The sequence below is a fragment of the Perissodus microlepis genome, chromosome 17 (genome assembly GCF_051167445.1).
Source record: "Perissodus microlepis isolate ML-2025 ecotype Zambia chromosome 17, ASM5116744v1, whole genome shotgun sequence".
Classification (NCBI taxonomy): Eukaryota; Metazoa; Chordata; class Actinopteri; order Cichliformes; family Cichlidae; genus Perissodus; species Perissodus microlepis.
Genome location: NC_140477.1, coordinates 7680045 through 7824223, shown reverse-complemented (window position 1 = coordinate 7824223; position 144179 = coordinate 7680045). Strand labels below are relative to the sequence as shown.

Below are 144179 nucleotides of genomic sequence, written 5' to 3'. Positions count from 1 at the left end.
ACAAAAAGGAGAGAGAATGGATGAGAGGAAAGAGGAAGAAAAAAGGAGGATGGAAAACTCAGAGATGCTGCTAAGATAAACTGAGAGTTCAGCAATGGTATTACAAGCCTCTACTAGCAATTTTGTTTATACAGTAGCAAGTATGCCCTAAATATCCTTCTATCAGCATAATGATAAAAGGTTATTGCTCAACTCATCCAGCAAATTGTAAACTGTTGATAATGCTCATATCTATAGCTATATCTATAGCTATCTATCTATCTATCTATCTATCTATCTATATATATATATATATATATATATATATATATATATATATATATATATATACACATATATATCAGAGCATCTTGCAAATATCAGCCAAATTTCCCCCTCCATGCTACAGTTGGCACATTCCCTTGGGACTTTGACCATAAAACAGGTAAAAAGAAAAGGGGGGGGGCCTGAAATGGTTTGGCAGTTCCTGGGTCCAAACCAGATGGGATGCCAAGTGCAGGTTGGATTGCTATGAGCTATCACTCGCACAGTGCCATTACCAACATGCTGGTGTTTAGCAGATAAAATACTCACTGTGGTCACCCTTTTATTTTAGTGTAAGTTGATGTGCGATATTTTAAAACGCAGTGAACGCAGAAAAGTATAAAGTGAACACTGAGTGAACAGCAGGACTTGTCCTCTGAGGACTTTTCGTGTCTATATCATATTTAGCAGCTAAGTGACTTAGTTAGTAAGATATTTACAGGACTGTGCAAACGTCTTGAGGTTCTTTATATTTATAAAAGACTGAGTTTAAATAATTCTAACAAGTTTGAAAGTCAGTATTTGGAATGATTACCTTTATTCTGCAAAAACCTGAATTCTCTTAGTCAAGCTTTCATGTAATTTCTTCAAGTAGTCTTCAGAAATAGTTCTCCAGCCTTCTTGAAAGACAATGAATGTCTTTGGATGTTGGATTCTTTGGATGTTGGCTGCCTTTTGTTCCCTTCTCTGTCAAGATGATCCCACACTGCTTCAGTAATGTTGAGTACCGAGCTCTGGGGAAGCCAATCCATGACTGACTTGTTTTTCTATCGAGGTTTGGTTTTACTGTGTTGGGAGTGTGTGGGGTGATTGTCATGCTGAAAACTGAAGCCATTCCCAATCATGACATTTTCCAGATAGTCCTGCAGATAGAAATCTGGTGGTACTGTTCTATGCTCTTAATCTCAACACCACTGGCTAAAATGCAGCCCACAACCATGACACAGCCTACAGAGTGTTTTACAGATGGCTATAGGCTCACTGTTGTACCTCCCTCCTGACCTTCTCCAGACATATTACAATATTTGACCAAAAAGTGTCAATCTGGATTCATCACTGTATAGGAGTTATTGCCACTGCAATTTTTTCTCCTTGCTTCACTTCCTTAAGGAAGACTACCGCACTTCTTCTGAGACCATATCTGATGAGGCTTCAGTGAACGGTAGATGGCTCAAATAGAGGGGCAGATAGATTGCTTGGGTCCTGTGTCAGGTCTTTGCCGGATCTATTCCTATTTCTTAAAGATATGGCTTTAGGTCTGCTGCTTCTTTTGTCCTCCGTTTGCTTAGTTCCTTGAATTCTTAAGAACACAATACATGCCCTGCTCAGAGTTTGGGGCTAAAATCTCTTTGAAAACCACCTTGTTTGTGAAAAAACACCACTTTATGCCTGCCAATCTATGTTATATTTTAATATAAATTGATCACAACATTTGTTTATCCTTTGCAGAACAACTTTTTTATTTTTGAATGATTCAAAGGTCAGAGTTAAGTGGCTTAAAAAATCCTTTGAAAATGATTAAACTCAAGGACTGGACTGCAAATAAGGGAAAAAGAAGCTAATGTTTAAAGAAAAGCTTTGAAAGGCATTCAGAAAGCTTCAAACTACTGGTCCAGACCAATTTAAAAAAGACAAGAAAGTCTGGCTTCTTACAAGCTGAATATTTTAGTGACTTCCGTGCAGTACTGTAAGTCAGGACCAAAATATGGACAGAACAGTCAACAAGAGGATGCTCAGTGTGAGCCTGATCCACTAGCATAATAAAAAAAAGTAATTTCTTTGTGAATGAATACATGTATAGACACATTTCTTTCACGTCAGCTCAACACAAATTAAAAAAATAACTTTTTTTCAGGTAAACTGGAACACTATAACATATTCTTTGTTGATCATTTGTAAGGATTTGCAAGAAAACCCTTTGTCTCTAAGCAAACATGGTATGCAGTTTATTTCCTCTGCAACAGACAGTTTATACTGCCACACAATCTACTGCAGTGGCTGTGTCATGGTAAAACAAGAACTTCTAGTCAAGAAGCAGATATAGCATGCCTGCATGACGAATAGCTGTCACTGCTAAGACTATGAGCAGAGAGCGCAGATGTGTCATAGTCCTTATCACTAGTCATGCAGGTACAGGGACCATACTTGTTCAGTCAAGGGTGTCAGAGCAAATCCAGATACATCCCCCCGGATAACACTTAACCCTTTCCCTCCGACCACTTTTGTCCCATTCTGATGAGGTCATTGTGTTTCCTGTTAATCTCTGAAGGTGACTTTTCAGGATGATATCACCAAATAATGAACTTTCAGATTTTCTTTTAGCTTTTTTACTTTTTTCAAGTGCCTCGAAATCTCTTTTAGTGCTGATGTTTGCAGTCTAACCAAAGGATTACCAATATTACCAGACTCTGGTTAAACTGCCACTGTGGTTCATCCATAATCCGAGATTTGCTGACAAACACATAAATGACTAGGGAGCTAAACGTGCCTCCAGCATTGAAGGCCTCTAATGGCACTCTAAAACGTTTCCCAGAAACTACATCAGTTGTATCTAAAGCGCGATCAGGAAGACCGAAAGTGACCACACCATCAGACGATCAATACATCAGGCTTGGGTCACATGAGAAAAGCGACTTCATTACAGAGTTTTCTAAATAAAGACTGTAACACGCCATTACTGTCTTAGGCTGTCTAGTAGTGGTCTCAGGGGACAAGTTGTTGGAGTGGACTGGACATATCAGTATTCTGACTGTATATAAGGAGACGAACGAGCAGATGAGATTGTAATGTATCAAGCCAGCAGTAGAGCAAGTCATTGCCATTATGGAGTTGGACACTCGTGGTAAATCAGCATCGGTGTCCAAGGAGAAATACAACTCTACAGAAACATGCTGCCTCGGGTTTGTATCTTTCCAGAGAAGGATTCATACTGCAGCATGATAATACAACTTGAAAAGCTGAAAAACGAGCCAACACAGCAGTGCCAAAAACTTAATTTCCTCAAGTTGGTCTGCAAGCAAGTCAGTCCCAACAGACTTTTATGTTAAAATGCCCCAAATGAGCTATGATATCAATGTGATCACAGCATGGAAAAGAAAAGAAAAGAAAAGAAAAGAAAAGAAAAGAAAAGTTTTTAAAAACCCACCCTTTTGCATTTTGTTATAACATCACTGCCTTGATTTGCACTGTAAACACCACCAGCTGTAGCTAGCCCCTTGCTAGGCCTTACCTCTGCTACGCTAAATCAAACCACTAACCTGGACCTTTTGTCCTTCAGTTTTGGTTAGTGAACTTTTAGTGTTTTACCTGTCAGCATTAGTAAGGACAGGCAACAGCTAATATGTTAATTTTGTGAATAAAAATCCAGAGTGGGCTGCGACATCATGGTTGCTACACCCATCCCATCTGTTATTTACAATCTATAGAGAAAAAAACCCAAACACGCCCAAAAGCTTTACAAGAATTATTTAACAACCAAAGAAGATCAGGCAGTGCTAACTTTATCTGACTTGGCAGATAGTCGGCTGAACTCGACCACATTGGACAAAGCTCACAAAAAACTCCTTGGAACAACATGGATTAGAAGACTGTAGACTCCATGTTATCTCCAGCTCATACTTAAACATTTTAAATGCTACGATATCCTAATCCTCATGTATATTTCTCAGCATTAACATTGTCAGCCCAAACAGTTGAGCTGGCATTATCATTTGTAATAAAAAACTTTGCAATAAATTCAAAATAGAAAGTGCTTCATTTATGATCTTAGACTTTTCAGTTTTTATCTTTGGACTGATATTAGGGCAAATCTGAGATGCAAGGCGTCATTCGCCTCATCCACCTGTCCTTTTTATAGTTCATATTAACCACTTTAAATCAACTCAGCAGTTTCATCATTCTGAATTACAGCTTTTTTGTAGATGAGGTGTATGACAAACTTGTAGCTCATGTGCTCATTTAAAGTCGCAAAGACTTGTATAACTTTAAGAACCATGGAATTTATAATCAAATATTAAGAAATTATGTATAGAATAATATAGCTATCCACAAACAAAAGATTCCACTATCTGAGAATTGGACTTCCAATAAAGTAGTAACGTGGTGTCTTACCCTTCAGTTTGTATGCCCAGTAAAGTATTTGACCGGCAGCTCACTTTAAGGTTAGAAGGGCTGAGGTGGCTTTGAGCAACTTTATATTCATTAGTAAAGTCGGTCAGTGAGATCTGTCCGCCAGTCAAAGGTTAACCAAAAATAGCTCTCTGGCACAGGGAAAGTGTTGCACTTCAAAGAAAGCCTAACACCACATTAACATAATGTCCTGTGCAGCTATGATTAGAAGAAAATGGAGCACTTTGCACATCTCCATCTGAAAATAGTAACTACTTCTTAGTTAAGCTCTTAACAGCTTTAAATTTATGATCTACATCTACATATTCAGTTCTATTAGGAAAGTTTGGAGTTCTTAGATATAGCAGGACAGCTACCTGGGTCCGTTACTGAGATGTTCAAATCACAACAACATTAATTTGGCACTATACATTGAGAAAAAAATATGAATTGAATTGAATTGAACAACAGACAGAGTAGTGCAGTAGTGGGGCATTAGAACTGAACTAGTCAAAAATAATAATCACACAGTCATTTTGTGCAGCAGAATACCAAGAAACTGTTAAATAACTTACCAGTGCAAGCGTTCCTTTCTTTTCCCATACAGCTGATTGGAGCAAATCAACAGTCAGACAAGGCAAAAGCACATCTTTAAAACTAGGCAGGCAGGTAACACCTCCAGGACTTGTAAATCATTTTATAACCTGGAAGAATGTCCTTCGTGAAGTGTCATTTATTAATCCTTAGAATGACAGCCGTGATCGGTGTTCTCCAGCAGTGATATTTGCACCATGTTTCTTATGACCAAAGTGGAAAGTATGCTAATAGATTCTAATGTCAGTTAACCTGACCATTTTCTAAATTCAGTAATGGCCACCTGTAGTGATAAAGCTTTTAAATGCCACAGCATGTATGGAAAGACTAAAAGACTAAACAGTGGCATTTTTGCCAGTACAGACAACTGGGCGTCTCAAAGCCAACGGCGTGAGAAAAGCCTGGGGGCGACCCACACATAGCTCTCAATAGCCATAACCCATACATTATTCAACACTGTGAACCATTCATCTAGGTAAAAATATGATTAGCTTGCTACTTATAGCAGGGAACTGGAAGATGAGAGCAAATAATGGTGCACTGTAGTAATTGAAAAGTGGCTTTCTTTTCTTCTTTTTTTGTTCTTGTAATTACATTGGAACTATTCATTATTATCTAATTAGCTTGCAAGAGGCCAGCGCTCAGATCCAATCCTCATAATGACTGTCTCTTTTCTGCTCATTGTCTCCCGATCCTGATTGTTAAAGCAAAATTACTGACTCTGTAAAAAAAAGGTGATTCTAGTGATTTAATTATCAAATTATGATCGTAGTTATAATAGAAACAAAAGGCAGTCAATCGACAAAAGTGAGAAAAAGACTAAATAGCTTAACTGGGATGTATTCAGCAAAACACAGAGGAGCCGTTTGTTCATAATTTGCAGACTGCCAGTGGGGCAAAAATCATTCATTAATGAGTTGTTGTAGAAACTGTGTCCCTTTTGAGCAGCCAGGCAAAACGAGGCCAGCGCGTACACAGAAATTCAGAAAATACAGAAAAGCAATGGAACCATATGAAGAAGTTAAATTGTTGCTAAATCAGTCACTGACTTCTTTTTCAGTGCTCCATTAAACAAAGCTATTTAGAAAAGCTTCTTCTTCCTCTTGACCAGACACCCCGATGCTGTTTTACTCTCTGCTTGGCTAATTTCATTATTTAGTATATACAACAGTTTATGGTCTCATATTCCTCCCAGTCTGCTCTTGTGATGGTGACAGCGTCCTTCACTCTATAAGCCAGCAGCCAAACTGGCGTCTGACCGGCTGACCTCACACCAAGTAGGTTCAAGTAGCCCATAAGGGTGGAGTTGTCCTCAGGCACTGGGACACAGGTTCAGGTTTCCTTTGGCAGCCTTTTTTCTAACAACTGAGCAGCATGGAGGGATAAACAGGGCTCTGAAACAACCTACAACACATAGAAGGTACTTGCTCTGACAAAATGATAGCTCAAGTATGATTTTATACACTCATCCATGCTGGTTTGCACACTGGTTTCCACTGCTCACTGGTGTGTCAGTCTACCTTTGTACATTAATCCTTGAGATTGAATCCTGTTAACCTTCCATATTCATTGTCTTGCACACCTGCAGAATTATATGGTTGAACATTTTTAAACTGAATACAATGCCTTGAAATTTGCCAAGATATTCATATTTGCCTTTAGAAGAATTTTGATGATCCTTTTCTCTTTGACATAAAATATTTTGACCATGAGCAGGTTTTAAGAAACGAAGTGGAAACCTCCCGAGCTGAAAAATGAAGACAAGGCAGAAGGAGCAAAAACATGGAGTTCTTGAAATGATTTCTTGACCATGCATTCCAAAAATAAACTCAACTCCCTTGTTAAAAGGCCCAAATTTACAGCAGATGTAATCACTTGTTGTTATTTTGTTCTTTTAGGCAACCTCCGGGCCACGGACCGTTACCGGTCCGTGAGTTGTTTGGTACCGGGCCACGAGAGTTGAGGCTCTGGTGTGAAATTTATGGTTTTCAGTGGTTTTATTGTTTTTTTAGCGGGTTTTTAATTGATTTTATCGTTAACTCGGTTTCCCTGGGTTTTTTCCCATGTGTTATGAATAAATCTTCTTTTTTTTGGTACCAGTACTGGTTTTATTTTGTTGTATTTATCCACGACACCTTAAAGGCCGGTCCGTGAAAATATTGTCGGACATTAACTGGTCCGTGGAGCAAAAAAGGTTGGGGACCGCTGCTTTAAGGGCCATGGGTACTTTGAGTGCTGCCAACTAGCTGTTTGTTAAGTGCCCTATTCAGCTATGATTGGAAGAACACAAAGCAATAACTACTTCTTAGTTAAGCTCTGAATTATTTCTGTTTTTTTTACATTAAAGTTCTATGACCAAAGTTCGGTATAGCAGGACAGCTACCTGGATCCTTCAGAAATGTTCAAAGGCTACAATGTTTAACATAAGCAACCATTGTGATTTAGAGCTGCATAAACAAAATTGAATCAAATTGAATTGATTTGAACAACAGACAAAATACTTAAGCTGAGATTCAAAATAAAGTTAAATGACAGTACAATATTTTGGGTTATGGTAAGATACTGCAGTAGGTGTGTACCACTCAGCAAAATTTAAACAGTATGAAAGGAGATTTCTTTTCAAATTTAAATTTTAGCAGTTCAGTTCAGTTGAAGTGGTAGTAAAATGACAACAAAGAAAATATGCCGTTTTAAAAGTTAGTCGTCACTCAACTAAATCTAAAACTAAATTGCTAGAAAAACGACTTTAACCCTAACCTGCGATTATTGAGATACCATAATGGTTATTGGCTTTGTGTTTTTTATGTATTTTTTAAAAAGATTTTTAGATGTTTTCATTCTCTTGTAAAATGATTGTGTAAAATAGGTTCAATCTTGTTAAGATGATATTAATATTACATTATTGCAAGTTAGCTAATGCACAAATCAGTCAGTTAAGCAAATCATGAACTGTCTGTCTTTCACACACAGTCTATAACTAAACACTGTATGTGTTGAGCATGTTAACAGTAGCATGTGGGTGATCTGGTTAAGCAGAGCTTCAAAGACCTCATCTTGCTCAACTTGCTGCGTTGCTGCCTTTTGTTATTTTTCATGCTACGGTTATTTTAATTAATCATATTTTAATAATATACATTCTGATTTCATGCAGTTATTTGATCACAGAATGTAAACCAAATGGAGCCTTTACACATGTGAATCTCACATTTCACTCTGACCAGTGTGTGTGTGTGTGTGTGTGTGTGTGAAAGAGAGAGAGAAAGAGAGAGAGCATAAAAGAGAATGGATAGGAAGGCATTACTATCTATGCTATTGCCTTAGGGTATAAACATACAAAGATTCCCCCTGTGTACGCGCACACACACACACATTTGCACTGGAGTGCTGCTGGGCCTGACCCTGTTGTGTTAACCCAATAGCATAGCTGCAATAAAACTGATTAGAGAAGTCTTCCCCTGCTGCTCCCAGACCCTGCTGCTGGACTAATGGCACAAGTGGGCCCCTTAAACTTTCCACAACATCTGTGCCAGTATTGAACCGTAAGGATGGATTGAGCACCAGGGCCATGAGGTATGAAGGGAGGAAGCCACATAAGACAAACTCAAATATAGAACAATGGGCAGAGTTAAACATAGTTGATACAACAAAAATAGATGACTAGATATTCTTAGATTTGGCCACTTTATTAATGTCCTACTTTTCTCCATGCCGTAGAGCACAGGAAGGCCAAGCCAGCTGTTCTTCTATTGTCCAGGTGCTTAAAAGGATTACAGAGGTCCACAAGGCTAGGCACACACACACACATACTCATACCCATCCAGGCACTCCCATGCACAGATTTTAGCTAAAACTTCAAAGGCAGACTGAGAAGCTCAAGGACACATCATCCCTCAGCTTTATGGATAAGGACTAGAGCCATGCTTGGCCAAGCATGCACATACTGTGTTACTGGGTTGTTCAATATTACCCAAAGGTGTAAACAACCAGCAGAAATATGCTACAGCAGAACAACCCCAGACAATCTACAGTTGTTTTGATATTTATTAAAACAAATTATAATAATCTAACACAAACTAACATTATTCATTTCTTGTACTTTATTTTTGCTTCATGCTTCCTTAAAATAATAATAACATATAGATAAATATACTCACATCAACCGTGTGAGATACTATGAGAAGCATAATTTGTCACTAATTAAACCTTTAATGAATTTGCTAACGCTTTAGAGTTTTGCTCATCTTCTATAATCAGGTCTCTTGTGGTTCCATCTGACATGAATATATGAAACCCTTTACTTTCCCTTTTTTCTTTTTGTCAGTGTGGAATTTATTTATTTATTTTTTTACTTTTTTCCAGTCTGGAGCGCTTTTGATATGTAGCCTATTCTCGTTCAGTCTGGAATTGAAAAAAAATATTTTATGTGACCTTTATACTGGACAATTACACAATATACTCGCAGAAGTATCAACAGATGGAGATGGTAATTTTCAAAATTAGAATATTTTGGTGATTCTGATTAAAACCCAACCTTTTCAAAGTATTTATTGTGCAAAAAGAGTTCTGTCATTATGGCAACCATGACCTTGAGTAACTTGTTATATCAAAATAACTCTTAGTATAATCAGCAAATGCTATTAATCATGCTCCATTTCCTTTCTGAAGAATACTTTTTTAGCGTCTCACTCTCTTTTTTCTCTCACTCCTGTGTGTTTTTAAAAGAATTACACATTAAATCTACTCATTTGAGCAGTGGACACCGATGGCACACAGATTGTTTGCTTTGGCAGTAGCGTATGTTAAATCAACACAAACTATTTATGATCAATCGTCACAAACAATACCAAATTTTCCAAAGTTGATCCAACGCCATTAAATTAAACTTTGATCATTTTACTCCCAAACAATTTCAGCAGTTTGTCTAACAGTTACCTTTTCTTTCATCAGAGATTGATCACTCAACTCTAGTTGGAAACAAAAAGAAAGTTTTTATAGGACTCCATGCAGTCCTATGAAGAACTAAGTATACGTCCAATGCTTCGACAGGAATTACGAGGGTAAGTAAATAACCATCAGCAAGTGTGACCACTTCTGAAAAGCAGATGCTTTGGTACTTTTCTTTTCTGTGCTTGTCAACAGAATGTCGCAATCTTCCCTCAGTTAGCTTGCTTGATGTTAAAGTTTATGACAGTAAAATTAGAAAAAGTCTGAACAAGTTCAGGTATGTCCCGCTGCCCTGCCAGCAGACCCAGGACACAATGGAGACATTATATCTTTTATGTCTTATATATCTTTTATCTTGAGAACATCTCAGTATTCCCTCATAGGAGGAGGAGGTGGATGGGGAGAGGGAGGTCTCGGCTTCTCTGCTTAGGATGCTACTCCCGCGACCGAGCCCCGGATAAGTGGAAGAAAATGTATAGATGGAAGAAAATGTATAGATGGATGGATAGATGAACAACTATGGCTTGTTTGGAAGAGCTGTTCTTGAAAAATAGCACGGTAACACAACTTAGGTTTCCAAAGTTGAATCTGAACACCTAGACGTCTGGAAGAAAGTTTTTTTTGGACAGATGAGACCAAGGTGAAGATGTTTGGCCATAATGCAAAGAATCACATTTAGTAAAAACCAAACACAACACATATCGGCACAAACGTCTTATACCAATAGTAAGCACGGTGGTGGCGGGGTCATGATTTGGGCTTGTTTGGTAGCACACACCTCTCACCTTGCAGTCACTGAGCTGATGAGGAACTCTGTATGCCAAGGTATAATAGAGTCAGCTATGAGGCCTTATGTCCGACAACTAAAGCTGAAATTTGGCCACGCAGCTGAATAGTGATTTCACTCACAGCAGAAAATCTACAATAGAATGGCAGAAAAAGAAAAGAATCAAGGTGCTGCAATGGCCCAGTCAACCTAACTCAAATGGTTTGGCGGGACCCAAAAAAAGCAGTGAATAAAAAAACTGCAAAGAATAAACTGAAGCAATGCTGTAAAGAGGAGCAGGCCAGAATTCCTCATCAATGATGTGAAATACTGATAGTAATGCAGAAAACGATTAATTCAATTCTTTGCTTACTTTGCTAGTTTATGTGATTGCACGCTTATAGGTAATCGAAATTCTAATTTTAAGATTTGCAATTTTAACAAGTTTTTCCTTGCTCATTGTTTACGTTACCCACATGTCATTTTCCCTTGCTGAATACACTGAAATGTTAATTTTGAAACTTTTAGTTCAGAAACTTGCAGGTCCTCCCTTTTACTTTTACCTCTTGTGCATGCACTTCCTCCCTTTGCCGAGCACAGCACTTTTGATTTTTATCTGTGCCCCGCTCTGGTTTAAAAGGGCTTCCCTGTTGTGAATTAATGTGGCCTTAATCTGGCGCCCCACACACGGTGATAAAGCAGTGTAAGAGACAGAGCATGTTCGGTCAGAGGACACAAGATTAGTCATACGCCACTGAGCTCGAAGTGGGGTCTGCAGTGTTGCCTGCCGTCTCACTTCTTGATACCAGCTGCTGGTGCCCCCTTTCTTGTCTAATCCTGACTGTGGGACAAAACCTTTGCCTGTCAGGAAGATAAAAAGTGTCTTTTGTCACCGTGATCATCCTTATGTCTGTATATTAAGGTGCTGCTTATGCAAACGTGCTAACGGTGTGGGGTAGTAAGAACAGGGGAAAAAAACCCAACAGGCCACAATAGCTCCATCTGGAAGAGAAGGACACAAAAGTACACATGTTAAGGTAATATCCTTCAGTCATGTAGCTTGAGTTTGATTTTGTACTTATAATCAGACCTTTCTTAGCAGTTGGAGAAAATTGGGGCCATATACATGATCAATCACAGACACCACACCAATGCTTAGTGCATATTAATTCCTTTACAAGCCAGGAGAAACATTCACTGAGATCACACGTGAAGGCTTTGTGTTTGCCACACTGCATCCATTACGACAGGGGCCTGAGCCCATGTAGTGAATAAGCACAGTGTATTGATCTCAGTCTACAGGTTTGCTGGTCTAACTGGCAATGGGTTGTCCTTACAGTCAATATGCTCAATAAGATACACACTATAGAACATAGAGTAATTTGGCAAATCCCAAGGAACACAGATCTATAGTGGGCAAATCCATATAACAGGTCAGCTGGGAATTTCTGTAGTACAAATGTAAATGTCTATCCTTTAATTACTTGTTTTCTTAATCATAGTGTAACTTAGAGCAAATGACCTCAATACCACTTTTCTACATGATTCATGTTAAACTGCAAAGTCATTACAGTCTTGCAATCTTGTGAAGGGTCACATACACGACACCTTCTGCAAATATAAAGCAAGGTTTCTCTCTGAAAATACTATGAGCTCTAAGTGACACATGATATGATATTGATAGAAAAAATGTTAGTTCCAGATTTATCATAATATCATTTATCATAACTCCTCGAAGACATTGCCAAAAGTTGACAGTTGCGGTTCTACAGACATGTGACCACTAACCATGTGACATTAACTTGTGTGCCGTTTTAGATTTGTGCCAGTCATGGTGACAGTGTAAGATCAAGTGTATAAGGCCCCAGTCACAAAAGCTTAGAGAGTGATAGGCAACCATCTGGCTGCCACCAACCATGAGGGGGAAAAATGAGTATTCATCAGCTGGTTAGGAGTAGTTGCCCTAAGTGGATGGCATTCGCAAGGAACATGAAATTAAATGGAAGAGACGGCCTTGTCTACAAACACTGTCCAAGCTACTCTGCAAGGTGTAATGAAACTAAAGCTTTAAGGCACAAGCTTTAAAGGAGGAGATGCAAAATTGAAAAGATACTTCCTTAAACAAGAAGAATTTCAAGTTTTGTTGTCACATTATTTTTGGTGACATTTGGGCACCTGAGCCTGAATAGGTTTTAAAAAAGGATGTTGTTTGGGACTTCAATACATCATGTCAAAATGTGTCTGGCTAAAAGTCTAGCGTGCAAAACCAACTAATGTGGTTGTTTTATGAAGAAGGATGACCTCCCACAGAAACACACATTTTGAATGCAGTAATTAAATAAAAATACTCCTCAAGGTAAAATCTATTGTACATTTTAGCTTCAAGGGGATATGTTTTTGAAGACTGAGTGTTTCAGGCAAAGCAGAAAATTACTCTAATAAAACCGTGAAATGTTTTTTCAATTTATTCCACATTGTGGATTTTATTTTGTTTTGTTTGGATCTGCTGGACAGCCGCAGGAGGTCTACGTCTACAAATATCCCAATTGTGCCTTCTCACAATACAGCCACTTAAATCTTTTTTTTTTCTTTCTTGGTCTTCAAAATGATCTACACACAAATAAATTTGTCTGATCGCTTGATTGAGTGGGCACGCCTGTAGCACCATGCTTGTCTTTGTCTTTTTCCAAACTGACTAATAAAAAATTTACTGTCCCCTTGACACCCATACGAGAGTGAAATATTGCTTTACGAGAAGAAGATGACCAATCAAAGTTGAAAGGAACAGTTTCATTTTATTCTACAGCAAATCCAAGATTTATCTGAAGAAAAAAAGCAGCAACAACAACAACAAAAAGCCGAAATTACTAACATGAAATAGGAACAGGAAAAGTTTTACTTACTTATTGTGGTGTAGGTGGTACACAATATGTATAAAAGGATAAATGGTACACATTTTTATCTTCAATAAAAAGTAAAAGAAAACGAAAAACTTTAGGAGGAATTTCAGAAAGAATGTTTCTAAAATAACATTGTGCGCCAGATTTATTTAGCACTGATGTATAGAGCTACTGTGGGTCATTCTGTGTATTACAGACAGTAAAAAGCAGCTTGAACACAGATGGTTTGGTATATGAACAAAGCTTTGTCACCAGCTCTGTTATGACCCCAGAGGTCGAAGAGATGGAAGGATCAGATGGCCTCCGTCTTTAGAATGCTAATGAGGATTGTGTCTAAAGACCCGCTATACACAAGGACGCATCTATTTTTAAAGTAGCCTAGCTAAAAGAGGATTTTACATTGACTATATATTACTGACCTTTAACCTAAATTATATCTCAAAAATTTTACTTTTAAGCTAATATTATTTTATTCACCACTAAAGTCATAACACACCGGAGTGTGACACAGCTGGTTTTTGTGTAATATTTGGTTTTGAAGCTTGGTGGCAATAAATGAAAGGTTAGCTAGCTAGCAGACAGCTGGCTTTGCTAGCCAGCTAGTCTGGAAGTATTGAGAGCATGAGCTGGCACTTGTGTTTTTTTATACTCCACAGAGAATTTTTTCACCTGTGTAAGACAATATATTTAATGAAAACTAAGGAAATAAATTTATGTTTGTGCTTAGAAATGTATAGCTAGCAAACTCTTTAGCTTGTTTGTTTTTTTTATGGCTCGGTCACACTATTTTATTTAATAAAATAGACTGCAACCTCTTTACAATTAGAAAAAAACACCCTGTAATTGGATTAAAATTTTGTTGCTATTGTTGACCGATTATAAGTAGATACAGCAAGCAATAGGTCACCTGGTGAGAGTAGCAACTTTTCTCCAGACAATCACCATCTGACTGAAATCACTCTCAGGCTAACTGACAAAGGATTGCAAATAAGTGCGCTGTAAATTATGAACACAAACAGGCTGCCAACATGTTGTAATCAGTATGGGTCTGTTGATGATGAGCATGATTTGTCTCCAATGCATCTTTTCGCAAAAGGAGACTTGACTCAGCTAGTTGCCAACTCGTTATGTTTTGGTTATATTCATATATAAAAGTAAGGTTACTGAATGCCTGTTATTTTGCATGCATCCAGCATTATCAACATCACTTTTTTGTGGAGGAATCTCTCTGTCATATCTGAGGTTGGTAACAATTTGTAATTTTTAGCCCATTTATTCTATTGAGCTCAGGTTTATTTATTTATCACCAAAACAAAAAAATCTCAAGATCTCAAGGAGCTTTATACAATAAGGTGAAGACCTTAAAGTCAATTGCCATATTATTGCAAATTGCAAACTTGACCTCCATTCAGTCGTTAATTAATAGCAGACTAATTGCACTCTTATCTCCATCTTGACCCAACACACTTGATTTGCGAGTGGTCACAGATCCGGACCCAATTCTGGAGCAGTCATTTCAAATTCATAATAATCTTTAGGAAGGTTAGTCAACCACTGGTTTCTAGTGTGACCATCACATAAAAAGATACACTATTAATTTCTCTGTAACGCTGTTACATCTACACTATTTTATTTCACAAGAGCATTGACTTTTTTTTTTTTAATTCTAGTTCTCTCAGTATTAATTGCCATGGCCTGCTAATAATTGGTGCTAGATCCTCTCAGCTCTGATGTCTGACCTAATCTACCCTGACCCAGTTAATCATCACAGCTCCTCTCTGTCGCATCCCTCCAGGTGATCCAATCTAGCATCTGCCCTTGTTAATTAATCATTGGCAAAAAATAAAAATAAAGTTGGTTAAAGTTCAAAGTTTAAATAAACACATAAAACTGCTTTGGGTGGCCTTTACTGAATTTGCAAAGTGCAGGAATTACATTTAAATGAAAACAAAAGTCAAATATTCTGAATGTGAATATGTTTTGATACTAGCGTGACCTGGATTTAACACCGCTTCTCACAAGGTAAGCAATAAAAAAAATATCCACCCACTGGATCTTTACAGCTCCCTTTTACCTTATAAAAATCCCTTGTTTTTCTAATCCGACAGCAGCCTTGTCAGTTGTTTATGGTCCAATATCGAGCATTTTTGTTTTTACTAGCAACGTGGACAGAGGGGGAAAAAAAGCACAGACAGTCAGTGTGTAGGTTTTTATTGGCACATACCAATGGTGTAAGTCATAATGCTGTCCGAAGCATTTTACAGCACTTTGACTGCTTGTTAAAGACAATTCTCAGTCAGATATGATTGGATTCGTCATATATTCACGGCTTAATGCAGATCACCTGCATGTGCAATATGCGCCATATGTTTATCAAATCAGTCTTGTTTAAAACTAACAGGGTGCCGGGGACCAACACCTTTTTCTCCCCCCTCCCTTTCTTGACATCATGCTGTGGTTGTCATAGCAACCATGCAATATGACAGAGCTGATGACAGAGGAGCGCTAAGCGGAGATCTGTCACTGAAATAGCCTCATATGGTGGAGCCATGCTATAATGATGTGTATACCTGTCAGCCTGCGTATGTGCGCACACGTGTCATTACTTCTTCTTTCTTGTTCTGCTGTGTCCACAGAAAAAGCCTGAGCATTTTTCCTTTGATTTGACCTGAGAGTTCTCCTTTCACCAGAAAGATGACAAAGGAGCGGTGTTGAGTGTGCTTTGCTGGTGTGTCATCTACTGATAGCAGACAAAAACTAATAAGGCTTTTCTGTTTCTTCAGTTCACTGAAAGTCAAGGTTATGAGCAACCTGCAGAAAGACCTCTTGCTACAATAAAACCTGCCTGGCAAACAGTCTTTACAAAAAGCAGCGTACGTTTTATTTTTCAGGTCTTAGATGTTTCAGGTGGAGGCGGTATAAGGTGACGCATTTACACCGGGGATGAACATTTCAGTTGTGATGTGTTGACTGAGTCCCCTTTTTGTGCTGTAAGGCCTGCGTGTGGTGTTCAAGTACTGGAACTGACAGTCCCTCTAGTTTATGGCTGTCACATTTTACTTGAAGTTAAACTACTTTCAACAATAAGGAATTTTTGGGTTTTCACATTCACAATTAAATACATGATGGGATCTTGTCTTGATTAAAAGATTCTCAAACATCCATTCAAAAAAGCAGTAGTGCCAATGATGTCCTTTATGAATATAGCAAAATTTTGCTTCTGGTACTTTCAAATGTTTTTTTTTTTTTCAATAACCAAACAAATCCAAAAAAATTCAGCAATTGGGGCAAACTCATCTTTGTTAACAAGCCACATAACAATATTGTGTAGCTGCTCATATTAAAAGAGCACAATTACAGGCTACTACAAATAACCCACTCTATAATATAGAACGAGGCAGGATTTTTACAAGTGGCATAAATGTTTTATTTTATTTTATTTTTTGGTCTTGAGCAGTCGTTTTCCAGGGTTTTCTGAATGTCTTTCAAAATTTCTCTTTGGACATTTGCAGCTTTATACCCATTTTCAGTCCTCTCATTTGTTGTTGTTGTTTGTTTGTTAAGCCAGTTAAACACTGACCTATTAATCACTTAAGCACAAAAAGGCGCCTAACTCAAAGGATAACAGTTCAACAAAGAACCTGTTTTGAACTGTATCTTTGCAGTCACAAAAAAAGAAAATTGATGGAATTATATAAGTGGAGGAGTACCATCAGATTTTAATTCACCATGCAATATCATCTGGAAGGCACCTGATGACAGTGATTCCAAACATACTGTCTATGCAGTAAAAGCATACCTGGGTATAAAAACATGAAATGGAACATTATTAGTCCTCAACATTATTGAACGATTAAAAAAGAGTGAGGAATGTCCTCCAAGAAACCTGGAGAACTATTCCTGAAGAAATTATAGAAAGAAGAATAAATGTGGTCATACTAAGTATTGATTTTCAAGTTTGTTAGATTTGTACAGGCTCTAATTTTGCCTGACATGCTGTAATTCAATTTATCTTTATGTTTACACGTTTCGATAAACTGCTGCACCTATTTCCCTGACTCAAGAGTTTTGCACAGTAGTGTGGAGCTGAGTGGACATTGTGGAACTGTTTCACCAATTAAAGTTTCACAAAAAATTCACAAATTAAAATATTGCCAGATTTTTGTCTTATTTATAGCACTTTCTAAAATACTTTAGGACTGTATCCCCTCTGGCTGTCCACCTCAAAAACACACTGTTGGAACATTTGAACAGAACTGTGTGTTTAATGAGTGTTTTGAGATTTGTCACTTAAGTCTTGATGGAAGCACTTTCATTGTTTGACCTTTAGTGGTCAGTGTGTTTGAACAGATCATTAGGGCGTGTTGGGGTCACCCTGTGTCCCAGTGGGGAGGTGTCCTCTTTGGTCACAAAGATCAAAATGTTCAAGAGGTTTAATCTCATGAGGGTGAAGCTCTTCCAAGACAGGGCCGGTGAAGTGTCAGAGATCAGAAAGCACCACTCAACCTTCTTGCTTCCTTTCTAGCTTTCGTCTTCTGGTGGTAAGTTCTATCAAAACAAACTCACCAGGTGAGATGATGTAGAGAAGGACTTTTGTTACAGTCAGAGAGGCAAAATACTTGAAGGTTAGAACTGAGGTTGTCACATACACAGCATGAGGGTAAAACTACCAACATGCTGCATTCCTCCTGGTCTGATTCTGATGTTTCAGCATTCTCAAGGCAGAAACATCTCACTTCATGGATTTATTGCTGTTTTTCTTTTTTTAAAAACTCTACCGCGTTGGAGCAGTGGTGCAATGCAGTAATGTTTCTGCTATGTTTTCTATACAGGGTACAGGAACTACAAGTGTGGTGCTAAAACATGCAGGCAGCTGTGCAAAATATGTCTGTGTATAGGAATCTCACCCTTTTCACACCAGATATTGCCACTATACAGTGCATGATGAAATTGCTTTTTTGCCTGATTCTTAAGCTTTTTGCATGAGAAAAAAAATTAAGTGTGTCAAAATATGATGTAACCAATAAAAAAAAATAAAACGCTCCAAGATTAAAAGTGAGAAGCTTGCTCCGACCTCACTGCTAAGTATCTGGGTTATCTGTGAGGTTGCTTGACCTCAGAGGCCACATTTTTGTTTTATGATAATTTCAACTTGGTCTGGGCTTGCAGCGCCCATAAGTATCTTCAAGTGCTACCATGGTGAGCAAGACCACTCAAAGCTTTTAGAGCATTGAGGGATAAAAATACAAAGAGGTCTATTAGAGGTCCCAGCATCTAATCATACCAAACATAGTCGCAGCTCAATGTAATAGGTCTTAATAGCAGAGCATTAGGTCCATTTATTAGGCCATTTCTATGTCAGCTCACATGCTTCGCCAGCTCTTAACATTTCATCACTGTTTCTTTTCCTACACTGGCTATTTTTGAATACACCATTCAAACCAGTCATCCATGTATTTTGCTCCCAGCATTTCTAGAAAACTACAGAGACAGAATTTGTATGCACCTGTTCAACTGCTCATTAAAGCAAATATCTGATCAGCCAATTTGGTGCTAGATGGGCTGGTCTGAGTGTTTCAGAAACTGTTCTACTGGGAATTTCCCGCTTTGCCATCTCTAGGCTTCACAGTGAATGTTTTTAAAAAGAGAAAACATAGATTGTGCAGGAGTTCTTTGGGTGAAAATGCCTTATGTCAGACTGCTTTAAGTTAACAGAAAAGCTACAGTAGGTAGGGTATCAGTAAAAAACAGTAAAAACAATCACTTCTTACATAAAAACCTAGTGGTGTATTGCTGTGGTGGATATTTTTTGGCACACTTTAGGCCTCTATGTTCCAATTTAGGAAAACAGGAATAACCAAAACATTAACAACTTGGTACACCAAGGTATGCAGCAGATTATCTCTGAATGCAAAACACATCTGATCTTGAATCACATGGGCTAAAGCAGCAGAAGACCACACCTGATGTCACTCCTGGCAGCTAATAACACAAAACTAAAGCAAAACTTTCGTGAACTTACCAAAACTGGTCAGTAGAAGATGTAAAAATATTGTCGGGTTTGGTGTGGACATGGGAGGGTCAGAATTTGGATTATTTATGAAAACATCCTACCTTGTGTCATTGGGTCAGTTGGTGGTGTAATGGTGTGGGGGTATTTTCTTGGCAGACTTTTGGTCCCTTTAGTATAGACACAGTATTCAAACTGGTTTCTTGAATAAATAGTCTCCACAGCCACCAGATGTTAATCCAACAGAGCACCTTTGGGATGTGGTGGAACGGGAAATTTATAGACTAGAAGCAATGGGTAAAGGGTGAGGGACAGAATGACAAAAAACCCAAAAAGTACAGCTTTGTTCTCGCCCTGCCCTATATAAGACAAATGGCAGTGTTGTGTCAGTATATAGTACATTGTATATATATGTAGTTTGTCTCCCCATCTATCGGTGCCTGTCATGCTACGCTGCTTCCAATACATGGCAATTATCCTGTTCCAGACTGTGAAAACAATAAAACACACAGCTCCATGAAATGACAACCTCCCAGCACAAAACTTCAGCTTTGGACAAGTACACTGTGGCTGCAAAACGTCTTGTAATAGTGTGGCTGTAATGTATGGAAACCATCAAAACTACTTAAGCTTTAGGGGGACAAAATTATGATTTAGGTACAAAACATTTGTCTGCAATACTGACCCTGCATACTGAAAAATATGTTTAAATAGCATGTAACATGACACTAGGGATCCTGTCTAAATGTAACAAGTTGGGAGTGAGACTGGGCTATCAAAACTTTATAAAAGTTGTTATACACTTGGGTAAAATTGTATGAGAGGCTGTCTGTTGCTGTATGTGCTATTTCATCAGTGTGGAAGAAGTCTGTGTGTGAGGAAGTGAGTGCTGACAGTGGATGAGAATTCAAATAGGGTTGTGTTAATAATCCATTAAAAAAAATACAAAGTAAATACAGTGTAAAATTCTGTAATATGTGGGATTCAAAATATGGTCTCCATTGTAAAAAAGTGAATAAAGCACCCCACTGCCTACACCTCCAACCTCCAGATTAATTGTGTTCATAAACACCAGGATAAGCCAGTCAGAAAAAAAGTCATGTTCAGGGACACAAAAATAAAATTTGGATATTTGTGTCTGAAAACACGAAGAAGAAAAAAAAAGAAAACACGATGCAAACCACTAAGATAATGAAAAGTAAAAACTTAAATATAACCAATGCGGTTTAGGGTTTCAGGTATTTAATCCCCATCAGTTTGCATTTTCATGCAAAAGATACCAATCATGTGCATGTAGCAAGTGTCAAATGTAACTCAAAACACGATGTCCAATTATCCCCCGCAACACTCTGTAATATGGATTTATGTCTCTTTATGTCAGAAGCCTTTGTGTCCTTTTAGCAGTGTCACAGGTCATATACTTCATGAGTCACATAAGGTCAGATGGGGACAGAGGTCACATCAGAGCACATCCTTTTGTATTTATCATCATCAGCATGCATCAAGCCCACATAAAGTGATTGAAAATAATGAGAAATTCTGTGAGATTCTTACAGTAATAGTATTACTATAGTATTAATATCAACATTTTCTTTGTTATTTGTGTTCATGAGTTAAGTGAATCAATAAAAAATGATTGCAGCTCATAAGGAAAATCGTTAACAGTATATTCTGCAGCTTTGTAGAAAACTGTGAAATAATTAGGCTGCTTTCAAATTACAAAAACCTATATAAGCTTCAAAGGCTTTGTAGCAGGGAATGAAAAATGAGATATTGAATTTTAACCCGATATAAAAGAGAAGAGCATGGTGAATGTATTATTTAGTGTGTTTTTCTTCTCTACTTTTCAGGAATGAAGGATTTCTTTTTTTTTTAACTTTCAAACCGATTTATTCCTCTAATTAACCAAATAAAACCCACAGAAAGAAATTTAAGTGGCAACATCGATTTCAAGAGCTGATTCAAATTATATGAAATTGAACTCACAAACAGTGACAAACTAAAACAAGATCCATTAACTTCCACAAATTGGCACACACCCACAAAGACAGACACAGGCATACACAGTCCACGCGCATGGTGAGAAAGATTACAAAGAGAGAGCCTCACAAATGAAAATAATTAATACAGATCAACTGATGGAGTTCAATTTTTGGCACAATCGTGAGATGCTTATATCAGTTAAACACGGGGTAATTAAATGTTGCATATATTTTTCATCATCTTTGAAGATGACAAATTATACATACATTCAAATGGCACTTTATAAAGATTACTAGTTCAGCTACTCATTAATGCAATTATCTAATCAGCCAATGGCACATGGCAGCATGGCAAATGCTTTTAGGCATGTAGACATGTTCGAGACCTGCTTAAGTTCAAACTAAGCATCAGAATGAGGCAGAGAGGTGACTCAGGTGAACATAACATGGTTGTTGGTGCTAGATGGGCTGGTCTGAAAAAAAAGCTGTTGATCTACTGGGATTTTCTCACTGGGGCATCTCTATGGTTTACAGAGAATGGTATGAAAAAGAGAAAATATTCAGTAAGCTGCAACTCTCTTGGTGAAAATGTCTTGTTGATTACAAAGGTCGGAGGAGGCTGTGCAAACTGCTTTGAGTTGATAGGAATGCAACAATGACTCAAATAATCATTCCGTGCTAGCAGAAAGACACCACTAAATACAAAACAAGGCAAAGCTTGACGCAAATGGGCTAAAGCAGCACAAGACCACACTAAGGTGCCATTCCTGTTGGCTGAGAACAAGAAATCGCTATTTAGGCTTCCCAAACGTTGTCAATAGAAGACTGGAAAATAATTGCCTGGTCTGATAAGCTTTGATTTCTGCTCCAACATTCAGATGGTAGGGTCGCAATTTGGCATAAACAATATGGAACAGATGAATCTACAGTAACCTGCTTGTATGAATGTGTCAGGATGGTGATTGCATAATGTGGTGTAATGGTGTGGTTCATATTTTCTTGGCACTTTTTGGGCCTCTTAATGCCAAGTGAGCTATGTTTAAATGTCAGACTCTACCTGGTGCTTGCTAACTTATCTTCTAATAGATGTTTCCACCAGGATAATGTCTCATGCCATACAGCTCATATAATCCCAAACATGTTTATTGAACAAGACGATTAGTTCCCTGTACTCAAATGCCTCCACAGCCACCAGATCCCAATCCAACAGAAGACCTTTGGGATGTGGTGGGACAGGAGTTCCATCTCATGGATGCACAGCCAACAAATCAAGAAACAGCATCAATGTGGATCAAAGTTTCTCCAGCACCTTGTTGAATCTATAGATGGTTTTCAAAGGAACAGATGGTCCAACCTGGTACTAGAAAGTTGTACCTACTAAAAATGTCTGTGAGTGCATGGCTGCTTATATGCAGTAATTACAGTATAATACACGAGATCATGTCAAAGTGTGGTATAGAAATAATTCAACATTTCTAGAAATATGTATGTGTTCTTGTTAAGAGTTGAACAAATCGACTGTTAGCACTTTCAATTCTGCAGATGAAACCGCCCCTTTCCTGTGATTAGATTAGTACAGAGACAGACTGTTGTAATAATTGATGAGTCAGCTTCTTGTGTGTGTTAACGGAATAGCACGATACTTTTCACAGGTTAGCTCGTGAGTGGGATAGCTTATTTAGTTTAGCACAAAGAAAAGCAGGGGGGAGTATTTGCCAAGCTTAAGCTAGCAAACTTCTAATGGTAACTTCATAGCCTTAAAAAATACGAGCGAGTAGTTCTATCACCAAAAAAAAAACATGTTTTAAAAAAGTTGATTAAATAAACACTGCTTTAACCAGGATGGTCTTTGCATTGTGTGTAAGATTGAAAAGCCTGTTTTAAATGGCAATAAGCCTTATTGAGAGATTTAAGATCACTGTACTGCACATTCCCTTTGTTTCATAACCTAAAGCAAAAATTTATGTAGGCAAGTACAGTGCCAACATGTAACTTCAAAAGGTACTCAAATGAATAATGAGTGAAACAAAACACTGATTTTCAAGAAAGATTTTTCCTCCGGTTAATCTTGAAATGCGTTTTTGCAGCATAATGTGCAGATACAGGAAATTTGGAGAATTAATTAAATTACTAATTATATGAGAACATGTTACACTTTTTTTTTAGTAATGTTAACTCTTCTCCCAGTTGCAGAGTAGATGTTTCTTGTACTGTTAAAAAGTACTGGAGTAAGCAATTAGCACACAGTCTTACTGTATATCACGTGTTTAAATCAATGGATGCTTCACATAGCATACACAGGAAAACAGATAGCTCGCACACACATACTCACTGATCAATACCACAGCAAGTAGCTGTGTTAAGGTTTTGCTGGTCTTAAGGTAACCTTGTTTGAGGATTCAGAACTGAAGCCACAGAGGCTGATAGAGATTTGTGTTATTTGTTTCGCTACATCCTTGTAGCGGGAACCTGTTGACCCCTTTGTTCAGCTGCTGATTATCTTTTCACTGGCAGACAAAAATATGTTTCTCATTACAAGCATTGGAGATTGATCGTGGTTTTCTTACCTCAGCGCAGCATGTCTGATTGGCCCGCGGTGGAGATAATTGCAAGTCTTGTTGTCTCAAGAACAGGTTCTCATACAGAGCCTCTTTCGTGTGGCTGCCAATACCGGAGCACTCTGTTTTCATCAGTCTCAGGGTCTTCAGGTCACAGTTTCGTTCTGCACTGCAAATGCAAATATGCTCCTCAGAACAATGGTTTCTATCTTTAGTTCTCGCAGAGGTTTTAGATATCACTCATTATAGAATAAAAGGTTGGACTGTGCTGCTCACAAAAAAAAAAAAATTGAAACTGTTCAACATCATCAGTGCACTTCTCAGCACCCGAAACTCTGATCTATCCAAACTCTCTGTTGAACAAGAAGCCTTTTTAAAACGTGTCACAGTCTCCTGACGTTTAATGTCTTTCTAGGCCGGTTTGTCCAGATGCTACCTGTAATTAGGAACCGTTTCAAAAAGCTCCAGACGCACCACAACAGCTTTGTACCTCTCAACAGACAAATGCGATTCATCAGCTACGTGCCATGTCAGATTTTCAGTGACAAGCTCTTGCTCCTGAATTTGTCAGATTGTTTTGTTATATGAAAGCAAATGTTTCCAAAGTATGTGTGACAATGTGCTGAGAAAACGCAGTAAAATAAAGCAGTCATTGAAGGTGTCAGACTGATTTTGCTAGGCTAGAATTTGCAGCAAAATAATGACTTTGTGCAGCCTGCTTTTACCTGTCAAACGTATTGATGAAGAATGGATTCACAGCAGCACGTCCCTCTCCCCTCTTTCCCCTGTCTTTCCTAACAACGGTTAATAACCATAATTACTCATCATTGGTAGCTGCATTTTCAACTCAGCTGTCATTGGGTTCATTCTGAAAGTTGAAAGGTCAAGAAATAATCTTAATCATTTTTTTTTTCATACCATAAGAGCATCTTTTAAGCCACACTGTGTTAAAATGCATGGAAGAACTGATTGGAACATGATTGCATGCTTGCATGAAAGCATAAAGCAGCTGTGTAAGACTGCAAGATGCTTGATTGAGTTCCGATGAGCAATAGTGTTAAATATTAAGAAAGATAATTCAACAAATGGTATCGACATAGTGATGCTATATATATTCTTTTAATATTTTTTAAGTTAGATGCTGCAGAACTGATCCCAAACCAAAAGTTGATGGAAGCAAATGAACATGCACATAATAAGCATGCTTTTTTGTTTTTTCAGCTCTTTGAAAGTTGTTTGCATTAAGAGTACAGTGATGTATCACTGCCTGACCTCATTACCCCAAAGACCCTGCCCTCTGACCTTTAACCCCATCCTGACGTTTCCGTACACTCTAGGATCATACCCCTTGTTCACTATTCTCACTACTTTAACCATTGTCTGTGAAGGTTCTCAGTCATCCAGGTCATCGTAGTCAAAGGAGCTTGCAAAGAAAAGCGTCTGGACTTCTTTAAGTTGCTTGAAGATGTTTCACCTCTCATCCGAGAAGCTTCTGTAGTTCTAAGGTCATATGGTGGGGAGTCCCAGATTTAAACCTAGTGGGAGAATATCCCCCCACAGAGGGACAAAACCTTAACCATTACACAGAATTAAGGCCAGAAAGTTTACTTGTTCATCCGCACATAAGCTTTTGTTTTACCCCATTTGTTGATATGTGGGTTTTTTTTGTCTTTAAATTGAATAGGCTCACGTGTAGTGATCAGCAAGCTATCCTCTCTACATTTAAGTAATGTAATAAATTGGTTTTGAAATCACATCTGACAAAAGGTAGCCTGAAATCAATAGACGAGGGCTTGCTGTGCAGATGGTTAATGGCTTGTTGAGAAAGGTCTGCTTTTTAGGATTTGCATGTGAACACAATCATAGACCAGACTTAAGTCTGAAGTGAAATATGCTGTCTCTCTGTGAGCTGATCTATGAATGACCTGGCTTTGCTGGATATCTTTACATGAAAATTACACATTAGCTATTTTATTGAAGCCATTTTTGTTTCAATGCTGAGAGCATAAATAAAGAAATGTTATTTTTCAATTTAATGTAGGCTGTCTTTTTACTAACGCCAAAGTCACACATGCTCAGTAATCGTTCGGGGACCCCCTGATAACCTCTGGGTGCTATGGAAAAATGTGTATTCCCCAACTAGTTGGCAAGTGGTTGCTAAAGGTTGCTGGAAGCAGCAGAGCAAAATCAATCCCAAAGATGGGTGATACTTGTCGCGATCACCAGCAGTTTGCTGATGTACCTTCTGTGAGTGTTTACATACCAAAGTAGGTTGATGATCACTGTAAACATATCTACAGTCAATATGCAGGCATGTTAGCATGCTTTCATTATGGCACTTTCCCGTTTTCACCCTGCCACCCTCGCACATGGCATATTTAGTAGTTAAGGTGGGAGTACACAGACAGTCAATGCTGGATGATGTTTATTAGTCAGTGAACTCTATGGAACACACATTTATATGTAGATTTACTCTGTTTCCGAGACAAAACAGGCAGTGCACTTTCTTGTAGCAGACAGTGGTGGAGGGCGTTATAACCAATCCCATTTGATTCTTGTTAGTTTGAAATAGCATTTAATGCAACAAACCCTCCATATGAATACTCCATGTCAATTGGGTAGAGAGAGAGTGTGCAGGTGGTGGAGATAAATTGAGTTTATTATTTAATTTTTACTCAGCAAGCAGCCAGTATGACTTTTAGTCCTTTTCCAGGGCACATGTGGAAGACATGCAAAATAATAAAATACTCTTGTTAAGGCGTTAAATCCCTACTTGCTCACATTTCTTTTATATCTAAAAAGAAGGAGACCCCTGCTGTTTGACTTTGAACTTCATGCAATCTTTTATCCAAATAGAACAATCCAAAAGAAGAATTCGATATCTCCTTTCAAAGAAACAGCTTATGAAGGCTTGCTCCTTCCACCAGATCATATAAGCAACTAATCTACTTCCACAGAAGAGCTCTTGTGACATCAGTGGGGCTAAGGCTTATAGACACAGCTAATTTGTTTAATGTTCAGGAACAATGGAAAGAGAGGATTCACTGTGTCATCCATCAATGAGTAATGCAAGGCTGTAGAATCACCTCAGCTGGGAATTAACGGGACATGCCTCTTGTTGTTTGAGGGGTTCTTTACAATGAGGTAGTGATGTCATACCGGGCGTGTGAATGTGAAACGAGTGAAACCTTTTCCTCCTCTCATCAGTCTTCACCACCCTGATGGGCTGCTGGTATAGTAAAGGCTCTTGTGGGTTATTTGTGCAGTCCTTCATAGGGGGAAATGATACCATTGCAGGATGTTACAGTGACATCACAGACATCTTGCTTTCCAGGCCTACAGTGCATTTCAGTGTTTTCAGCTCCTTTTTTGTTTATTTGTTTATTTGCAGATGTTACAGATCTACTTTTTCTTTTCTCTTTTACCTCAATCCCATACCAAGGGGCAGACGTCTACCTAACTGAGCCTGGTACTGCTGGGCGTTTCTTCCTCTTAAAAGGGAGTTTTTCCTTCCCACTGTCGCCTAGTGCTTATCCATCTGATGGGCAACTTCTGATTATTGGGGTTTTTCACTGGAATACTGTGGGATCTTTATCGTGCAGTATTAAGCACCTTGAGGCGAGTGTTGTGATTGGGTGTAATATAAATAATTCTGAAATGAATTGAGCAGACAGTCCTCCTGGGCTGTCTTCCAAAGGTCTTGAGTTAACTTTTTTCAGCTTACACGGGTCATCCTTCACAAAGACAATCATAAACAGAACACAGATGCTTCTCCAACCATTTTGCTGGGGCATCATTAAATAAATGACATTATTTCATGACAAGAGAATGTTAAGCAGCCTCATGTGGAATGAAACTGGCAGTCTTCTTGGAAAGATGGGTTTAGGAACTTTCAAAAAAGCAACTCAAACATCTGCTGTGCTGTTCATTTTAGCACCCAACTGTGGCACAGGCTGCAGCCAACCGTACCTCCCTTGAGGTTTCAACAACTGACAGATGGCAGCAAAGGGAAATCAGGCTGTGGATGCATGTGCGTCTATGTACCTGTCTACGCATGTATGCGTATGTGCAGATTTCTCTGCATCACATATCCAAAGGGGAAAAAAAAGAAATGTGCACTCATCTTAACATCAGTTTGTGTCTGTCTGTATCTGACAAGTGGTCCCTGCGACATAGCAACGCCTTCTCTTTGATATTGCACGATTCTCTCCAGGTGTCACAACCGAGTTAAAATGCCACATCTTGAGTGTCGCCAGAACTTGGAGATGAATCCCACTGAACTAGGGAAGGAAACTGAAAATGTGTCTGGACTGAAAAGCAGTGAACATTAAATGTATTTGTATAACCATGAGCTGACGTCTGTGCATGTCATACAAATGTTTATGTTTGTATTTTGTTATGTGAATTAAACAATTATGTCTTGGGAGTAATTCTAGTCTGCACAAGGAGCCTCTAAATTGCATACCAACCCTTTCAGCTTTTCAGGAATACACCAAATGCAAGTTAAAAGATTTCACCTGGGGGAAAGGACTGCTACGAGTAAGTTTCATCTTTCAGCAGTAAGCCAGAATCATGGCTGAGCCATTAGCATTTTTTACTAACTTAGCATAATTTGATGCCTCTCTTGCTTTGAGCTAGGACTGGTCATTAAAAATGCATCTGTCTCAATTAAGGCAGTACCGCATGAACTCATTCCCTCACAAGGCACACTTTCACCTTTTGTTTTTTGCATTTACTAAGCACAGGTACATTTACAAAGTCTGTAAATGTACCTTATCTTCTGTTGCTCATGTGGAGATTTGCCAAGTGTAAGAGCAACAGCCTAGGTGTATCTCCGGGTTGTTATGAGAATGCATATAGGTTTTGGAGATTTTCACTTACAAACTAATGGTCACAGTCTGTCTGTCTGAATTTTAGCTTTTTTCTGGAGGGTTGGGGTGGTGGAGTGCAATCAGAAGGGAAGGGGAGTTTCACTGTTGTTTGGTTGGTCGACCTTTTGGCCCAAACTAAACAAACAGGGTTCCCAGAGGTTGAATCTTTCTGATTTGCTGTTGACTTTTGGGTGCTGGTGTCTGCTATTTATTGAAAAATCATAATATTTGGTGCAGACTTTTGTGGTTGTCCAGTAGTTTGTTTTGTGGCATGTATGAACAAATATCTGCATGGCATTCTAATGAGTTTTGGCAAAACTGCGTGGCAGGTCCAGATGCTTCCTCTAATTAACAAATGTTTGATAAAGCTATAGACACATTTCTGTGCCTGTCAGAAACCATATGTGATTGCTATTTACCACAGACCTGCTTTGGAAATTCTCTCTCTCTAATATACAAGCATATATTGTTTTTTTTTAATATTTAGCACAACCCTCAGTGGTTTATATCCAGACTCCCTTCTGTGGATTAATAATTATTTTTAAAAAAGAATCCTAACTTTTTAGCAACTGTTAATTTTCTGCCATTAACAAGTAAACTGCTATATTAAAGAACTACCTCCTGTGACAAGCAATTTGTTAGGATATAAAAAACTTTTATACACTCAAAAGACACTTAAAAGTTTATTAGTTGCTGATTTGAAACTCCTTTGTGCCTTCAGAACTACCTTAATACATTCAGCAAAGGTGCTAGATTTTGGTTCATATTGACATGACAGCATCACACAGTTGCTGCAAATTTGTCGAATCCACACCCATGAGGCAAATCACCTGCTTCATCACATCCCAAAAGTGCTCTCATGACATGTGGTGACAGTGTGTGTGAACTCACTGTCATTTTCAAGAAACTAGCTTGAGATGTGTTGTCCGCTTTTGGTGAGCCTGCTTGAAATGTAGCTTTAGTTTCCTGTTTTTAGCTGATAGAAGTGGCACCTTGGTGTTGCCTTCTTTAGAGTTAAAGGGATTGAAAGTTCAACATTCTGAGATGCTCTTCTGCTCACCTCGGTGGTTATTTGAGTTTCTGTTGCCTCCCTATCAGCTCAAAGCATTCTGGATCTTTTCTCTGATCTCTGACGAAGCATTTTCTGAAAGAGAACTGGTTCTCACTGGATATTTTCTCTTTTTCAGACCATTTTCTATATGAGCCCTAGAGATGATTGTGTGGGAAGAAATAACAGTAGATCAGGAGTTTCTGAAATTCTCACACCAGTCAACAACAATGACACTTTGAAAATCACACAAATCCCCTCTTGTCCTCCTCATTCTGATGCTTGGTTTGAACTTCAGCAGGTCATCTTCACCATGTCTACATGCCTGAGTTGTATTTGTATTTGACCGATCAGATAATTTGCGATATCACATTTTCAGTGTTGGTCTCCAACCAGTCGCTGTTCAGTCTACTGTAAATACTTCTCTGCATAGAAGGCTGATATTGGTAGGACTTCCTCCATCGCATTAGGAACAACAAGTTTGTTCATTTCCCTTCAGAGCAGCAGCTTCAACCAAATTAAAGCTTGCTGTTTTGTAGCCATAACATCAGCATAATTTTCCCCCTCAGCAGTTCTCACTACCCTCGCTGTGAAGCGCTGCTTAGCTTGAAGGTGCTTTTCAAATTATAAACGTGGACCTCCTTAGCAGTAACTAAATAACTAATTCCCTGGACTCCATTGTAATAAAAAAAGTAATTAGAGTACTTTAAATCTGTAATCTGAAGACCAAAAACCACTCACAGGAACCAGAACTCAACATGCATGCTGCCAGCTCTGAAAGACACAGCAGACACTTGATGTTGCCATTGCTTTCTACAGGAAATAACTGCAGGTTTAACAAAAATTACATAGAAATTTGGAAATAAACGTATGCATCTATCCATTTGCATATCTGTCACAGAAATCCCTGATTCTAGTGTCAAAGTGAGAGTGAAAGCGTCCCTTTCGAAAGGCAAAGAGCTTGGCTTTAAGACACGATTGTCATATCTGTAGCCGTGTTCTACTTATCTACCCAAGCAGGACATTACCATTACAGCTGTTTGAGATCAGTGTCACATACTCAGATAAAGAACGGGGTACCATTGTTAAACCTGACAATGAAACATGTTTGCTACTGTTTGGCCCACAAAGGGAAGTCATCATTCATAGGAAGTGACATATTTACTGTTGTGTTGTTGTTTTTTTTCTGTAGAGATAAAATTTTATGGCTTAGGGCAGAGAACACTTCTCACTGAGGTGGACAGCCTCCACTGTGTACAGGTGACAGGCTGCATCTTCTATTTAATGCAATATCACTAATCACTCTTTATGTAACAACTCTTTTGACAATAGAGCTTGTCGCGGGGGCTGAACCTGAGCTTGTTTGTGCCCATAACACCTGGTGCAATCTGCTTGCCTTGCAAACACGAGTCTAAGATGAAGTGAGTGTGTATGCGAGGAAAAAGGATTTCATTTGGCTTCCTGTCAGGGAGGAAAAAAAGGCAAAATCCCCCAAAGAGCTGCTTTTAAAACAGAGACAAAGGAAATTTACATGCACAAACAAAATATGCAGACACTAAAAGACACCGCACAGGTCCCATCTTGCTGTGCATCTGTTCCCACTTCAGATTTGGATGAAGTCATTTTAGACTTTTCAAGACGACATTTTCATCACAGCTTCCAGACAGACAGACATCTTGGAGCACACGGGCAGGATATTTTTGGAGGTTGTACCTAGGCACTGCTTTTAAACTATAACTACATTTGCACTTTCATATCATCTCCTCACTGCTGGAGAAAGCTACCCGGTGAACAGGGACTGTGTGATAAATCCTGCCATTATACAGTGGGTGTGTAAAGGGGAGGATGGAGGTGATCATCCTGCCTCACGGGGACTGATAAAGCCCAACGTCATTTTGACTTTCCTTCCCCTTCCCTCCTTCTATTTCTCTTTTTTTCTGCCCCTTCCTGCTTGCATCCCTCCAGCTTGTCCTTCCAAACAACACAGGTATCACATTCCTCCTTCATCAACCACTCATTCATCCTTTATTCCTGTGCGGCAGCTGAGAGCCCGTCTCCCCTGTCCACAGCACAAACAAGACAAGATTGCACTGATATATAACAAAGATAAAATAAATATCAGACATTTAATAGGTGAGTTTCTACGTATATTCATTTGGAAATCCAGATATTGTACAACCTCAAAGAGGTTTGATAACAAGCTCTATCAAATGATTAAATCTTGTTTGTGTCATATCAAGTTGATATCAAGTAATTTAAATAGCTGTTTTACATGTTAGATATCAAAGTGTTCCACTTCCCTTTCAACCACAAATGAAATTAAAAATTTACTTACTTTAGTTACCAGCAGATAAGGAAATAATTTAATAAATGCATTGTTAGAAGTGGTTTCACTTAATAAAAAAACATTAAGTGGTGAGTAATTTGAACACTTTGCTCTCCTCCTCCCTCGTAATCATTATGTTAATAGCAGACAGTTCATATCCTATATAAGCGCCATAGTTTGTGCTAAATAATAAATGAATTAGACTTCAAGCTTTGTAAGGTTGTGCTTCGTGGGGACAGCTTTGAGCTAAACACTAAAATAGGAACATTATCACAAGGCTAATTCTGACACTAACAGACAGACTGCTAATTTCATCATGTTCACAGTCATGTGAAAGGTTTTTGTCACTGCTTCCACAGGAATTAAGAGTAAAGGTATTAAAGCAGAAGATCTGGTAGTTTGCTGATCTGGCGCATTCAGGTGTGTTTAAAGGCGATGCCACAATCTTTCTAGGGGTGGACGTCCCGGCAAATTCACGTTAAGCTCAGACTGTGCAGTGCTCAGAGAAATGGCAAAATAAACAAGAACTATTTCTCAGACTCTACAGGACTCAGTTTGCATATTAAAAGATCAAACAAATGTGGCTTGTTTAGAGTTTTCCATTATAAAGCTCTAAAAACAAACACCACCACCCTATACTGGCTGTCGAGTATGCTGGTAGAGGGGTAAAGATTTGAGCTTGTTTTGCAGTACTCGGGCAACTTGCAGTCAAGAAGTCGACCATGAACTCCTCTTTGTACCAAAGCACTCAAAGAGTCAAATCTAAAAAGCTAAAACCTGCCCCAAATGGGATCATGCAACAGAACAATAAATCCAAGCACACCAGCAATTCTACAAAACAGAACTGCTGTAAAACAAAAGAAGCAACGTACATGAAATGCTGTGGCAGAACGTTAAGGACTGTGCATAAAAAATTCCCACAAACCTCAAGGAACTGAAGAAACAATCTAAATGAGTGAGGAAAAAAAATTCCTCGACAGTGATGCGAGAGACTGATACAGTCCTACGGTTTATGATTACTTCATGTTTTTGCTTCTGACATTGGTTCTACAACCTATTGTAGTTACTGTGTACCTGAATACTTTCCTTTAACATGACTGGGTGAGGTGGAGGCTTATATGCACACTGCTATATACATTAGATTAAATATCACCCAGGAGCTCAACATATACTTTCTGTTTAAAAGTGCTGCTACAGATGTCAAACTATGACACATTTAATTGTTTATTATGTACGTACTGCCTGTTTTGCCATTTCAGCAATCACGCCGAATGAACATTTTCAAAACAAACCTGAAAAGGTATTTATACCGAGAAAGGTTCCTGGCTCTGTGTTAATCTTTAATTGGACTAAAAAGGGATTGGAAGCAGTTTTTCTGGCATCAGCATCAGCAAGCATCAGGTCTGCCAGCACAAGACAGAGACGAAAACAGAGAGGATTTTGTGCGTCTGCCAAAGCAGACTAGGGGGTCCTGGTGCAGAGTGAGCACAAATCTGGCAAATCTGATGAGCTACACAAAACCAAGTCACACAGTAGTAAAACCTGTGGGTTGTTATTTCAGAATACAGACTGCACTGTTGGGTGTTAGATGTGTAAGTTTCACAATTTAGGCAATGTGCTTTCTGTGAGGGAATACGAAGCGCAGTAAGCAATCAGTTCCCCTTCAATGCCACACAGTACAGCTAAAATGGTTCCCCTCAGCCTCAAGGTGCACAATCTTTGTTCACTAATAGTGAGACAGCACCAACATAAACCATTAGCCTGATAAAGTACCACCATCAAAAAGAGCCATATGTGAAGTAGCTATTCCTCACAGACTAAACAGGGTCATAAACTATCCATAGATGAGGCAATTACTTCTTGACCTGACACAACAACCCATTTCAGCCAATCAAACAGCGGTAGGGACCAGCATCCATGGTGTTACAGGCTGCTAACCAGGTTAGCTGTGCTGCTAACTCAGGCTAAATCTGTCACACTAAATTGGATGGGGAGATTTAGTGTGGCTCCTTCCAATCCTGGGAAGCCATCTGATGTTGCTCAGTAGTCCTCTCTGCTCTGTGGGACCAGTAGTAGGGACTTCTCTAGTCAGGGATAGCTAGCTAAAAAGCCAGGGAGTCCTGCCAAACGCACGTGATTTATGGGCCAGTGCAGGCTACTTTGCATATGTCCTGGTTTGGCTCTTTATTTTAAGCCTTACCTAGTGCTCATAGCTTTCATAGTATTACCTTGTATGCAATCAAACTACTAGTAGTTGAGAAAAACCCTGCTTACATTTATAGATTGCTGCTGCACAAAGTACAGTCTCTGGTTTATGGATAAGAGAAGGGAAATATGACTAAAAGGGTTGAGAAAATTCAATAAAAATGCAACAATCACATGCTGGAGGCAGGAAGTCACACATGCTGAACCTGCTTTGAGCACTGAGGGCTCCAGCTCTATTACTAAGTCTATTTATGTACCTCACACCATCACAGGTTCAATCTGACAGCAAATGGATCAAATGGAAAGCAGTAAAGGGAATATCTAATATATAAATAATCAGCAGCATCCCAAAGAATTCAGTGCGAGTTTATTTACTGTATCTATCATATGCAGTTAGTTTTCCTTTTTTTCAGTGATCTGTAAGTTTGCAGTGATCTGTGGACACCTTAGGTTGGTGGTTCCTAACCTGCTATGTTAAATTATTAATTGTTGTCATAGTCCTGGGTATTGGATAAAGGGGTTTTGATTTTCTTGTAGTTTTTCTGGCTTCTTATTGTTTGTTGGTTTTCATCGTTCCTTTTGCTCTTGGTTTTCATTCATGTTTGAGCTTTGTTGTTGTGATTTTTGGAGTCTTGCTTTTATCATCCTTCCTCCATCTCAGTCTGTATTAATTTCCCTTTGTGTTTCCATTCTCTGTTCATCTTGTTAAGTGTTAGTATTCAGACTACTACAGTTTTTCTCAGGTTATTTCCATTGTACTTTGTAGGTTAATCTTCAGTGGTGTCCTGTATTAGTTATACTTCCCACCCTCATTGTCTCTGTTGTGCTGATGTTAATCAGTTTCACCCGTGTCTGGTCCTCCACCTGTTCATCATCACTTCATCCCATTCTTAAAATTATCTCATGGAGGTGGGATGTTGCTTTAAGCAATGCATTGGCTACAAAATGAAAGAAATATTAAACTGTTATGTTGATTGTCCACAGTAGTGCTTCATCAATGGATCATTAATATCCCTAATATATTATACAGAACTTTAAAATTTGCTCATTAAGATTAAACTCATTTTATTTTCTGGACGATTTCTTCTACAAGAATTTTTTGCTGTTGTTTTTGAAATAGACATACATCAAAACGTTTCTGCAGTGCTTCAGTAAGTAAATTTAGTTCCCCTCACCGGTTATAACAATAATTCATTTATTAATTTCCTTTCAAAAGGAAGAAATGTAATTTCCTGGCTTGACTCCTAAATTGTCTACTTTGTGTGTGTGTGTGTGTTCCTGTCTAGCTATCTTTGTGAGGACCGAAATCTGCATTCTACTATACTTGTGAGAACCAGCAGTCACTTGTGAGGACACACAACCCGGTCCTCACAAATTTGAAGGCATTTAAAGGCATTTTTGAGGCTCAAAATGTGGTTTTAGTGTCAGGGTTACAATTAGGTTATGGTTAGGTATAAGAAAAAGTTGGATTTAGTTAGGGTTAGGCATTCATTTTTAATGGTTAGGGTTAGGGTAAGGTGCTAGGGCAGGGGTCGGCAACCTGCGGCTCCGGAGCCACATGCAGCTCTTTTGTCCTTATACTGCGGCTCCGGGTGGTTTGGGAAAATAAATTAGAAGTATTTAGCTGAAGTGTATTTTATTTGTGTTTAGTTCTTTTTTAACTCTAAATTGGAAGATTATTGTGATATTGAAATATAAAAATAAAATTATATTTTATTATTTTTCATTGCTCAAAATAAGCGTCACACTCGCGGAAGCCGGTGTACCCGCCGAAACACCGTGCATTTATCGAGACTTTCAACCCCAGGTAGGCCAATTATGGATCTTTGGATCCACATTATGTCAGCAGCTATTGTCCACCGCCTCACAGATGACAGCTTACAGTCCTGCGTAAAGATGAAAGTGACTTCTTACAGCCCCGATTTACAGAATCTGTGCGCAGAGGTTGAGGAGCAGAAGTCCCATCGTAAACATACCACGGCAGACCCGACGATGTTTCCATGACCATGTTTTTCAGCATGTCTTTATTGACCACTTTTCACACACGGTTGCTGTACGCACACAGTCAGCTGTAGCTTTTCAGCTCACAGCCTGACAACACAACAGCAAAGAGAGTACAGACTTTAAGGCGGCGAGGCGTGATTGCGGGTGCCGCTCAGGTGCGTCTGACTCCCATGCAGCGGCACTGCAGACCCCGCCACACATTAACCAGGTAAAATACATATTTAGGCAGAATTTTGCAAATATCTATTTTTCATTTTTTAGCAGCATGGTGCTTTTTTTCCAAATATTTTTAAAATACAGGTCAAGGCTCCAAAAGCCCAAAGGCGATATAACAGTTTTTGTTTGCTACATGGATCATTTTAGTTCAGCTGGGTGTCTTTCCTTTTGTTATATTTCTTCAAGAGTTCAAAATGTGTTAATTACATAAATAAAATGTAATTTTCTCTGTAGCACTTCATGGATTTTATAAGCAACACACTTTAGTTGTTCACACAAAGCATGAAGGTAAAAAACCAATATATACAGTGTTATCTTCATTTTAGATGTCAAAAAGTATTTGCGGCTCCCAGTGTTTTCTTTTGTGTGGGAACCGGGTCCAAATGGCTCTTTGGGTGTTAAAGGTTGTGGACCCCTGGGCTAGAGAAAGCATTATGTCAATGAAGGTCCTCACTAAGATAGCTGAACGGGGTTGTGTGTGTGTGTGTGGCAGGTTTCCTATCATAAAAAAATAAATAAATAAACTCCGAAGTCCAATGTTTGTCATAGACTGCTTTAAATAATTGTTCAAGTAAAATAAATGGAATCAATTGCTCAAATGAATTCATTGAAAGCATATTCACAGATATCAGTGCTGGACTTCAGTCGGCATATGTATTATTCATCAGGTGATGTAACCCAATCACCTTTCTCATTTACAGTAATGATCCAGAGGATTTTTGTGCTTCCTGCACATATCGATGTTCAGTATAACACATCCCCAAAGTGACAGTGTTCAGCTGCTATATGTAATTTTCTGAATATACATGTTGAAAATCAGTCTCATTTATCAACACAACTTCAAGTTCTGCTGACAAACTAAACACAATTTCACTGCAACAAACTCCAACAAAAATACCATTTAGCAGAGCTACTGCTGTCCCAGCCACAAACAATATATTTGTGTTCATTGTCCAGAGGAGATCTATACCAAGAATGCTAATAAAAGCTGAAGGAACCATGAATCACAACAGGCTTTTCAATATCCTTCTCTGGAGGACGACTCGTTCCCCTGCCATGGAAGACTCACCTTTGCACATCTGCTGTGATTGTTTGTAAATGACTGCAGCACTGATTTCAGCCTCGCATGGGATTTTCAGTGTTTGTGTAATTTGTTTGAATGGAAGGAGGTAAAATGGAGAAAAACTGGTAATGAAGGTGGCTGCAGGAGAGATAAAAGCCACCCACAGAGACTACTGTACTATATACAAGCAAGAGCACAAGTAAAAAGCATGGACTTACAAAAGCCTCCTTTTGCTCTCCAACAACATCACAGATATTATGGTCATGCTGTAGCCACCGCTTTGGACTAAGCAAAGCAATACTGCAGTAATTCACTGTGTGACAAAAGTCCCTCTGGGATGCAGTGAATCCCTCCTTCTTCGTCTCTCTATTAGCTTGGAAATACCATAAAATCTATACTATAAATAACATAAATATAGAAAACTATGGGTTTTTTTTTAAGTTCTTCATTTATCAATGTATTTCTTTCCACCCTCGTCTCGCTGTCTAGGATTTATGGATACAGAATGTTCTGGTGGATGCACAGGGTGGGCAGCATGGGTCAACAGGTCACTGTTTCCATTTTCTTGACTACACACATCAAAGTCACTACATCACTAGACCAACACCCTAATAAACAGACTCCCTACTTTAGGTGTGGGGGCTGTTTTGGAAAGGGTCATGCAGTGGGTCAGCTGTCTGCTGACAGGCTTTGGGGAGGGGAGAACTCAAAACTGCACAATAACAGTCACAACAACAACAGCAAAAAATCCATCCATAGTACTTAAAACAGAGACAATCAACATTTTACAACAATTTCTACTCACCTGGTTGACCTATATGTTTCCAGTGCCATTAGCCAGTTGTTGTTAGGTACACCTGTTCACCTGCAAATATCTCATGAGCCAATCACATAGCAGCAACTCAGTGCATTTAGGGATTTAGACATGGAAAGACAATCTGCTGTGGTTCAAACTGAGCATCAAAATGTTGATTTAAGAAAAGTGACTCTGAATCTAGCGCGGTTCTCAGGGTGGTATCATTATTCCAGAAAATCCTGACCCACTGGGATTTTCTACACATCCATCCGTAGAGGCTTTAGAGAGAATGGTCTGAAGATGAGAGAAATGACTTGTTGGTGACAAAATTTAGAGCAGCATGCCCAGACTCCTTTTAGTGGATAGGAAGGCAAAAGTAACTAATATAGCTCAAATAGCTGCTCAAATAAAGTATTCAGAAGAGCATTTCTAAGTGCACAACATAGCCAGCAGAGATTCTGCTGCAGCAGACGACCACACTGGGTCCCGCTCCTATCAGCTAAGAATAGAAAAATTAAGCTACAACTCACAAAGGTTCACCAGAAGATTGTGGAAGACCACAGATCCCGAAAACATTGCCTAGTGTGATAACTGTTTACTTCTAGTGCCCATTATCAGTGGTTTAGGCCACAGTGGTTGTATGATCGCATGGCATACCAAATAAGCATCATTTAAACATCACAACCGACCTGAGTATTTCTGCTGACCATGCCCATCCCTTTATGATTGCAGGATAATGCGCCATGTAGCAACGCTAAAGTCATCTCAAACTGTGTTTTTATGAATATAATAATGAGCTCACTGGCCTCCACAGTCACCAGATCTTCATTCAGTAGAGCACTTTTGGGATGTGGTGGAAAGGAGATTTTGGGCAAACTGCAGTGACTGTATAATGATGTCATGTTAATATGGGGCTAAATCACAGAGGACATGTGTCCAGCACCTTGTTGAATCTATGGCATGAAGAATTAAAGCAACAAAGGTCTTAACCCAGTATAAGCAAAGCAGCATAAGCAGTATGTGTGCTAACATACCCGCCAAGCTCTCTCCCTGTTTTCTCTACAAGCAGTGACTGTTATGGAGTTTTACTCAGGTTAAGAACAAAACACTTAGCAAGTTCAGTGATGGGTAACTAAAACAGTGGCTAACAACATGTGGCTGTACTGCCATCTGTTGACTGAAAACACACATCACATTTCCACAAATCCTCCAAAAATAATCAAGTTGTGTCATTTGTTGGGACTCAGTTGGGACGCATTGAGAAAATTTCACAAGGACACAGTTGTCATTTGTTTGTTGCATTCGGTTTAATGGTTTTGCAGCTTGACACAAAAGAAGTTAGCGTACAGATCCAGGTGATATACAGTAGTAGATGTCAAAGCGATATGCCTTTCATTGTTAATAACTCCGAATAACAATTTAGAGTCATTGCGAAACCCACAGCTCCCCAACCAACATTCTGTCCCCATCGTTGGTAGCATTACTCCTGTTTCAATAAATAAATTTTAAAAAGAAGAAGAAAAAACTCTATTCACAAATAACTTACATACTTTTCATAAACACTTTTTAAAAATAACCAAAAGCATTTCTTATTATATTTTTGTGTACATACTAATGTCTGATTTAACAGAGAGATGGAGACTGTCTGTGTAAAAAGAAATCATAATTTTTCCAACAAAAAAAGAATTAATAGAAAATAACTTAAGAGACTGGAAAATCACACTTTTCGTTTGACGAACAACTTAAACTTTCTTTTCCTTGTGCATTTATTTCTATCTACACAGTGTTTGGAGAATCATGTGCCTTGTCATATAATCCATTCAAGACATTTTAGATCTTCTCATATGATGGTATACAAATATGGTTGGTAATTGGTCTAGAAAAGCATTTGGATTAACAACAAATCTTATTTTTGAGAAACAATTTTCTTTTTCCAGTATTGTGTTACACCTGAACAAAAGCTAGAAGGATGCAAGATGTGGCATCTTAGTGAGCATCAATGTGAAGACTGTTTGATAATAAAGACTAGATCCTCAATATGGTCCGTGTATTTGCTTCCCAGAGTCTGTTATATACATGTTGCTTGAGGCAGGCTTAAATTTCCAGTCCCACAACGCACAGTGCCAGCAGCACCAAAGACACCAGGCTTAAGGTGGGCGTGATTGTGGATGCATGACCTGAAGAAGAAGAAACAACATCAAACACACAAAAAAGTGATTGAAAAGTAGGTAAAATGGGTGAAGACTTTCATTTTTATTTAATGATTTTTCTGAGCTTTACCCAGAATCTTAATCCTCCTGATTGGGCCATCTCCTCCTTCATAACGGCCGCGCACCATCAGTTCATAATCTCCAACCTGAGGCATGGGGAAGTCCATGAAGTGCCAGCCAGTGATGTAGACCTTCCCATAGATGTAGCCTGACTTTCTGAACATGACCTGGCAGATGATGAGAAACATGGAAGGTCTTCAGCAATCCTGTTATCGCTATACGACAGACGTGAGAAACTTGTTTTAACTCTAATTAAAAGAGTTAAAACAAACACTTTACAAACCTTGTAGTACAGCGGGAAGGAAATATTACCGAACCAGTCGTACTGGATATGATCCCACCACACATACAGCCATTTCCCTGTCCAACTGATGTATCGCCACATCCTGGGAGGATCTGGTGGTGCTGTAAAGAGATCATTTATTGAGTCTCCAAATGCAGATTTGCTCCTTATTATAAATCTTATTATAGTTATGCTGTGAGTCGTCTGTCTTACGTGGCCTCTTGGTGAACATCTCACACATTTCTCCAGGGGGTCCGAGGCCTGCTCCATTGTAGGCACGGACCTCGATGAGGTAGTGTGAATCTGGCAGCATATTTTCCAGCCTTGTCTGATTGACTGAGGCTGAGACAAAAATACGATTGGCACCTGGTTCCGGATCATCATATTTTCTCCAGTATCTGACCTAGATGACAGGATATGGGATTGTTATGGAATGGACACCTGTTCAACTGATTGTTAATGCAACTATATAATCTCTCTGCGGTTCTGTACCTGGTATCCCTCAATATACTGTTGTAGGCCTGTTCCAGTGTCAACCACTGGCAGCCACCAAACCAGAGCTTCAGTGGAGGACACAGGCCTAGCGTAGATATCTGTTGGAGATTCTGTAGGTACTGGAGAAGATGGAGAAAAATGAAAAAGGTGCTCATAGTTTCCACGGTAATAAAAACAGGAATGTGATCAAGCCCAAAGCAAAGTTCTTACCATCTCGTGGATAGTAGATGACCTTTGTGAGGGTGTAGGGTCCGTCTCCTTTCACATTAAATGACTTGATCTTCACCTGAAACTCTCGCACCTGGAAGTCTTCCTCAGTGGGGATGAAATAGGTGTCTCTGTGAACGTGTCGTCTCGTCTCAGGGTCCGAGATGGTCTCGTACCACCAGTCGTAAGCATCGTGAGGCTTAAACGCGACGATGTAGCCAAACTTCTTACCATAGAAGTACCAAGGCTCCACGGGCTAAAGGTCACAAGTTGAAACAGTTTCCAGTAAAATTCAACTGTTAAAATGGAACTTGCAAATGAGGAAGTCAAGCAGAGACACCTACTGTCCACGTGATGATTATCTCACCATTTCGACCTCCATAACCGGCCAGATTGGTGGGAGACACAACTGGTGCTGAGGGCAAGAAAATAGTTTATCATTAGTATTTTTAAAATAGCATATCTAACATATCACAACTTCAATTTTTTTTTTTATCCTTACGAGCATCCCAGGTTTTGATCTTGAGGGAGGGGATACTGGCCTCTCCAGAGCCATACTCATTAGTAGCAATGATCCTAAACTGATATTCCATCCAAGGATACAAGTCTGTCACCTCTGCTTTCTCCATACTGCCATCAAGAACAGTTGGAGCTGAAGGACACAAGGAACATTTAAATCAAATGATGCAATAATAGTAAATATATCTATTCTTTTTTAAGTAATTTATATCCAAAAGAATCACAGATCATACTAATTAGTTTCAGAGCCTAAAAATAGTAAAGGATGCTTTAGTTTATCATATCTGTGGCGTGAGTTGGCCCCCTGCTGGCAGCGAGCAGTACTCACAAGTGCTGGCATTCCTCCAGTCATCTTCATATAGAGCCCAGTAGTGTCTGGTCTGAATGGTATAGTAGAGAATAGGGCTATTATGCTCAGCTCCTTTAGTCCACCACAGCTTCACCCACGTGTCCCCAATCTCTTCCACCCGAATCACACCAGGAGGACCAGGAACACCTGGGGTTTGGGGATCAGATGAGGGAGGAGAATGAAAACACATGGAAAAATGAGTATAAGGGGTATAATCATAATATGATAAAAATAATTCCAGTTTTTCTGTAGTCACTTATATTCAGTAGTGTTGCTTTGTTCTAGGATATCAGAACAGACTTTAATGGAAAAAGATGTCATGCCTATTTGCTAGCATGGAAAAATATTGAGCTGGGGGTGGGTTCCCAAGTAGCTTGCAGATCTGCAGCAACACTAGGCAGGCTACAGCAGCTTGCATAGCATACTTTTATATGAGATTTCCTCATTGGATCCATGAAAATGTAACAGCTTTGCCATCACTTGCTGATGTGGGCTGGCACTGAGAACTTTCCTTCATAGCTTTCTAAGACTATACTTGACTCTTTACATCTGGGTTCACCTCATGCTCAGACTGACCTACAATCTTGAGATCACAGTAGGCAGTGTCACTGTCCACAACAGTCTGAGCCGTGCAGGTGTAGCGACCTTCGTGCCAAATTTGAGCGTTTAATATTCTCAGGTCGCCAACACCATCTTCGTTCTAAATGACAGGAAACAACAGCATAATAGAAGGAAGGAAACCCAAAGGAGAGAAGGATAATGAGAAAAGTGGGTGAAGAAGACAGAGGATCTTTAGTCTGCATCTTCGAAGAAGGTTTAACATAAATATGGCTGTAATAAATCACCAACCCTACCATGACACGTTCATATTGTTGCCACTCTGCATTAAAATCGATGACTCTGAAGTCTATAGCCCAGATAAATGTGATGTCCAGCATGGGGTCGTATGAAGCTTCACACTTCAGAATCACCTCATCACCAACTTTAACCTCAGTGTCCTCAGGTGCTACTATGATGCTGGTAGCCTCTAAGTAAAAGAATATTATAAATACACTTAAAAATCATTCTAGATTGTGGGATCTTTACTGTGTTTAGATGCACACATATACATGCGCTGACCTGTGATGGTGAGATAGCCAGAGCTGTTGGCCTTTCCTCTGTCATTCTCCGCAAAGCAGGTGTAAACCCCTTCATCGTTTTTGGTGGCATTCAAGATCTCCAGACTCCCATCAAACATGATTGAAATGCTGTGAATATGGACATAAGCAGTTAAGCTTCCTGATGTGCCTTTTTTCAACAAGCAAAGGAGTAAAGCTGAGGTATTAGGCTGACCGTGAGCTGTTGTAGAGGAGCTCTTTGCCCTTTGTCCAGGTGAATCGAGGTCTAGGAGCCGCTCTGGGTTTACACTCAATCACCACACGTCCGTCTTTAGCTCCAAGAAGCTGCTTCTTCACAGGGTTGAACTCAAATGTTGGCGCACAGGCTGGAGGGAGGTTAGAAGTGTCATTTTGTGTTTAATACCTGTCTTAAAACATATTGCAGCAGTACAATTGTGTTTTTAAATGTCAGAGTTCACTAAATCAGAGTACCGATGACTCGCAGCTCAGCGTTGGCGTATTTGATGCCCCAGTAGTTCTCAGCGATGCACTGATACATCCCGGAGTCAGCAAAAGTCAGGCTGGAAAACTTCAGCTCACCTTTACCATACTAGAAAACACACAACCCAAACGTGTACTTGAGCCAAAGAAGACTTACACACAGCAACTGTAAAGCCAAGCTGAGATATCATATTGCCCAGTTTCTCACAACATGTCAAAGAGTTTTTACCATGTATCCATCTTTATACCAGCGGATGAAAGGGAAGGGTTTCCCTGATGCCACACAGCGCATGGTGTGCTCTGAGCCAATGTCTTTCATCGTGTTGTTGATGGTCTCTGCCCACTCCGGAGCAGCTGGAAAAACACAATTGAATCACTATACATTACTGGATAACACAGACAGGCAAGTCACTGAGCTCTGACACATGACTTACACTCCACGTAGAGCCAGGCCTTGTGCCAGTCCTTTCCTTTAGTGTTGATGGCTTCACACTCATAAAATCCCACATCTTCGTACTGTACATTAAACAGATGAAGCACGGCCCCCGATTCACTGATTTCATGATTAGCTGGGAGGTCTGTAGCATCAACCTTCCTCCATACAATATGTGGGATGGGACTGTGCAGAAAATACAGTTAGTTTGTTGATGTGATAGTAAAGCAAACTAATCAGAGGCTCTTCTTTGATGCAGTCCCTACAGATAAAGGTATACAAAAAATAAAAGTATTTTAAAAAGTATAAAAAAATGTCTTAGACCACCAGCCAGTTTAAATTAACAGAACTGTTCATTACCCAAATCATTTTTCTATTTCTGTAATAGGCAATCCAAGAATATTCACAAACTCTTTGTACAAAATAATCTTAATGTAAAATATAATTGTTCTCCATAAATTTTCAATTTTACTGTTGTAAAAAAGCAGAAAAAAGTATGACTCATTATTATTTTTGGATTAAGAAGCAAAATTACAGTTTTTTACTTGCATACTTGAACAGAAAAATTTGTTTTAATGAGATCTCCCTATTTTACGAGATGAGGAAATGAGGAAACATGGGAACCGTTTGGAATTAATCTGCATTCGTTTTACTTAAATCGCTTTGGAAAACACTATCTAATGTCTAAAGTCCTGGTTAAGGTTAGGGATAAGGTTATGGTTAGGTTTAAGTTAGTGCTGTCAGCATTAATCTTGTTAAAATGACGTTAAGACCATAACCACATTAACGCGACAAATCTCCTTTAGTGAGTTAACGCGGATCTCCCTGCGTGTGGGGCTGGACTGCGCTAACGCATTAATGAGCTAACCGCGCTGATGCGTTGACGCCGTGCTGACAGCACTAGTTTAGGAATAAGGTTAGGGTTAGGGCTGGAATACATGGCTGGGACGTGTATTACCCTGGGAGAGTCATTCTACTGGATTTTATCCATAACCCAGGCGTAGCATAAGAACGCAGAAGGAACACCTCAGGACTTGACATAATCATCACTGTATTACACCTCGGGAGTGAGAACAGGCTGAATTTGAACATAACAATGTCAATTGAGTTTGTAATTTGCCAATACAGTTTTTAGTTTTACACAGGTTTTTGACAGATCACTCGAATAGTTTTATTTTCTTGTTTTTATGACAGTTAGTCAAATAAATTGGTTAGGCACTGTACATGAATGCAAACTTAAGAATAATTTAAACGATATAACACAAGATATTCAAAAGATATAACGTTCCTATTTGGAACACGTAAGTATACAACCCCTTTAGTTACAGACTGTTTCCAGGTTTTCTTGAGTTTGAAACAGGACTATAATATTTCAGTGGTTTTTAAATATGGATTTTGACTCAGTCATTTAACAATCCAAACATTTTTTCTTTTTGAGCCATTCTTCTTTGCATATTTCTGCATGTGATTGTATTTCTATTGAAAGTCCAGTTTCTGTAAATGACTTACAAATGACTGCAAAAAGTTGTTTTTACGTGGCATCTGCTTGCATTTATACCAATTAATTATCAGTAAAAGGGAATCAAATGTGTGCTCTTGTTACCTTGCCGAGTTTAAAAAAAAAAAAAGTCAACTATTTCCATTATTGTTTCCACATAAACTCTTTCCTATGGTATTTGAATGCATCAGTGTTATCCAATGTTTGCATGTGTACATGAATTATACTAATAAAAACTTACTTTCCAAGAGCAAAGCATTCTAATGTAATATTAGAGGCCAGCATGGCAGTCGTATCTGGGAACTTCACCCTGATGTCTGCTGGGTATTTTCTCTCCTCACCTGGGAGAAAGGTCTTCATTATATATACAATAATAAAGCATGCAAAAATCCTTTTCTGGTATCGTTGCAGCACGGTGACTAACCATCGTCAGGGGGTAAGGGGATGAGAGGGATGAATTTGGAGAAAACACTCTTTCCTAAGACGGGACTAGAAACAAAGCAAGAGTAGTTTCCCGCATCCTGAGCTTCCACCTTAGCAATGTAGAGGTTCCCAGTCTTCTGGGAGACAAACCTACGACGGTCTGTGTTCAGGAACACTGGGAACTCATTGTAGATCCAGCGGTAGGTAACCTCCTCTGAAAGGGAACAGAAAGAGGGAGAGATGCATGGGCCACTTTTTCTTGTTTGCACCTCTGAAATCTACACACTGTTTGAATGATGAATTTTAGGTGTAATTCTTGAAGACATGTACATACGTGGCCAGGCTTTTGGAGGTACACACAACAGAACTGCTCCCTGTCCTTCTTTGACATAAACTGGCTCTCTCTCTTCATCAGGAAACTCACCCAGAACTACACAGAAAGTACACGGGGGTCAAAGTTCAGCCACTGCAAAACTGCTCAAAGGTGTGAATAAGCTTTAGTCATTAAGGAGCTCAATGAGTCAACACAGTGTTTGATAAGTATTATGATTCAAAGAGCATTCCCTCAAAGATGAAAACTTGCTGTGTTGCTTTCTAGATTTTAGTCTCTGTTGTCCTCTCTTCTGTAAATGGTACTTACATAGTGCCTTTCTACGTAGTTAAACGTTCAATTTGCTTTTCCTACGAGTCTCTATCACACAATCACACACACATTTGCACCGCTCTTGTACTGGTAGATTTACTGGTAGCTTTTATTTGTTCGATTGGTAGAAGACCCATTCTACCACCTGAGCCTCAGCCTTAGTGATTTGGAACTGCCATACCTGGCTTAGATTTTTTCCATTTAATCTCCACTTAGTCTTTATCTGTATGCCAGCCTGAGGACGTTACAGTTGAAATTAATACATAAATATCAACACTAAAACAATGTGGACCAGTCAAGAAACTCAGTCGTCACAACCTTAATGAGTTGGAGATAATGTGAGCAGACACGCTGTCGAACCTGAAGCTAAAGCCAAGAACATATTCAGCTCAAGATGTCAACACTGAACTTAAGCAGGAATGCCGTACTTGGTGGTATTCACTTTCAAATACATTTTTAATTTTATTTCTTTGACTTTTTGCTTTTAATTTAGTTCAGTTTCAGTTTAGTTTAAAAAGCAGTTTTGGTCTTTATTAGTTTTTATTGTATGGAAGGCATACGTCAGAGGCAAGACTTAGGAAAGTCAATACAGTTAATAGAATAAAAACACACAACTTGACTCACATTCTTGTAGGCATCCAAAATGTCAATAAATATGACCATCAAAGCCTTAAAAGACAAGTTTTAATAACAACTCTTTACTAAATTAACAAACACAAAAACTAAGAATGTTTCCTGTATATTTTTAAGTTAGTTTTATTTCATTTTTTCAAATGTCTAGTTTAAAGTTTTATTTGAGTGACCTAAAATGTTTTGGGTTTTTTTACATATAGTTTTAGTTTTTAGTTCAGTTTTAACTAGATTAACATTATACTCACATCCAAACTTGACTCTGGCCTCTTTGCTGATAACGGTGCCGTAAATATTCCTGGCCACACAGACGTACGTCCCAGCATGTTTCTTCTGTATTGGATTGGTGATTACCAAATTCCCCCCCACCAGGCTGTAGTGTTCATCCGGCTGCTCCTTGAGCTTGATTTCCCAGTTATCCCGACGCCACCTAGCAGCAATTCAAATGTGACATCCTGTAATGTAATTTAATGTATTTCTTATTTAGGAAAACTATCTTGCACCGGCTTGTAACCTGTATGTAGCTGGGGGGTTAGCACGTGCTCTGCAGTTCATGGAGATTCTCCCATCGGGTGAGTCTTCGATGTAAACCACATCCACAGGCTCCTCTTCAAATATGGGGCCGTAACCAGTAGCATCCTCTGATACAGAACAAATTAGTTAGCTCATACATATTAGATCAAAAATAATCCTGAATTATCTCTTTTAGAGTCCTTTTGTTATGACAAAACCAACTCACCACCGTATATTCTGGGCTCACCAAACAAAACTGCCACTAGAAGAGTAGAAACATTAAACATTAAAGGCTGCACAGTAATATCTTTTTTTCCCTCAACATCATTTTGAGAGAGCATGTGTTATTTTTAGGCATCATTAGTTTTCTTACCTGTGAGGGAGGGGAAGGAGGAGAGAGCCAGCAGCAATAAAGCAGTGGAAGCCATGGCAGTCAGCAGACTGACTCAGATGGATGGAGTTATGAGGTGGATGGAGAGAAAAGTCGATGGACAGGACATGAACCGGGGAGGGCTGAAAGAGACAGAGAGGAAGGAGAGCTTTTCCTTCAGGATCTACGTCATCATTTGTTTCATTATTCAGTTCAACTTATTTTATTTCTTCAAAACACTTATGTCACTCAATAGAGGCTAATAACACTACATGCTATTTACTGGACTTTGCAGACCAGAAGCAGTCAGTGCAGAGCAAGCTGGAATCCTCCCTGTGAATATAAATGATTCAGGATGTCAGTGACTCAGCAGTACAATGCAGTGTGAGCTGGGTGGGTGCACAACCACAAGAAAGTGCACCTGCACAAACACACATACCTGCACTGTCTGAGTGCATGCTCAAACACTGAAACTCCACAACTGTATGCATATGAACAAAACACATTGTAGCTCAGCATTACTTAAAGGCTCCCGCAGTGCCATGAAACATGCACCAAGTGGCAACCGGTAAATGCAGTTCCAGGACTGGCCACTTGAGGCTGACTCCAAGAGCCAATCAGTTACCATAACCAGGGGTGCACATAAGTGGTCCGCAGGTGCACATTCGCACCAGATAAGAAGTTGCAACGCACGTTTGCGTACATATAAAAGGCACTGTTTTTGTCCGCTGAAGTGGGATTTTCACGGCATATTCTGCACCACATCTCTGTGCGTTCATCATTTGTTTGAAGCCAGCTCACCTCCTGCAACCACTTTTCCGAGAATACGCACTTCTTTTGTGGTTCGGACTCCTTCTGACATTTCTTTGGAGGTGGAGGAACACCAAAGTAATTGCTTAAAGGAGCTTGCTTCTTCGACATCTTTAAGAGTTCTAAACAAATGTCTGTCCTCTTCCAGAAAATCTTATATACGCAAACGTGCGTTGCAGCTTCTTATCTGGTGCGCGTCTTTTATTTTGACAGCGAATGTGCACCTGTGGACCACTTATGTGCACTCCTGACCAAAACTCCCATTTTAAAATACTGTTATTTACAACAGAAATACACAGGTTTACAGCCCTGTGCAGATAGGTTCTTTTTTAGTTTTAATGGGTAATTTATGTCTTCATAACAACTGTAGGGGTAGAGATTAATGTAACCCATTTAAGATTTACAGCTTTGCACATGCTAGCTATCTATTTGATCTCACCATCGCTAATTAGGGTCACTGAATTTCTATCAGTTATCTAAAAGATAATATATTCTGTTTTGTTCTTCCAATAAGTCTATTTTTGTCATCAACTTTACCATTTTATTTGTGTGTTATTTAGCATTATTGTAGCACCCATTCAGTCTATGGATGCTCCTAGCTAAATAAGCTTACTAGCCCTCAATTCTTACCTTTAACTATGATCAATTCATGCTCCAAAAAAGCAAGATGGCAACAACAGTAAGTTAAAGTTAAGGTTTTAAATCAGCAAAGCTACATCTACAACCTAGTATGTAGATAGAATTTGGTTTTAATAAGCAAACAAGCCATCTCAGAGGTCATTTTAGTTATACTGTTTTATGCAAGGCTGCTTTAGTTAGCAACCTTTGTGTAAGCCCACTGATAGCTAACTAAAGGCTTCTTCCCCTTTGTGATTTCAGTTTACTGTAAATATAGATGGAAATATGGAAAAAAATTTGCATAAGAATGACAACTAAAATCTTTAGTCGTATTTTAAGCAACTTTGTTATAAACTGTAAGCTGACCTTGTTGTTGCTTATATGACATTTACATTTCAGGTTTCAATATTTAAAAAAGGAATGAAGGAAAAGCCTGACTCTGTAATTGTGACGAATCTTGTTGTGGGATTAGTGGGTGTAAATGCTACATTTTGGCAGCTTCTCATTTTTGTATTAGTGTTGCAAAGTGCACTGGTTCGGCACAGAATAGACAACTACTACAGCTATGTATGCAAGTTACTTCACTCTACATAGCCAAAAACTATTTAGAAATTTCCTTGAAGTCTCTGCTGACTTGTTGAGGATACAAGAGCTGCAGATTTCTCTTTTGTGTCTGCCGCTGGTTCAAAATGCATCGGAAATCTTTCAATTTGCTCTAAACCATCATCAACTCAGGCTTACAATGGATAATCTTCATACACTGTCACATGGAATGAGGCCGTATTAAACTGAACACATTAAACATTACATTTATACAGTTAAAGGCATATACTGTATGCATGAAAACTAAAATTAACATGCACTTCACTTTAGTAATGCAAACTTTAAAAGGCAAATTGAAGCTGAACGGTAAAAAAAATGTGGCAAAAAATAGACCTAGAAAGGGCCAAACAGCCATCATTCTCAGTTAGCAGCATCTGTCTCAAACAAGCAGAAAGAGGGAGTGAGAGAGCAGAGGCATACACCCAGTAGCTTATCCACATGCAGAGACTGCAGCAGTGACTTCTCAAAGGCCCTCATGATGACTCAGCACTAATGTCACCATAGCTGCACAGCTATGCGTCTGTGCACCTTGTCCTAAGATGAAAGTACACCTCTTTTGCATCTACGATATGGGTACACAGATCTGTACACAGGCTACATTGAAAGTGTGCAAACACATTCAGAAATCACGCAAACACATTCAGAAATCACTTTTATATATAGTACTTTCATACAGCTTTGCAGATTAAAGTTGCAATCTGTCATAATGGAAATTCTGATCAATTCATCTGAGTTTGTTTTCATGCGATTCCCAGCTGGCAATAATCCCACCACCATCCTCTTTGGACAGACCAGAAAAAAATTTAGGTCAGCACACGTATTAAGCCTCAAGTCTCTCTCCGGGGCTGACTGGATAACCATGTTTGCATGCGGCTTTTGTGGCTGCCAGAAATCACATTCATAGTAATGTTAGAATTCAGCAACAGGGCACTCGAGTAATGCTGCTTTAATCTTGAGTTTGCTGGGTTACTTATGCACGGGCATTTGGATCACAAGTGATGTAAATGACAGAATAAAGACACACAAGGCTGAATAAGGAATAATCAGAATCTTGCAGCCAAATCCATTTGGTGAAGGACTTTTCAGCATCTGAAAGGAGGCGTTACACTCATCACATCTTTTACAATCTGTTAAATCCCAGCAGACAAGGGGAAAAGAGAGAAAGTGTAGGGGAGTGACACAATCCTGCATTGTGAGCAAACACATTTGAAGTTGCCTTGGTTATACTGACTCTTACAGCTATTTCCATTTCTTTCACACTATGCAACAAATACACTGAACACTACAGTGCAGGCCGTTTGCGGCACTAATCTGGCTGACTGTTAAGTTCATATTCAAGGGGTATGCAGGATGTGGCTCTATAGCAATACTAATTTAATTTAACAATAATTCAGAATTAATGTTTTAAGAGGATAGATGTTCCAGCGCATATATACAGCAGTTTGGGCCAATAAGGGAGTAGCCCTGTCTAATACTTTCCCAAGCAGATGCCATAATGGATCCACTGCACTCTGCGCCCTTGACGCATCCAGTATGAGACACTTTCACCTTGAGTCTCCTCCCTGCATCCACTGATGCACTTTTTTAAAAAGCATGTGCTGCAGTCGATTCACTCTGAACTAAACCTGCAGAGTGAAATGCAAAGCCAGACAGCGCTGACTTTGTCGCAATCTTCAGTCTTTTAAAGTAACTGCGCAGTTCCTTACATCACTTCACCCCTATGACGACTGAGCGGCACCGGTAATTCACTGCTCTGCATTGCGGTACTCCAGAGCCGGTCCATTTCCACACTCCAGCTCTCAAAGCACCCCCGGTTTATTCTCACATCTCCGGACACGAAGAGACAATTGTGTCATGCACGCGCTCGTCTGCGGTGTCGTTCTTACCTTTTGAGGCGGAATGAGAAATTTCAGTGCACTGTCTTCATGGCACACCTGGACCCGAACCGCAACGTGCCACAGAGCCCACCCCGCCGGAGCGTCCCGTTCAGATGAACTTTTCTATTGGATGAGAGAGGCTGAGTGGCAGGTCATGGCTAGCGGGGAGGAGGCGGCTGCGATTGGCTTTCGAGAGAGGGAGGATGAGGATGGGAGGGATGCGAGCATCATGCTTGTGCGCATCCCAGACGAGGGAAATAAAGTCACAGTGGGGAAAAAAGATAATTGGTTAAGTCATAATAAGTATTAAAAATAAATCAATAAAATTAAAGGAGGAAATATATTAAGGCGAGTTATTGAATTGCTGTCATCTGATTGAAAATAAAGTACAAGGGCAGGCTATAACTTGGCACTCCAACGCACTAAAGATTTCGCAGGAATTTGGAAATTTATTTTAATACAACGGGATTTGGGAAATTTGAAAAAAAGACATAAAGGAAAGCTTCCTATAGCTGATGCGGCCATGTGCTGTGCATCTTAAATGACCTGCAGATTAATTATTAATGGTGGATTGCAGACCAGGCGAGGTACAAGGATTCCTTACAATACAATAAAATAAGTTGTGGTTCCAGGGTGGGGGCAAGAATTTTTTTTTTTTTTTTTTTTTGCGGGGGGTCATCCTAAACTTAGTAAACATAATTAATCCTACAGTTTTGTTTTGTTTTTTTACCTATCCTACAAGTTTAGTACTTTTTTAAGTAAAAGTACAAAACTATTAAAGTAAACTACTTAAAGTATCTCAAGTAAGTTCTTACTCTATGATTAGCTAATTTTACAATGAAAAGAAGTGATTTAGTTACACATTTTTGTTGATAATCTGTCTTTAATACAAATGTAGAAGTAGAAAGGAGCACAACAAAAAAACTGAAGTATATCAGATGTTTGTATCAGTACTGCAGTTACTGCACTTTTACACCCTGAGGGTCCTTCAGACAGTCCTCCTCACAGGATTTACAGGATGAGACTTATGGGAGGAAATGATTTGATCCACAGTGTGATAATAGCTAACCCATTAGCCTAAAAATAAATATGTTGTCTAGTCCACTGCATGCACTTACAGTGTTTAACAAATTTATCAGACCACCTGTCTTAAAAGCAAGAAAACACAAATATTTTTGATTACAAGTATACAAGTGAATAACTGTAGTTTGGCATCATAATCAAACAATAATATAGTGTTTTACTTTTTTTTTTTTTTTTGCTTTTTTTTTAAAAAAAAAATAAAAGAGCACATTTGAAAAACCATGGGTGACAACAATAATTATATTTTAGCATTAAAAATATAATTCAGATTAAAGCACTTGCACATACTGGTGAATCGAAAATTATTCTGGTGATTAATAATACTGTCAATTTAGGCTGTGGGATAAACCTTATACTGGATGAAGGTCTAATAAAATTGTTAATGTGTGTTGTCATGTGGAATTTGAATAAAGCACACACACACACCACACATGCGGTGCCCCAGATGTATGTTAATCTTGTGAGGATTAACTTTCAGTTGTTAATCTCTGCTGGTCATTAGCTGGAGAAAAGACAAATCATGCACTAGGTGGCGCCACACACACGCACATACACACTTTATGTTTTACCCCTTGTACAAAGTCAAAGAAAAACATACCAGTTGTGGAATCCTGAAACCAACATTTATTTCATTTTTTTTAAACTTCATTTAAAATACAAAATATTTTGCAATATTATATCGTAGAGTAAACCATTTTGACAGCCTTTCATGCTTCTCGTGTAGCGTTAACATTAACCAGAATGTCATATCATATACTGTGTATCCTACTGTATGTTAACCAGTAACTAGAACATCGTTTCTGGTGTATTCACACTCCAATTTGCCAGTTCGGTTATACATCCATGCTGACCATATTTCCATATGCTCCCAATTAATATTAATTGTGGGGGTTTTTGTCTTCTTTTTGCATGCACACACTTTAAAAGGATATCATTTTTAACTGATGTCTAGTTTAGGACAATAGTTCTTGTGCAAGCTACATCCACCCACACGGTGTTGTCCCAAAATAGATGCATGTGTTTATTTTAAATGATATAGCCTATTTAACTGTGTGCCTTTTTTTTTAAAATTTATTTGTAAAAAATACAGAAAATGTGCATGAATTGTCTAAAACAGAAACAATACAGGTGTCACAAGAGCTCAGTCACAAGTTAAATAATCTCCTTTGATACCTGATCGGCTAAACATTTGCAAAGTCACCTGACGGGTTAAAATATAAAATAACTTCACACCAAATGAAAAAGAATGATAACTGTAAATAGTCCCATCTCACACTGAACTGACTGAGGTCTAGCTCTCACCTTCGACCTCAACGTGCTCAATTCAAAGTATTATTTACAAAAATGCAACAGAAATATCTACACGTGGAAAGCTGACACATTGCAACCTAAAAACTTGATGCAAGTTATGATAAACCCAACACATGGAAATGTTCTCTGAAAAAGAAAAGGAAAGAAAGTTTTGCATGTCCCGTTGAGAGTGGGAGCAGACTGCTTGACACACATTGGAATTATAGACTGGTACCAATGGAAACAGAAAGCAACAGCATACATTGGGCACGCTGCAACGCGGTAGCATGCATGTGGTGCACACGCTCACTCTCGTGCACCCGGACATTCACACTTAAGCTTCATTCATTTTACAGTAATATAAAACTCACTGCGCTCAGACTGAGACGACATACAGCATAAGGGTTGAATGCATAAACCGAAGTCACCAGTGTGTTTTACCATTTGGAGTGAAACAAGCAATATTTTCACATGAACAGATACACCTGTTTTCACATTCAGTATCATTTTTATGACCGCGTCGTTTCTAAGCGCTACCAACAAATGTAAGTCTATTCCAGATGTTGAGTCTGGTTCCCACTGGCGGTTACCTGGTGAGAAGGTTGGCAGTTGTTTAGTGCTCCCAACAGGTTGAGAGAAGTTTGAAATGGACACATGACACATTTTTCCCATTTTATTATCGAGTGTTCATAGCTGGATGGTATGATTATATGATGCGTATACACTGTGAGCTGATGGTAGCTGGATAATATGATTGTCAACAAGGGCATAGCAATTTATAGGTGGAAGCGATCCCTCACAACAAATGCCACTGTGTAACATCAAAATTGTTCAAATCAAGTCACGTTTATAGCACTGTGTAGGAACCCTGGACTCCAAAATGAAAGAGGCTATTTTTTTTTAAATAACTAGCCCACATACTCACAATATTTAGTGGCATTACAGCTGATAAAATGGTCTTAGTTTTAATGTTCCCCTATGAACAACTTTATTATCAGCTAAATCCTGAAGCGCATTTTTTTGCGGTGTTGAACACTCGCGTAGCTTTTAAAGCTGTTATTAAGGTAAGGTCGGGTGGTATTCTGAATGCATCGCAGCTGTAGACTTCTTGAACTGCTCTGAGCTCTGGTCTGTCTCATGTATGAAGGAAGGATGTAACTATGAATCAGGTTGCCGTTCACTACAAAGGCACTAGAAACCGTGCTGAGAGCTTCTCAATCATTAACATCCAAACATCCAGACACCGCTGCACCATCTCTCAGTGAACCTTTCTCTAAATGCGACATATTTGCAGCACAGTATGCACAGCACATATGCAAGAAGGAATGCTATTGGAAGCAGTGCTGGGGTAGCGGTTAGCTCTGTCCACGTAAAACAGAGGCCTGCGCAGGGGCCACAACTCGAGGTGGAAGAACCTGGCAATGACACTGGATCAATCACCACTTAAGAGATCAGTGAGAAGAAGCGCAGGCTTGGGACAAACACAAAAGACTGCAAAAAAGAAAAGAATGGGAGGCCGACTGCAGTTAAGTGTGGGAGGTCTGGCTAGCTGGCTGGTGTGATAAGTGGCTGAAAGCTGAGCTTATCTAATGTCTAGCCAGGTTTTTAATGACCGCAAATAGACATACCTGTCCTTAAAATATAGCTTTCTTCTTCTTCTACCACATATGTACAAAAAAGGTCTGTCTCAAAAACCTATGCTAGCTTCTACTTGGAGTCACACATTTCACAGCAGTCTCTGCAAAGACACTGCTGCCTTTTTTCCCCTCTATATATCATACGTGATTTGACACTTTCTGACTGATAAAAAAAAGGAAACAATAAAAGACATACCCAGCTGCTTGTAGGCGTGCATGGTATACAGTTTCAACACGCAGCTTACCTCTGCAACAACTGACACGAGTGTGGTAAAACGCTTATTAGGATCACAATTTACTCCATGCACATGTTTATGAATGGGATTGGATGCATTTTTTTTGCCTGCCTTCTGGTTATGTACTGTAGCTTGATAAAATATATCTTTTTTGATATTTCATATCTAGTATATTTTGCAAAGGATATCAAATGGCACTAACACACTTAAAAGATTCGTGCTCAGTCTGAGTGGTAAAAACCCCTTCGGGTACATTCCTTTTGCTTTTCTGTATTGTTTGCTCTCTCCTTCCCTCATTTCACACCTTCTTTCAATGGTTATGGGTGATGTGGAGCCGGTCTTTGCCATGTTGAGTGCGTCTTGATGAGTGGAGGTCACAGTGTGACCGGGGCTGGCAGGTGTGGGGATGAGGTCGTGTCAGCAGTCTTGGTGACAGTTAGCCATGGCCACCGGAGTGAGAACCACCAAGGGGTTAAGGTAGGTGTCCACAACAACTGTCACCTTAGCAGCTGTCACCACAGAGATGGTCACATTTGCCAGGGTGACAAGGGAGTGGCTGAAGCAAGCGTTGCAGCCAGGCCGTGGCCCTTTGTTAGACAAATGAATTCATGGCGTTGACAGGCGACGGGGCCTCCGAGCTCTCGTTGCCTTCATGCGTGTCTTTTTCTTTCTTGCCGCTGTACTGGCCGATGAAGGAGCCGTCCTCGTTGAACTGCCCGTCCCCACCTTCACCGTAATCCACCAGACTGTCGTCGCTCTCGTCACGCCGCACCGTCCCGTTGGACGGCGTCCGGCTACCCTTCAGCGGCTTGTGGTCCTCAGTGTCACTGTAAGGAGTAGGAAGATGGCTGAGAAAGAACTCGTGCAGTTTGCAGAACGTCTTCTGCACTTCTCATAACCTTTTAGAAAGAAAACAGGCTCTTCAAGCACATAAGCAGTCTGGCTTTTCCACTGCACAAGCATACCTTACCACAGTGACAATATCACTGCAACTTTATGCCATCTTTGGTACACATTTTGATGAAGCTCACTTCAAATGTGCAAATACATCCACAAGTGATTACTTTTTTTAAACTAAAAAGTTAAAATGAGCAAAATCATGGGTAAGTGATACATTACATGTTGTGGTACTGTTATTGTACAGTGGAGCAGCTCAGTTAAATATCATTTAGGGTGTTAGTGCTGTGGTGGTTCAAGTCCGGGTGCAGCGCTGCAAGAGGAGTTTGCAAATACGTGCCGTTCAGTCCTTTGCAATGTACCTGCATCCGAATTCAATTTCTGAAACGCTTTCAGTCAATATGCTTTCGCTTTACATGCAGGAATCCAAAATGCAAACAGCATCATTTAAACCATTTTGTCACGCTCCACCTGTATTAACACATTGAGTTTTATTCAATACTATGGCAGCTACAGTGAGGATCATACAAGTACTTTAGCACTTAATGGAGATATTAAAGACATTATCATTATTAAAATAATAAAATGAAGGGAGCTAGAAGCAGTTAAAGCAGTAATATTAAATGGTAAATCTGGAGTGTTAATGCTGGTACTATAATGAGCATCATGACACAGTAGTCTCTGCCTTCATTTTCTCTTTAGAAACTCAAGGAGGTTTTATAGGTTGCTTGAATTGCATGCTGCTTTTATCGCATCTTGTCTTACCTCTCCATCGACCTAAACCCCTCCCCCCGAAAAACAAAACAGAAAGATAAAAGTGGAAGGACACATGAAAGGCAATTCATGAGCCACAGTGAGTGTCTATTTTTTGTGACCTTTTTTTGGAAACAGACAGCGCTTTCAGCTCTGCTAGTCGAAGCATGCAAGATCTCACTTGTTTTAAGGGCAGTTAGTACACAATTGAAGAGGCCAGAGATGAAATAACTTGTTAAAATTGACATATTGTACAATATGAAAAAGCTTTTTTTATATTAGATGGGCAATGTGCAGGTGAGTTGGTAAATGTAAGAGTCAAAGCAGAGTAGTTTGGATTTCGCCTTGCCTCTGTGGAGTGTTTGGTAATCGAGTCTGGTGGGGGGAGTGTTTCTGCAGCCTGGTAAAATGTTCTACATATACAAACAGCCCAGTCAGGACACAATGGACCAACACAAAGAGAACGCTCATACACTGCTGTCTGCTCTGGTCCTATTTTAACCACGCTTCTCTGACTGAAGAACATCTCTCACCTGTACTCTCCAAATGTCCCGTCATCCTCCTTCATGGGTTGGATCTCTGGGTCTTGGTGAGCGTCTTCTTTTTCTTTCACTGTCAGTTTCAACAGCAATTAATTTAAATTTCCGCGCATTCCCGACTACAGGCTTGGACTCATAATGCACACAGATAATGTGTGGTTTACCTGGATATTTGCCACCCTTGTTTCTCTTGATGAAACACACTATTAGAAGCACCAAGATGAGGAGAGCGATGGCACACATCAGTCCAATAAACCAGCCCTGGGTAGCGATGTCTACCTGCCGGCTGGCTACAGCTGGAGAAAGAAAGAAAGAGGAAAGAAAGAAAGAAAAAGGGGTGGGGAGAAGTTCACAGAAATAAAATAAACATAAGTGTCAGCTCAAAATGTACTTCTAGGCTCCTATAACAGTGAAACTGTCCTCTTCATGCTGAGCAACACTGAGATTAACAGAAGCTGTAAACACAGGATGGAACTGTGAAATGGGTTAATATGACGATTATGTGGAGGACCAAAACAGCCAAAATTAAAAAAAAAAAAATCTATAATTGGGGAATAAATAAATGACTTTAAATAAATTATTATGACGCTTATGGTGATGTTCAATAAGGAAGATCTGTAATCACTACTGCTGTCAGTGCTCAAACTGCTAGCCTATTCTTTATATCACTTCCACTTTCCTACGGTGTCAAACTGACAACGCTGACATCGTTACTCTAGTCCAATCATTTTCTTTCCCCACCCCTCAGAACAGAGCCAATTGGCCTCTATTTTGCATACTTCAAATCTCAGCACTCTTCTTTCAATCTGCTTTTGTGCAATCCGTCTCATCCAAGCCTTCATCTTCATCTTCACCACCACCAGCATTTACACTACGGTGGGTCTTGTCCTAATTCTTATCACCGCTGAGATTCTGTCCTGCTATGACAGGTCATCAGAGTCTAATCACCAAGTAGCTTAATTGAATTCTGTATCTCAGTAAATCCCATTCAGTTCTTCCAAATGATCTCTCCTTATCAAAATTGTCTTTAATGCATGAAAAAGAATGCAAAACAAAAATACACACAATATTAATGCATTGATACATGCTCTTGCAACAATATTGTTTCTTCTGTGATGTTTTTTTCTGTTGCTGGGTGGTTGTCAGACAGCGTGAACATATAATCCACAAGCAGAGACCTTGTGGATCACAGTAAGATGTGTTTACTTCTGTACGTATTTTTACTTTTCTATAAATTTTCTGCTTCTATCTACTTTCAGTTGTATTAATTTCATATATACTTACCTTTCCATTTTCCTATTTATTTAGCCAGACTAAATTATTTCTGTTTTTCGATGACATTGTTGTTTTAGTATTGAAACTAGGTTGCTGTTGTTGTGTGCAAAGTGTGCACCGTAGAGGTCTAATTTTTTTATGTTGGTGAAGATTACTGGAAAAATGAGGTGTTCAGTTAAACTGGATAATCACTCATTTGCAAGACGAAGCAGCTAAAAGTGCCTGAAAAAGGGCAAAGAAATATGGGTGTGGGGGGTATTATTTTGTTTTACAGAGTCACGTGTTTCTGTCTTTGTTAATTGTTTATTTCAGCAGTTCTGATCCTCAATGCATGTAGGCACTAACACAACAAAATTAAAAGAGTTACAAAGGTAATAATGGGCATTGCGGTGACGACTTTAAATGACATGCATTAGACCAGAGGCTACTGATGGCAACTCCTGACATGCTTGTACGCTAACTAACTACCGTACATTCATGTCTGAGTGTAACAAACTAAATCTGATGATGAAGGGAAAAAAAAGATGAAGCAGGCACTGAAAACAAAAACCATCTATGTCGAGGCATGCTGCCTCACCTGGCACCGTAACCAACATTTCGTCTGTGCTGTGGACTGTCGGGTCGGCTGCATCTTTAGCTATCACTTTCACTCTATAGGAAGTTCCCGGCTTTAAACCTTTTATTGTATGTGAGTGTGAACCGTTTGCAAACTCCTTTTTCCACTCCTCTTTACCTGGAATCGAGGCAGTGGAAAGGAATTAGATTCAGGAATCTGATACTGGGATAAATGCTAATTTTGAAAAATCAGATCTAGTCAGTTGTAAGCAAGTCAAGACATGCACTGATGCTTTGAAATACAAGAGAAAGCCTTACTGTTCTCAACAATATACTCCACATATACATTCTTATGGTGTCCAAAGTATTCCCAACTGATCACTGCACTGTCCTCTGATACAGAAGTGTTAACTGTGCCAAAAGCACGACCCACAGGAGGCGCTGGGCACCGAAGAGAGAGAGAAAATGTGTTTTTTGCTAATATAAAACATAAAAAGTACACATTTTTTTAAAGACACTTACATTTTCAACTTACTAAATTACATTAATCTAGAATAAATCCAGTAAAATAAGTAAAATTATATCAATGTTTACATCTATGAACATCTCCAGAACAATTTGCCAGCGTGTATTAAACAGCTGGTGTCTTTGGTAGTTTTTTCCACCACATGTGGTAAAGTGGACCACAGGCAAGCTTTAAAAAAGGCCATTGTTGTTACGTTTTGGCTCAATATATAAAGTGAACATTTATCTTTGGAAACTTAAAGTTAAAAGTCTACAAAGTACTTTAGCTTTAACGTTACAAAATAAAATCAAGAAAAGAATTACAAAATAAGTAACAACGATGTGCAATTCTAAGCTCCTGTTACATTATTAAAAACAGGTCAGGTTAGCTGCTACAAAAAATGTCCATCTCAATAAAACACCAATCAGGTGGTTAATATTACTAGCAATATTTTCTGAGCTTTTTTTTTTTTTAATTTCTTTTTTGTGACCTTGTGGCAGTTTTGCCTCTGTACACCACCACAGTGGATATTAAACCAATCATTCAAGATATGATTAAAGTTCAGAATTTCAATATTATATTAACTGTTTAGGAATTACAGCTGTTTTCTGAGACACAATTGACTCATAAGCAGTTTCATTGCCATGTGAGACCTGTTTTGCTCATTATTCTATGAGAAATTTAGCTGATGAAAAATCTGGACTTAGATGCCAAAGTGATGAACTTGCATTTGCTATCTCTTCACTGGAGCTCTCAGTATGCGGACCAAAGGCATGTCGATGCAAATAAAGGAGGCCATCAGTAGTCTGAAAAGCCAGTAAGACATTTCACTGAAGCTGAAGACTTTCTCAGGGGCAAGAAATCGATGACTAAGTCAGCCCCTGATTTCAACCCAGCACAGCATGTTTATCAGTTACTGAAAACAAATCTGATTTCAGGAGGACCCAAATACAAGCAGCAAGTGAAGGGGGCTGCAAAATATCATAAAGGAGGAAGCACAGGATTTGGTGACGTCCACTGATTGCAGACTTCAGGCAGTTATTGACTGCAAAGGATTGTCATCATTAAGCATTAAAGTAATGGTCTTATTTAAAATGATGTTATCTAATTAATGTTGAGCCTCTGAAAATGGGGGACTCTGTGTAAAAATTGCAGTTATTCCTAAACAGTAATTACAATACTTTTGTTAAACCCCATAAATTAAAACTGCATTTCAATAACATCTTGATTGTTTGATTTAAAATCCACTGTAGTGGTGTACAGAGGCAAAATGACAAAAATTGTATCAGTGATAAGCTAGTTCATTACCATCACGAAATCACATTTGAGTAAAGTCGCTAAGCTAAAATTACTAAGATGGATCATTTCTGCAGGACTGAGTTCATGGGTAGATAGTGGGGGGGGGGAGTAAGGGACACAGGGAGTGCTTGTACCCTTGTGAAACGGGGAATGCAGAGACTGAGTGATGGGGGAAGTTGGGTGAGGGGGCTCTGTGGGGCCTGAAAGAACACGGAAAAGAGTGAGACAAAATACATAAGCATCACAACAAAGAGCATACAGTACTGACACGGAGAGTTAAAACGTGGCAACGCTTCTTAATACTGAAAGCTAAAATGAAGCACCTGATCCAGCTCTGTATCTACACAAAGAAAAATGAGCAACTCTGCAGCAAATAAATTTCTACTTTGTTTATAAAAACAGTCAGTTTATAGCATAAATGTTAGCGCTGGAATTCAAACCATCATGCAAAAGGAATCTGCTCATTTAAAGAAGAGACATACTAAAAGATGAAAGAAAATATCATTTTACAACATAGAAATCCTATATTTCACACCGTGTGACTGTGTAAAAACGACCTATTCTTACAGAACAGGACACAAGCATGGTTTCTCACAATTATTGGATTACCTTAACATGCAGGGAAAAGTACAATAAACATGACATCTATGCTAGGGCTGTTTTCGTTTCTAATATCTATTAATGTAATTAGCATGCAGATACTTCCAGTGGCAAACTTGGGTTACCTTTGCCTGCCTCTACAGTGGGCCGAGTACGAGCTTCAAGGAAGAGAGAAAGAGAAAGAGACAGAACCTCCTCAGGGTTGTCATTTTTACAGAATTCCTGACATCTGTCACTGCACTGTGGCTACTGTTAGGCTGCTTTAAAATGTTTTCTTCCTATTGAGCTATTATTTGGTTCACCTTAAGTTAAATGCTTAAACTTCAAGTTCTTGGACACAGGACTCACTTGTATGCATGACTGTGAAAGCCTCCTCTGTGATGATGGGGCCAGAGCCCTTGTTCGTCTTTGCGCTTAAGTAAAACTTGTAGAGCATGCTGGAGTTCAGGTTACTCAGAGTAATGGTGGTCTCGTTGGCTAGAAAGGTCATGACCTGGACTGGTCCCAGTTCGCTGGTATTGTTGACTGCAGACACGGCAAGAAACAGCCAACAATTGGAAAATGCAAAGATGAAAGTTGAAAGGAAAAAGCGCAAATGCTGCATAATACTGTGGCGATAGTTAAAGCTGAAGGGGACTGCAAATCCTACCTGGTTGGTATTTCAGAATGTATCCAGTGAGACGTCCATTGTTGTTAATTGGTGGGCCCCATTCCAGAGTGAGAGAGTCCAAACCAGGGTTGATTACACTGAGAAAAGAAGGAGGCCCTGGGACTGAAAACAAAACCAGAATTAAGTCTGAGTCTGTTGGCTACATGAGCATTTGTAGGATACAAATATTTTATATTTGAAGGGCATATAATAGTGGCTAAGGAGTACATGAACCTGTATGACTGTTAAGGCTTTAATTGGATGTTGGCTCTGTGTGCCCTTGTATTTGGTAGGCTGTCTTACTAGTACAAACAGTGCTACTAGCAACAGGTAAAATATATATTTTGTATTAATGTGTACATTTAATATATTGTAGTATAGCAACATTCAAAGTGTGATCATCCATTTAAAATTTGGAGGAACTTGGCATCCTATTACAGTACAAGTTTTTTTTTTATTCTTCTTTGGACCGAAAGACATACACACCTCCCTCAGGTGTCTCAAATGTCTTGCTTTGGCTAGAAGGCCCTTCTCCTTTGTTATTAAGGACTCTGATAGAGAGACTATAGACACTGTAAGGCTGGAGGCCTGGCAATCGTCCCTCACTTCGGTTTCCACTGAAAGTCAAAACTTGCATTTCCTGATCAGTCTCCTCTTCTGTCTCATGCAAACCATGCTTTCGCCTGTAGTATACCTGGAGAAAAACAGACCAAGAGTTAAATGAATCATTGTGGTGTTGTAACCAGGTACCCCAACACAAAACAGGAGAATTAGAGTGATGCTCAGTTAAAAAAAAAAAAAAGCAGAGAAAACTCAAAGTAACTTTTTTCTTTCTTTTTTTTTACTTCCTATACTACACTCATTCAGACATACACTCACCAGTCACTTTGTTAGATACACCTTTTCAACTGCTTGTTAATGCAAATATCTAAACAGCCAATCATATGCCAGCACCTTCGTAGGGTTAGCCATGTAGACATGGTCAAGATGACCTGCTGAAGTTCAAACCTAGCATCAGAATGGATGTTGGTGCCAGATGCTGCTAATCTGCTGGGATCAACTACTTCTTAGAATATAGAAAAAATAATAAAAAAAAAATCATATAGCAATAAAAGGAAAACAAGAAAATATCCAGTAAGCGGCAGTTCTCGGGGAAAAAATGCCTGTTGACTCTATAGGTCAAAGAAGAATAGCCAGACTGTTTTGGTTTTGCTTTGGTGGGAGAGCAACAAGAACTTAAAAATAACCACTTGTTACAACCAAGGTTTGCAGAAGACCATTTCTTAAAGTACAGCAGCAGAAGACCACACTTGGTGCCAGTCCTCTCAGCTAAAACAGAACCCTGAAGCTACAATTCACATGGTCTGACTAAAGTTGAACAACAGAAGATCGGAAAAATGTTGCCTGCCCTGATGAATCTTGTTTTCTGCTGAAACATTGAAATGTTGAGGTCAAAATTTGGTGTGAACAACATGAAAGCATGAATCCATCTTGGCTTGTATAAAAGGTTCAGGCTGTTAGAGGTGGTGTAGTGGTGTAGGGAAAATGTTCTTGGCATACTTTGAGCTGGTTGTGCAGCTGAAAAATGGGCAGCAGACGAATGTTTCCAGCACCTTGTTGAATCTATGCCACAAAAAAATTAAGGTACTTCTCAAGGGAAACTGGGACCCAACTACTCAAGAAGGACTATTTTCATAGTATCTATAGTGTTGGTTGTATTTATAAGTGACATTAATGTCATAAGATTCGAACATCTACTTTGACATCTCTGTGATGGAGGGGGAAATGTGGCATAAGACAATACCTTGTACCCCTGTAGTTTTCCTCTGACAGAGGGCGGTGATATGGGCTCCCAGTGTACTTCTGCCAGTGTGCTGTTATGAACCATGACCTGCACACTCTCTGGAGCAGACAAAGGCACTGCAAAACAGAGAATATGAAATATTAAGTTGAACCAGTTTGAAAACACTGTGGTGATGGATCGTGGTCTTGTAATAGTAAACACAGTAAGGTTTTATAGTATGTCACATAACTAGACTTATTTATGACTTGACCAATACTATAAAACAAAATGACAAGGGTTACAGCCCCTGTTATTGAAACCTTAAACAATGCATGCTCATTCTCAAACTTCCCAGTCTGCTTTATCTTTTTCTATCTTCCATAGTTCTGATCTAATACCGAAAAGAAACGTATTTCCACAGAATTCACTTACAGTCTTCTCCAGAGTATCCAAACGCCACTTCAGGTTCAGGCCCGACACCATAATCGTTGAAAGCTTGAACTTTGATTTCATAGGGCACATAGGTTGGAGTTCCAGACACAACCCACTGGGATACATTGGCCACATTCTGTGCTGACCACTCCTTCTCAAGATCCTTCTGTCTCCACTGCACTTTATATTCCAGACCGGGCCCATTGGACTGGAGTCCTGTAAGTGGCTACACAGAGAGTAATGTTAATTAGTACTTGCATATTCCATCTATACAATACATTTAGGCTAACACTCAAATCAATCTGAAATATAATTAAAACCATCTCACTGTCCAGGAGATGACCAAGTTGCCTGGCTCGGTTCCTACTCCCTGAACACCTGATGGGTTTTCATCAGGAGCTGAGAAAACCAAAGAATCCTGGTTCAGTCTGAACTTATTTTTGTGTTAAGATGATTAACATATTTCTATTTTCAGTGACTTTTACCTGCAGGGTTGGTCCTATATTGACGTGAGGACTGGCTCGGCTCACTATAGCCGACACGATTTTTAGCCAGCGCTCTGAAGGAGTAGTAAACGTATGGAGAGAGGTGCAGCTGTGCTGTGGTGCTAGTACCAGGAACCTCTGTCAGGTTTGTCCAAACTCCTGGCTGGTGGAGAAGATCCTCATACTGGATCAGAAATTCTGGAGAAGATAAAAGATTCAGATGTCACGAATGTTTTTAGCAGCAGAAACTTTGTTTTCATTTGTACAGGTCATAATTACTGTAGGTTAAATCATGTCTGCCGATAGTACAGTCTGAGCAAACTGCTCCAACACTGAGAATTTCATACTCTCTATAGGACTGTTGTTTTCATCTCCTGGGGTCCAGGTGAGCTGGACACTCCTCTCTGTTTGGTCTGTCAGCTCCAGGTCAGTCGGAGGGTCAGGTTTCTCTGTGAATGCAAGAAGAAATTTAGTACCTTGCTTCTGTTTCCATATAAAATTTGGCACCAATACAACACCTTTCCACAATTAAAAACATAACAGCAGTAAATGAAATGTACAGCAGGTATTTTGATGGGTAGCTAGTGAGGTTAACACCAACATTTGTTAGCCGGATTACATCATTAACTGTGTTTTTCTTATTTACAAAACATGAATGTCAGTCAACAGTTTGTATGCACTCACACAGTCCTGAGGAGAGGTCCAAATATTGAAAACGTGGGTGCAAATGTACCGATCATTAACAGTGACGAAAAACTTTTAAAACTCTCACATGCATTCTATGCAAGTATGGTGGGATTTAAAGTTTATGGCAAGTGTTAAGACAAAGTGTTATGACAGTTTTTGCAACTGTAGCATTTTTTATGACAGGCACTTTTAAAATAATGCATTTTTATATAATTGAGTAAAACATGTCAAAATGTGTCTCATTTATGCAAATATGTATGTTGCATATAAGCTCTGTGATGTATGTATGTACAAACTGAAAAAATATTAAACATATATTTAAAAACTAACTACTAGACCAAATGAAACTGTGTAATATCATAAAAAAGAGGGCATTTCCATTCATATATTAAATAAAAAACAACTTTTAATTAATGATCTTGACCAAAACCTGTGTGATCTTCATCACCAGGACTAGCTTTATACCATCAACACCAGCTCATCAAAAGTTACTAGCAAAAGCCTGCCCTATGGGTGGTTCTGTACACGGGCAACATACGCTGAATACCCCAAAAAAAGAAAAAAAAAGAATCAAGAACTGGGATTTTTAATAAATCTTTAAAAAACAAAAAAACAAACCAAATAGATGTTAAGCAGCACTGTATGTGTGACAAAAGTTTTTGCAAAGTTTTGTTCAGACTGGCCCACCCGTTAAGCTATGATTGTTACAGTTTAATTACTTAATTAACTTGAAAATAGTATTATTTTGTACTATTTTGTACAGTTTTAGCAGCTGACTGTGACCAACCTGACAGCACTGATGATGATACCACTGCTAGTTAGCTAACAGCACCAGATTTGTTCAGGTGTTGCAGGTAAAACCTCACATTACATACGATGTGTCATCAGAATTTAGTGTTCGTGTGTGTTAAAATGATGTCTTCCATATTGTTAAACGCACTACACTTTGCAAAAGTACATAAAATGCAGTAGCTAGCATGACAGCAGCAGGTGAAACACTGCAAAGGCAACTTTAATTACTTGTGTGTTTGATTTGAGACAGCAGACTGCCAAAATTCAAGTAGTATAAAAGTAATGTACACCATGAAAGGAAGTAGCCAAAGGACACACACAATGAGTTAAGCTAATGGAAGCTACAAATTGCGACAATGTGGACATTGTTTACCGTAGACAATTGCAGGAGTAGGAGTCGCCTCTGACAGCGAAAAGCAGGAGCAAAGTGCAAGAAGAGGGTTAGAAGTTAGGGACAGACATTTAAGAAACAGCAGAAAGATCTCAATGGTAATGTTATTTTAGGAATGTAATGTAAAGCTTGAGGAGTAAAAACTAAAGTTTCAGTGCAATTAAGGAACCAAAAGGGGTTATAATTGGGGGGGGGAAATCAAACAATAGAAGCAGGAAAGCAAAAAAGACTGGGTCTGTGTTAGAGATAAATGATAACTACGTTAATAAATTAAGGTGAGAACGTACCGACAACAGTCAGCATGGCACTGGCTGAGTCCTGATCGAGGGTGGTGTTCATGATGCAAGTATAAGTCCCCTTATCATCATCAGTCACGTCTCTGATGGTCAGACTATCAGTGTCCACCTCGAACCTGAAAGTATTAACAAGAAATAACATCAGGTATTTCTACAGAGTCAACAGAATAAGTGCAGTCTCAATGGTTGGGCGTACCTCTCATCATCAGGCAACTCTCCTCTGTCTTTGAGCCAGGTCATGGTGGGAATTAGGGAAGGGTCATGCTTGACTTTACACTCAAAGACCGCGCTCATTCCTCTCTGCACCACCTTGTACTCTGGCTGCTTCAGGATACGAGTGGGCTCTGCAAAATGGATAACGATTATGTCACCGCTGATAACCTAATGCCCACTGACAAAGAAGATTTGAACCACCAATGTCACTGTCTGAGTTGTGATTAGACTATACTGACCTTTAACCTCCAGAAAGACATGGTTCTCCTTGATCCCAAGGTTGTTTGTGGCAATGCAGGTGTACTTTCCGCTATTTAGCGGCTGGGCTACATTTATTTCCAGAGTACCATTCTCATGGATTACATATGGGTCAGTATTCTTAATGCTGATCTGACTGTCTTTGAACCTGCATAGAATTGGGAACCAAGGCGGCTCAAGTACAGTACAGTGCATCTTAGCTTTGAAATCTAATAATATTTCAAATGAGCTGACAGTTACCATGTGATGGTTGGAATAGGCGAGCCAAAGGAAGCACAGTGTAGTAATGCAGGGCTGTTGGTGATGACCTGGTACACTTGGTTAGGTGGAGTGAGGACCCTTGGTGGTTCAGCTTTAAAGGAAAAAAAAGAGAAGATGCTTGGTAAAACTCATTATTATGGCCATTTTCCAAATTGTTTCTAACTAAAGATTTGTAGGGGGCAGTTCTAATATGAAATAAATATGTTTTAACTCACCAAGAACACTGACAAAAGCATTCGCCAGGAGGTAGCCGAATTCATTGGAAGCATTACACTGGTAGACAGAGCTGGACCCTGACTGCACGTTGCTGAGAATCACAGTGTCGTCTTCCACCTTGCGGCTGGGGTCCTCAGGAGTGTCTAGCACAGGGCAAGATGATCTCTACATCATCATCATCTTTAATTGAAAATGAGCTGGAACTGAGAATTCAGTCCCCAGCTAATCAAGTTTACTATTTTGTCTGCTTTAAATTAGAAGTGATCTAATTTTTCTTACTCTCTATGGGAATTCCATTGACAAACCAGTCTATCCTTGGTTTGGGTTCTCCATTGACTCGACAAGTCAACACGCCAGTTTCATTAGGGGCGAGGATCAGGTTCCTGGGAATGCTGACCCAGAAAGGAGCCGCTGGGGATAATGAACAAGACTGAAGATGCTCAGTGAAATTCTTGACAAGCTATCACTATAAATCTTTCTTTAGCTTTCAACGTAATATAGGAGAGAAGACACTGGTTGTTTCTATAAATGGAAGATTCAAATGTGTATTTATCTGCTTGCATTAGAATGCATTTATGAATAAAACTTGGGGTTCAGAATAAAATATGGTAATACTGTAAAACAAATTTAAGGGCATCAGTAACATGACTGAGCTGATCTGCCTACCTTTGACAGTGACCTTGATGGTATGGTGTACAGTGCCCAAGTTATTTGTGGCTACGCAGCGGTAGTTGCCAGCATCATTTTCATTCACATCAGAAATCTTCAGTGTTTTCTTGAAGTTCTGGTAGGACACTCTGTTGCTTGGTAGCTCTCCTCCTTCTTTCTGCCACGAGATATCTGGAGTCGGCCTATCACAGAAGAAAAGAGATTACAGCAAACAACTCTTCCAGTCAGTTAGTTTTTCTTCTCTTTCAGACACTGCGGCACTAATTTGAGTAAACATAAACCCTTAGAGTAGTTACTGCATATGCCAACTTACAAGCCCTCAGCGATGCATTCTAGCTCCAGAGTCTGCCCTCTCAGAACCATCTTGGTGCTGGTGGTGCCGAGAGGCAGCATAAAACCAGGACGACGCTCGCCCTCTGGGCTGCCTGAACAGGTCAGAGCACAAGACCATATCAACAACAGACCAAAACATTATACTTTAACACTGCTCTTCCTATAAAACAGAGCAGAAATCTCAGGGATGATTTACATTTTCAAAGGGCAAAGGAAGAGGCAAATGTAATGTTGATGAAAAACAAATTGTGGATAGGAGAGATGGTTCAGTAGAATGTAAAAGAAAGTCTTTACTTACAGCATAAAGACAATACCAGAGCAAAGGGGATGTCTTTGAAAGACCTGAGCATTTGTTTAAGTAAACAACCCATGCATATAAATGCACAGCTGGACTGACTCCAGCCTTGGTCAAGAGAACAGTGCCAGCATGTTTTGATACAGGGTTCAAATACCAAAGGACCAGAATTTGCAGGAAAGGTCAGAAAATGGCAAATTATCCATATCAAGTTTCACAAGGTGGAGACGAACAATGTTACATAAAAAATAATGTTAACATAATAATGTTCTTTAATTTGTGACTATAGATAATTACTTAAAGGCCACAAACTGTCAGTAACAATTAATTGATAGAGTTGCATTTTACCTTGTATCACACTTTGTATCTTGTTTGTATTGATTAACGTTTAATTTGAATGAAGTAGGAGAAACCTGAGGAAGGGCAAGTGTTACTTACAGAGGAGGGGATTGAGGCCAAGTTAAAGGTGAGTGAGTGTGTAAGTCAGATATGGTTATGCAGGGCAGTAAAAACAGGGCCGGGTTCACACTGAAGGGGGCTGAATGGGTATAAACCAGCACTCACCACTATAGAAATCAGTGATATTGTATAAAGCAGCCAGAGTCTCATTCATTGTTTCCACTGTAATATAACAGAGAATCATAAGCATGTAAAACTAGGAAATGCAATGCATTTCCTAGTTTACATAGTAAAGCAAAGTATGTGTGTCACCCAAAGCCATAATTGAAAAAACAACAACAACAAATAAATAAAATAAAATAAAAATAATTACACAATTATTATTAGTGAGACTGAGATAAGGACATTATAAAATCAAAGCCCTTACAGAGCTCAGGGGAGACAAACAGAAACTAACATTCATCTACGACAGTTTTGCAAGAGTGAAGTAAGGAAACAAAGTTGTAAAGTAAAAGGGTGTCTGACAAAGGAGAAAATACTAATATTCAGTTTACAATAAAAACTGAAAGTTTTCAAATGTGAAATGCTGGAAATGACTTGTGCAAGCTTAGACCAGACCTTTTTAGCTCCATAGTTATTTCTAGCTGCATAGCTTCATAGTTTAGGATTCCATTTGAGATGCTTTGCATGGTTTTAAAAAACCTTCAGTTCCTCCTCTATTTGAAACAAGTCGTTTTAGTTCCTTCCTCTTAAAAAGCCTACGTTTTTCTGATTGGATGCCCCTAATGTGGCTTCCACAAACAGAACTCAGTGCTTGTAAACTCTGCCTTTTCATGTGAGATGACCATATAAGGAAATCTATGCTGAGCTGACTTAAGCTTGGCTCAGTAGAAAATATTGTGAGAAATTCCGAAAAAGGTACTTTTTTAATTTAAGTAATTGAGTTTTTGGCTTCTTTAAGGAGAAATCCATTGCTTATTTAAACCAGTTTTGACTTACTGTCCAGGACAGTGACTGAAATCGGCTGTTTCTGCTGGATGGTTTGTGTATGAGGAAAGCGAGCGTAACAAATGTAGTCACTCCTGGTGTCTTCTGGGAGAACATTGGAAAAGTACAAGTCTCCATTCAGGGCCTGGGACACTCGTTTATCCAGTGGTAGCTTCTGAAAGTCTGGGAGGGTGAGAGACAAGCAACTTAACAATGCAAAAAGATTCCATTAGCTCACAAGATTGTTTTATCAACTACATTCAGAAATGAGATGGGTCAGAAAGGATTGACCCAATCTTTTGTTTGTGAAGGTGAAATTCTTTAGTCATTGCACCTTATATGTCTGCAAATATGTACACACAACTCACTATTATCCATCCAGAAGATGACAGGAGGGGGCAGCCCAGCAGGGGGTCGACATTGCAGCACAAGGGAGACCCCCTTCTGCACCATGATGGCCTCATTTCTCTCCTTTGACCATAAGGGGGACCCTGTGAGTCACAAACATCAACACCAAGAGGTTAATGTAGAGTGGATAATATTTATTTGTACTCAACTAGTCGTCACTTTTAAAGCCCAAGCTTTTAGAGCGTATGCATTTAAATACAAAGAGAAGACTTACTGGACTGCCTGATGACAATGCTGTCAGATACGGCAGTGCCATGCTCATTGTTAGCTATGCATTGGTAAGTTCCCTCATAAGCTTCAGCCCTTTCGCTGCTGATATCAATGACCAGAGTTCCTGAACCGGGCTTCATTAAAACTTTGGAGTCTTTCTCCACATCAAAGTGAGTCCCATTTCTTGTCCAGGAGAAGCTAGAACCAAGAAGTATAGAGCCATGAAGGAAACACATGGAGCAGAAGAAGATGTTACGGCACATTTATTCATGTGTCAGGCAAATTTGAATTACTAATTTGACACTAAATCATTCATTAGGCATTGCAGGGATTCTCTCACCTGGGATGAGGCTTCCCCTTGGCTTCACAGTGGATGACAATGTTCTCGCGTGGATCAAAGATGTAATCCTTTGGGGACTGTAATATTATAGTAGGGGGCTGTGGCACTGAAGAAACACGAAAAGAAGCGTAGTTTAGATACACAGCACAACAAAACCCGAATGTGCTGAATAATGCTGAATGTGTTCAAACAGAGGATGTACAAGCAGCATGCAACAAGCAGCATGCAACAAGCAGCATGCAACAAGCAGCGACAATCAAGACATTTATAGATGAAACACTCTATGCAGCTTACCATCACATCTACAAAGCACCACTTTTTACAGTGTTGAAATAAGTGCATGCACATCATTCGCCAAAATATTAAAAAACTTCACACCAGAAACCACACCAGTGTTTGGGGAAACTTACATCCTTCCAGTACTTTAGCTTTTTGTCCACCATGACATGCCACACCACAGTAATAGAATATTGAGGAAAGGTGTTAGTTTTTGCAAGGACTAAACAACAGGTTCAGGTGAAATAGATTCAGGTACTTTTAAGCATTTGACTGAGCCTGCACACTTTTTGAGGGGAGGGTGTTTAGAAAGGCAGGTGCAATAAATGCTAGAAAAGTAGATGAAGACGTTCAACGGTTCAAACAGATTGTGTGATATCAAGATGAACAGAAATCCTTAAAATCTTATTGCAAAACACCATGCTGAAACATGCAAAGTTGAAATAGAATAGATAGAATAGAAACAGATTATTGCTACATTTTCATGAGGTAAAATATCTTCACTTTATCCCACAATATGAAAGCATTTCGCTGAAATTCCATTAGTTTGAAAAGAATTATACAAGCGTAACATAAAGTCTTACAGTCACAGAGCATGTAAAGGGCAACGCTTACGATCAAGAGGCACTTCAAGTGCTGAAGTCATGTGACTTAGGAGTGTCAGCAGCACAGCTCCGAAGCCTGGCACCCACTTCCTATTCCTGTCCATGCTCAGGTGTGTCAGTGGCACGGTGCAAACCTTTCCCCCTAGGTCCAACAGAGGTGAAAGTTGTAGACAGCGTGAAGAAGTCTGAATCTGCACTACACAGAGGATTAAAAAAAATACTAAGAAAAACTTACTGAGATTTGTCTCAGCAATTTTAATGGCAAAAAAGATTTCAGAATCAAAAAACAAGTGCACACGCACTATCCTCAGATGGTTAAATAATGTGAGTCCATCCATTCAAATGAACTACAGGTAAATAGAGCTGAATATTTACTCTGTACTACAATGGAAAGTTTACTTTAGTTTTTCTGCGAGGTTATTTCCAAAGTTGGGTATCTAGAGTCATGCTTGGCAAGTGACTCATAGTCATGCATAGGCTATCATTCGTTCAATGTAAAGACACTGGCAGGAGAAGTCCAAACAAACCGGATTCCCATCCTTGCAACTTAAACAACTTTAGCAGTGTGCATGCATCTGTCCTTCTTCATTTTGTTTACTTTCTCTTCTGATGAAAATGCCAGCAAGATAGACTGGCCCGGCACAATGAGCTTCCGAGTGTAGGTGCTGTCAGAATTAATCATCTGGGTGTTATATTCCAAAAAGCAGACACAGACTAATATGCTTGGGCAGTTTGTGTTGACTTATTTGGCGCTAGCTGCAGTCACATCTTATTGACCTCCAGACAAAATAGCCACTTTAAACATAGCATGTGCGCTGCTGAGATGTCCCTCCTACCACGTGTATGCCTGTAAACATATGGCATGTGAGTGCACTGGGCTGGAACGATCGCAGCTCTGCTGCAGATATAGCCTCACACGGATTGGCACATGCATGCAAATACATATCACATTAGAAGCACCATCGTTGCCAGTGTGTCATATATATCAAGTTACACATGAAACATGAGCCTCGGCTACTGTTGCGTAGTTCTAAACAAATAGATGCAGACTGATGAGCCGTCACAAACACACAGAATTGTGTTGGCATTAATGGGCTGCTCTAAACTGGGCCATGGGGAGCAGGACATTATGCATGTTTGTTTTTCCCCTTCATGTCCTATGCAGTGTGCATGAACTGAAATCATCATCCTGTTTTTCCTTCATGGAAAATTCCTTTGTGCTTTACTTTGAGTTTCATGTGGGGAATTGCGAGGTAGTCCAGAATAGATATAGCTATATGGAGCTGGAGCATAAAGGTTCTATTTAATTGAGTTCCGGATTTAACAGGTTTGTAGTCATGGTGTGAGAAAGCTTTGCAGAACTTTTAAAACCTTCTTATACCCCACACAATAATGTTTTGACTCCTGGCAAACAAATATCACCATTGGGATCATAAGATTTCCCCCAAAAGGTTTCATGTGATAAAACAGTTGTGATCACAAAGATAAGTATATGGAATTCCAGAGTCACTTATATGGCTAATTCTTAACCAGATTAAAATGAGAAGAACACATGAGTTATATGTAATAAGGGATCCATGTCTCCGTGCATCCTGACATGTTGATTATTCTTAACCAGCACATGCATCTCTGTATACACACTGTTCTATGAGCAGTGCGCACAAACACATCAGTATATTATTTTGACAGAAGGGGGTTAAGGTCCTCAGAGGCATTTGAAGGTGAAATTTTCAGGCTCATTGCTTCAGGCTATCTCTACTCTGCGGGACAGGAAGCATGTCTGATGATATGAAAAAGTATGGTAATGACTCTGACACAAGTGTTGTGCACTATTGTGACAGGGCAGAGAGTGTGAGCTAATACAACCTCAGGACACAGCTAATTATGCTGACATGTCCTATTGGATATTCCTCTCACAAATTAGTCAAGAGGAGAGACACCAGGGAGAAAGAAGCACACAACAAAACCTTTGAAACTCATTGTGGTGAGAGGCAATATGATCATGCAAATGTAATGGGCTATCCTCAGATTAATTACGATCATAGTCCATGCAGCTATAACAGTAATGGCCTCCCACACAGTGTCACTAGCCATGCTGAGCTGTGCTGGACCTTGGGGCATTTTCCCACAGAGACACGTTGAGTCTGAGTTCATTCAAAAGTGAATGAAGCTTTTAAGAAGTAGTTTGGTCTAAAAGGTAATGATTAAAAAAGAGAAAGGATGGTATCACCGAGAATAAAGAGAATGTTCAACGTGGGTTTGAAATTAAGATAGCTATAGCATGAGTGAAGACTGAAATACGCTAAATCATCCATTTTACCATCCTATTCCTCTCCTTTAATATGGAGAGACAAATTTTAAGAAACATTTTAAGCATAGCAGATTTAATTCACTAGGCATTCAATAGCACGCTCTTTAGATCTGTCATTAAGCTAGGCTACGGATTACGCTAGGCTACTGTTTTCTATGCTGAAGAATTGAAAGAGAATTCTTTAGCATAGAACAAAAAATAGCCTTAAACAATGACCCTTAAACCATGTAACCATTTGAGAAATGTGAGGAAACAAGATTCAGTTGCTTGCTAAATTGGTAAAAAAGTATTTAACAAAAGTACCTTTAGCTTAATTAAGCTAACAGCACAACGCAGCTAAATCAGCAAACGAAGCTCTGCAGTATACATGTACTGTATAATTAAATATCAGCTGCCTTCAAATAAATTCTCAGTTTATTAAAATGTTTTCTCACTTGATATTAAGTATAAAACTAAAAAACAAATGAAACATCAGTTAATCAGTTTGTGCATTTGATTAGAATATTTAAAACAGTACTTTTTCATGGGAAAGCCCAGTTTGCGTTGGCTCTAAGATTATTACACTTTAACTCTTCTACATATATAAGATGACAAAAGAGCATGCTAGTTAATAAATGAGTGTTACAAGCTTTACAACTGATTTTTACATGTGTAGAAAAATCAGCTTTTATATCTGACCTAAGTCACAGTGAAGATTGCCTGCAGGGTAAAAAAAAAAAGGTAGACAACACAGATGACATAGTGAAGCATAGACACAAACACACACATGCGTAAAATTAGCTGCATCTACAAATGTCAGCATCTGCATATTTCTACTGCTAGAACTCACTTGGGTCTAACTGGCACAGTGCTTAGACACTGTAAATACAGAAACTTTAACTTGCGTGATCATGTACAATAAAACTGAACTCTCAATCTTTGCATGACAAGGACAAACAGTCCTTCAAACCTATTTGTTGCACAGTCAACACCGAATGTGTTTATGACTCCTGTTGATTGAATTTGTCATAATTAAAGCCACGAGGCTGTACTGTGCAGCGTGGCGGAAGATATTCCTCTGGCAGGAGACTCATCCACACAAAGACGCTTATAAAAGTGTAATTACACACATACATGTAGAGAGCTGGACATTCTTCCTGAAGCTAGATGGGAAAAAAATAGTTTCTCGTTGCTCATTTTTTCAGAGGCTCCAAACAAAAAAGCCAAAGATGATGAAAACAAAGAGGACTCAATGGAGGATGAGTGGGATGACTGGCTAGTAGGCAAGTCATCTCTCTTTTTTCTCTTCTTACTGACTCAAAGGTCGAAGTCCACAGGTCAAAAAAGTCACCCTAAGGCTCTGCCTTTTCCTTCTTGATCACTCCATCCTTTCCTCTTTTCTTTCAGCCTGACCATCACTGTGTTCTCCAATTCTTTCTTAAACCAAGCCCATGAGCAAGATATAGTTTCACTATCTCATCGGTTTAGTTTTACTGTAGAATACTCGATATTTTAATCATTTAAAGCAGGTGCTCCTGTTTTTTCTTCAGAGTGAATGAAAAGAGTGTTCAGTGTATATCATAAAACAAAACACAGATCCTTGTATCCATGTACACAAAACACTGACCGTTAGCAACCTGAAAATAGTTTGATTTTGACAACTTTTTGCTTGCCTTCTTGCCAGAGTCAAGAGGACTGAAAGCGCTCTCACTATGAGCACACAGCTTCTTATCTCTGTGCTTTGGTAAACTACCCAGCTTTGAGAGTTTATTATTTAGCATATTTAGCATAGAATTGAGAGCGAGCCAGGGCGTGTCATGTGGTGCCTCTAACCAAAACTAAAGGGAATGTTTCCAGTAGTGAGAACACACCTGATTCAGAGAACAAAAAACAAAAAAAAGATGATTCTGGACTTGGGAGAATCAAAAAGTGGCCAAGCTAACTTATGAGGTATATTATATGATATCAAGTTCACTCCTTCAAGTTTACCCATTTGTACTGATTAGTGACATTCTCCCACTGAAAAACCACACTATAAGTATTTTATGTGGATTGTTATTTTAACTGTTAGGACAAATGACAAAGGATGTTGCATATGGAGCTGCTGGGCAGAAGCAAAAGAGGAAGATCACAGAAAGGATTTATGAATGTAGTGAAGAAGGACATGCAGAGGCTTAGTGTGACAGAAGAAGTGCGATGGAACCACTGTGGCAACTCATAAAGGAGAAGAAGAAGATCCTCCAGGTGTAGTGATGTAAGAGTAAATATGCATTGGTGTTGTAATTATAATTTATAATAGCAATGGTAATTCTAAATTCCCCATAGGTGTGAATGTGAGTGCGAATGGTCGTTTGTCTCCATGTGTTATCTCCGCGACAGACAAGGATAAGTGGAAGAGACTGGATGGATGGATGGATGGATGGATGGATGGGATGGTATCCGAAGGTAAATAAGTGTTTAACTAAGCAATTACTATATGTAAATCTAATAAAACAAGTAAAAATGGGAGAAAGTATAACCTACAAATGATCTCAAATGAAAGTTCAGTCTCCAGGTTGAGGGTTTGGTGTCACTCCTCTACCCCAACGGAAGTAGCAACAAATGACCTCTATGAATACTTGCAACATACAGTTGGAGGACTTGCTGATTGATACTGAACTCCTGGTTACTTTCACTCAAATTACCCTTGACAAAAGATGTCATCATAACCAGAGTCAACATTTCATGATGTGAGGGCAGCTGACAGAAACCCAACAGTCTTCTTAGTTCGTAAACCCTGAAGCAACTTGCTAAGTTGGTCACTACGCAGCCCTCAGTCACACTGAGAGACACTGAGAGATGACAGCCTGACTAGAGAGATGAGTGAGGCAGAAAAGGGAAGCGGGAGGAGAATTAGAGGGAGGGATGGAAAACACAATCATCTCTAGTCGCATCAAATCATAGTGACAGAGATATTTGTGAACAATAGACTGAGTCAGACTGCTTTCAGCTAGACTGGACTAGACTGGGTGCTCTCTCATCTGTACTGTAGCTCAGCACTCAGATAGTTCACTCTTTTTACATAGCTGACATCACAATAACATACGTTCAGTTTGTAGAGTAAAAGCCGCAGTTCACCATGTAATCAGAATTGACATCCGATACATTTTCTTTGATTTCTGCGTTTCTTTCAGTCAGTGAAAGCAGAGTTTATATTGTCATTTCAATGTGGGTACCCAGAGATACAATAATTATATGATTGAAATCCTTTAGAAACATCAATGAACGTATAAAAAACGATACTGAAATAATACCAGCAGCTGAAATATATTACTCCAAGCTCCAGAAAAGAGAAAGGAAGACAGAGACAGCTTCCTGTAACTAAATACAAAAACAGTGCAGGCTGATACCAAACAACTGCTTTTGTGCTACCAGTGCCTGAGGATAGAACTTTACCTCAGTGGTTCGCAGTAGTTTCACAACTGATGCTGCATTCACTGATGAAAAGCAAGTGCTGGTGTCAGTCTATCAGGGAATAGTATCTTTTTAATTTATAATATAGGAAACATAATCCAGTGATACTGTTAGACTTTAACGACCCTTTTTGTAACCTTTTAGCTACTAAAACATAAACAGCCTGTGAACCCAAATTTTTAGACCAAACAGTGACAAACAATAGAGGCTCTTCTGTCCCTGAGGTAAATGATACCATCTTAAAGAAAAAGATCAATGATCATTATCCTTGTAGCTCAGCTCCCTCAGATAGATAAATCCTACAGACTATTCTACACTAACGCCAGAGGAAAGTTACAGTATTGGAAATAAGCCAGAGATGTAATGATACACCATGAAAGAGACACTTACCTATTAGTCTTCTGAATAAAAAGGGCTCATGTTAAAAACACCAACCTACTCCTAGTGCTGTATCTGTCACTTTCATAACCTTATTGGCTGACTGCTCGACTCATGTTCTCTATTTCTCTCTCTCTCTAGCCGATCTATGACAATGAACTGCCTGTTCTTTGGGGCAAGGCCTCGACTGTGAGTGGAAGAAAAATAACTGGTAGCACTGCCTTACTAATCAGCTTTGATAGATGAGGTGCTATTCATGCACGCTCTCATATCTTTTTACAGAACCTAGAATTATTTACTTTACTTATCTATGCTTCACTGTAGTTCTCTTTGCTTGGACTGTAAGGTGAAGCAGTACTCGGTACTTGGTACCGGTCATAATCCCATCCCATCACAAATGGGAAGCTATGCAATGCAATTGCAGGTTTTAATGAAGAAAAGCACAAAAATTCAAACTGGTACGGATTTGATGAAATACCTATGAGATATTATTGATGTGTGTGTGCGTGTAAATATTTTATAGGAAAGAAATCAGGAGGCTTGTTGTGGTGTGGAGAATCTGAGAGGGAGCAGTCTCCGTCCAGGGGCAGTAGTTGCACAGGGATGAACCACTGGCATGGCCAATTTGACCTCAATCCTTTGTGCTGTGGCTGACCTCTTGCCAACCTAGGGCCTTATCCATTCTGCAAGCAATGTAGGCCCATGCACTCTGAACCAAATCTTGACTGCCTATTCCAAAGCACTGGAAGAAGGAAGCTCAAAGAAATGGCCAAATGGACATCCATAAAGTCAAAGCTAATAAATACCACCCCAACCTGCCCACTCAAAGTTATTAGGTCACAAAAGGAAGGAAACAGTTCCCAAGAAACTGTCCAGTTTTCTTCATGAGATCATCTTAAAACCAAAATAGCTGATGTGCAAGTGAAGAGGTACTATACCTCATCTTCAGGTGAGGCGTACAGGTTAAGGGGTGAAACGCTGGTGACACTGCTGAAGGTTACCAACCAAGACTATCTTGAGTAGGCCACATCAGTGATTTCCTCACCTCACCTTGCTTAACATGCACTATTTTTAAGATGCACACAGTCGTATACTTGGAAGATAGGGAGTATAAGTAAGTATACATATACATACATATATATAATTTATATACTTTTAAGCAGTGAGCAGTTTGTCTGTTGCCAAAGAGCATTTCAGCAGGATTTACCCAACTTTGTTTACCCTGATTTCACCATCAAAGCCTCATCATTTAACTGCTGACTATCTATGAGTCTATCTGCTATTTGGAAGTTGATGTAGAGGGAGCTTTCATTACACTAACACCACTTCTTTACAGTCAAAATACAGACCTGGCAGGCCCATTGTCCTCAATAGCCCCCAAACCGGATCACACGCAGATAACTAATCAAAGCAAACTGTCTAATGCTCTTTTGCATGCGGACACACATACACACAGTGTGGGTCTTCCCTTTTAGGATCAGTTATTCTAGCACCATCCGCAGAATCCCCCAGCGCCTGCTTTTCTCTGAGGCTTTGTGAAGTGCTGATGGTCAGCATGCGCCACGCCATGTCCATTGTGCTTCCTGTTGTTTACTAAAGGGATAATGCTGAAATGGCAGGGGACAAGGTCACACCTCCAGAAATAAAAGATGTAGCCACAGTGCCACCCAGTACTGTTGTGATGACAGAAATGAATACACGTCAGTACAAGTAGACCTGGTTTTGATACTCATACAATGTTAATTTGGAAATGGATTTATAATCAATTTTGCTTGGTCCAAGAAATGACGCAATTTATAAGGGATGGTGTCATCTGCATAACCATAAATGATACATATGCAGGCTGTGTGACTGTATGATCATTATATGGTCACATAGACGCAGTTGTGTTTCCTTAAACCAAACACACATTTTGAAATATTTTCACTGAGTTTAATAATAATAATGGATTGCATTTATATAGGGCTTTTCGAGACGCTCAAAGCGCTTTACAGTTCCACTATTCATTCACACACTGGTGGAGGCAAGCTACAGTTGTAGCCAAAGCTGCCCTAGGGCAGACTGACAGCAGCGAGGCTGCCATATGCCATATACTGGTGTTGGCCCCTCTGGCCAACACCAGTAGGTGGTAGGTGAAGTGTCTTGTACAAAGACACAACAACCGAGACAGACAGAATAGGGGATCGAACCGGCAACCTTCCGGTTACAAGATGAGCTTCCCATCCCCCTGAACCATGGTTGCCCCTGCAAGCTAAAGTCAAATAAAAGAAAAGGTAACACTTGAGTTACAAAACTAGTTGTATGTTTTTAGTCATAAACACGCACAACTAGATTTTTCCTTATTTGCCTCTGAGGTATCTGAATATTCAGGTCATTGAAATTCATGGCACACTGACTGATGGTCTTGGCTTTCTTTTTTTTAGCTTTGCGCTGTTTAAAATTGTGACTTTTATGCTAGTGTGCAGGAGCACGCAGGTGACATGAAGTGATCGAACTCATAGCAGCTATATATCTGAATGGGTTGGTGAGTGTCACCTGAGCCCCCCGTATTTCATACTGGGATTATCACTGGTTGGTCGCTGTTTGCCTGGGGATTAAAACATCGTGCCTTACAAGCCTTTAAAGCTGTCGACAACAGGTCTATTTATGAATGAGCAGTCAAAGTGAAACTAGGCTTATGTAATGTCATTCTGTGCTGTTTTACTGGCCAGTTTGTACATCTGTCTTGCATAAAAGGGGACATAAGCTGAAAATCTGCTTGACCCCCCCACCCCGTAACCACTTTCAAATTCAACCTTGTTGAAGTAAATTCCCATGCATATCCAACCCCTCATAATCCCATGATATAAAAGCTTGACTGTAACAAAGCAAAAGAGTATCTTATTGTCTTTCCTTTTTTTCCTATTGAGGGAAAGAGAAGAGCCCTGCCTTTGCAAGACGTGAATGCTAACAGCTTTGCTCCCGGCATATTTGTGTAAAAGAGTGAGAAAATAGCTAGGGAGGACTTTGAAGGTATCATTCACACTGCCTAACAAAGAAAAAAAAACCCACATCAGACGATATTAGTTGTACCATCAAACCAAGTTTATATACTTAAACTATACAGGCTTTGTAAATGATAATTGCCTTAAAACAAGGACGGGGGGTACTCATCCATGCATAACTCATCAGAAGTTATTAACGATGGCTGTCATTAAAATTCGCTTCATCTGATGTCACATTTTACGGCTGTGATATCTGGAATATTGTGTGCGTAGGGACATGCTTGCTGCTGGCTGCCGGCAGCCTGGTTGGGTGTGTGCAGGCATCAGTTGCGAGTGTCTCGCCTGTCTAAGGTCATCTCGTCAAAAGCCATGGGCTCAGTCAGAGCCGGGGGCCGTGCTGGCTCAATCCATAAGTGATTTTTTTTGTGTTTGTGTGGGTGACAGGTGGTGTGAGGAAAACTCGATAACCCTGAAAAATATGTTGATATCATGTAACAAAAGATTTTACAGCCTGTATAGCCATATTATTTTACTCGTTCATTCACTGCAATAAATGTCAGTTTGAGCTGCAATAATTTACAGAAAGATCTGCATGAAATGCAATGAATGCCTCATTTAATTGCTTTATTTTTAGTGATGAATATACATCTTTTTTGCAGTTAATCCAAAACATTTCATCTAATCACTGTATTCTTATTCTAAAATGATCTTTCACAAAGCATTTACTATAATTGCCAAGGTCTTTACCATCAATGATTAAGTTTGTAAAATGGGAAAGAAATCATCTGCACCATCTCTCAGCTATGAAATGAAAAGCAATATTTTATTTAGAGAATTGAAGAGTAAACAGTGGTTCCGACTACACAGAAAACCATTAAAATCATGTATCTTAAAGTGTTTTAAAATAAAGATAAGTTGACACAAATTAAGGCACTGCACTGCAGAGGCTTCTGCTTCAAGGTGGGGCTGTATAAAGTGTGAAAAAGTGTGTTTACTGAGAAGCAAAGACTAGACATTAAAAAAACAGACCCTAAAATCAATGGGCAGTCTCATTCTAATACAGTGCTACAATGTGACAGGGCATGAACCCAGCTGGGCTTGTAACCGAGCCAAGACTCATTGGTATTCCTCTGGGGTTACTGCTAGGTAAAAGGTATCAATAGATGCACATGGCCTTGGTACGTGACTCTGACATGACTTACTGTGTGGGGTCCTATAATTTATTTTGTTTCCAGCATGTGGCTGTTTTTATCCTTCGGGGCAAGACTGTTACACCTTTAACTTATTCCCACATATGGCTCTTGCAGTGGTGATATAACAAAAATAGTCACATTGTCAAACCGATAGACAGGCTAACTGACAGTCCAATCGGGGCAGGCGGGGAGAATGAAATGATTAGGGAGAAAGAAGAAAGTGGGAAATTTTTAAGGCGGAACGGGCTGAAATGTTGACAGGATGGGACGGGGGAGGGGACTGATTGACAGTGTTATAGCTGCGCAACAAGCTGGCATGCCCCTTTTTTTTCTCCTCCACCCATCTGTTCGCAAGGATTACTCATAGAGACGGGTGGACAGGAGGAGAGAGGAAGCTGGAGGAAGAGGGCAGGGAGGAGAGGAGATCCATCATCACAACCTGTGATAACTGAATTCAAACCACTTTTCCATGACTTCTTTTCAGTTAAATAAACTGCTGCGATAATGACTCACTGTTAAAATTATGCCTCACTGCAATATAGTAGAGGGCTCTCATGGGACTATTGAGGTAACAATGATAGTGCCGGAAGGTGGAAACACTGTAGTGATGTGTTATGTAATTGCTGAGTGTGCTCTACTTACTAAGACTATTCCTCCCCAGAATGCTGTATAGCAGTGGCCTGTTGGCTGTGCCACTCACAAGCCATTATATTTGCTGCTCAGTATTTATTTATTTATTTTGTATTTATTTATTTTGTTCCTGTCTTGCAATGCAGATTTACGTTCCTAAGTGGACCTCAGTATTTGCTCAGTATTACAAAAGCAATCACATTCTTTCCAGCCTTCTAACATTTATACATTGCTACTTGATAATAACTGTAAAACTCCCTGCACTGTTAATCTGAATGTGTTCATTCGCATCAATGCACCACGCTCCTGTCTGTTTGCGTGTCCTCTGCATGTGCACTGGAGTGTGCTGATTATCAGGTGAGCAGCAGATGATGCCAGGACATGTGGCTGCTATTTATCCAGTCATAAACAATCCCCTGTGTTCAAACAGTTGCTGAGTAATTACACTAACCTGTGCTGGCCTTTTAGGCTGTGGATTTATGGGGACTTTGGCTGTTTTTAGTATGTGACCTTAAGGATTTTCCATGTTTACACTTGAATCTGTTCCCAAAAAACCTTTTATAGCACGTGTCTGACCTGTGAATGTCTCAGATAGCCATACTACTCTAAACAAAATCAAACTTAAATGATCTGTTATAATAATTTTCATGTCTTGCACTCGAGTTGCTTTACATGATTCACAGTTTCACAGTTCAAAACAATTGTCGAAAATAGGGCACTTCAGCTACTTTCACACTCCTTTTAAACCAGCGGCTTCCCCATTGTAAACAAAAGGGTTGACCAGGGTTATGGGTGGTGCTGTGTCCCAGAGATAACCATATTAGGGATATCTACTCTTACTGACAGCATACAGAGCCAAGAGTAGAAAAAACAGTCTAAAACTGAGCGTTTCGAGCTTGAGCTTTTGGCCCATAGAGTTTACTCGCACATAGGCTAATGGGGTTGTTGTAGCTATTCAGAGGTTACAGCATCCACGAGGTTTATTCTAGTGTTCTCCGTTTTCTTACTTGTACTTGCTGAGTGTATACACTGCAGATACAAACAGGGCAGAGCCAAGACTGCAAAGGGTATCAGTCACTGCCAGCTGTGAGTCATGCTCAACACTCAGCACTTTTCATCTATGCTAACTGACCTTTTTATTTGAAGTACAGCCAGGGATTGAGCCGCTTATAAAGTTCATAAAATGATCTGTCATGTGTATTTACAAATTTAAAGATATTTGTAGGTCTGTTAGAGTCATACATTCGAGTAATATAAACGTCTGTCAGAAAGAAAAAAAATCTGTATTTAGCGTATAATTGCAACCAAGTGGAGTTTATGGCTTTGCACAAACTGCAGTACCTCCTTGGAGTGATACTAACCGTAACACAATGGGAGCATATTACTAAGACGAAAATATAAAAAGAAATGCCAACTGAAAAAAAGCACTAGAACAGACATGCCATCAGCAAAAACTGGGGCCGGGGTATTCGAAGAAGAAGAAGCTGGCTGACACATTCAGTAACATCATTGTGCACACGTAGCATGTAGCTGCAGTAGCATTACAAGTGAATCAGAGCAAAGCATAAGCACTTTTTATAGTCACTGATCCTGGGTGACCCTCTTCTTCTACTCTATAGGTAGAAGCATTATTCTCTCAGTTATACACATAAACAATTAGAATAACTGAGGAAATTTAAAATCAACATTTCAAAAGATGTTTCACAATTGTTAAGAAAATGATGTGAACAAGCAGCCACTTGCTCAACCTGTTCTCAGAGAAGCGTAACACAAACAGATTTTTGAATCAGATTTACAGAAGAAGAATCGGTCAGCATCCCGAGAATGTCACATGTCACTCACATTGGAATAACCGGAACCAACCATCATTCAGACTCACAATTTCATCAATATATATAGAACTCATTCAGACTGCTGTCTCCTCTCGTGCTGCCATATCATCAACTACATAATGACATAATCTGCTTAGCTACCCATTAATGGCTTAAACCTCTGTTTTATGTATTCTCCCTATATAATGATTTTTTACATCTCTATGCTACTTTTAAATTCAATAATATATCACTCATTAAAGAGAGAACGATGTAAATTGGGACATCGTGGAGAAAATGTAGTCAAGCAGTCAAAATATACTCAGAAGCAATCTCTGACTCACCTCCAAGGATTTATTCTCAGCTGCTGTTTGTCTTCAACGGATATTTCAACCTGAAAAAACAAGACGAAAATGACTATAAATAAGGAGTTTACCTCAGATTAGAAATACTATAAATAATTAACGTCTAAGCATTCATGGGGAATGACGCTGACTCCTTTGACATTATGTAGCAAGGGTGCTTTTACTGCATAATATTTGGCAAAGAAATTCTAAGTCTATTTAAAGTCTATCACAGCTTCCATTTATGCCAACTCAGACCAGATACCTAATCAGCATCATGTTAGAGGGAAGGATTTGGAGTTAAAAGACGTGTTCACTGCTCTCAAAAAAGACCTTGGATTTCAAAAAAGACTCAGAAGCTTCGATTAACTAAATACACTTGGCAAACGCTTATTTAGACCTCTTTGATTTATTCATTGCACAAGGCCAGTGTTACCCACCAGTACTACATAAATACGTGGGCACCTCCACTTATCTCTCCAGGGAAAACCCAGTAAATGACTGCATATTGCTGAACACAAGGACCTCAATCAATAACCAAAATCTCTCCTGTCATTTTTATTACTTTTATCTCCAGTAGTGACACACGCACAAATGAAAGGTTACCCACCACCATACACGCACTTGCACGCAGCGACCTCTGCTTACCCCAAACGGGCGTCCCTTCGTGACCGTGAATGCATTATCATAATCTCCTGAGAGATACTCCATTCATCTCATATTAGCAAAACAAATGTGACAGACAAAGGACGGCGGCACATTTGGACGTGAAGCCATTAAAACTGTAGTTAGCTCAGATGGGAAAGATGGTGAGTCATGCAATAAAGCAAGGTTGAGCTGTTTGAATTTACTAGATGATGTAAAAAGATGAGAAAGGGTTCTTGATCTATTACTTAGATGCTATCACTTAGAGGAAGAACCTGGATGTTCCAGCCTAAGCCCAAAATGTGATCTGAAGGAAGTAAACAATAAAAAAGGAAGGCAGTTTGTTATTGTATAACCTCACCTTATAATTAAACAAACCCTGCATCGATTTCATCTTAAAGAAAGACGACTGAAAGTGCATTGATTTAAATGTGTCAGGATAAACTGAATGAATTTTTCATTGTGAACTGATCTGAAATGATCTGATCCGATTTGAACTGAGCTGCACTGATCTTATCTCAGCTGAGTTGAAACAAATTGAACTGAGACAAAAGGGGGCACAGATCAGGGAAAGAGGAAGAAACAGTGTGAGATGTTAATGAATGGAGGCAGGAATGTAGCAAGACTTATAAAAAAAGGCAGAGCGAGGACGATGAGGGGGAAAGAATGCTTTAAGAGAAAGAGAAGAAGAAATGAAGAAAGATGGGGAACAAACATTAAAAAATGAAGAGAGCGGGAATCAGAAGCATCCATTTTTAATCGGCAAATCTAAAAGCGCTTCATCATCTTAGCGCAAGGAGGGGGATGGAGAGAGATACACATATAGTATAAAAGGAGAGGAGAGGAGAGCTGGGAGGTGCTACAAGAGCAAAGGTAGCAGAGCTGACCCCATGCTCTAGCAGGTTGCCATGGAGACAAAAAAGAGACATGCAGAGAAGAATAAAGAATACAGTTTCCCTTTCAAGAAAACACTTAAACATATGGGGACCAAACCAAACTATAACAAAACTTTGGGGGTGTATGTAGGTTTGTGTTCAAACAGTCAAGTTAGCATAAAGTAAATCTGGTTTCAATAGCTTCATAAATTGGGTGTAAAAATAGAAATTATTTGTGAGACCTGGGTTAAGTAGATAGATAGATAGATAGATAGATAGATAGATAGATAGATAGATAGATAGAGAGAGAGAGAGAGAGAGAGAGAGAGAGAGAGAGAGAGATAGAGAGATAGAGAGATAGATCCTTTCAGTGTGGAGCCAGCTGAGAGCTAACATACATAGCCAAAACATAAGAACAACTTGGCTCAAACAGAAACACGATTGCTTGTAAAGGCAAAAAACAAACAAACAAACAACAAAAGAAAAAAATAGAAATAGAAAATTCAATAGAACATTAAATAAATCACAACCTGTAATTTAGAATAGTTTGTTAAAAGACGTTTCAATATCACCTGTCAACAAGAAAAGAAAACCCCCAAAAAGCAGAAACTATAAGATCCTTGTCAGAGCAGCAGATGTACTAGTTAGAAATATTTGAACAGAATTAAGACAAAAAAGTTAAATTAACATCTCAGTACATAAAACAGGGATTTCTAAATTTTCAAATGTTTAACCAGCTGCTTGCAGTCTTCCTTTTCCATCGTTTCCACCAAAATCCGTAGCCAAAGAATATATAACCGCATCAGTAATTTCCATGCACCATTTGCTTTTCCTTTCACATGGATTCAGGTAGTGAGCGATCCCACGATGCTGGGTTGAGTTTTTTGTTGTCTTAAACACATCACCAGCTGCTAACATCTCATCCTCGCATACCTTTGTAGCCTGGTTTTACTCAACAGAGTGATTTTACCTCAAGTGGTGTAACAAGTTTGTTGTTTCCACCTTTAGCAGTAACAGTTTTCTTGAATATTTTGAAATGTACTGTGCTTTGTTGGAGGTTATTGACCGAATTTCCTTTTCCTTACTCCTGCTCCCAGACGTGCTTGTACTTGTGCAATTTATTTAGAACAATGTTGTCTTTCCATCCATTTTCTACAGCTTATCTTTTTGGTTAGTAGTATTTTAATTTACAGGCTGTCGGGGTAAGTTGTATTGTTTTTAATTTGTTAGTCTGTTGGCCTGGTTGGAAAATGTTTAAGATATTCTTTAAACCTTGTGCAAGGCCCTAAAGGGAAAGTTAAAACAGCATAAACAGTATTTTAAAAAACATTTTAAACTGTCCTAAAAAGAAAAATCTGTATTTTTCACATTCACATTGTTGTTTATCTTTTAATTTCTGTGATTTGCCAAAATTTGTTTTCTCCAGGTGCTACACTGACTTCATTTTAAACAAATGGGAATTATTTTAAAACCCAGGACAAGAGACAAGTTACCACACAAGCACTTTACACATTTTCACTTCACCTTGAGAAGAATTCATGAAGTAGAAACAGATCTGATCTCGAAGAAACTAAAATAACTCTGTGACAACAGTATGTATGTGAACTGTAAGCTCTGATGATGAAGGCCACTGTTTCTCTACGTATGTGCTTACACCAACTAAACTGTGATCACCATTCTGGATTATTGAAGTCATATATGCCAAGGCCTGGTGAAATACCGCTTTGATTTATTATCTAGCTCCTGTTTCAATTAGCCTTCTGAGTTTATGAATCCACCGGGAGCCAGTAAACTGCAAGCATCTAAATGTATCGGTGTGTGGATTTTTCATCCTGCGATAGAATAACTGACCCCAGGCATGAATAGAAATTGTGAGTGTGGGCTGTAATCTCTTAGGCCAAGGGGGCCAGAGCAATCAGCGATGGTGGCAGCTGCCTGAAAAGTACACTTAACACATGCCCTGACTGCCTGGCCTCTTCACTCCCTACCTTTAAAGTAGTGAAATATTGTGTCCAGACAAGTGTGCCATCAAGTCTTACTCGCTTGCATTTGATCTCCAGACACCAACTGACTTGAAGCCAGAGTGGGAGCAGCAAATACAGGCTTTCGGTCCCACAACAACAATAAGAAAGAGTTGCAGGTACTTGCGACCATGTTTTGGTTTCATTGTGAAATGAGAAGAAAAAAAAACAACAAAAACGAGTGCTTTCATTGGATGTAGCACCCGAACAGTGACAAATGTCTATCTATAGATGCTTTTTTTGTGCACTTTTTCAGACATACCATCTGTGCGTAATGACATTTTGCTGTGATTGTTTACTACCGTGATTGTGCCCATGCACATCAGTCTACATGTTCCTTTAGAGACAGAAAATGACAAATGACCTTATTAAGATGCTAGCCTGGTAGGGTTCAGTGGACCGATTCATAGTGTTGTATAGATATATAGCTCCCTTGGGCAAAGAGAAATTAAAACTGTATTTTATTTTTTTTAAAGCAAATCCCACCATTAATACAAGTGCTGCAGTTTAAATGTTGAAGATACCACCAGTTCCTGTCAGGCTGAACCTCTTTCAGTTTATAGCTTATGCAGTCCAGACAGATGGAAATTATATAATGGTATTTCTTATGATTAAAAAAGGCCACAAGTCAGTGTCAGTTTGACCTTTCAGACTGCTTTTGAAGCCTCCCCCACAACGATTTAAACCCATACATTCCCTTGTAATGGTTGTGTGTGTGCTAGAGACACAGACTGAAAGGGAGGGTTGGTTACCATGACTGTTCTAAGGGGTTTTTAATTTTAACAGTCTGTGAGCATCCTTCAGATGACAGACAGCACACATAGTCCAGTCCCACACAGAAAAGGGCCGCCAAAGAGGAGCTGGTTTTAATCAGAGAGATTTATAACCTCCCGCAAGTTTATTTCTTCCTTCAGAGGTTAAAGAGGCATTTCTCCCATCCGTGCTTTTCCCACTCGACACCGCACAGCGCACACAATGGAGTCATCAAGAATGTCAAACATACACACAGAGACGGAGGAGAAAGAAAGATAAATCAAGTTTAAAGAACAGCAGGAAGTAGCTTTTTAGTTTCATTGGCTAATTCTCTACTGAGCTTTCTGCAGCTGGGTGATGCATACTGTAAAAAAAGAAATCCAGGTATGAGCTCTCTGGGGATTGATCCAATCAACAAACTCATCTCAAAATCCCAGCAGAAGGATGAAAGCACGAGTGAAGCAGGGAGGGAGTAAAAACGTGTTTGGAGCAGCAGAAGAAGAAACATGCCGACTGTAGGGAAAGAAATGATGTGCAAGATGAGCCGATGAGCCAAAACTGGTGCAGATGAAATACTCTGACTCTGATTTAACAGTCAAGTCACAGTAAGAGGGTTGTGAGTGTCTGGATTCCTGCAGGCTTTATATGGAAATGCTCATTTGGGCTGTAAAACTTAATTTAACATAAACATGCACTCCTACCCCTAAAGCTTTAACATTTTACTTCCTTCACAGGCCACAGATCTATGCAATTAAGCACCTTGTTTGAGTTTACTATTCAGTGACACTCCACAAGAGATAACAGCTGCTCTATCAATCTGACAAGAATCCTAAATTAACTATTATTACAGATTTCAATAACAAACTTAGAACATGAAAGCAAAGACCACACTGCAAAAATCTTTATCTATAGGAGTTTTTAGACTGCAGGAATTTTTTTCATAATCCATGTTATTGTCGAGGGATTTGCCTTTTTTGGTGTGAATCTGAAGAACTACATTTGTTGTGGTCTTTTATGGTCTAGCAGGCTAAGTGCTCTCCCAGCACGGTCGACACATAAGTGCTTACACTAAGTGTTCTAACCAAGCGGCAACATCGGGGCTGAATGAAACCAACATGGTTTATTTGTCACTTAAAACTGACTTCACATAAACTAATCTTTTCTGTTAAAAGGCCCAAATTTATTTATGAAAAATAAATGTGGTTATAGCGTTGTACAAAATATAGTTTTCATCTCTCAATCTAAATTTCCTTTCATGACAACTTTTTATTTTTCAGCTCTTGGGTTTCTGTTACAGTATATATGTCTTATATAAGTTATACATTATTTTTGATGGGCATGTCTGTGCTGACCACTGTCTGTCTACTACAGTAGGTGTCCATTCAACCAAACTGATCTGTCAATGAGCCGTAGGTTTGAGTACCAAACTTAAATGGTAAATGGGCTGGTACTTATATAACACCTTTGTTCTCAAATTGAGACCAAAAAAGCACTTCCTACTAAAAGTCTCATTTGCACAGACTCATACATGGATGCATCGGGCTCAATTGAACATTCAGTAAGAATACTTCAACATGTAGATGGAAGAAGTCGATGGATCGATCTACCAACCTTGGTAGATGATCCACTGCCATTCCTAAAGTACCGTTTCACACTAAATCAGCTGGTTCCAAACCTCAGAGCACACCAGGGTTAGAGGAATAAAGACAGCGAGGGGATGTGTGGTCACTCCTGTGACATGTTGAAACCAAACAAACACGTGGGGCAATGGTGGCGGTGGCAAACCAAAAACCGAAATCTCAGGTGTGGTTACACTTTTCAAAACTCAGTGCAGAAAATGCTTCCTTTAACATCTTTATTGCAGAATGTAAAGCTGGATATGGCAACACATCTAACCTGAAGAAAACCCTGGTAAAACCCAAAATACAACTAAAAGCTGAGTGTACTGGATTTGAAGCTACATTCATTGACACGCATGCTAACTTTAGTCTACCTGTTCTCTAGCATAGATCAAGCTGAGCCCCTATCGTAAACAAACATGTTATGTCAGATAGTATGTCTGAAACCTTAACATTTAACTCTAATCGATAATCAAATACCATGTAAAATTATAACATATTATCACTGTAAGAGTCATGTCAACATCACAGACATTTTTCAGGCAGTTTCCTTTGAAAGTACTAGTACCAGATTTTGTTACTTTTATATTTAAAACAAATTCCACACCAAATCCTTCTGTGCTGTTACTTTCTGGAGCATTTTGGATGTGCTGTTTCATTCATTGTATCAAAAATACTATTTAAGAAGTCTGTGCTCCGCTTTCTGGTCAGTAAAATTTTTGTATTATTTTATCCACGTGTGCACTAATTAGCAAGTATCTTTATCTGTGCATCTTGCTAACCAAGTTGGTTATATCCACTCCAAATACGGTTAGTTCACACTCAAGAAATTGCAATATTAGAGCTTCAAAACAGCAGTCCACACCCATCTTTTATATCTTTTACAGTATACGGGTCACACACATGTATAAATAACCTTAAACCACCATTTAAAAAAAGTTGTGTAAACGTTAACAGAAGGCTGAAAATTTGAACAACAGCTCTTAATGTAGGGCTTAAAAAACACACAAACACAAGAGTACTGGGTTGACAGTGAAGTTGGGGCTATTAAGCCTGCATGCAACTAAAGAAATAGAACACCATTTTCACTGGCATACCAACAAATGACCAGCTTTAATCAATTCAGCATACATTAGAGCTAATATATAATGATATATTGAAGGTTATATAGTTCTTGGGGTAGGCCCCACTACACAAACATAGCCTTCATAACAAGTAAAGCAGCGCAGTAAAAGAGCTGCACATTTGTATTGAAAGAGAACTTTTAGTCACCCATTCTGGTTAATGAGGCACAGGTCTACACCAGTATTGGACACATTGTGAGAAGAATTTGGTTTGAAAATATCTTAAATATGCATTACAGTATGACTGCTATAAAAAACTAGGCCGCACAGAGCTTTAACTAGTGTCGCCATAGAGAGTGTCAAACAGAGTAGCATATGAAAACTTAACAGAGTAGGATGTGACATGTCAGAAACATGCTGAAAAAAGTCCATACAGCCAGAACCCCGGAGACCCTCTTAACGAAAGCAACAACACAAAAGGGATGTAAGGAAAAGCAAAGATGGAGACAGGTGTAGAACTAAGCAATGAGAGTGAAAACGAGTGGAGGACACTGAGAAACAGAACGGTGGAAATGAGAGTGTGAGGAACAAAAGGCTTGTTTAAAAAAGGGTGAGCAAACAGCAGAGGTATATGGCCCTATAGGACGCCTTGGAGACATCTAATATTGACTGCACGTCTTCCACCTCACACAGAAAAAGGCAGAAGAAGAACAGATGAGGATTGAGGCCTCCTAATATTAGTAACAGAAGTGGAGAGGGATTTCTCTAAGTGATCTCATTAATTTAGAACTCCTCAAATACAAAAAAAAAGTTCTCAGGCTTAAAGCTGTGATGAGGAAGTGAGAAGCTCATACAAAAGCTTTCTGTGTCAGCGAAGTGCAGATCTGCCTGGCAGTGTGCTGTAACCAAGAGATTAAAGTAAATGGGATATCACTTTTTCACTTTGGTTTAAGACAGGCACCGCATGAAGACTGATGCTTGATTGTAGCTTTATCAGACTAAGAAGCACATTTCTCCCTGTCCTGTCAGTCTTACTCCAGACAAACAAACACCTTGGAGGAACAGCCATCCTGGACAGGAGACTCTAGCTCCTGTTTATTAGTGTGTTTATTAGGATGTGCTTACTGAAAGCACAGCAGGTGTGGTATTCATACATATGCCCTAGCATTATGTTATGAATGATTTTTCTAGTTAAAAATAAAAATATCACGCACCTATTTTTTTAACTATTCTTTTCCATTTATGTTACATAGTCAGTGTAATGAGGCAATGTTAAAAAGGATTATGTTCAGGGACTAAATACCCGTGGCTAAGTGCTTTAAAAAGCCACTTCAGGGATCTGAACAGTGACTAAATAAAATTTGAAAACACTCAATCAAGCTGTGGCTCAGCTATTAATTAATTGTTTATTTAAGATATCAGCCCAGCCTATATCTTATTGGAACCGATAATGTCCTTTAAAAAGTCGATATGCCAGCCAGACCTCATGAACGTTTGTGAAATACTCACAAAGAGTGAGGATGTGGATTTTTTTTGCATGTTTGTTTACAATTTTTAAATTTTTTAATGCAATATAGGACATATTTTATATTAGGTACTTTTTTTTTTAAAAAAGCAGGGAGGTCTTTTAAAAGTATGTGACAGGCATTTTATTTTAAATGAACCTTCAATATTTTTGTAAAGGTAATCAACTCATATGTGGAGTTCCTCAGGGCTCCGTGCTGGAACCTATTCTGTTTTTAATATATATTTTTCTTTTAAGATAATACAGCAGTTTCCTGATGTAAAAAGATTTATCTTATCATCTTTTTGCTGACAACATTCAGCAAAACCACTCATTTAAGCCTTCTGAAGTTAATAAGCTCTCCGCTCTGATTGACTGTTTAACCAACATTAAACAATGGTTGAACAACAATTGCTTACAGCTAAACCCAGACAAAACAGAAACTTTGATTATTGCACCAGACAGTGCAATACCTGATATTAAACAGTGACTGGGTGATTTAGGTTCCTCACAGAAGCATAACCTTAGAAGCTCACATGACCCCTGTTTTAAAGTCGCTACACTGGCTACCAATCAGATTTAGGTTCCATTTCAAAATTCTAGTTTTAACTTTTAGAGCACTACAGGGACAGGCCCCTCCCTATATTGCTGATTTGATTCGTACACATACCTCTTCTTGTAACCTGAGGTCATCGAATCAAAACCTTTTAGTGGTCCCCCACACTCGTTTCAGAACTCGAGGGGACCGATATTTCCAAGCTGTTGCACCCAGACTGTGGAATGCACTTCCTCTAATTCTACGGTGTCTGGACTCAGTGGAGATCTTTAAAAAGCAGTTAAAGACATTTTATTTCAAAAAGCTTTTAATTAGACCAGGGTTTCTATGATGTATTTATGACTATATTGTGTTTTCTTACCTTTGTTGCAAAGCACTTTGTGACACATGTCTGTGAAAGGTGCTATATAAATAAACTTTACTTACTTACATTAAAATGTTACCGTAACCCAATACTTTTTATATACCTAAACTATACTGTACATAGTTCATGATATTTTTGCTAGAACAGTGAAGTACTAATGTGTCAGGTGTGCAGGACCTGTGTGAATATCTGTTTGTCTGTATGTCTGCCTAAGCAAAGTGCTAATATCCCTCTGCTCTGCAGTTGTCTTTCTGTGAACCCCTCTAAAAAAAGCTCTAAAATGTGTACTTGAGCTCCATATCACTCTCACTGAACAAAAACAAAGCAGGGGGATATCTAAGCAGCAGCAGAGCTTTGCCATAAATGCATTAACATGTTTGTCTGTTTTTCTTTTGCATTTCAAAAGTGCTATATTTGTTTATTGGCCTTGGGGTCAAATAAATCTCAGTTGCCGCTCGCATGGCTTTCAGCTCTGTGGCTCTCGGCTTTGTTAATGTGACAACATTGTCTGGGATAACAAAGGAAGGCTAATGTGCAAATTTGCCTGAGGCCTTCCTATTATCTGACAGCCATGAGTCATGCCCTCACCTGTGCAGAAAATTATGACGCTTGGTATAACTTATTTGGATGCTTTCATGGTTCAGTGATACAGTGATGCTGTTGTTTCCTTGCTGCAGTGTGCAGGACCACTGTTGCATGAACTGGACACAGATGATTCCATACAGTGCATACACTTGGCTCACACACACACTGCAAACCTCCTTTATTTGGTTCCTACCTTTGCCTTGATTTTGATTAAACAAATTCTTAATCAAACACCATTGATCTAAAGTCAAATTCCAGCACACAAAATAAACCAGACAGCAAACATCAGTCTGAGACCTACAAACCTATCAAAGATTGGCAGGTTTGAAACAGGCTAATATCACACTTCTGCCATCATTTGGATAAAGCTGTTAAGGTATTTTGATACATTTGTGACACTGTAGATAATAGACTGTGTCTGCGTCCCAGTAGCCTCATTCTTTGACACCAATCTCAGTACTATTGGGGACTTGCTATATCTATCTTTTCACACCTTTCCATGGCTTATGGAGGAGATTTAAAGATTTCATGTGTTGTTTCTTTCACTTCTACAAACCTCTTATCATTCCTCATAAGACTAGTAAAAACCTTGTTTTGGGCCAGGTCTCCGAATCTGTCCATTCCAGCAAATCATCAGCACTGTGACTATAAAAGGCAGCTGTGCTGCTAAAAAAAGCAAATGGTCCAGTAAAATGGTAACATGGGCATAGTAGGAGTAATGACAAGTCACAAGCACGATTAACACCATTGTTGAACTGTGTCGAGCTAGGCATGATTTAATAATATTCATGACTTGTATTCTCAGTATTCTATAGTGTAGTTGGTTTTTGTACTTCACCATGGCCACACATCACAGCTGACTGGTTAGGGTGACATTTTAGGGCTGTTAAATTAAGTAAATTCAGACTGGATACTATGCCACAAAAAAGTAGGATGTAAACCTCTTTATTTTAAATATATTTAAATTTTATTCATACATTTATATCAATAAAGTACCAAATGGTTTACAGACATTTATGTAAAGATGCCAGTTTTTACATAGTGATGAATCCACGCAAGCAAAGTGCACTTAGTCTGTTAAGCATTTTAGCATCTTTGAGCACACTGCTTTGGATTTAAAAACTTTAAATAGTATTAGTACTATTTAAGCACAATCACTTAAATAATACTGCCACACTGCAGTAATTCAAATAACCACTCATTACAACCAAGGTATGCAGAATACTAGAATTTTATTGTAACAGTTTGGGCCTGTTAGTACCAACTGAACATCTTTTAAATATCATACTTTGCCAATAGACAGAATAAAACATGGACCTAGCTTCCTTGTTGGAAGAAAAGGAGCTATAGAAGTCTGTGTTGTCCTGTGAAAACACTTTCCTGATGAGTTTATGGGCTTAGTCACTTGTTTGGCCGAGATCAATAACACCAGGGAAAACTAGGACTACTGGACTTAGCAAAGTAGCAGACCCCAGCAGCTTGCTGTCAGCACATCTCACATAACACACACACAAAGAAGCAGAGATTATTCAGTTCTGCCCACGGGGCTTCACTGCCTTGTTGAAGAGTGGAGCTGAGCCCATGGTAGGCGAGACAACATGGACCCAGCTGTAAAAGAGAGGCTGTAGCTATCTCTATAGAATGACCCTAGTCAGCAGTTTAGTACTACTAAAAACAGATGCTGTCAGAACTAATGAGTGTAGCTCACAGCATTGCAGCTCAGGGTTTACATTGGGACAGTCCACAACAGAATGCCTTCTATTTACTAGTTGTTTGTAATCCTGATATAATACTTTGCTCAAAAGAGAAATAACTAAAACAGTGTGTTGTGCAGGAAAGTCCTGCTTTCTCTTGCTCATTACAATATGGTTGACAATGATAATAACAGCAGGAAAGATTTGGGCAATCAAAGACACACTGAGTTAACCCACTCTACTCAATGCAGTGTTAATGAGGTTGTGAAGGAAACATGGGGCAAAGTCTTCAGCTGCACTGATGCACTCCTGGTCCCTAACCCTAATCCCAGAATCAATACTCTCCATGTCTAGATGTGATTTGAATGCATCCGCAACTAGATGTCCTGATACTTATGGATTTGTAATGCCAGGTCCACATCATCAAACAGAAGGGTGTTAATGAAAATGTCTATATATTAGTATGTGATTACATTTTGAAGTATTAAAAACTAAAAAAAAAACAAAACATATTCTCAGACAGAGAATAGCAGAACCACTACCCTTATGTGAGCCTGTATCCAGCTACCATTTCACAGAGAGGCAAACAACAGTATATCGCCACCACTTCAAAATGTGCCTCTATAACATGGATGATTGCAAGTGCAAGTGACAAGAGGGGAAAAGCACTCAATAATTCATTATTCAGTGTAGTGTCTTTTAGCCTGGCTTTGATTCACCAAAAAGCAATGCTCCTAAGCAAGGAGATAAGATACATATTTGCATGTTTTTGCATTTCCTGGATGCTACAGTCATACCTCCTAGGCTATCTGCAGCATAAACCCCTATGTTGAAGTCAGGAACATTACAGGCTACATCATCATAAACCTGAGCCTACTAAAAACGCATGGCATGAGCTACTGCCTCTTCTCCTCAGAAGCTGCTCTCTGGGGCACAAAATAATTTTTATTTAGATATAACTGGAAATTGCACTTATGAAAATTCATGTCAAATGTGCACAGGAGGATCTGGTGACAGCCTCCAGGGATCGCAGAGGGCAGCCAATGATTTTTTTGGGCTGTGTTAATTACCCTCTGCGCAGCCTTCCTGTTCTCAGTAGTGGGCCCTGAGTACCAACCACCCCTGAGCATGCTCTCCACTGAGGAGCGGTTATATGGCCAGCAACAGCTTCTGGTCCAGGTTATTCTTCCTCAGGACACAGAGGAAGTAGACCGTCTCTGATATGCTGAGACACTATCCACTCAAAACACTTCATGACTACAGACATGAGGGCTATAGGTCTCATCAAGGCTGTCGTTTTGGTGATGGGAATGATAGTGGAGGCCTTCAGATAGGTGGAAACGGTGGAATAGCCTGGTAAAGATCCCTGCCAGTTGGTCTGCGCAGGCTTTAACCACAGCCCCAGCCTCTCACCATCCTCCTGACCTCATGTTTCTAGAGGAACCCTCTTTACTCAACCTAACTGCTCTGCGTTTGAGGCTGCTGTCAGGGGTTGGGGGGGCTCTGGCATTTGTAGTTGATTTGTAGTTGATGAGGGCCTGGTTGTCTCTCCACACGTCACAGGGGGTTGTTGTCTGTGAAGAAGTCTCTATCCTCGTCCTGATGACCTCCATGGCCAGTTTGATGCCCTGCCTCATGGTGGCTCTGGCGGTGCTGTACAGAGAACTGTCCCTCCGCCTGAAGGCTGCATTACGAGTTCTAATCAGAGCCTGTACATCACTCGTCATCCAAAGATTTTGGTTAGGAAAAGCCCAGGTGGTTTTGGTCACTGTCATATTATCTACACAGCACTAACTGTAGAAAAGTACAGACTGAGTGAAGGTCTCCAGGTCCTGCTGTTCAAAGATGGACCGGTCTGTCAGATCAAAACAGTCCTGTAGCTGGAGGAGAGCATCATCTGGTCACGTTTTAATGACCTGGGTGCTTGGAGGGGTTTGTTTCCTGAGGGGGGTGTAGGCAGGGATGAGGAGCAGAGAGTGGAGTTCAGATTGCCCTAGGGCGGGAGCCATGTTGCTCTGTAGACCTGCTCGTTGTTACTGTACACATGGCCCAGTGTCCTGTCCCCCCGTAGGACATTTAACATGTTGATGGAATTTGGGGAGTACAGATTGCAAACATACCTTGTCCCCAGCAACAATATGAACATCCTCCGGGTGTGTGGTTGAGTGCTGAGTTAACGTTAGCATTGGGGGGGATGTAAATAATGATAACTATGGCTACTGTCAACTCAAGAGGTAGATAGAAGGGCCTGCATTGAATGACCAGGCCTTTAGGTCTGGTGAGCAGTGACTGTCTATAATTCTACTGTCATGGCACCAGTCCTGAAGCACATAAGCACAGAGCCAACAAACTCTTCCCTTACGAGAGTCTTTGATGCAGCCCTGGCTGTGTAGGGTCCAGCACAGTAACTCCACTGAGCCATTGGGGATGTTTGGATGGAGCCATGATTCAGTTACAATCAGTAGACAACACTCCAAGACAAAGCAGTTGCAGTAAATCTATGATGGTAGTTCTCCCATGTTGTTTGCGAGGGATCTAGCGTTGGGTAGGAAGTGGTGGTTTCTGTTGTTATGTTCACAGCTGGACGCGATAGCCAGCTCTGCATCCCTGCTTTTGGTCCCTCTCCCCCGCACCATGTATATCAATTGCTGCTCCCAACAATAACCCACTGAGTGCCTGGTGGTCTTGCAATCACAGGTGGGATCCTGTCCATCTCTAAGTGCTCTGTTTCAGAATATATATATATATATATATATATATATATATATATATATATATAAAAGACATTTCTCTCACTTTTTATGTCCAGAGGCAAAGACAAAGGTAAATATGGAGGAGCACAGGCAATGCTGCAATATTTATGAAACACAGGATCCACAATGGTAGGAGCGTGATGTCACAAAGAGTATTGTATCCTGTCTTTTAATCATAATGAGCTACATCTTAATGTAAGGTACACACTCTTTTAGTCATGCCTTCTTTCAAATAACCAGCTTTGAAAGAAATTATAAACACTGGCAAATGGATAAGGAAATATAACAAAATCCAGGAGTATGGTATTAAGGCCATAATAACACCACTAATATGGCACTAGTAGCTGTTATCATTGTTGACCGAAAAAGTGACGGTTAATGTGATCCAACCCTGACAGGACACTCCCTTGTCACCTGATAGCTTGTGTTACCTGCCTATATGAATGTGTACCCAGACGAGCTTACCATGGGAAAAGTACATGATACCGGCTTTAGAAATGTAGCTGGTCTTCCACTTATTGAGGGTCCTTTTGTGGATTGACTATCTTGCAGCTGGTATATCACATAGCTGTAACGGATGCCTGGCTTGAAATAATATATAACAAAGCAACAGTGGTTTCCTGTGCCTTTGCATTTATCACAACCTGGGGTCTTTTATGCTGTCATTTAATAGCTTAAAGGGGAAGAAGGTCTTTATGGTTAAATGCCCCACATGATATACAGCACACACACTTCGACTCTGCCAAAAGCCACATTCTACAACATTTCCATAAAAACTAGAAGCAAAGAAACAAACAAGTAAAAAAAAACCAGCTTGCAGCCAGTGAATAAAGGTTAAATAGGCTTTGTGAGTCACAGATCACAGCTGAAAGTGGAGGAGAGATGGAGTGGGTTGTGGGTCAATACCAGCAGTGTGCATACGGTGGGAAAACGCTTGGAAGGACACAAGGGGGAAAAGAATGCTCGGCAAACTGAGAAGTGCAGAGATGTATGCAGTCCCTCCAGTCATGGAAGTAGTTATAGTTTAAATAATGTGGATGCATTCAAATCCCATAATTCGTAACGTTACTTTTCTTCTGTTGAGAGAATTACCAAAGGAAGATATGTAACAATATATTACGTATATCAGCTGGAGGAAAAAAGCTTTACATAACTTAAATTAAAATTATTATTTTTTCAACTTAAAAAAATACTGGTACATAGAGATGCACCGACGGACCGAGCAGAGACCGCAATCGGATGATTTCCAGTGTTCTTAGCCCAGACTGGTGATGATGTCGTAAGGCTTGTACAATGATGCAACTAGCAGAGTGCACAGTCACAGAGAAATGTCGTTACCATGGAAGCTCCCCACTGTGAGAGAAGATACAGAGTTTGTAGCAGCAAACCTAATCACCTTCACCCAGCTGAAAAGCAAAATTTTAAAGAAGTTAACAGACACAAAGTGGCTAAGGCTAAAGCTACCCAGGGTTCAGAACCAGCCACAAGTCAGCAGCCACAAGTTTTCCACAAGTCAGGAAAATTATGGGGGTGATTGGAAAAGAGTAAAAAAGTAAAAATTATACTGGAATATGGTGCATGTCACTAACATGTTTAATATACAAATTTAATTTATATTGATATAAATCTGTTCCACCTTCTTTTATTTGGTATAATATGTCAGGTAAAGGTGGATGTACAGCAGCTTATTTTCATTTAATTTTTGTAGCTCTTTCCAGTACCACCAACACTATTATTTTGTTATAGGACAGGAAGTTTGCTTATAGATATATATTATAGTATATATAGTTAGCATATCACACAGTTTGCTTACGTGGACATAGCTTGTCTGATCTCAATCTTCCTGTGAGTATCTGCAGTCTATATCTGCAGCAGAGGCCTCATGGTTATCTCTTTCCCACAGAAGAGAGATACAAAAGATCAAAAGACTGCAGAAGATCTAGTAGCTAATTTAGTAGGAAACTGCCTGATTGTAATCTGTTTAATCCTTTGATCAGTATCAGCCACTGAGATTCACAAAATTGCTTCTTGCTGAACAGATGAGCATTATCAGAAGCAACTAAGGCAGAATAAAGCAAAAATATAAAATCAATACATTAGAGATATATTCTATTAAAGTGTTCGTCTCTTCTGTCTGTAAAGCTCCAATAAGATAAAGTGCTATGACAATAGCCAATGATGCATTTGTCAGCCAAGGTGAGTAACACAACCTGGCACTGAAAGGACAATACAGAGTAACTGGCAGCCCTAAAACACACCAGCTCAGCAGCTATGAAGGTAAAGGAGACAGAGAGGTCAGAGCAGCTAGAGTCACAGTCTGCAGCCTTCTCGCTGATGGGAAATGCTACTGACGTATAAATGCAGTCACACAAATGCATAAAAATAATGCTGAGTAAGAAAAAAGGGACAAGACGTCTTCTTTTCCGGCAAGTCAGACTCTGCAGCCTGGTTTTCATCAAGTCAGCTAACAAAAAAAATATGCTGGAAGTACATTTAAATGGATTGGTGCACAAAAAAGCATTATCATAAAAGCATATTTTTAGGTAAAATTGTATATTTGTTGTAATTTTTCTAGCAATTGTAATAGAAAAGAGTATGTAATTTTGCATTAGCAGATTAAATGCAACTCGGTACCTTATATATGTTATTGTGGTGACAATGGAAGATCTGTGTTGGTTCAAACAGCATGGGGATTTCCAGTCTCTCCATAGTGCAGTTTAAGCATCTGAGCATATAACTCATCCGGTTCAAATAAAATTAAAGTTTGAATAAACAAGTATTAAAAGATATATATATATATATATATATATATATATATATATATATATATATTAACATGACAGATGCCTTTCTTTTTATTTCTTATCTTCAAGGCTGACAAACTTGAGGGTCTTTAATAGGTTTATCAGTCTGCTGATGGATAGCTTTTCCACACTGAGAACCGCTTGTCTTCTCGATCCTGCTCATCTGCTCACTGCACAGTTTATTTTTCTCCACAAAGCCATTCTTTGAGTGCAAGCCGAGGACTCTTACTGAGGGAGTGCTCAGAAGAGCCTTTCTCCGAGGTCAGACAAGCAGGGTTGAGGACATATGCGGGCTCCATTGAACCGAAGCACTTCTACCACTCCTATACTGACGATTAGCAGACGCTCATTTCAGAGTAACCCCCACGAGCAACTGGGACCGGGCTCACTTTCTCCTGAGGAAACGACTCCAGTCTTCCATGCAGGTGTAGGCTACTCGGGCTGGTGTAGGTGTGGTAAGAGCACTGTCTGATTCAGGTCAGTGAAAGGGCTTAAAAAGCAATGCATAATTACACACTCTGCAAATCAAGTATGAAAACTTTAAGATAAAATTCCTCCACTCTTATATAAAGTGATGATGCAGTTATTTGCGGCTGCATATGTAGTTAAAAGCTGCCAGATTCAATTATACCCTATAAATACAACCTTAATAGTCATTGTTAAGGCTGGTTGGTTCACAATTGTCATGTGATGCTGGTGCCTTGAACCAATTGGATGTCTGGCGCGATAAAAGAGGTTCTTTAATGGCTTCTTTGACTTAAATCCTTACTAATCATTTTAGAGCTGTGACAAAGATTCGGCTGCATGGGGGTAATTTTATTTTTAAGCTGCCTATACAATGAATTAAGCTCACACCGCCGGGATTTGAGCATGCTTCCTTTGTCTCCTTAACAGTATATTTAAAAAAAAAAAAAAACTTCAGGGATAAGAGGAACTGGAAGAATTTGCAGTTTGTCAGAAGTGGAAATCTATGTGGTTTTAAGAGATCTCGAGACATCTGCTATGTTGTGAAGATAATCATATCTAAATAAACTGTGCATATGTCTCAGTATATGAAATCAAATCAGCCCTTCAGAAATACATGTTGGACTTTTGTTTTTTTTTTTTTTTTTTTTTACACTCAGCAAGTGACATCTACCACCAGTCTGGCAACTCATCTGCTCTCACCCACTCTACCATCTGTTGCCCACCTGATCCCCACAGGCAACTCACCTGCAGTCTACAAGCAGGGTCACACTTACTGATTGCTTTCTATTCAAAAGGGCCTGAAATAATATTGAGGGGCAGATAGTGACAGGGGCAAATAAAAGTCATTATTGATTATCGTTTAGCCTTGATTGTTGTGTTACTATATTAGTGGACACATGCAGGATTCAATATGTGTGTATACATGTGAGCCAGGAGTTCAAGATTGCTATGCCATGCATCCTTTTATTAATCTTAGTCTTGTTGTGCTCCTTCACTCTATTCTCCAGCATTGTGCCTTCCCATTTCTCTTTTCTTTCCTTTCATTTCATAATTCAATTAATAAATATTTTTAACTTTTTTTTTAAAATTCCACAAAAGGCTTTTTAAGCTCTCTGTACTGTAGCTGTGTTTTTTTGCAGAGCGATATCAATTTAGGTTTTTTATGAACGATACCAATACTGATAATTGGTGATGTAAAAAATCTGATATATATAGAGATAGAGATATATGCTTTGCCCAACTCTGCTTGGATTTACTGGTTGTTGTCTTTGTGACATTCCAAACATGTATTGTCTTGTGGACAAAGTATGCAACATCAACCCTTATAACATGGTTGAATGGTGTTTCTCTTTTCTCTTCTTTACATTAAATTATTTACATTAATAGCAACAAATCGGCAAATATTTAATATTAGCCAGTAATATCAGCCTGCCCATAAATCAGTTAGGACAATATTGTTTTCTGTGTGTAACTCTGTACACAGTCCCTGCCACTTGGTTTGGATGTTGTCAGCCCAGTGAATAGACGTTATCTAGTATTATCAGTCTCATAGTACCAGTAGGTGGCTGTCTCTGCATAATAAGACCTGGTTTCATTCTCTCAGGTAATCAAAAGTTAGCCATTGTTTTTCTATGGCAACAAAGTTCATAAAATTAGACTGCATATGTGGAAAAGGAGTAAATTAACCAACTCTCAAAGCTGCACATAAGTTCAAGACTTGTCTTTTGGACTTTAGTATTTTGTATTTTGATCTAACTCGCTGTTAGATCGTCGTTGTTTTCTGAATTAAAACCACTTGATTAAAGTTGGAAAAATATCACAGTTTGGTTTAAAATACAATTTTTGTACAACATAAAGAACATGCTTCAAACCTGCATGAGCAGCTTATCCATGGCATTCAACACTGGAGATTTTGAAGTTCTTTAAGAAAACCATCAGATGTCTCCTTCATAACCTGAATGTTTATCACTGAATGCAGTCTGCTGAGCAGTTAAAAATGCATCAAGCCTCTTGAGATTTAACATCTCATTTTCAAAGGGGTCAAGTAGGTTTAGGAGGGGGGTGCCTACTGGTAGCTGCAAATAGACACCATTTTCATATGTCTAGCTTGAAGGACTGACTTGTTTAAATGAAAATCTGGTTCTAGCTCACTGTCTACCCTACGACAGTTGGAAAGATGCAACTTATTGAGCTGATCACAAAACAAGACACAATCAAAGATATCAAGGTGAATCGAGATATCGCCCTGCCTTAGCTGGAGATTCAGTTTTTAATTTAAGCTCTAGCTTGGTGTTTATGTTAGCAAAGACATCAAATACTTGAATTTAGTCTTGCAGAAAATCAGATCTGCTTGACACAAAACAGCTTATTTGCTGTAGTCCTCAAAGCCCCTCACTGAGCAAAACTGGGTCTCTTCCATCTTCCCGCAACAACATCATATTCCAAAAATGGAAAACGCACACACACACACACACACACACACACACACACACACACACACACACACACTCAATTACAAAACCATCTGTCTTGTATAAAAAAGGAGAGGAGAACACTAGCATCTGCTCTATCAGAGACCTTCCAGCAGAAGCTATGTGTCACCTTCCAGCCCTGGCTTTAACTTGTCCCCATTCTCTAATTCATCAATCTTCAACCACTGATGCTAATTTTCATGTGTTCCAATCCGTTAATGAAAACAGCCACCCAGACACATTCAGCCATGAGCCAAGCGGTACAGCAAAGATGAGGGGTGATGTTTATGTTCCCCCACCCCACCATCGCCGCAGGGTGCTATTAACCCAGAGTACCAAAGGACCTATGATATACTATGATGCTAATTGTGTTCATTCGGCTGCAGCTTCCACAGCACGAATGAGTAAATCTGGTCTGAAGACAAAACCCCAAGATGCTCCTGTTGTGACTTCATTAGTATGTGCACCTGAATACTTTATTGTTCTTATGTAGTACTGGCAAGAAAAAAAACTATCTCTGTAGACAAATTTAACAAAAGAAGCAATGTTTCCTTGTTGTTTCCAATTTCAATATATTAAACACCAATTCTGAAAGAAAAATGACACATCAAACACATACTGGAGGTAATAATGTACAAGCTCTCCTATGGGAGCCTCATAATAGTTAAAGTAGGATACTTGTATGTTTTTCCAGTTGAATTTAACAACTAATCAACAGAGAAGTTTATTTTTCAAAGTTTATGATTATAAAATGTAATTTTTACAATGTTTTTCTTTATTTTTACATGAAATAATTTGATCTGTTAGAACAAGAACAGGAATTCAAAGACATTTGAAATTAGGAAACGGTAAATGTAATTTTTTTTCAATGGGATTCTATTAAGTTTATGAAAAAAACTGCAAATGTATTAATAATGCTAACATATTATTTTGTCACTAATTAAATCACATTAACCTAAAAAATGGCAAAGTAAAAATTAAATTAAATTAAATGTACTATATTAATTCATCATTACTATTAGTTGCACTTTGCTTTACAGGTTGGATCTCGTTTGCCTTCAATATTAATTCTTAATTGCACAAATTCAACAAGGTGCTGGAAACATTGCTCACACATTTTGGTCCATACTGACATGACAACATCCCACAGGCGCAGCAGATTTGTTGGTTGCACATCCACAGTATGCATCTCCTCCATCTCTCCAAAGGTGCTCTATTGGATTCATATCTGGTGAGTGTCGAGGCCATTTGAGTGCAGTGAGCTGATTTCATTTTCAGGGCACCATTTTGCGATGATTTGAGCTTTGTGACATGGTGTGCTATCCTGCTGGAAGTCGCCATCAGAAGATGGTTGAAGGCTTCAGATAGAATGAACATGGTCAGCAACAACACTCGGGTAGGCTGTGTGTGTGAGGCTGTGTAAACCATGGCCTCAGATTCAGCTTCTTAGCTGACTTGAGTGGTACCAGTTGTGGTCTTCTGCTGCTATAGCCCACCTGCTTCAAGGTTTAACATGATGTGCATTCATGCATTTTTTTCCCTTTTTCTGACCATTCTTTGTAAACCATAGAGTTGACTGTGTGGGGGAAATCGCAGTAAATAAGCAGTTTCTGCAATACTCAGAACAGCCAGTCTGCCACCAACACCTATGCTACTGTCAAAGTCAATTATGTGACCTTTCTTCCCCATTCTGAAGCCCAATTTGAACTTCAACAGGTCACATTTATCATGTCTACATACCTAAATACACTAAGTTGCCGCTGTGTGATTTGCTGTTTGGATAATTTAGTTAATGAGCAGTTGAACAGGTGTATCTAACAAAGTGGCCATTCGCTTCATGCACATATATTCTTTCTTCATTCATTTTTCTGGTTTTAAAAGTTGACCTAATTATGCCTGTAATTCTTCCTTGAGGTTATTTTCCACTGTAATAACCTCAAGCTCTAATCACAGCTATACTATGGAAAAGAAAACCTTTTCAGAGAATGAAACTAATTTAAATCCTTGGTGTTATATAAGGAAGCTGACCTGAACCCTGATCCCCAATCAGTCTAAAAACAACATCATACCTGTCTCTGGTTTCTAGATCGTTCGATCATTTAAGTCGACAGCGGTTAGAATGAGAATACACCAAAACCAAAACTTCGAGCTCCATCGCCTGACTTCTCGTCTAATGGGCTGTGGATAAATGGGAGAGCGGGAGAGTGATGGTGACAGTGCATCTGCCATGAGTAATGGCTCAGTGCTGGCACTGCTCTGACAGGCCGGGGAGTTTTCACAGGAGACTGGAGCTATGTCGTCTGATGTCTCATGGGGGAAAAGCTCACCAACAGCAGTCATGCCCACAGTGCCAACATGCAACACCTGCCATGCCATGGGATAACAATTATAGTACTACTATTATAACACTATTTACAGCTGCAAGAACATTTAAATAAACCCGATGTTTGCTACTTTTAAAAGAGAAGATTATTTTAGGTGACATTTTTAAATAAAGAGAAAAGGACCTGAAGGAATTGTTGACTCGTCAAATAAAAGCTGAGACGATATGTAATAGCGGTACTGTTATATTCAAGTGTCTTGATGTAGTTCAGACTTTTCATTTCATTTTTCAAACCTGTGCTTTTCCGTGCTATGACTTGTCAAAATGTTTTCAGTGAAAAGCTTCAATATAATTCGGTACCTGTCAGTTACAACTGTGTACAATCTTTTTTTTTTTCTATTAATTCTCACCTGTGTATTTTTTTCTGTGTCCTAACATTGGCTGGCTTTGGCAGGAGATCGTATAACTGCAGAGAGCTTCGTCACATACGTTTTAGAAGAAATTAAAACCTTAAAGGCAGTTAAAGATATGTTTCCTTGCAGTCTCAGCTCTCGCTGTGTTTTCCTGGAGATTATAAAAGAACAGAGAGTTAAATGCTGACTGGAGCTTTCGAAATGTAGGTTAGCAGGTTGATATTAGCATTCTGGTGCCGCCTCGCACAACACAATTATAGGCTTCCTGTTCACTGCAACAATTATTAAACCTGCAAATATTTTCTGTGCTCTAAAGTACTTTCCTATGCAGGGTCAATTTTTTCAGAATTTTTTCATAGGGGTGACCATATGGGGGCTACAAAAATATTGGGGTGGCACACCAAAAAACAGAAGATCGTGAGGGATGTGCAAAGTGACACAATACGAATGACAAAAACTGCATATGTAGTAATAAATAACAAGTTAATGTTTCAACTCATTGTAGGCTGTCTTCCTCTCGCTTGTGTTCACGTTTACTAAAATTATTACCATCTTTGGATAGTCATGCCAGGGGGCGCTAGCAAATTTTAGGTGTGGCCAGTGACTCTGCCCCTGGGTCAGAGTGGGCACACGGCATCAAGTCATATTGAATCACGCTGCAAATGTTAGTACCCCAAGGAAAACCCCCACAAAACTCACACTTTCAATTCTGCAGTGACACACAGTGCCATTCTTATTGCCTCCAAAAAGATTCTACCCACTCATGGACTGTTTTGCAGCCAGGTGTGGAAGTCACTAGTGACTTTCTGCAGCATATAGAACAAGCATGTATGCATTTAATTAAACACTACGCAAAGAGCAGTGCTTGTTTGTTTGTTTTTCACTGCATAACAGGGACACTGGGCTCAGTTCCTTGAAATCACAATGAATAAGCAAATCAGGGCTGCAGTCATTTACATTACATTGCATTTACATTTGAGTCTATATTATGTAGAGGTGGAAATCCCACAACAGAACACTATCACAATAGTTCATTCATGATATGATATTATGGTATGATATGATATTTTATTTAATAAAATATCAACATTTGGTGATATCTGATATCAATCAGATATCAGTCTGCAATAGAATGGGATCACGTTAGCAATTTCATGCAATTTCTTCCTGATAATACAACAATTAACTGTGATAAATTGTCAAAAAATCCCATATTTTCTATCTACATATATTTGTTATCTACATTTCTGTCTATCATATCTACATAGACAGATATTCACATTTAACTGTTACAATTATGTCAAACTGCATCTGTTTGCAGAAATGTTGCCTCCTATCAAGCAACCTGTGCAATTACAACCAAAACTGGTACTTGTGACTGAACTATTAGCTTGCTCTGAATTAGGAGGCAGCAGTGGGACGGTTTTTCGGCTGAGCAGATTTAAAGTAAATTTGCTCAACTAACATTATCCCAGGATAGCGGTGCATGAGATGAGCCCTCTTGTTCATAATATTCACAGAGAAATCAAATTTATTTTAAAAAATACTGCTATTTGGTGTTCCTGTATTGATACACCGTCATGCAAAATACTGCAATACTATGCTATATCAACTTTTCTCCCACACTTGTGCTGTTATAGCAAATACGTTCTGTTTATTCAGCTCCACCTTCATCTCATCCACAGGCACAGACCATGCTGTAGCTTCAGAACAGTCTCCAGCACATTCACATCTGCAGTCCCACACTGTAAGCAACTTGTCTGTTAAATTACAGTCAGAACTAGTAGAATTTAAAAAATTATTTACTTTTCATCCTGCCTACATCTATACAACAGCAGAAATGTTCTGTATTGATTCTACGCTTTAATGTATAATACTGACAGCTGTTTGGATGCATTATACTATTTTTTTAGCATGACCACAATAATCCCCACAGTAAAATCACATGTCGTCCCCAGTGTGCCCTAAACTCAGTTTCTTGTCTTTCTTGGACTGCGGCAGGACATCAGCTTTGTCACAACTCTGTATTGCACATTTCCTTCCATGCAGATGATCACTACAGCATCTACACCATCATGGCCCATTGCTAACTAACCCTTAACACTGCATCACACCATTCTAACAAAGTGCAAACACACAACGCACTCACATAACCACTGTAATACGTCTAGATGAATGGCAGAAACGCTCACATTCCTACTAATGTTGGAGTGCTGTCTAATCCTTCGGTGACTGCAGTATTCTTTATTTCTAAATGCACATTTTGCAGTATTCAGGTACACTCACTGAGAATCATAGATTTCTACATTTTACAGCATTTTGTCTTAAACTGTCTACACTTTAACAAACTTCCAACTCACAAGTTCATTAGAACATGGCCAACATTTGCTCAGTAATATTCACTAATCGTTAATGACAAAGGACTGCTAAAATGCTACTATTACAATTATATGACAAGGTGAACAACATTTTTTTAGCTGATGTAATAATAATAATAATATTGGGTTTAATATGACTGCTGATGTATATTTCAAGCAAATCTTAAAAAATATTAAAGGCTGTCCTCGTCTCTGGGTGCCTTTGTCCTCCAAACTCATGTAGAATGGTTTCGTTTTATCGACTATAATCAGTCGAGCTCTTACCCTACATCTCAAAATCTCTGATATGAAATCAAGGGCGGCTTAAGCTTTCCTTTAAGTCAAAACACTTGAAATGACACCGGGAGGATGGAGGGGGGGAGCTGAGCTACAGCTGGCAGCATCACCAGCAGACATCAAGTAATCCGCTCAGCGCTTTCACGGGCCTGCCCGCACCGGCCGGCAGCACCGACCCTGCTGCACCAGCAGCTTCATTCAACGCCAGGGCCCACCGACAAACCGCTTTCCCTCCCCTCCTGTGGCTTTGATGCTACTGCTCCTCAAGATGCAGTGCGGCTAGTGCACGCACTGCAACGTCTGCCTCATACTCGGCGGCATCCAAAATAATACCGGGCGTCCATATTGCTGTATTACCGCAAACCTGGGCATCCTGGACCAGCCAGCATCACAGGGACATCGCGGCAGATGACAAGACTTGACACACTCGCTGCACCATTATTCATTATTATGTCGTGGGGGGGATGAAAGAATAAAGACACCCCCCTCCTTCACACCCCCCACTCCATCTTTGATGAAGCAAAAGAGATTAGAAACACTCACCGTTTTCTGCAACCCGACTGTTGTTTCCTCCACCCCGTCAGTGAAATGTGTGTTGATGCTGCTGAAAAGGCTGAGAGAAGCGCGCGTGTGTGTTGTGGGTAGGTGTGTGTGTTTCAGAGTCTGTGTCCGGCTGGTGCGTGTCCGCCCCCCCCCCTCTCAGCCGCTGCTACAGCAAGCTGTGGTCCACACGGGTCCTCCGCTCTCCCCAGCAGCTCCCCTACCGCTGTCAAAACCAGCAGCGACAGAGATCGTCTACGCTCAGAGAGGATAACGCACTCCTCTCACAAAAAAGGGACCAAGCTTTAGCCCAACATTTGACTTTGTGCTTTAAACATTGTATAAACAAGGCCTACATGCCATGAAAACTTTTATGCCATTTACCCCAGGAGGAAAAGAAGATCACCAGCATGTTTTCATCGTAATGGAGAAACAACAGTAAAAGCTAAGATTTCTGTCAAATAAGGTAACACAGACTCCCTATATGATTAGTCGGCTTTCTAAGGCAGGTAAATACTCTGTCAGGTACTTAATTAATATTATTAATCTATTAATTTTAGTCTAATATAACGGGGCTCAAACTAGTAGTAATCTAAAACCTCACAAAAAGAAGACTATTTTCTTTTAAATCAGAGTGAGACACCTTTGCTTTAATGTTTTCAGTCGTTACCAATGTGACGCAGATTAAAAAAAAACAAAAACAACAACAAAAACAAAAAAAACACCCAACTACAGCGACCCCTCTTTAATGAGCGCAGCAGAGGGGCCTGCGGGCGAAGGTGCGTGAAACAAACAGTCCTGCCGGGATGTAAAGGCTTTATTTCTAAAACGTTGAAACCATTACTTTGGTAAATCATCATTAAGCTTTGTTTGCTTTATAGTTTTGGCTCTTGTTTTTAAAGACCTTATATTTGCAAGATTTAGATGTTGAGACATTGAGCAGTTTAGTCATTGGCACATACGTTGGCTTTGCTGCCAGTGTTTTTCACTGGCACCTTCAAAAGTCTCCATTCAGTATAAAATTAACACAGTGCGCTGCTAATAGATGTTTCCCAGTGTCACGTGCCTGGACTGGACAGATGGCCTATACAAATATGAACAAGGCCTTGCTGGTGTCAAACACTCCACTGCACATTACATTTTCATTACTGGCCCGCCATCCCACTACATATTTTAAACTGCAGATCCTTCTTCTCACATGACAGCTGTATGCGTGAACACTCCTCACCTATCCCACATAACTCAGGTCGTGTCATGTCAGGGACACAGGAAGTATGTCTTCTATAGACTGCAGCCATCAACACCAGTAATCTACAGACTCACTATCTCTCTCTCACTCACCATCACTACATACACTACTAAAAAAAAAAGGAACACTTTTCAATCAGAGTAAGCAGTTAAACTTATGGTATAATGAAGTGAACAGTTAAGTAGCAGATGGGGGTGCTAATCAGTTTCAGTTGCTTTGCTGTTACTGAAAAAGGAGCAACAATGACACAACTTCTATAACAGAAATAGCTTTAGGCTACAGGTGGATGCCACTTTTATTTTTTCACCAGCTTTGCATTTGTCTAGAGTAGGGGTGGGCAACTCCAGGCCTCAAGGCCCGGTGTCCTGCAGGTTTTAGATATATCCTTGATCAAACACAGCTGATTTAAATGGCTAAATTACCTCCTCAGCATATCTTGAAGTTCTCCAGAGGCCTGGTAATGAACTAATCATTTGATTCAGGTGGGTTGACCCAGGGTGAGATCTAAAGCCTGCAGGACACCGACCCTTGAGGCCTGGAGTTGTCCACCCCTGGTCTAGAGTCAGTGTCAGAATCAAAAACAGACTTCCTGAGGGTGGCTTGGGGACCCGACGTCCTCTAGGACAGCAGCCCCCAACCTTTTTGCGCCACAGACCAGTTTATGTCCAACGATATTTTCAAGGCCTTTAAGGTGTCGCGGATAAATACAACAAAATAAAAGCTGTACCAGTACCAAAAAAGAAGATTTATTCATAACACATGGGAAAAGACCCAGGGAAACCCATTTAACAATAAAAACAATTTAAAAAAAAAAAGATAAAAACCCTGAAAACTATACATTTCACACCTGAGCCTCAACTCGGGGATGGCTACTCGAGGACTGCTACTCTAGGACGCTGTGCTCACTACCCAGCACCGTGTGTTTTGCCATAGAATACCGGAATTAGCATGTCCAGACATGAAAGAGTCTGGAGAAGCCGTGGCAATAGTATGCACCTCAATCTGACCAGAAACTCAGTGATGTCTTGGTCCATATCTGGGAGGGGATTCCTTGGGACACCATCTATTGCCAAACAAACTACTGAATACCATTTTGAGTTGCTGCAATGCAACTTTGCAATTTGATGTTTGGAGTCTCTTTTAATTCAGCCCTCTATATGTTGATCATTTTAATTTCTATCAAATGTTGTAGCATCCTTTTTGTTCCCAACACATTATCTAGTCCATATCAGTATAAATATCCAGCATGAGGTTTTTCTCCCATAAAGATCTGATGTTTTTAGAGTGTTCCTTTAATTATTCTGAGAAGTGTATTTTCACCATTATATGTCAGCAAAAAGAAAAACAGTGAGCTTGGAGTTTGCAGCTGTGGCTTAATCACATGTAGCTTCCCACAGGGCAGGCTCAGATCATCAACACTGTTTAGGGGGGAAAGGATATACGTACAGTTTGTCCACGATATGTGCATGAAGTAACACTCATCTGGGCCGAGGGACATTAGCCTTCACCACTGTGCAGAGTGCTGTAACGTGCAGTAATGGTGACAAGGCCTGAGGGAAGGCCACCACCAAAACAAACACAACTTAATGTGAGATGAAAAATATGCTGCTGTGTCTGTACATGTACGTTCAAACCTCAGAGAGAATGTTGTGCACCAGCTCATGGGTGTGACTGATATTATCCTTTTAAAGACGTGCAGACGTTGAAACGGTGGGCACAGGCACTGATGTCTGACATTTCCACAGGGCAAGTAGGATGTTTGTGTGTGTGTGCGCAGGTGTGTCTCCATATTAACTGGCTGACAGAGACCTGCAGAGAGCAATGGCACTGTGCAAACTCAGTTTTCGTTCAGTGAAAGACATGGCGAGACAAGATTATTTATTTATTTAATTTTTTTAAGAGTGCGACATTACTGGCAGACACACCACTAAGTGGAAAAACACTCCTGCAGCAGTACTTTAACATATTTTCATGCATCAGAGGCTTTCTCTGTGTCCTGGAAAGCCATCGTATTCCTATCACCAAGCATCTTTTAAGGCCAAAATATGTCGGACTTGGAGTGGGGTCTACACCAGAGCTTCTCTTTGCCACTGTATGATTTAAAAACAGTTTATACAGGTCAGGATATATTATGGCAATACAGTATGGTGTTGACATTCACCAGATATATACTTTCATAGTGTTAATGTTTACACTGAGGAGAAGCAGCTAGAATCTTCATCCCACTTATTGGGATGAGCAAGAGGTGGGTGTATTGATCCAAATATCGATAGTTTCAATACCAACGCTGGTATTGGTATGGGATCGATATTAGCATGATAGGATCAGTACTTTGTTTCTATCCTCTGACAGAGACCTGCTGAGAGCCACAGCTCTGTGTAAACCATGTTTCTGTTCCGTGATTGACGAGGTGAGACAAGGTTTTTATTTTTTATTTTTTTTATTTTTTTAAATAGTGTAAAATTACTGTCAGATACACCACTCTATGTGGAAAAACACTAGAGCAGCACTTATTTTACACATATTTTCATGTATCAGAAGCTTTCGCCGTGTCCTGGAGCCCCATCTTATTCCGATCACCAAGCATCATTAAAGGCCAAAGTATGTCTAAATTTGGGCTCTAGATTTAAATTTCAGCTCTCATTTGCAACATTTTTGGAGTGGGGTCTACTCCAGATCCTCTGTGTGATTTAAAAACAGTTTATACAGGACAGGATATATTATGGCAAGACAGTGTATGTTTAACATTCACCAGATATATATTTCCACACTGTTAATGTTTACACTGAAGAGAAGCAGCTAGAGTCTTCTTCTCACTCATCAGTATGAGCTAGAGGTGGGCAAATATTGATAGTATCGATACCAATGCTGGTATTGGTATTGGATCGATACTTTGTTTCTTTCCTTTAGGTTCAGTATGTAGCCCACTGAATTGTGTTGCATAAATTATTTCGTTGGAAATGAAAAAATATACCTTTAATAACAGAAATTGATCTAAAGTGGTTTGGAGACAGGCTTCTTTACATTCCAGGCACATTTATATGATACTCTGAAAAACCCAGTTTTGAAATACATGTTTGTTTGTTTTGTTGTGTTAACTCATTATAGTGAAAAGTAAAAAAATATCACAGTGATATAGTGGCCATTAAAATGTGTTCAGAATGTGAAAATTGGTGATTATTCATCTCATAAGTAATTTTCAGTTCAGTTCATATGTAATTTGGGATAGCATGAATATGAACTTGTTCAGAGTACTCGCCCTGTGTCAACCCAGGGAATCGTGAGAAGGAAATACACTTAAAAAAACTGAGTGAGTGCTGGGCCATTTTTTTTCTCCTTTCTTCCTTATTCATATTCATTTGAGGGAATTCAAAACCTGTAACCCCTTTTCCCATGGGTGCACTCACACAATTGGAACTACTTTAGACTGAGCGATTGCAATCTCGCATTTAGGGGGTGGCGGCTGTGAATCTCAATACAGAGTAGAGCCACGATAAAAGAGAAGTCAGTTACCTTGTAACAACATCTGGTCACATGCTACACTTTTGTTTGTATAAGAAGATGGCAGATCCTGGCAGACGTTGATCTGATAATCACATAAGCCAAGAGCGTGAACTTGAAAACAAGAGGAGAAACTTGGCACATGCTTCAAACACTGAGCAAAACTCAAAGAGACCCATTTATTAAGTTCCAAATGACTTTCTATAGCCGTGAAATAAAGCAGGTCTGCTGTGTAACACATTTTTGCCAAAATCGGAGGCAATTTTAAGCAAACGTGGGCACACATACGTTGAGAAGATTGTCAATGGGAACCAAAGCAGTTGCTAGGGAACACCAGGAACAGGAGGCGTAGAGACAGACAGCTCTTGCTATAGTGCGGTGGTATGAACTATTTATATAGACGCTTCATGTAAACAGTGCTTGGCGGACTTCACTCTACCCTGGCATTTTGGCCTTTAACACCGAAGAGAACAGAATGAAAATCGCATGTGAGTGTTAATGTCACATTCACCTCATTTGTCTCTCTTGACCACCCTTGTCAAAGACACCCAAGTCTCTATATCTCCATCTCTATCTCCCCATCTATCTATCTGTAAATAAACATATGTAACTCAGAGAACAGCAAAGAGCAACAGCAATTATTTCAACATTTTTAATTTGCTACATAAACAGAAAACGTAGAAATGCAGCCAACCCTGACCCACTCTCTGTCTTAAACCTCGAGGTATAAATTGCAGCACCTTCAGCATGAAAGTTTCACTTCTTGTACAAACTCACTGGCCAGTTTACTAGGAACTCATTGGACCCTTATTTGCCTTCAAAAGCGCCTTAATTATACAAACTGGGGCTGGAAATATTCCTCTGAGATTGTGGTGCATATTGACATGACAGCATCACACAGTTGCTGCAGATTTCCTGCACACACAGTGCTGCTGTACAAAGGTGCTCTACTGGATTCAGACCAGGTGACTGTGGAGTTCATTTGAGTACAGTAAACTCATTTTCCTGTTGAAGAAACCGGTTGGAGATGATTTGAGATTTGTCACAAGGTGTGTTATCCTCCTGGAAGCAGCCATCAGAAGATTGATTACACTGTAGTCATTAAGGGGTGGACACGGTTAGAAAATACACAGGTAGGCTGTGGTGTTTAAATAATGCCAGTTGGTACTAAGGGGTAAATGCTCAGTTGAAACATTTTAGCATGCAACCTAACTGTACTGAGATCCTGCCATGTGATTGGCTGTTAGTTATTTGTGTTAGCAAGCTGTTGAACCGGTATGCCAAACAAAGTGGGCTGTGAGTGTATTCCACAGTAGTGAAGAGTGAATTCTCTGCCATCTATCAAATTTTGGACAAATAACCTAAAAACAAAAAATCAGCGCTCTATCAATCATGTTAATATATCGAAAAGGGTGGAACTTTTACTTTGAAACAGTCAGGGAATTCCTGACTGAAAGAGTATTTTGAGCCATGTTTATCACAGAGAGACACTTTCAGCCACACTGGTAGCTGTACACACCCCTGCAGGATCTCTCACCCCGTTATCAGTGTTCACTTAATGAAAAAAAATCACTCTAGAGCAAGGACGAGAGTAGGCAGCACGATCGTAAATCAGGATCTGACGTTTGGCTGAGGCCACGGTCAATCTCAAGCTGGTACTGAAGAGAGAAAAAAAATAAAAGGTCCATCAATCTGCATGTCAAACTGTGATGTTGACACACTGAATGCAGGAGTGAGACATCAATGCAGTGAAATACTTGCACTACTCTGATATCTGTAGCTTTTGAGGGTTTGCAGGTGCAGCTTTTAGTGGCATGCCCTTTATGTTGATTGGGGTAACGGCAGCATGACTGGGAGGAACGATCCCGTGGAATTTCAAGCGACAATCAATGAGATCAAAACGACAAAGCAAAAACCTAATGCGCGCAACTGGAAAAAGAAAAGCAATTCATCATAAGACGACACTTGGCATTCTTCATTGACAAGTCTTTTGTGTGGCGCATTGTGATTTGTGTGTGTCCTTATTTTAAATGACACTGAGGCAGCAGAAACTGAAAGCAGATATACATCACACACGCACACACAAACACAAAGAGAAACAAAATCACTTCTATTTGCTCTTTAGGTGTTTAGGAACTAAGGAGAGACATTTCTGCAGTTTTGAAAACAAAATGATTTTCCATTCTTGGGTGGTATAGGATTTCAACGCAATCCTCAACACACTGGGTGTTCCTTTGTCTGTTGGTTTGTTTCCTAACACCCCAAATGTTATAAATGAGTGACAGGTAAAGATGCTAAAATAATACAGAAAATCAAAACAATCAGATGAGCCCACAGTGGCAACAGTGGGAAGGAAAAACTCCCCTCTAAACAAGAAGAAACTTCTGGCAGAACCAGGGTCAGGTTTAATAATAACTAAGGATTAAATTCAAAGTAGTGTGTAAACACACAAAGACTGAGTGAGTGAAGAACACTGTGTGCAAGAAGCAAGAGGGAAGAGTGGTTTGACAGTATAATTTTATTATATCATTACATTTTGCTCATTTTTGGCATTCCACTAAGTAATGAAGGAAGGGGTCGGGGCAGTAAGGATTCTCACAATGTCAAGTCTATTTAGTTTATAAATTGTGCAGAAATAGAAATCAGGCTTGATTGAGGTTCAAGGTAAAAGCTTTATATTAACCATGGGGCCACAACTAGCTGCTTAAAGCGGGATAGACATGCTTTTTACCAGATTACAACACTTTCTTTTACTTTAGTATCAGTCTTCAAAGTAGCGGTATGTGCACACTTTTTTAAATTGTTAAATTCTAACACTGCAAACACTTCATAATTACTTATGTCATAATTACCACAAAATGTATTTACATCATTCTCAACAGAGAGGCTAAGAATTACCCTTTAAAAAGTGTGTGAGGTGTTAACTTGTGTACAGTGTTACAGATAGGCAGTCACGCTCATGTTCTCACGGTGTAATCGTGTATTAATTACATCTTTATGTATTCAAGTTACTGAAAAAGAAAACAAAGCTCACTTCCTTTACCCAATAACCATAGGTAAACTGTTGTGTATAACAGGTATCACATGCCCATCTTTGTGCGTCCCAAAAACCAGTAAACCAGCATTTTCTTACATTTTCCTCCTCCCTCAGTCATGTAAAGGTTTCCGCTGTAATGTCAAAACCTGCTCAGTTCTAGTAGAACATTCCGTCTCCATTATAGACACATCCTTCCCCACCAACAGCAAATTGTATTACACTTGTTAATTATTAAACATCAATATGACCAAAGGGTCTTTTCTTTTAGTGTTAGGTAGCGGCGGTAAAACAGTGTAAACATTTGGCATTTAACTTCAAACTGTCTCCTAGTATGCATCTTTTCCACAACATTGATTCCATTGGGGTCTATTTGCCTCCCTCTCTGTGTCTTTGTACCTTAAAAAATAAACCCCTAGGGTCACACTGCTACCAGGCTAGAGCTTGGAGACGAAGGGGAAACCTTCGTACATGTCGGCCTTGAGCTTGGCCCACTCGGCCAGTCGCTGCATGGCGCTCTTCTCCTGGCCCAGGACGCTAGCCGCCTTCCTCAGCTTGGCCTCGTTGCGCTCGAGGTAGCGCTCGCCCTCGCTCTTGAGGAAGTTCAGCTTCTCTACACGGTTCTCATTCAACTGGATGTCCTCGCTCATGTAGGCGTTGAAACGGAAGTAGGTGTCCGGGGGCAGGAGAGCATCCAGCATGGTGTGTACTTCTGAAATGAGGATGGAGGGACATGTTTTTTGTTTTGTCCAATACTGGTTTTCATCACACCACCTCTAACCTTTAGTTTATAAATAACTGCTTGTGGGATGTCAAACACTGATAAACAACATTTTGTGTGGTCCTACCCTCTGTATCTGTGGCACTGCTGATGACGTGAGCCAGTTTGGTCTTGAGGCTTGTGTAGGTTGTGCTATTCTTGCCCGCTGTCTCGTGTCGCCCGGTGCCCAGAGACAGCACGCACTGCAGGGGTGTGTTTGGCCACAGACACTTACACTCATGAATGGCCAGAGCTGTGGGGTTGTTGATTAGGAGTCCTCCATCCTAGAGAGGAAGAAAGGCTGCCATGTTTTTATTGTGCAGAGAAAGATTTTTTGGTATGTGTCCTTTAGCTTAAATATATCTGTTGTGACAGCATGTTGAGGACAAATGAGGTGAAGTGGACAGGCTGTCCTGGAGCTACACAGCTTTGGGCGAGAGATGTGCTGTGCTGGAAAACAGCCATGTTTATCACGAAGTAAACAAGCCCGGAAAAACAGTGGTTTTATCTGCCCTCAAAAATAAGTCGCATTTGGATCATTTGGACAGAAATTACCTACAGTGGATACAGAGTTTAATAAATGTAGCTTCACTGGTAAATCACAGTGCGTTTCAGGATTTTAATCTTACAACTTTCTTGTATTATCCTATTGCTTTTGCACTACCCATTTGGTGTGCATTTTTACTAAATAGTGTTATCAGATTCTTGACAGAATCATGAACAGAGAAAAAAAAAAGAAAAGAAAAAGAGAATAATCTAGCTCAATGGCTGTCTGAACCGTTTTGCTGCTTCTGCTCTTTGTCAGCCTTTCACCAAGTTCAGTTCTGAATTTAATCCAAGCACTGAAGTGCTTTTGGCTGAGATTAAATAGTGTGAGAGTGTGGCACTCCATCTTGCCCTGCAGAGAAGTGGGAAAAGGTTATTTCCACTCTTCTACAGGTGGTGGGGCAACAGAAAAGCAGTGAAACTAATGCAGTAGTTTAGTTTGTAAGGATACATAACCAGCATAAAAGACTTAGAAATCATTTTAGGATGCACATTTATATCAGACTCAAAGTGTCATCTGATGAGAGTTCCCTGTTTCACTCTTCAGAGTGACCGTAGGCTGTAACGGGTCAGTAGCACCAGGACAACAAACAAAAGCAGAAAGCTCCTGGTAACAAAAATCTTTTCTTCTGCTCTTCACTTATCCGCACATTACATTAGACCACAGTAAGTGTTGATCTTAATGGGTCTGCTCTGCTCTCAAGGCGTTCTTATGGTACAATAAAACATTAAAAGTGTCATTTTAAGCCTGGTTGTGTGACTGTTAAGACAAAGGTGTAAGCAATTCATATATATTCGTATACTATAAGCTGCACTGCTGAGACAAACCACACAGATTCCTCTTGACTCTGACACTAAATGACATTCAGAACCCCTCTGATCTCAGTGACTGCAAGAAAGTCCTTAGTAATGCTGTATGATGAAAACAATGGACTTGAGTGTGTTCATGTGTTTTTTTAATCCCTTGCAGTGGCAGAACTCTCCTGAGAAATACCGCTGCAAGTGCTGAAAACTAGAGTAGGAGTGAGATCAGTGGGTGGCGAGGGTAGCTCAAAATGTTGATGAAACACTATTTGGCTCCAAGAGGAATTTGGAGAACAACGCACATAACTCTCTCAGTCTCTGTCTTTCCATCCCTGCTGTCAGCCCAGTGCATGGGAAACAGATACTTTCTGCAGAGGTGTAAGTGAGGAGAGAAATGTGCAAACAGACACACACACACACACACACACACACACACACACACACACACACACACACACACAGAAATGTAACTGTAATTGTGTTGGATAGAAAGGGAGATTACAGCCATGTCATATTTGCCTTGTTAATAAATGGACAGAAAGCAGCAGACAGCTTAGCTTTTGTTAACTAAAGATTAGAGCACGTTTGCTGGGATAGTGCCACAAAAAAGCTCTCTGGGCAAACAATGAGCAGGCCTTTGGTTCTAAATCAATAGCGTCTACAAGTATCAAGGCTTATGTAGACCAGAGGTGGAGATTATGACCTGTTATTGGCAAAAAAAAAAAAAAAAAAAACACACAAAAGGGGGGGGGGGTCTACAAGGACTACTGTATTAGAAAATGGCAGGGGAGAGAAGAAGGGACAAGGCTAATTTTGCTTAAGTAGGTTATCAAAATGAAGCTAAGCCTTGAGGATAATTGCTGCCTGTAAGATCATCTAAAGATATCCTGCCCTAATAATACCACTTCAAAATAACACTTTAATGTTAGTCTTTCTGGGCAACTTCCAGATTTATTAGAGTACAGCAAAATACCAGTGTGTTTTCTTAAATTGCAGCACATTTGAACTCTCAGGGCCACCGTCTAAGCCCCACCTAATACATTAAAAGCAATCAGTTTTTAAAATGAGAAAAAAACCAATACATCTGACAAGAATCCAAACTAGAACCTAAATGACATATTGGGCAATATTACGGGCTGACTGATGATCTCTGTAGAGTCTGCATGTTCTCACGTTGCTCGTATGGGTTTGCCTCCCACATGCTTGTCAACTGGAATAGGCTTCACACAGACATGGTTCCTTTAAAATATTCTCTTTCATAGGGAATCAGAAACTTTTGCAATTTCCCTCAAGGAAGGCCTCTCGAGGTGTAAAAAGGAGGATACCATTGATGTTTAAGGGCACAGACCAGGTCTGAGGACTCTCTCTCTCTCTGTACTGCCACCCCGTTCTGTTGACTTTCCCCTCTTCAGGCTCTTGACAGCCAGAAAAGAGGAAGAGCCAATTATGGGGCTGTTCCAAGGTTGTGAGTTTGAAATAGTGGAACAAATCTGCACATATATCCTTGATGCACAAACACACACAATGCACTGCAGCTTAGTTTATGGGTAATAAAATGCTCTATGTAAATAAAACTGCCACTGCTGTTGCAAGCAGTGCCTGTGTCCTTGGCACTGGTCCCTTAAAAAAGCAGCATCGTGGCAGAAGCGCATTGGTAGATTTCCTGGAAAGCAAACCTCTTAGAGACGTGCACTTTCACATGCCAATCTCAATCCCTGTTACTTCCATAACACTGGCTTAATTTTAGGCTTAATTTGTGACAGAAAATAATTTTTATGGTTTTGAAAATGTGGAGGTCAACTGAAACCAAGACACAATAACTAAATGAATATATTGTGATTTAGTTAGTGAAGTGGATAAGCAGTTAGCAGCATGAGTGGATGGACAGATGACTTCAGTTCAGACTTAAATTTAAGTTAAGAATAAATAAATAAACTGAATAAACTGAACAGTCAAACATCTCCCAGTTGTCTCACATTCATGTTGTACCTGATGAAGGTCTTTTCCCAGAACAAATTCCTGAAAGTAGCCCGGAGCGGCAGACGAGGCCCTGATAGCCTGCCACATCTTGTGTTTGCAGTCTCCAAGGTAGTGAGATCTCACTCCTGGCATGAGTCGATAGTTCCTGAACACATATGCCTTCAGAGGAAGACCTCTATTCACAATAGTGCTCACTGCTGACACCTAGTGGGCATGAAAAGAACTTTTTAATTTTGAAATCAGTTTCATGAAACCCTTCAAGTCCTAAGTCCTCTGCGGTATAAACAATGAGAAGAGAAAAATGAAACTAAACAGGCACATTAGAAATATTAAGATGTTAAACAAAATCCCATGGGTGTGCACTCAAACACTTGCTTTTGGGCAGTGGGGATCCCTGGCACTCTCGATCATACGTCCATCACCCATCCGTTCTCTAAAGAAAACACAAAATTACATACAAATACTCTAGACTATCCTGGTGTCTTTGAAGCTGAGGACTGAAGAGAGGAAAGAAAGAATGCAAAAAGTGTACAAAAAAAAGAAGAAAAAGAAAGAAAAAAACAGACTTTTTTTTTTTTAAATAAGCAATGAAAGAGTGTTGCAGACTAACTTGAGGATGTTCTCCCACATTTCACTGTCATAGAAAGCATGACTCCAGCCCATCTTCATTGTTCCAAGGATCACATTCTGTTTGAACACATCCGAGCCCAGCTCCCGGTACATCTTCTCGCACTCTTCCAGGGGGACCTGGAAAATCCCCAGCATGAAAGCCAGAATGGCACCTAATGGAAAGGAACAAGTGAGGACAGCTCACACCCAAAATCCTTTAATCGATGAGCTAAATGATGGATTAAGCTTATAACAGACTGACAAGAGAGGTGGCAACACCATACCTGTGCTGACCCCGCAGATGTAATCAAAGAGCTGGTGGACTGGTTTCCCTGTGAGGTCCTGCAACTTATGGAGAGTCTGCAGGGCCAGCAACCCCCTGGAACAGTTTAACAATATATTTCAATCTCTGTTAGCAACACTTTTACTTTAGACAGACTAATGTCTGCTGATCACCTTGTTTAAAAAGTTTGTTTCATTTACATTCATGAGCAGTAGATTTGTACTCTGTATTAGTTTTAATATAATCTGGGTGTCTGTCTTTTGTCAAAAGCTGCACCTTGTTCCCCCTCCATCTATAGACAGGACTCTAATTCCTCTGCCTCTGACTGGTTCAGTGTAGCCAGTCAGGGCCAACGCTTCTCTCACAGCAGCCTGAAGAGGAAGATCTCTGGCCTGGCGCAGTCGTAGAAGGCAGGGCAGTGCTTTCTCCTATCAGTCACAATAGTAAACACACAAATAAATGAATTTAATGACCGTGCAACCCACATGTTATAAGAACAAGTTGAAATTACAAACAACACTAACCTTGATGGCCACAACTCGAGTCTCTGGGAATTCCAGGAGATGGCTGCTAAGCTCCTCCACTCGAGCAGTGAGGAGTTTGACGTCGGTGACGGCCTGCAGGCCTTTCACCAGAGCTCTGGTCCTGTTGTCTACGCTCACCCTGGCTATTATCTAGGTGACAAACGCAGACAAAATAAAGCAAAGGTCAAAAATAATGTGGAAACTGTTTGGATATGTGTTAAATGACAATGACAAATAGTAGAGCTCATCATTTATAACATTTTTGGGGGAATATCAACCATCCCTTCCATGCCCAAAGACACGCTGCGCTACCTCATACATTTTTATATATCTGGGAGCTGAAGCAATAATTATGGGTAGTTTGACATGTGGAGGGGCAGCCTTTGTGGGTTTGAAATAAAAGGTTATTACATGCAGGAAAGGATGAGTTCATTCTACTCCCTTCACACAATGAGGTGATCTAATTGTAACCGGTATGAAAGGAGAACAGGAGGAGGAGAAGAGGAAGATCCAGTCACGTGACTATGAGAGATCTCTAGTTTGAGAAACAGTTGCCTCACGTGTCCTTAACTGCCAGCTTCATTAGACAGTAAAGGGAGCAGTACACATCGATGCATGTTTCCCACATGGTGTAATCTTCATTTCTTAGAACTAGTGTTAATATAGATTTAGTTTTAGTCATAATCTTTTAGTCATAGTCTAAAAGGTCATAGCTTAGTCATTGGGATTCTTTTAGATTTAGTCTCATTTTAGTTCATACACAGTTCATAAAGCATCTTAATTTCCCTTGACATAAAATTAGAAATGTGACCATATACCTGCTCTTCTCTTCCTCACAAGTGTTGATGTTTTGTCCTGTTCTCAAAAAAAATTACGATGGACAAATCAAATGTGCACATAGGAAAGTAAGAAGATTACTTCTGATTGGATCACTTCCAAACTTAATTTTTCTACATGACTTATTTAGTTCTGACAGGATCTCGTCTCTCCAGAATAATTCCATCTTATTTTAATTTACTGAAGAAAGTGTAAATACATTTCATCTATGTTTTTGGCATTAGCTTTTATTTAAATTTTTCATTGTACTGCTTCTCCTCTCCTGTTCTGTTTTGCTTGTGAATATGAATCAAAGCTCTGAAGCATGGATCGGTCATTAGCATCACATTTAACATCTCACCTTTTCCCTTTGAGTTAGCAGCTCTTGCTTTGCTTTGTCGGCTTTCTCTTCCTCACTCTCCGTCTTTACTCCTTCCTTCTCTGGAGTGGCATCATCCACGGCAACATCTGAAGACGTGTCTGCCATTTTTTTGGAATCGCTTCTAAATTTGGGGACCAGTGGTGCGATGTAGCTGCCGACAAAAGCCTGAACACTGGGCCGTGGGTAGGACAGATAATGAGTGAAGCCTTTTCTAGGGGAGGCCGTCGCCACAGCTTCGCTTTCGGCAGAAGGAGCCTCTACTGGAGGACTAGGCGAAGAGGCAGAGGCAGGAATTTTAGCTGGCGCCTCAACACTTTTTCCTACTGGGGACAAAACAGGAATGTGGTCCCCCTTCTTCTGAGAGGAAAACTGAGGAACTGGTCCAGCAACATGATCGCCCCCTTCTATGTGCTGCTGCTGCCTGCTCTCGCCAATTTCTCCTTCTGTGCTGGGTCCGAAATAAGCATCAATGTGGTTGGCCAGGGTTTTGTAGGTCTCATCCATGTTAGTAGACAGAGCTGCTGGCTGGAGCAGCTGCATAGTTTGTTTTGCCACATTAGAGGACGGGGCAGAAACACTTGCTGCTGAATCCAAATTGGACATGGACTTCTGTGTGGAAACAAAGGGCTTCTCTGTAATCTGCTGCTGCTCCTTATCTGTCTCCTCACCTTCATCTTCTACTTTCATTGTAGTTTCAGGTGGTGAAGCGGTGGCCTTTGAGGCTACTGTCTCGGCTTTTACCCGAGACTTTTCTGCGTGGGTGCTCTCAGCTGTGCCACCGCCGCCCCCCGCCTTGAGCCGGGAAAACTTGGAGATGAAGTCTGTGCCACCTACTGCCTTGGTAACACTGTCAAGTGTGATCCTAATCCGTGACATACGTCTCCTGTTTCACTGGGGATGGCAGGAGAGAAATACTTTCCTCAAGCAAACAGATGAGGCGATAGCTTCTGGCAAATTCAGCAGCATTCTGGGAGGCTTTCTGCCATGAGTTTATTGTTCGCTGCTTGCAACACACTACCTGTAAAGATAAAAACAGAGATAAAAAGGAAATTATATAAAGAGGAACACTTGTATATCAGCCGGAGACCCTGTGCCCTCATATGGAAACCTTAAATTTGGGCTTTTTTGCACTTTATATTTCATTCCGCTTAATAAAGTGTTTTAAACACTGTAAATCATAGCCTTTGTTTTATGCTGTAAAATAAACCTTATAGGGACCATATGAGGAAATACTTTAAAAAAATGTTCTCAGTTCAAATATAGTGCTTTTCTTTTATTTATCAGTTCAAACCTATTCCGAACAGCTAGGTGAAATCAGAAAACAAACAAAAACATCCCAAACAGAAGCTCAGGGCGATATTGGTTAACTTGCTTGCCATTGTAAATTTGGCTAACAGAGGCCGCCGTCTGACCGGTAACTATAGAAACAGTCCAACACACAAAACAAATGACCGCAACTTTCATCAAGATACTGTTAAAAAGAGGGGCAAGAATGAACCTAACAACAGAGTCAGCTCAGCTTGTAAAAACCCTGCTGGACCGACACCACCGCACTGAGAAGGCTGAGATGGATGCTATCCCATGGGCTGCCTGCAAGGACTTCACGGTGAATGTCGGGGAAAAGCAGATTTGGGCTTACATTAAAACGTGGGAGCTCCCCTCTTGCTGGCTGTACAGTGTGGACTTTGTCTGCTCAACCGAGGAGGAGCACCGGACCTTCCACCACTACCGGGCCCGATTCAGCACCCCAACACCGAGGAAGCCAATTCGGGGGACAGCTAGCGTCTACTTCGTCGTGGATGTATCCAAGGTTAAACCTCAAACTCTACCAGTGGAAGTCAGCTTCATAGTGGAGTCAAACAAACTGGTGCACACACCGGGGAGGACAGGGTTTAGAGAGAAGTGGCTGGTGGACGTTATAGAGAACAAGACTTTGCTCCAACGAATGATAGACCTTTAAACCCAGCAGATAAAAAAATATCGCTCCTTAAGTTCCTGGGTGTTAGCTCTGCACCGTGAGGGTGCTTTTAAACTTCATTATCACCCCACCACACATACTTCGAAACACAAAAAAGGCTAAATAACGACCATTATCTGTTCTCTGGGTCCGCTTTGTACAGTTTGTTTTAGCGCTAGGCGTTAGCAGAACCAATTCAAACGCATTAGTGACTAGAAAGCTTCTTATTTTATATAACACGCTTATGTGAAGGAATAAGCACCTGACCCATGATTTCTGAAAGCTAGCTTACTAAACAGACGTCTTACAAATACAACGCTAAACGTAAACATGTGACCCCGCTGGTACCTGACAGCAATACTAGTGAACATAAAACACCTACCTTTCTAACACTACTGGTGATAACAACATGAGCATATCGTCTCCTTCTCACCTTCTGGAACCCAGAGCTCCTGGAGTATTTCATTCAGTATGAGGATGGTACCTTAGAAAAAAATAAACAGGAAGAGGAGAGGAAGTTACGCATGTGGGCATAGTTCAGCGGACCGTTTCCCCTGCAGTGGTTTAGGTGTGCCACTAGAGGTCAGTAAAAACATATTAGGAATAAGGAGATAAGAGGAGCGTTACAACATCCGTTAAAATCTTGAAATCCTTTGAGAGCCACAGGTTTTCATTTCGAAAATAACAACAAAGAGTAAGGGGGAAGTTCCTTTTCAACAAAACCCTCTTTACTGTGCTATGGTGGCAAAACACAACAAGAGTCATCTCAAGGCCCTTTATATTGTAAGGTAAAGGCCCTGCAGTATTAGAGAAAAAAATCCAATAATCAAGCACTTTGCGAGTGTGGAGGGAAGAACTCCATTTTAACAAGAAGAGACGTCTTCCTGACAGAATCAGGCTCAGGCAGGGTTGGTCATGCACAGAAAGAGAAAAGAAGAAAGAAAAGAGGAAAGAAAAACAGAGCACAGGGAAACAGGTTTGGGATCATTGTCTTGTTGAAAAAAGTCAGATACTTTCCAGGTGGTATTGCACGGTGGATCAAAATCTTTTGATGATCTTTACTTTTCTGTGTCCATTATTTCATTTGTTTTGGTAAAACTAATGGAACACCCGTGTGTCTCTAGACCATGACATAGCCTCCACCATCTCTTCTGTACATACAGACAAAGATTTGAACCAAAAATGTCACATTTGTTGGGTTTTTCATGTGTAGGATAGTGGATCAATAGTCTAGTATTTAACAAATATATTTAACACATGACATATAACACTTTGGTACAAGACTAAGCACAATATCAGGGTGGACTGCATCATTAAAGACACCTGGTATAAAAATCTATGGATCCATCTGCTGTGGCAACCCCATATGAAGCTTCTTGTGTAATTTGGCAAACATCAGCCTTATGTCTCTGTTTCCCTTCATTAAGAATGGCTTCTTGACAGCCCCCCCCCCCCCCCCCCCGCGCCCTTTGACTGAGACATAAGTGATGTCTCTTTAAATGTCTCAAAATAAATTTCAAATAAATGTTTTTTTTGTGTTCTTTAACAATTAATTCTTTTTCTACAGTTAATATTTTTTTCACTTAATATGTTTGGTTCAGTCAATGTGATGAATCTCTGTTAAGTCATTAAGGTTGTGTTATCTCATGCTCTTATTAATGCTTGGTTTAAATTATCTTTCCAAATTGAGGTAATGTTACTGATCTGGTCACGACATGGCACTATTGCTCATTCCAATATGGATGGTTTCACAGTAAACACTTTTAGACTTATGACTTTTAGACTGAAGAACCCCTTCTGTTAAAACATAGGCAGAAAAAAAACTGTGCTCGCAGGATTTTTTTTTTTTTTTTTTGGGGGGGGGGGGGTCTATTTGACAATAAGGCATCTATATTCATTAATTTTGGGGCAATAATCTACTGCTATCCTTATTCAATCTCACTTTTCTATTATCCTCAGTCTATATGTCAGCTGTTTTTTGATTATACCAGGGAAACTACCACCAAGCCATATGCATGACTACTTCAGTAGCTCTTAGCACAAGTCACTGCATCAAAACCTAACCTTTTTAAGACAAAGATACATGGTATTTAGTACTTTTTTTTCAGTAGCTTGAAGGTCATTTTGGCATACAGTAAACGGTTGTTTTAAGCAACAACAAATTTACAGGATGATGTTTGAGGAGCAGGACAGCCAAAAAGCAATAGCTTATCCTATTTGTCTAGTTGTTGCTTATCTAAATCACAAATGCAAAAAGTCAGGACCTATGAGAGACTCCTATCTGTACGCTGAGTTTCCAAGGTCTGCGAAGGATATGGGCACAACCTTTAAAATCTCCCTAGTCATAGCAGATATTATAAGGTCAAACACAAAACAATTGGCCTGCACATTTCAAAGGGACTCTGACATTTTTAAATGATTATTTTGATTCACACACAGGTTTGCTGACACTTAAAAAGTCAGTGTTCAAATAAACTTAGATATAAGTTTTAGATATATCTTTTATCATTTTAATCTCAAAAGAACAGCGTGGACAAAGTTCACTTGTCATGAGGCTGCGGATAATCCTGATGTTTAAAAAAAGAATATTGATAACATATATAATATCTCAAAAGATGTGTAACTATTGTTTTTGCACAGCTTTTGTAGAGTTATAGACAACTCTGTCTGTCTGCCTTTGTTTCTTTTTGAGTGTTTTTCGTTTTTCAAATAAAGAGAAAGCGCACGAGTGTTGGAAATGTGCTTCCTCCAAAGGGTGGCTGGAGTCTCACTTAAAGACAGCATGAGGAGCTTGGTCACCTGGGACGGGCTCAGAGTAGAGCCACTACTCCTCCATATTGAAAGGAGACAGCTTAGGTGATTCAGGCATCTGACTAGAATGCCTCCTGGACGACTCTTAGGTGAGCCATTTCTGGCTTGGTAACGCCTAGCTGTCTATAGACTGGACTGGGAACGCCTGGGTGTCTCTAAACTGACTTGGGAACGCCTAAGTGTCTCTAAACTGACTTGGGAATGCGTCAGTGTCTCTAGACTGACCTGGGAATGCCTGGGTGGTAATGTCTTTGCTTAGACTGCTGCCCGTGGTACCTGAATCTGGATAAGTATTAAAATAATGGATCGATGGATGGCTGGATGAAAGTAAAACACCTGGCTTGAAGTACCTCTTCAGACTTTTACTAGTTTAGGCTAAAGCAGGCTGTAAGAATGACTTAAAACACTTTTTACTGTGGTGCACCAAAGAAGAAGAAAGCTGAGATATCTCTGAGATATATAGCAGTATCCCAATACTGAAAATGCACAGCAGCATTATTTCAATTCCAGTTTGAGAGGCATAAAGGCAACAGCAATTTGTGCTTAAATAGGTGCCAGTTGGAACAGCTGTGTAAAAACAGCATGGTGATTTTCTTTCTCCAGCAGGTGGAGCTGAAGCACAAAGAGAGCTACATAAGCTGGATCACCGTCATTTTCACAATACACCTGCATCAATGTTCACTCAATACTCTTTTTGCAGACTAAATGTTTGAAGAAAAAAACTAAAAAAATGAATGAATGCACTGATACAACAGAGTTAAAATGGAGAGAATTTACCAGCAGCACATCAAGGTATTGCAGTTTTTCCAGTTCTATTTATATTAATTCAGTCTTTAAAAAAAACACAATTAAATGACTAATTTAATTTTAACATGTAGCACTTAAGCAGCACACCAGTACATTAAATGTAAACCATTTAAATCTTGTTAAAAGAAAACATATGAAATGCATAAGTGATAACAGTGACATTGTACAGCAAACAAACTGAGTATAACAAAGGAAGCTGCCGACAGACCACACAGTGAAATGCAACAACGCTGCACAGGGCAGCAGTCAAATAACCATTAATAAGTTAGGAAGTTAAAACTGATCACAAGATAGAGTAGAAAATTACTGTGCACAAGTCTTAGGCACTAAACATTCTCGCAAATAATAGTTTTTATTTAGTAAACTTATATAAAGTGCAGTAATGCATTTTTGGCGTGGCCAACTTTGAAACAGCAAGAACAGGAAAACTTTCACAGTTTTTCAAGCTTCTCAGCAGAAAGGCCATTCCAAGCATCTCAGAGAAGTTGCCCCAGCTCTTTTGCAGCACCTCAGATGCATCTGCTGCAGGGCTCTTGTTCTTTATGTCTCTGGATTGCAGTCATGTTGCAGAATTTGGGTCCATTCAGATACCACATCTAAGGTTCCTAAAACTTCTGCACTGCATCCCGTAATAATAATAATAATAATTATGCACTGTAACAAAGCACTGAGAAGCTGTAATCCAGCTCCAGCAGGTGGAACCTTAAAGATGATCTGATACACGCGTGTAATAACAGAAGCAGGGAACTGTTTTGTAGAACACTGAGCTGGATAAAATGAGGCACAATGGCCTTCTTTCATTCATTCAATCAAACATGGACACCAGCCAGTTTTCCTCATCACTATACTGATAATAACCCAACAGGCATGTGCCACATTGTTCCACCCCACATTTCTCTATATAGGAATGCATGGAGAGACGGTGATGTGTATGGTGGAGAAAGCTGTGAGCTTACTGAACATGAATTCTGTTCACAGCAGTCATAATGGTTAAAAAAGAGGAGAAAAAACCCACATCATATAAGCTTCTGTTCAGACAGAAGTACAAAGGTTTGATGTTAAAGACGCAATAAATGGACCAATGATGAAAGCACATCAATCCCATGCTTATTTACTATTATTATTATTATTATTATTATTATTATTATCTGTCCCCCATTTTAACCACTTAAAGCTGGGATATGATCACAGGTGTGATAAGGTATCCCCATTTTTGTGTTATGTAAAACATATTTTGTGTTTTCTTCATTAGAATGCATTACACTTATTTCTGTGTTATAGTTTTATACATTTTTAAAACTGTAAATGAATACATGAATATATATTACATTGTTATTATTGTCATTTCTTTTTTTTTAGGTATTTGCTATATTATTTTGTTAGAAATTGTGTTTAAATTGTCTAAAACAGCCATGGCTTTATCCTTTGAGGATATGCATGGTCTGAGGCTGGTCTGACTTTATTATGTGTGTACGCATAAATTCAGGTCAGCATTAAGGAATCTAGCAGACATGACTGAAGCGCAGCGTCTTCTGGTGTGCTTTGTGTAAGGTTTGTATGAAAGCATTTGCAACATGTCTACAAAAGCAAATTAACTGTAAGAATATATTAACATCTCGTTCCATCTTGTAAAAATTCAGACCAGCACAGATGATATACACTCTTTTAAACTTTCTGCTTCTCTTTAAAAACAGCACCATCCCTCTTCAAGAGGGCTACCTCGTTCTCCAGGGCACGGATCTTAGCCACTGTGCTCTCCTCCCTGCGATCCAGTTCTAAGATCTTTGCGTGCAAACTCAAGATCTTCCTCCAGAGCTCATCTTTGTCAGTATCCGGTCTGCAGTACGAATGCTCAAAAACAGAAACCTTCTCTTCATCAGTGAGTCCACTCTCTGCTAAAAAACAGCCTGTGGTTTTGTCCTTGACCAGTTCCATGGGGACAAAGCTAAAAGCCTGACCTAGCACTGCCTGGAATGCATCTCCATCCATGTTTGCCCCTGCATCAGAGAATGAACCTGGCTCACAGCACAATACAGTCACAGCGGACTCGGCCTGCTCTTCAGAACAGAGTTCCCTGCTTGGAGACTGTGCTGCCGTTTCACCATCAAGTGGTTTCTCACAAGCAGCAGTCTGTATCTCAGAACGTTCTAAATGAGAGTCCAACACTGCAGGTTCAAATACCATCTCTGTGCGCTCCCCAGACATATTGTTTATCACTGCTGACTGGGACTTTCTGCCTGTTTTGCTCAAAATGAGTGGCCTTTTTTTACTGGCAGGAGAGTCAAATGTTGCAAGCTCAGGATCACCGAGTGAAATGTTGGTTTTAGCCTTGAGGCTTCTTTTCAGGTTTGTCGTTTTCTTCTCATCGTCCTGGAATAAAAGACAAAAGGTCTTCATTAATGGGAATTAACAGAAAATCAACAAGTTTTGGCGCAACAAACGCGTGGTAAGAAACTGCTTAAATCCTTGCCTGCACTCTCTTCGTCACCACTCTTGTACCCTGTCTCTTGCTTTGATTGGTTGACCCCAGGTATTTAAACTCACCTGCCTTCACTACCTCTTTTCCTTGCAGTCACTGTTATAACATAGTACTAATATATACAAATATATATATAAATACAGGCTTAACTCCACAGGACCACGCTTTATACTCAAAGTTTAAGAAGTTATTAAGAAGCTAAAATTGTATTCTGAGCTTGATGTTTTCTAAATGCTGCAAGATACATACATCTTCACTAGAAGGAAAAATGGTGGGGATGGCTGTATTCTTCAGGTACCGGATTCCCCATCGAATATCGAAGCAGTCCGCTGTAAAGTGCTCACTGCACAGATACTGATGTCGACTAGGGGTCCACTGCTCCCTCTTCATGTTGCTCACCCATTTCTGAAGCCTGGACTTGTCTTGCAAAGGAAACCTTTGAGAGATAGACCGATAATAGAGAGCTTTAACTCTAAGCACTGGAGTGTGATTTGGATCAGCCCAACACTACCCTCGTGGCATTACAAGCAAGCACTATGATATACTTAGGTGACATCCTTTTTGCTCCTCCTGCAAGTGACATCTTTCACCAATTAAGCCAAGCAACACGTTACAGATTAACTAAAACAACAAAAACATACGGGTAGAAGCTGATTCTCTTGTTGTCTTGTTTTGATGCAGTCCCCCCACGGTTTCTGCAAACTCTCACAGCGCAGTAGCGTGGCATATCTGTAGTCAGACTACATGAAAACACCTCGGCGAGACCCGTTCGAGGATACAATTAGAAAAAAAGAAAAAAAAAACCCACAAACGAGCTCGTAGATGATTATATCCGGCTTGTAGCCCTCGTAACGGAAGTGACGTGTAGAGCATTTCTTTTCTTTTTTACTGGCTCTTTCACGTCATCACTTATTAGAAATATTTGTATTGAAATTAAGATTCCCTATGAGGATATAACTTTTTTAAATAAAATTATTATTTTCATTATTTGTATTAAATAAAAACCTACAAAATAATAACGCACGCGCTAAATAAAAAATGTACCGATGGCAAAACCTGTATAGGTCTTACGGCATTTGTCTATAAAGTACAATCGACGTTTTAATCTTTGAAATCTTTCATTTAAATTTACTATTGACTTTCAATGCTTCCGTTTTCCCCAACCCTCGGATTATTTAAGTATTCTAATTCTGCTAAATCGATTACGTCAAAATTGAATAGAAAAGCAAAGGCGGAAAAGATAAGCAGATTATTTTCTTGCGTTACCTATACCTACGTTCCGCCCTGGCCTTAAATCTTCCACGTGCGCATATTTTCCACCAATCACAACGGTCTGAATCACTGTGTTCGGAAACCCACCAATGGCGTTGCGAGTCGTGGTGTTACGGCTCAGGAATGCAGCTAGACAACAACTGTTAGCTTTCGTTTCACATCAGCTGAGCTGGAACCTCCGGCGATTAACACCAGTATCCCCGGGCTGTTTGTTACCTTGTATACAGGTAAGCTCTCAGTTTTAACTTAGCTACTTTAACTTAGCTGCCGCCGGTGGCTCTTTATAGGGTATAATTTACAAGCTTTTAAAAGGTCAAACTAGTTTCTCCTCTTTTCCAGTAAAAGTTGTCATTTTTCTTGTTTGCGACGCCTTCTGCCTTCAGAGTCGCTCGAAAGTTAATAACTGCTTGTATCGTTTGACAAAACAGTAACAATTTTATCATTTTAAGGCTTCAGAAGTGTTTCAGAATTGTGTGAAACGTTTTTAACACAGTTGTCTAAATGCTGTTCTCACAGACGGAAAGGTGTCTAAACCACCAGTATGGCCACAGCGCAGTCGACGTTGCTGCTAGCAGTGCATATTCTGCTCATCTCAGAGTTCATTCTGGCCAAAAGGGACTACTACGACATACTGGGGGTGCCGAGAGATGCTACCGAGCGGCAGATCAAGAAGGCCTTCCACAAGCTGGCCCTGAAGTACCATCCTGACCGAAACAAGGGGCCAGACGCTGAAGCCAAGTTCAGAGAAATAGCAGAGGGTAAGTTACACATTATGTCAGTCTGTATTGTTGGGAAAGAGTCCTCATACAGTTGATCTAGAGACCTAAAAGCAAAGTAGTTGCTACTTAAAAGTTTGTTTTTAAGGATTCTGATGTTAGAGTGGACTTAAAGGGGAGGATCTGCCCCAGCAGTCACACCTTTCCTTGTTTTTGTTGACGTAATTGCACACTATGGTAACGGCTAAAGGGTTACACGCCCCATTCTGTGCTTTTTGTAACTTATTTCCTAATGAATTTAATCTTATATATATATTTGTGTCCTCCAGCATATGAAACCTTATCGGATGATAAGAAGAGGCAAGAGTATGACCAGTTTGGACATAGTGCTTCATCAGGGGAGGGCCAGAGAGGAGGAGACTACGACTTTAACCAGCACTTCAAGTCATTCAACTTTGATGACATTTTCAAAGACTTTGACTCTTTTGGTCAACATCAACAACAACAACAACACCACCAACACCACTTTCACTCCCACTCTAATTCCCACCACAAGAGACACTTTGACAGCCACTTCCAGGCTCATCGAGAGGCCATGAATGGGCACAGGAGGCAGTTTCAGCAGGGCAGCTTTGGCGGAGGACTATTTGATGATATGTTTGAGGACTTGGAGAAGATGTTTTCCTTTCACACGCACAGCTCCAGGACTGAGAACAGATTTCAGGGCTCAGGGAAGCAACACTGCAGGACAGTGACGCAGCGTAGGGGGAACATGGTGACCACCTTCACTGACTGCTCCTAAGACAGGCTGGATAGTAAGGGGGGGGGGGGGGGGGGGGGGGTTCTTTGTGGTTTTTGAAATTGAAAGCTAATTTATCACTTGGTGAAACAGAGTGGCTTTGTGTGGCTTTTTGTAATTGTATGTAATTTCCTGTATGAACAAATATCTAAGCTAGCCTGAAAAATGGCTGCTTCCAAGCAATAACTCATTCATATTATTATTATAGCATAGTAATAAGTCTTAAGATCAGTCAGATACCTCCCTATCACCTCGCTTTCCAGGTTCGTTATGTTTACTTGTGTTTTATGATGGTACAATCTGTGATTCTCAGGCATGGCCTATGCTTAGTTTAAAAAGAGTACTTTTCTCTTGAGCGGTGAAGCAATTAGATGCGTTAGAATTCACATTTGTGAAAATGTGAAACCATAACTCTGCAGCTATATAGGCCATATTTTATTTTATCTCATCAATAGAAACCTTTTTCTCATCCAAAACCAAGACTTGCAGGTTTTGCACATTTGGTTTCCTGACAACCCCCTTTGTTTCCTTTATTTTGGTGAAAGGATACATTAACAATCAATTCTTCTAACTGCATTTGTGGATGCACTACATTCACCTGGAATGTGTACAGTTTGGCCATTATCAACTGTTACCTCGTTTAGGTTTTTTTTGGTTGTTGTTGGGTTTTTTTCCTCTTCCAACAGAGTTGCATCTACCTTTTACTCAGTCAGGGTTGGAAATTAACATCAGTCCTATGACAAAAACTGGCAGACTTGGCCACAGGCAAAGTCGGCGGAGGTGTGTGCATGCGTGATTGCTTGGCTGTTTGTTTGTTTGTTTTTTGTTTGTTTGTTGTTTTGTTTTTTCATTTGGACCAGCTATCACAAAAAACGCCCAGGCTCATCTGCCAGTCAAACTGAGTGGTCTGACAAGTTAAGATTCCCTAAACTGATCATAATGTGCAATATTTAGCACCTTTGCTCTTCATGTTGCCTATCTTCTATAGACAGTGCTGTGTAAATGTCGTTGTCTAATGTCTGCACTTTGAATGCGTGTGTGAGTGTCTTGAATATCAATTGGTTGCAAAATGTTTGGAGAATGAATAAAAAACTATATATTAGAGGAAAGTTTGTGCTTGTGTGTTTAACTGAATTGGGAAAGGAGGGAGGCAGTAATGCACTTGTGTAATTGGTCTGTTATTAATGTGCTTTATTGTTTATGATTGTATTCTGATTATAAAATGTGAATTATATTTGCATGTGAAGCACACACCAATGCAAATGTAGAATAAGTTCCGTGTCATGTGGTCTCATGAGATGAGATGCAACTAAAAGGAGAAGCTGCTTGATGTGTGAAGCCACAAAGTGCAAGTTGCTGCACTGGCTTCTGCACACTGTTATCACTTAAATGAGACTGTAGTCTTACATGCATACATGTTATACAGTCTCAGATAAACAGACTGTGGCAGTTTTGTACAGTAAGAATCAGAATCAGAATACTTTATTAATCCCTGGGGGAAATTATTTTTTGTTACAGTGCTCCATTATAAACCAACATTAAGACAAGACAGACAATACGCTAACTAAGAATAGTACAATATATACATATATATACATAAGTCACTCATAAATAAATAGCTGGAAAAGAAACGTGTAGTTGTAGCTGTAACCAGTGTGTTAAGTGGATGCGTTGTACAGGGAGATGGCCACAGGCAGGAAAGATTTCCTGTGTCGTTCAGTGGTGCTTTTCGGTAATCTCAGTCTCTCACTGAACGTGCTCCTGTGACTGACCAGCATGTCATGGAGTGGGTGGGAGGTGTTATCCAACATTGTCTTTATCTTGGACAGCAGCCGCCTCTCCGACACCACCTTGAGGGAGTCCAGCTCCATCCCCACAACATTACTGGCCTTACGGATTAGTTTATTAAGTCTGTTGGCATCTGCGACCCTCAGCCTGCTCCCCCAGCATGCAACAGCATAGAGGATCGCACTGGCCACAACAGACTCATAGAAAATCCTGAGCATTTTCTGGCAGATGTTGAAGGACCTCAGTCGCCTCAAAAAATAGAGACGACTCTGGCCCTTCCTGTAAAGTGCTGTGGTGTTTTTAGCCCAGTCCAGTTTATTGTCAATGTGTACTCCAAGGTATTTATAGTCCTCCACAATGTCAACACTGACCCCCTGGATTGAAACAGGGGTCAAGTGTTTCCTGGTCTTCCTGAAGTCCACGATCAGTTCCTTGGTCTTTGCCACGTTGAGCTGCAGATGATTCTGCTCACACCACGTGACAAAGGAGTCGACCACAGCCCGGTACTCTGTCTCATCATCCCTGCTGATGCATCCAACCACTGCAGAGTCATCAGAAAACTTCTGAAGATGGCAGGTCTCTCTGCAGTGGCTGAAGTCTGTGGTGTAGAGGGTGAAGAGGAAGGGGGAGAGGACAGTCCCCCGTGGTGCCCCTGTGTTGCTGATCACCTTGTCAGACACACACTGTGGGAGACGTACATATTGTGGTCTTCCTGTCAGGTAATCAACAATCCAGGACACCAGAGAAGCATCCACCTGCATCGCTGCTAACTTATCACCCAGGAGGGTTGGCCTGATGGTATTGAAAGCACTAGAAAAGTCAAAAAACATGACAAAAAACATGAAGTGAGAGATCCACTCAAGGATATTTACATAACACAACACAACTGCACATTGGATGATTCTTATGTGAAACTTAATAGTTGATTTGACTGAAAGACAGTTTTTCACGCTCTTTTTAAGGGTTCAAATGCATGCATCATAACCCACCCCCCAATTTTACTTATTTGGGTCAACATTCATTGGATTATCAGGTGACACAGAGGTAACCTTGACAAAAATAACAACATAGTGGGTTAGAAACCTAGGTAATGCTTTTTATTAAAATTCGGGCTATAATGCATTACAAGAAGGGTGAACTGTTCCCTTGATCGTATACTCATAGGGGTCTTTTGAAACACTCTTTCGCTGCTCCCTCACCCAGTTCTAATTTTCCATGGGAGACCCTACCAGGGGCAAAATCTCCCTGACAGCATAGCTCCTGGGATCTCTGGGACACACAAACCCCTCCACCACGATAAGGCAGCGATTCACAGAGGGGTATCTGTGACACCTATACACTCAATACAATACTTTTATTAAACACTTTTAAATAAAGTCAAATTTTGAATTTCTCTCATAATCCACTGAGAGACTATATTTTCAAAAAAATCTGCTGTTGTCAAAATACTTATGACTCTTAACTGCATCTCCTCTCCTTAAATCCCCTCCCTGTTTTATCTTTCAATCTTGAAATCTAAAGTTGGCTTAATTACATATTTTTACCCACTGTTTATCCAGCACAGCAATAAATAACATAATTATTTCATTTCATGAAATGGCAAACCATTTTCCTACAATTTCTCTATGACATTTAATGGGTTTTCCTCAAGTACAAAGCAAAAGCTTAACTTAATTGCTGTACCTGAGAAACAAACATAGCAGGAGGGTTAAAGCATTAAAACCGAATGCTCATGAGATCCAACCACAAGATGATAAAATAAAATATTAAAAACAACAAGAGAGAAAGTAGAAGAAAAAAGACTGTGGCATAGCAATACCCTTAACGTCTCCATTTGAAAAAAAAATGAAGTGAGCATGTGTATTAGCAGAGAGCTCTGTGGTGGTAAGGTTGGCTAATAAGTAATAAACACTGGTTAACAAGTAATCCTGATGGCCATCATATTTTTCACAAACTTGAATAAGGTTAGAGATCCAGCATGCCATGGTCTTGCAAATCTGCAGTGTCACAGAGCTAGCATGAGACTGCAGATTTCTTTATCTCTAATAAAGCATTTGTTATCTTGTATAACACTGTGCTACAAATGAGGTAACTGGTTTGGTTAAATTGTAGGGCAGGCTCTGCTAGTTGGGCATGAAGCCATCTCACATTAAATACATATTATTTTTGTATGCAAAATACTCAAGCGTTTAATATCTATTTCAGAGATGGTATTTCCCTTTCGATGTAAGTGGCCTCCTACAAATACTTCCTTACTATACTTAAGTACAAATTTCAGGTATCTATACTTTATTTAAGGTAGTTGTTTTTCCTGACCACTTTTACTCCCTACATGTTTTAAGAAATATCTGTGCTTTCTTCTCCCTACATTTTCAAAACAGACTCATTACTTTAGTGAAGTTTTGTCATTGCCAGCTTTCAGGCATCAAAGCGATTTGAGACTAAACAGAATGACTGCAGGTGTCTATAAGTTGCGGTACTTCGGGATCTAGCCAGCCTTACTGAAGAGGAGCAAACATAAAGGGACTGAAGGGGAAAAAAAGTGGCAGGTAGTTTCAAATGCAAGGTATCTATCAGCCTAACAAACATCAGCAAACACAAACTGTTTGTGGGCAGCACAGTGTGTTGCTAGCTAAAGGTCCAGTTGCTGTATTTCACAGGGAGAGAAAAGAAAGAGGGCTAACTTTACTCAGAGATGGAGAAAGATAAGAAAGACATGAGAGAAAGAAGAGAGATTGGATTTAAATGTAAGGACTGTTTAGTGGTATTTGATAAACTGTAAATGTAAAGCTTACATGTAATTCCTCATGTTTTTAAATCAGATATTCGGTCTGTACATTCAACATTATGTTTTTTTCATATTGTGAAATGTGCTGTAAAACAAATCGAGGTAGACTAACTGCTATTTAAAAGCTGCATGAAAATAAACAGGTTAGTGCAGGATAAACAGGTTAATTCGCTGTACTGTGATGGTTCTAAAGTAAAGAACAATGTGTGACTGGTGCCCAGTGACTGTCGTTCATGGTCAGAGTAAGGTTGCATCAAGTGTAGCAGACATTCATATGAACCTTAGCTGATGATGCTTAGATTCATTGACTGAATTGCACCTTCATACCAAATTTATATCATCTAGAAAAAAGGCAGCAGAAACAATGCTTGCTGTCAGTGGAGGATGGAATCAGCAGGACAACTCATGAAATATCTGCTGACATCTGGTTTAATTACATTGTGTAAATCCACAAAGAGCAGCAGGTCAGCTGATCACAGCCTGTACACTAGTCTGAAAGTCTCCTGAAGTTCTCAATAGAAATTATTGCCAGTTATGATTTTTTTTCCCCTCCACACTCAGCGATTACAACCAATTTTAGGGTTCCCCCACCTGCTGAA

General features: G+C 39.7%; 6 protein-coding genes across 14 annotated transcripts; 2 read left to right on the top strand and 4 right to left on the bottom strand.

Moving 5' to 3' along the window:
* Nucleotides 1–39975: 39975 nt before the first annotated feature.
* Nucleotides 39976–52965, bottom strand: cntn1b (contactin 1b). The gene is made up of 24 exons (XM_084910349.1): nt 52842–52965; nt 48928–49067; nt 48781–48816; nt 48556–48682; nt 48290–48471; nt 47103–47198; nt 46770–46982; nt 46587–46686; nt 44849–45033; nt 44644–44768; nt 44406–44523; nt 44149–44299; nt 43936–44063; nt 43671–43843; nt 43393–43516; nt 42796–42963; nt 42451–42600; nt 42293–42363; nt 41952–42204; nt 41739–41860; nt 41460–41649; nt 41247–41368; nt 40974–41130; nt 39976–40870 (listed from the first exon to the last, which is right to left on the bottom strand). Exons 2-24 carry the CDS (start codon nt 48980–48982, stop codon nt 40788–40790), a joined length of 3129 nt encoding a protein of 1042 aa, XP_084766475.1. The 5' UTR covers nt 48983–49067; nt 52842–52965; the 3' UTR covers nt 39976–40787.
* A 1551-nt stretch (nt 52966–54516) lies between these two features.
* Nucleotides 54517–113919, bottom strand: nrcama (neuronal cell adhesion molecule a). 8 transcript variants are annotated; one of them, XM_084909533.1, is made up of 32 exons: nt 113679–113919; nt 87570–87619; nt 74497–74682; nt 74016–74033; nt 73606–73711; nt 73270–73463; nt 73016–73138; nt 72660–72830; nt 70947–71058; nt 70631–70815; nt 70244–70375; nt 69964–70107; nt 69728–69839; nt 69469–69635; nt 69213–69360; nt 69008–69132; nt 68703–68732; nt 67198–67299; nt 66851–67048; nt 66694–66764; nt 66366–66591; nt 65955–66070; nt 64637–64844; nt 64151–64273; nt 63850–64026; nt 63627–63659; nt 63036–63101; nt 61416–61538; nt 61120–61275; nt 59432–59563; nt 59262–59340; nt 54517–57905 (listed from the first exon to the last, which is right to left on the bottom strand). In XM_084909533.1, exons 3-32 carry the CDS (start codon nt 74588–74590, stop codon nt 57671–57673), a joined length of 3906 nt encoding a protein of 1301 aa, XP_084765659.1. In that variant the 5' UTR covers nt 74591–74682; nt 87570–87619; nt 113679–113919; the 3' UTR covers nt 54517–57670. The 8 variants fall into 8 exon arrangements, with proteins under 8 accessions (XP_084765659.1, XP_084765660.1, XP_084765658.1 ...); XM_084909534.1 differs by having other exon boundaries at nt 74497–74677; XM_084909532.1 differs by having other exon boundaries at nt 74497–74628.
* A 7006-nt stretch (nt 113920–120925) lies between these two features.
* Nucleotides 120926–130676, bottom strand: pnpla8 (patatin-like phospholipase domain containing 8). 2 transcript variants are annotated; one of them, XM_084910207.1, is made up of 10 exons: nt 130503–130676; nt 128143–129181; nt 126966–127115; nt 126718–126869; nt 126443–126537; nt 126160–126331; nt 125925–125982; nt 125559–125753; nt 122308–122503; nt 120926–122171 (listed from the first exon to the last, which is right to left on the bottom strand). In XM_084910207.1, the coding sequence occupies exons 2-10, from the start codon at nt 129037–129039 to the stop codon at nt 121897–121899; spliced, it is 2190 nt and encodes a 729-aa protein (XP_084766333.1). In that variant the 5' UTR covers nt 129040–129181; nt 130503–130676; the 3' UTR covers nt 120926–121896. The 2 variants fall into 2 exon arrangements, with proteins under 2 accessions (XP_084766333.1, XP_084766334.1); XM_084910208.1 differs by having other exon boundaries at nt 130554–130676.
* Nucleotides 129607–130620, top strand: akap14 (A-kinase anchoring protein 14). The gene has a single exon (XM_084910211.1). The coding sequence runs from the start codon at nt 129611–129613 to the stop codon at nt 130121–130123; it is 513 nt and encodes a 170-aa protein (XP_084766337.1). The 5' UTR covers nt 129607–129610; the 3' UTR covers nt 130124–130620.
* Nucleotides 130677–133688: 3012 nt separating the features above from the next.
* Nucleotides 133689–137086, bottom strand: LOC146369153 (THAP domain-containing protein 5-like). The gene is made up of 3 exons (XM_084910209.1): nt 136859–137086; nt 136467–136653; nt 133689–136108 (listed from the first exon to the last, which is right to left on the bottom strand). The coding sequence occupies exons 1-3, from the start codon at nt 136942–136944 to the stop codon at nt 135404–135406; spliced, it is 978 nt and encodes a 325-aa protein (XP_084766335.1). The 5' UTR covers nt 136945–137086; the 3' UTR covers nt 133689–135403.
* A 518-nt stretch (nt 137087–137604) lies between these two features.
* Nucleotides 137605–139026, top strand: LOC146369152 (dnaJ homolog subfamily B member 9-like). Its single transcript, XM_084910379.1, has 3 exons — nt 137605–137716; nt 138006–138247; nt 138535–139026. The coding sequence occupies exons 2-3, from the start codon at nt 138031–138033 to the stop codon at nt 139005–139007; spliced, it is 690 nt and encodes a 229-aa protein (XP_084766505.1). The 5' UTR covers nt 137605–137716; nt 138006–138030; the 3' UTR covers nt 139008–139026.
* The last annotated feature ends 5153 nt before the right edge of the window (nt 139027–144179 follow it).

Excerpts from the sequence above, each read along its gene's own strand:
- LOC146369152 (XM_084910379.1), top strand. The coding sequence starts at position 138,031 with ATGGCCACAGCGCAGTCGACGTTGCTGCTAGCAGTGCATATTCTGCTC. Across the intron at positions 138,248-138,534 it reads GTTCAGAGAAATAGCAGAGG|CATATGAAACCTTATCGGAT; the intron begins GTAAGTTACACA and ends TGTGTCCTCCAG.
- cntn1b (XM_084910349.1), bottom strand. The coding sequence starts at position 48,982 with ATGGCTTCCACTGCTTTATTGCTGCTGGCTCTCTCCTCCTTCCCCTCC. Across the intron at positions 44,769-44,848 it reads GGCCTGGCTCTACGTGGAGT|CTGCTCCGGAGTGGGCAGAG; the intron begins GTAAGTCATGTG and ends GTGTTTTTCCAG. Across the intron at positions 44,064-44,148 it reads CTCCTCTACAACAGCTCACG|CATTTCAATCATGTTTGATG; the intron begins GTCAGCCTAATA and ends CCATATTCACAG.
- akap14 (XM_084910211.1), top strand. The coding sequence starts at position 129,611 with ATGACCGCAACTTTCATCAAGATACTGTTAAAAAGAGGGGCAAGAATG.
- pnpla8 (XM_084910207.1), bottom strand. The coding sequence starts at position 129,039 with ATGTCACGGATTAGGATCACACTTGACAGTGTTACCAAGGCAGTAGGT. Across the intron at positions 127,116-128,142 it reads TGCTAACTCAAAGGGAAAAG|ATAATAGCCAGGGTGAGCGT; the intron begins GTGAGATGTTAA and ends TTTGTCACCTAG. Across the intron at positions 126,538-126,717 it reads ATAGATGGAGGGGGAACAAG|GGGGTTGCTGGCCCTGCAGA; the intron begins GTGCAGCTTTTG and ends AAACTGTTCCAG.
- nrcama (XM_084909533.1), bottom strand. The coding sequence starts at position 74,590 with ATGGACAGGAATAGGAAGTGGGTGCCAGGCTTCGGAGCTGTGCTGCTG. Across the intron at positions 73,464-73,605 it reads AAGGGGAAGCCTCATCCCAG|CTTCTCCTGGACAAGAAATG; the intron begins GTGAGAGAATCC and ends TCTTGGTTCTAG. Across the intron at positions 59,564-61,119 it reads AATGTTGGTTACGGTGCCAG|CTGTAGCCAGCCGGCAGGTA; the intron begins GTGAGGCAGCAT and ends TTCTTTCTCCAG.
- LOC146369153 (XM_084910209.1), bottom strand. The coding sequence starts at position 136,944 with ATGCCACGCTACTGCGCTGTGAGAGTTTGCAGAAACCGTGGGGGGACT. Across the intron at positions 136,654-136,858 it reads AAGAGAATCAGCTTCTACCC|GTTTCCTTTGCAAGACAAGT; the intron begins GTATGTTTTTGT and ends TATCTCTCAAAG. Across the intron at positions 136,109-136,466 it reads TTTTTCCTTCTAGTGAAGAT|GACGATGAGAAGAAAACGAC; the intron begins GTATGTATCTTG and ends CTTTTATTCCAG.